This window comes from Larus michahellis, chromosome W, assembly GCF_964199755.1.
Source record: "Larus michahellis chromosome W, bLarMic1.1, whole genome shotgun sequence".
Classification (NCBI taxonomy): domain Eukaryota; kingdom Metazoa; phylum Chordata; class Aves; order Charadriiformes; family Laridae; genus Larus; species Larus michahellis.
Window position 1 is genome coordinate 26,034,090 of NC_133929.1, and position 144,179 is coordinate 26,178,268.

Sequence of the window (144,179 nt, forward strand, 5' to 3'; positions counted from 1 at the left end):
TCTGCCCCCGCCCCCCCCCCCATAAGTTCTATGTTCATTAACCCCAACTGCTCAGAAGGCATTACAGCATGTTGCAAGATAAGATATAGTCTACTACTGCTGCAAGACGCACTGAACACCTTCCTACAAGAATTTCAACTTTATGCCCTGATAGGACAGTGGGATGATGCACTCGCAAAGAGCCTGACTGCATTAGAGTGGGTATTTTTGCCACATACCTTTTCAAAACCAGTAACTACGATGATTGAAATGTTACCGCAATTGTTTTCCCAGGGTCGCTTGTGCTGTCAGCAGCTTTCTGGAATGGATCCAAGCCACATACATGTCCCCATCAAAAAGGATGACCTTGACCCTTGGTTATCACAACTTGACATGTCGTTGCAACAAAATATTCGTCCTTTACATGATCAGCTAAAAGCTCAAATACTAAAGATTCAAAACTTAATGAACCACAATGTATTTGAAATATTACAAAAGGATTTCTCATGGGTAAATCCAAAGAAATTGGCTTTCTGGGTTAAATTTAGGAATCTGGGTATTTATTGCCTTAGCAGGGTTCTTTTTGATTCTGTTTTTAATTGTGTTTAGTATATAACCTGCTAAGAGCGTCACAACGAGTAGAAGCACAAGTCATGGCGACCTTGTTAATAAATGGTCTGGTGTTAAACAAAAAAGGGGGAGATGTGGCAGATCTACGAGCAGAGGCTTGTGTACGGCCAAAGACACAGTGAGCAGAGCACACAGTAAACACAGAGCCAAGAGAACAGTTCATACCTTCACTCCATCCTGTGACGACCATATAACATTCCCGAATCTCAAACAAAGAATAGGGCTAAGTATTCTTCCTTCGCTAGGAACAGCAATGGCATTAAATATGTTGAATAAGATAGGGTGTTGGGCAAGTAAACAGATAAACCTTACAACTGAAATCATATCTAGCTTGCTTACTGATGCTGATAGCATTCGGCATGCTATGTTGCAAAATCGAGTGGCTATTGACTTTTTGCTGTTAGCTCAGGGTCATGGATGTGAAGATTTTGAAGGTATGTGTTGTATGAACCTTTCCGACCACTCATCATCCATTCATAAGCAGTTACGGGATCTGAAGGATAACATGTCCAAATTAAAAGTGGTCAAAAATGGTTTCGATGATTGGTTAAGCTCATGGGGTATAACAACAGGATGGTTATCAGACTTCCTAAAACAAGGGCTCATGCTACTGTTGGTTATATTATTATTGATTATGGTAGCCTCGTGTGTTCTCCGCAAAGTGACTGACATGATAGAAAATGCCATGCATAAGGTCTGGCTGGCTCAAGAAGAAAAAGGGGGTACTGTAGGAATGTATCTGAGAGAAAATGGCCACATGAGCCAGCCTCCCTACTATGAGAGATTAGATTAAGGGCAAAACAGGTGGTAGAAGATGGAATTAGTACATGGGAAAAACGGGAACTGAGAAGGTAGAAAACATGTTGTGCTAATGACTAAGCAATTTACTATGCGAATTCTTGTAACCAATCTGATGTGTGAATGAACTGCATGGACAGCGTAACTAGCTAATCAGAAATAAGCGAGTCGCGTGTATGGCTACAACACAGGGTATAAAAGATGACGATCTGTGCTTAATAAACGGCTTCTGTTGATTCACATTGGATCGTCTGGAGTCCAATTATTTCTCCTCAACTATCAACACTGAACTCCCAGGGTGGAAAATACTACTACTGACAGCATGACCCCTGCGAGACCACCCAAGCCTTGCACACATGCTTTGGGGTGGTAGATGAGAAGAGTTTCCAAAGAGAAGCAGTGGCAGTGCTGTTGGATGGACTGTTTCAATTTAGGGATGAAGCCAGGGCAGAACCTCAGATCTACCCGCCCTTGAATTTCCTGGAGTTTTTGTGTCTGTGTTATGACATGAGTTTGTCTGTTCTTGCCCTCTGACACACTCTCAAAACCAACAAGGCTGTTGAACTCCCACTGAGGAGCACTTACAGAGGCTGGCATGTTTTTCCCCTGAAAAAAAAGAAAAATCCTCCAGAAAAGAAACACCGCAACCAAAACATCCTCATCCCCAGGTACATCTACCCCCACAGGTACTGTGATGGGAGAGAATATACCCGTAGGTATATTCAGTGTGGGCAGAAATGATAAAAATTTCCCACTCAGGAGGCAATTTCCTTCATGCAGCATTCTCTCTCCACTCCTTTTAAAGAAAGGCTCACAGCTTCGGAATCTCAAGAATTGGGAATCAACTCCAATTATTTTTTTTTTAGGTAGGAAATATTGCAATGCTAATTGACCTTTTTAATCAATGATCCTGAAATGAGTCTACATGACACCGCTAATAAAATCTGCGGGTAATATTAGCATTGGGAGGATGGCAACTATCATGGAGGGGAGGGCAGTTGCACAGGATGATGGGGATCCTTCAGCCAACCAAACATATTCAGACAAATCCCACTTCCACCAAGTTGTACAGAAAGTTGCAGTTGTTATCTACATGCTGGGAAAAGGTGTCCTGGAAGGTTTCAGCTGGAAAAGATGCAGATGCAATGGTATTGCATTGATGATGCATTGTAGATGCATCTGCAATGATACTGAAAAAGCCAGTAGTGATGGGGAAAAAAAAAAAAGGATGAGAGAAATTATTTGAAGGTGTCAGAAATAATTTCAGGTCTCTACGCCAAAAGGAAGGGCAAAAAACAAATGTAGCTGCATATTCATCCACCTTGGTGGGGGTTCACAGCTCTGGCTGGGGCTCCATTGTCCCCACAGCAGAGAGGCAGGGACAGAATCATAGAATGGTTAGAGTCAGAAGGGAACTTAAAGGTCATCAAGATCCAACCCCCTGACATGGGCAGGGACACCTCCCACTAGACCATGTTGCTCCAAGCCCTGTCCAGCCTGGCCTTGAACACCTCCAGGGATGGGGCAGTCACAGCTTCTCTGGGCAACCGTCTCACCACCCAGGTATGATGAGACAAGCCTGGCTCCCGAGCATGACGGGGTGAGCTGCGGGTGCTGAAGCATGGGAGACTCCTTGCCAAAAAACACACAGGCACTGACCCAAACTGCCTCTACAGCTGTCACCCCAGACCTGCCATTTGAGGAGAGTGGGATGAAGGTCTCTCCTGAGCTGCCCACAGTCAGGACTGCTCAGAGTTGAAGCAGGATAGCCATGCATGCCCTTTAAGCTAACTGTTTTGCTCTAGGCTAACCAGCTAGCTAAGGAAAGGGGTTATTAAATTGACACCTGAGCTGGTAAGAGTTTTAGATATTGCACCGAGCTATAGGCGTTTGCAGGCCGAGATCTTTGCCCACTGGAAGTTCTCCCAGCAGATTCCATCCACCTTGGGGTCCAAGGGCACCCTCCTCTCTGGTTTAGCAAGAGGAGGGTTGAAGGGTGTCTTGATCACTGTGTATGAGAGCCTGGGTTGGGAAAAAAAAGTAAATGGGTACTCATGGATGCCCAGCAGCTGAAGCAAGACAACTGCAAATTAAGAATAAAGTGCCTTTTTGCAGAGTGTTTGATTAACCACATGGGGCAACTGTCATAGGATACTATAGATCTGCATTTCTTGATATCTTCATCTCCAGACAGTGCCTTTCTCAAATGTGCTTTAGCCAAATACAAGTTATTGTGAATAATGGGGGGAAAACAAGGAGGAACTGGATAATTTCCCTTTGCTGAAGAAGCCTTTGGCACCACGAATCAGCCTTTCAGTGGGAAGCACAACTTTGTAAGCAATACAAGAAGGGTTCTCTGAAGCACGGTCTGTCCTTTTCAGAGAGAGAAAAACCTATAAAATCCCATCTTGTTCTTCCTGCTGTGCCAGCCAACCCTGATCTTCCTCAGGGAATGGCTTTGTCTTTCTCCAGTTGCGTCAGGATATTTGTCGTCGCTGCACAGGAGCGTTTTCAGTAATGGCCTGATGTTTTAATCCGTTCCCTGCAAAAGTCAGTGTCCTTCCAAGTTGATTTCTCCTCCTCTTGCTAAAGGTTGAGCAAGTGAGAGAGCAGCCTTAGGGGGAGGAGAAAAGCCACTGAATAAAACATTTAGCCCTCAAAAACAGTAGAAATGCACTTAACTGGAATAATCTGCCAGGGGTGCTCGGCAGGACTCAGGTTGATCAGCAGGGAGTCTCTGTGCCAAGGACAACCCATGGTGGTTCTAAGGTGGCCTCCAGCCACTCCTCAAAACAAGGGGTGCAGCCCACAGAGATGAAGGCTCCCAGCCTACAACCCTCCCTCTGCAAAGACTCCAGATGCCCCCAAGAAAAGAGAAGCAGAAAGTTGAGAAGTTAAATCCATTTGGATAGGGGGCTCAAATTAGAGTCATATCTCTCAGGGTTTAGAAAAACAACATGTCCGTGTCCTTACAGCCTCACCACTGTGGCCAGCTGCTAACGGCCATCACACCGGAGAGGGATGATCCATGCTGGAAGGTGTTTACTTGTTAGTAAATCCTTGGAGAAATTCGGGACAATTGATTTGCTCTATGTACAACACGATGTTTTCTCTCTAGCTCCTGGTAATGATAAACTGAGAAAGTTGAAGGGAAGCACCAACTTTGGATGTTGTGGGTTTTTTTGTTTTGGTTTTTTTTTTAATTTTTTCCATTCTTAGAATTGTACAGTGTAAAGCTCATTTGCTCAACAGCCTGCATCGCAGGGTTGCCCTTCCGTCTGAAGGCTCCTCGTAGACACCTCTCAATAATTTTATGCTTATGAAATTGTTCCAACCTCTGCAGCTCGGCTCTCCTTTGAACAGTGCATTCTCTGTGAGGCCCTGAATAGAAAACATCAGCCCATATGATAGAGCTCCAGTTAGCACCCAGCCCTAGACATGGGATAAGAGTGCTTTTCAATGTGTACTTGGGGAAAAAAAAAATAAAAACATCTTTTAATGCTCACACAATACTCCTTTTAAAATGCTAACGCCACTTACAGCTATTGATAGGAAGAAGTTGGACTAATCTTAGCAAGAGGTTCCCATGACCTTTCAGTATCTGCAATACAGCAACTTTTCTTAAAATTATCTTTGCAGGGAAAACAATGTAAAATATACCAAAGGGTTTCTAGCAGACAAATGACTACTTGTTAAGAAGCCAAAATATTATAAGAAGAGATTTTTGGTGTCTTTATGGTACCGAGGCGAGCAAAATTTACAGTGATCAAGTAGGAACATTGAAGAGGAAAATAAAAGGGAGTCAAAGGGTTCAGCAGTGATTTCATACACCGTGGAACATAGCTGGGGAACTCCCTGCTCTGGGATATCATCTCAAATCAGACGTTAAAAATGAAGCAACGGGGATGAAAGATTGTGACCCCCCCCTTCACTTTCTTAACAACAATAAAAAACCCTCAGGAAAAAAAAAAGTTTCAAACCCCCTTTTGTTAGGAAGCAAACCCATGAAAGGTTGGAAGAATCAGCAGATTAGAGATGGTAAAATGAATCTTTAAACAAATTCACATCAAGCAGCGGCACTGGGATACCAGATCTAAAGGAAGAAAAAAAAAAAAAGACACACAGAAGGAAATTTCTCCTCCCTTATGTATTTGTGTACAGTAAACTGTGCTCGCCAAGAAGATATTCAACACCTCTGCCAAACAAAGCTTTTATTCTGGCCTCTACATGTTGTAGCTGGTCAGGCTGACCAAAATCCTAAAGAAATATGACAGCTGGAATAAAACCAAAATCCTGGCAGAGCAAATACATCAAGATGATACAAAATAGTAACAGGGAGAAAAAAGAAACTTTGAGGGACCAGGAAATGATCAGAGGCCAGAATAAAAAAAAAAATAAATAATGAAGTGCAAATAGGTTTTGTGGTGCAGGAAAAAAAAATAATAAAAAAAAAATCACACTCTCGAAGTGTGTCATCTCATGACATGTTTTGGAGGAGTAATACTGAAAACCAGCAAGCTGTAAAACAGTCATCTGTTTCCAAGTGGGAAGTGCACAATTTCAGAACCAGACCTTTTCCATATATACATGATGGGAGAAACACTTAATTCTTTTTATAGCACGGAACAAAAGAACAAACTCACCAAAAAATGAGAGTATCTTTGGCTGCAATTGAAATCTGGTGATCAGAAGCATGCTCGTATCAGCCTGGCTCTGCTGGGACCCCTGATGACGACTCTGTACGGGCCAGTGCACGCATCCTGATGTGATCTCTGGGTTTTGCATTTCACAAGTGAACCTCCAGTGCTTAACTCAAAAACTAAAAGCCAGATTAGCTCCATTAGTTGGGGGTTTTCAGCACAGAAGTTTGCCACGGTACAGGTATGGTTACTCCTGGGGGGATTGCAGTGGTACCCTTTGGAAAACCATCCATAAACCTATGGTTTTTGCATGTATTTAAATATTTTTAAAGACAAACAAGCTGCTTTTTATGCAAGTGTGCAAATATATGCACAAATTGAAATAGATTCCTTCATTTCCATCAGGCCTTGGAGACAACACCACTACCTCTTTACAGGCTGTCCTTTTAAGATTTTTTTTTTTATATATATAGCTATGAGGAGACAGGCCCTGCAGTTTCTACTCAAGTGAAGCTCTTTCTGCTGTCAGTGAGTAGTTTTTTCCTAGTAAAAACAATCATTATTTTTACTAGCAACAGCTGTTGTCCTGGACTCAGCTCAGCAGCACCCATTCTCCTCATTAGATGTGGCTGATAAACCCTTCAATCTGTGAAACACCAACCTAAAATCCGACCTTTTTTCTTTAAAATCAGGTGCAGCTTTGCTTGCCCAGCCCTCAACCAGGGACAAGTGGGGCATGAGTCTGGCCCCTTGCTCTCAGTAACAGCTCAGTGACATTTGGCACCGCAGCATCGCTTTGTCAGCGGAAGAACCTGGGGGGGATGCAGATGGGTAGCAGTGCTCATGGCCAGGCACCGGAAATGGCCAACCTACAGAGATGAGGTCTACAAAGCTGAACCAGACCATAACACCTCAGTGATGTTTGGCACCACAGCATTGCATTGGCAGCAGCAGAACCTGGGGGGATGCAGATGGGTAGTGGTGCTCGTGGCTGGGCACTGGACATGGCCAACCTACGGAGATGAGGTCTACAAAGCTGAGCCAAACCAAAGAGCGCTGCTTGGGTGCCTTGAACATTTGCACACGGAGCATTCTCTGTGTCCGCACCACCCTCCCCGCTGAGCATCAATGGGATTTGGGTTCCTAAACCCCTTGGCATCACCGGGAAACTCTGAAAGAGAGAAAAAGGATCCTTTCCCTGCCGTTCGGTGTGTTGAAAGTTCGCAATGCCAGACATTTTGGCTTCCTACATTCAGCCTAAAGGCTTCTTTGTCTAATGTGACTTATTCATAATTACTCAAGCTGCTAATTTTACTCTTATGTAAGTGATGTCAGGAGGCAAAGCATGAAGGCAGCTAGGCACGTACGGGATAATAGATGGCAGGAGGAAAGAACAAAGCTAGCACAACATGAGAGAGGCTCTGGGTGCTGAGCAGATTCCAGCAAACAGAAATTCTTTTGGGAATTCCCTAGAAATTCAGGTGGTACAAACAAGTTCCTTTTTCAGATTAACAACCAAAAAATTTGAAGGGTATAACGCTCCCTCTCATCTGGGGAAAAAAAAATAAATAAAATCAGTTCTAGTGCCATGGTCCTTCCCAAATCAGCCCCACCACTGTTTATTTTAGTTCTGGGGTCTTTGGTTCAGCCATCCCAAAGGCACAGCCCTTGGAGATGGCTGGGACAAGACTTCCGAGGGCATCCTGTCTTCATTTACTCTACTGGCAAAACTTCAAGTGAGGCTTTATAAACAAGCACATATTTTTTCACAGCATCTCCACCTGACAGCTGAGCAGCCATCTCCAGGGAATACACAGCATTTAGCACGCAGCCACCAAGTGCTCACTTGCTTTTGGATGCAAAGTAAACACAAGGAAGATGCACACAGTAATTATCAGGAGGCTGTCCTAGGCACTTCTATTTCAGCGCTGGTATTTACCTGAATAACCAGCACTTGTTTTCCATCTTAAACCTCATTACTCTTTTGTAAAAGGAGTTTACACTCATAGCACATGCCTTAGCTATCTGACTGGCTGCACCATATATTTTGCAAGCCATGAAGATGTCAAGAGAGGACAAGACTGGATTTCCACAGAACACTGATGTTACTTGTCTCACATAATGCAGAGAAGTGCTGAAAAGCAAAGCTCAGCCTTTAAGAGGCCTACCAGAAGTTCAGCAAATTCAATGAGTCAATAGACTTCAGCACTAATCTGTTCAACTGTAAGCCTTCAGTTACGAACCACAGACATGGGCTGAGGTTTTCACATGTCTCTTAATTTTTAAGATAATGGGTCTGGACCCTACGGCCAGCATTTTCAACTCTTATTATTTCCTGGGCCTCTGACTTTTTCCCATGGAAGGTTTGGCCTTGTGTACAGGAACACCTATTGCCAGCATGTTTCTTTTTCTTGGCTACCTTGCACAGACTCCCAATAAAGCACCCATGGACTTTGTCATATAGTGCTTCTAGGGAAGAAAAAATAGTTAAACTCAACTAACAAAGTCAGTATATTCTCAAGATATAGTTTCATTGATATTACTGAACAGAGAAAGCAGCCAGAGACCCATGAAGTGCTAAGATGCAAACATTCACAGAAGGCTTCAGAAGGACTTCACCTCTCCCAAGTCTGTGTTCTGTCCCACTGCCCAGTCATGGGGAACAAGGCAGAGACACACACAACTAGCAGCGCTTGGGCTTGTTAAATGGAAGGGAATTTTGCTCTTGACCGTTTCCCCTTCCAGAGGAAAGGAAACAAAGATGCAGGATCTGTCTTAGTTACTGGAGGAAAGAGATGATTCCAGCTGCTTCTTTCCAGGACAGAGAGCAGTACGTGCCAGCCAAAGCACTGAGCCAGCTAAGCACCATCTCTGTAATTAAACAAAACCTTAAGAAGGTACTTTCTTGTTTTATCTTCTTTTATCTTTGTTCCTTTACTCCAAATCTATGGGTTTAGCCTCACGTACTCTTTCATCTGTCTTGTCTAGTGGTACAGCTGAGTGAGCTGAGATACCACAAGATATTCTCCTCTCCTGAGGGTGATGACTCTTCAAACTGGGATACAGGGACATGATCCCCAAGTGCTACCTCCCCAAAGCTCTGCTTTGGTGGGCACTGAGGTTTGATCAGACACGACTTGGGTCACAAGCTGCTGATGGTCAGGTGCGGGAGGGGGGAAAAAAGTGTTCCCGGTGACCAAAAAAAACCTCAAGAAATGTCTCTGACCTGTAGCAAGATAGTTGTGTAATACTACTACAAATACTTGGTGTATTTGTAAAGCTCTTTTGCTTCCTGTTTTGTCTACTCCAGTTCTCGGGGCTTTATGCAGTGTTATAAATCAGCAACGGTCTCCAGTTAGCGAGCTTGGGGTATCAACAACAAAAGTAGACACACAGGCAGATTTTATACTTGACTCCATGACAAGATGAGCCTCCCATTGGTTTTCTTTGCCCTCTCCTTTGCCATGTGGAGCTGCTCTATTTTTAATGGGATGCAAACCCCTTTTGAGGGAGCCCACAGGTGCCTGTGCAACCCACACAGTAGCACCAAACCTGCTAAAGTGGGCCTGAAGATTTGACTCTGCTTCTAAAAAAAAAACCCACCACAATAAAAAAAGCCAAATAATGAAAACAGGAAACCACAAGTGGTTTCACCCATAGTAAGTTAAGCTGTTAAAAAAACCCAACAAACAAACAAACCCCAAAATAAGAACCTAAAACATACCAAGTTGCATTTTCTTAAACAGGCTGTCCTGACCACCCTCTCATTCCTGGCTGTTTTCTGTCTCCCACCGTGCCCCCAAGGTATCACCCTGCTTTTCAGAGCATCACCATATCAGTACCCAAATAGTAATTTTGCTCACAGTGAAGAATTCTTCTCATTTCGCTGTTATTGGCAACCCTACCCTGCAGCCAAACCTCCCTCCAAGCAGTCTTGCTAATAGACAGGAGAAGAGGAACTTCTCAGGGACTTTCACCCCAAGGGGATTTGGACTAACCACCCCAGGAGTCCTGGGAGCTCTGAAGTCTCCCTGGTGCCCCTGAGAAGTCAATGCCTATCCCACCAGTGGAGAGACTGCATTGCTCCCATGCCCTGCTCCCAACCCACTCCAGTCCTCTGTGTCCATCCTTCCTTCCTCCCTGAGGTCTACCAGCCACATGCCCATGAAGGAAGATGGCAGTGGAAAACATTCTTGTGCAAGGAAGTTTGTTTTCACACTGGGGATTTAAAACCAACAAACAAGCTAGCATCCCCTCCCCAGCACAGAAAGTCTACCAAGAGGAACTTTCCAAACACCAAAAGGAGGAGAAAGAAGTAGCAAATTCTTGCTTCTGCCCAAAAAACAGAGGCAGAACACACATTGTCAGATATAACCCAGCAGAGAAAATCACAGGGCTTTAGGAGGTGACTGTCCTGCTTCCTTTGCCCCATCTCTCAGGTCATGTCAAAGGTCTCACGACCCTCTCCCTCCCCATGGAAATCCTTGCGTGATCAGGCAAGTGCTGGAGGGCACCTGACCCACATCCAGCTCCTTGGCCAGCAACCATTTACCCAACCAACACCGCCCAGTCTCAACTCAGGTTTGTACATAAAAGGCACAACTAGATCAAAATACAATAACGAGAAAGCACTGGTCCAAGTGATGCAGTCCAAGAAGGGAGGATGAAGAGATCATCCCTTGGCAGCCCCCTCCTGGTTCTCCACTTGCTGCCCCATTTAATGATTGCATTCCCTTTCTCCCCTAGCGTGCTGCCCTCTTCCTCATCACCACCTCCTCTCACCCTGCCTTCCTCCAGGAAAACATAGGACAAGGTCATCCAGTCAAAGAAATCATGTCAGCTCCATATGTAGAGCTCCAGGCATTAACACCGTGGTCTGAAGAAGACACTGATGAAAGTGGTGTTTCATCTCGCTCCAGCCATCGCCATAGGAAGCATCTCATCTACAGCCAGTAGGAGAGGAGCATTTCCAGAAGAGGGATGATCCCAACATAAAAAGCTATGTGTAAGAACATACAGGGGCAAATGACTTTAAGAAGTTGTGTCCCCACATAAAAAAAATACAAGGAAACACCAAAAAAAACCAGCACAGTTGGGCTGGTCACTTCCTGAAGTTGTCTCTCTCCAGCAACTATAGAGAGAGATGGGATTACTAACTCCCCTCCTTCAGCAGCCAAGTGCGACAGTGAGACACAGCTCACCTTCACAATAGAGACCAGATCAAAGATTATTTTATCTTAAATACAATTTGTATCTAATAAAACAATGCTGCAAAATAGGAAAGGAAAACACACAAAGGATTTCACGCAAGAGCATGCCTTTACTCCCCAAATACCCAGGGATAGATTATTTGTACACAGAACGCTGCACATCAAGAGACTCAGTAATGTACAGCGCTTCCAGGACCCCAAATAAGGAAATAACTTCATCTTTTTCTCTTCAAAAAAATCCCAGCTCTTCAATTCTGTAAAGCTTCTGGAATTTGTTGTCTTCATTCCCTACCCTAGTGAGAAGAAAATTCTGCTTTTGCAAATACATTTAAATGGAGAAATCCATCAAATTGTAATTCTATTAAAACCGAGCTCCAAATGGATGTTAATTTTATCAATACATTCACATAATTTAAAGAACTGATTTCAGAATTGAATATATATATCCATTATACATTCTGAGTATATTTAAACTGACAATAGCTATAATTTTAAATGATAATGGGAAACTTTGACAAAGTAACCATATGCTCAAAGATTAGAAGCGTTCATGGCGTATTAATGAATGTTATTTTTTCCCAAAAGTTTACTTAAAATTAAGAACTATCCCTTATTTTTCCACATGGTTCTTCCATATAAGAAAAATAATTATACTGTATCCTCTGACAATAACAACATGTAGATACATAAAATGAAAATACTATTTTTAAGAAAATAGGTAAACAATAAAAATAAGAAAGCCAAGTTATGAATAATTCACGGTAGCTTGTTTTCCAAACATTATACTTTCCATGTCCATTACCATTCCAGTAGTTATACTGGACCTTTAGCCAGGAAACATTTCTCAAATGAGTCTGGTAACTGAGTAGAAAAGTGTCTCCAAAAAGAAAAAATCCCCTGATTCATTTGTCAATGTAAAGCACTCTAAAGTCCCTAAAAAGGGGGGAAAAAAATACAGCAATATCTTTGTTCACTAGTTTGCAGCCACAGCCTGTCAGAAACAGATGAAACACAAAAAAGCCTAATTAACAGAGCTAGGGATACAGTATCCTTAGCTACACAAAGCTAATATCTAACAGCACACTTGTACAAAGGAAAGAGGAGAACACCCACCACAACCAAACAAGGGAACATCCACACGGCTGCTTGCACATCCATCCACGCCAGCATATCCTCCTCCCTTCCAAAATAACCATCCCCAGCTAACCACAGCAACACTCATAAAGAAAATCAATAGAAATAAAACACTTATCTCCCTTTGAAGTGAATGCCTCAGGTAGAAATAAAGGTGATAGACCACCCTCTAAGCCATTGTAGGGTTTGAAGACACTACTGCTCTACTACCCATCCTTCTCCTGCTCTAACCTTGCTACCCAGCTCTATACAAAATTACCAAGGCAAGGACAACCTCACTTATTACCCCTCCCAGCTGATGGGGTAATTAGCAGCAGGGATGATTGCACTCTCTGCCAGCAGCAAGAGCACGTGTCCTTGCGGCCAAAGCCCCCTGAGAAACCATCTGTGCAGAAACCAATGCAAGTTTGTTGAATTTGGACAGTGGTTTTGCTACAGAGTTCTCTTGACCTCCCATTCCCATTTTCCACCTGCGTACCTGAACCCTGGATGAACACATCGCTATGAGCTTGGGGAGCTCAGTGACATGCCCATCTGTAGGGACATGTGATGGGGTGGATGTGCCACATCTCAAGCGAGGCTTTTTTTCCTGAGCTGTTTGATTGCATTTGGATTTCTGAAACAAAGCCGCATATCCCCTGCTGACAGAGAGAGACACTCCTCACTTGGCAGACTTTTTGGCAATTAATCGTAGATGTGGTCAGAAACAACCCACTGGTGTTTCTCCTTACAGGGGAGTTGCATCTTCTGGTGCTAATTCTGAAGATGTTCTCAGTGACAGAGGACACCTGCAGACAGACTGAGCTGAAAGGAGAGGGGAGCTACTTTACCCCGAGATAAGAGTGAATTTCTTGGCTGCGTAGCTCTGATGTGGGAACCAGCAGTGATTTATGGGCTGCTGAGACTGTCCAAATTTGTGTTAGTTCAGAGAGTTCCAGCAACTGGTGTTCCTCCTCCTATAGGAGGAAACACACAGGTAATTAATTACTCCAAGTTCTTGCAGGCACCTGCAGTAGCTTTGTCATTGCATAAATTGGTTGATAAGGAGAATTAGCTTCCAGGTGAAAGTGAAAACTCTGACTAATTCCTCTGAGTTAATTGATAACTGAAGTAATCCACCTGGAACTAACTGGTAGCTGGCTTCCTGTGGTTATTAGATGATTTTCATCAAAAAAATAAAGAATCTCCATTAAAAAATTGGACAGACTTTTTGAGTCCATCCCTCTGGCCAAAACCAGAACAGGTAGTACGTAAAGCCATGCTTCAGCTCTGCCCCAAACGGTCTCATGATGACTGAAATGAGTAAAAAGGTTTCCTCGTATCCTGCATATTTAACTTTTTCCCTTATGCAGTATGGTATGATGTCCACTGCTTTCGCAATGGAAAATCTAAGAGGGTTTTGATCTACAATGCATCTTTGAAGAGTGCTTGGAAGTTCAGAACATTTCCTAATATCAAAGTATGTTTTTCTTCCCACCAGATTTTTAAACACAAATCAGTGTTGATACACACTGACCTCACTTTAAATTCATTCAAAAATGAATGATTTACGTTCTGCAGAAGCACAAAGGTTTGATCTTTTTGCTTGCACAAAGTGACTGGGAAGAAGGTGAAACAGGATGACACTAATTTTAGATGTTGCATTTTTTCAAAATCAGAGCATCATTCACATTTGACAGTAATAAACTAAAACCATCTTTGTTTCAGCCTTTAAAAAAAGCTAGAACAAGTGTAGTCGGTGGTAATCCCATGGGAAGAAAATACAACTCTTTCCAGATTTGTTAGGTTTAAAGATATAAATCATCCATCCAGCACAGGACTGTGAGGGGTGAACACACAGCTCTGAATCTGACAACATATTTCCCCTGTCCTTATTAGTGAACATCAGATGAATATGTCAGTATGAGCATGCATTCTCCAAAATCTCCAACATACCTTTATTTTGAAAAATAGCATCTTTTGACCTGCCCTCCCTGGCAGGAAAACTCATCAAGACAACGACTATATTAACGTCACGTGGCTTTGGTGAGCAGTCCCCAGAATTGTTCCTGGGATGAGCAGATCAAGTGTCCTGTGTATTTTTGGTGAATAATGGTCAGCAGAACCAAGGTGTCAGCATGAGTAGCAACGAGATTCAACCCAAGATGAGAGAAACCTGAATTGAGGTGTCTCTGTGTGTGTGCTAAACACCTGAGCTCCCACCAGAGTCATCTGAAATATGATTGATGCAGGTGATCTGAGATACTGTTCTAAGAGATGGAGCCCAAAGTCATGGATTAAATGAACTCAACAGAGGGATGGCCCATAGACTAAGGGAACGATATCTGTGTGTATGTGTGTGTGAATATATATATATATCAAAGACAGGGAGAAGTGGTGGTGATTCATTGGAAAGTGTAAGATCTGGGCATGATGTAGATGTTATAGAATAAGGGGTGGATAATATCCTGGTTCCAGTGAGGATAGGATTAATCTTCACAGGAGGGAGGATGGGACACAGGAGGGTACTGCCAGGTTGGTATTTGATACCATGTGATGCCATGCCTGGTATGTAGCTGGGAGAGGTAGCTGCAGGGGCCTTGCCTTGTGGCTTCAGGTTCCAGTTGGTGAGTGGCTGTACATTAATTGTGCTTTGTATATTCCTCTATCAGTATTATTGTCATTTTTCTCTTTCCTTTGTTGTTCTGTTAAGCTGCCTTTATCTTCTGATTCTCCCCCTGCAGTGGAGGGGTGAGCGAGTGACTGTGTGGTTCTCTGTTGCTAGCTGAGGCTAAATTATGACAATAGCCAATTCCTTATCCATCTAACAGTCCATCCATCAAACCAATATCTTGCTAGTGTAGCAACAAGAATGTTGTGGGGATCAGTGTCAAAGGCCTTACAGAACTCCAGGTAAATGACATCTGTAGCTCTTCCCTTGTCCTCTGATGCAGTCACCCCATCATAGAAAGCTACTAGATTAGTGATTAGTAATAGGAAAGAAGCTGTTTGTACTGGGTCTATATGGGACTGAGTTAACTTTCTTCATAGCAGCCTGTATGGTGCTATGCTTTGCATTTGTGGCTAAACCAGTGTTGATAACGCAGCAGTATTTTGGCTATTGTTGATCAATGCTTGTACAGAATCAAGGTTTTCTCTCTTTTTCTCCCCCCCCGCTCCTAGCAGGTAGACCGGGAGTGAGCAAGAGATGGGGAGGGAACACAGCTGGGACAGCTGACCCAAACTGACCAAAAGGCTATTCCATACCATAGGATGTCATGCTCAGCAATAAAATCTCAGGGAAGAAGGGACATTTGTGGTTAGAGCATTTGTCTTCCCGAGCAATTGTTACATGTACTGAGGCCCTGCTTTCCAGGAAGTGGCTGGACATCTGCCTGCTGAAGGGAAGTAGTGAATGAATTCCTCTATTTGCTTTGCTTGCATGTGCAGCTCTTGCTTTCCCTATTAAATTGTTATTATCTCAATCCCTGAGTCTTCTTGACTTCCTTCTGTTTTCTCCCTATCCCGCAGGAGTGGGGAATGAGCGAGAGCCTGGGTGGGTGTTTTGCTGCTGGCCGGGGTCAACTCACCACACTGTTTTATAAGTGGAAAAACACGTTTAAAGTTAGACAGTGAAATAACACTTCTGCCATATGCATTGTGTATTTAGTGAATGTATTTATGGAAAGATCCACATATGGCAAGAATTATAAATGAAAGCTGGGACATAACCTTAGCTAAGTAATTGATATAATTTAGGAGCAGTTGTGTCACTGACTACTCTAAAACAATGCTGTTTTAAATACATAGTTAATATTATGTGTTTGATTCTGCAGATGCACGTATACATTACTGCAAATAAATGACAGAAGAGAAATTTGGACACCTTCTTAGCATACGTTCATTCCGTTTTGGCAAGCCACTTCCTAAATTATTATCAGCAAACTCTCAGCCTTGTCTGAAGTATTTTTGTTCTGTATTTTATTGTTGTAATTCTTATAGACACTACTGCTCTGCTAAATAAAGGAATGTAGCACAGTAAACAGATCACAACAAAATAGATAGCAACTCCCCCTCAACCCAAACTCCCCCCCCCCGAAACCATTGCAGCTCCATTACAGAGAAAGGGTCAAAGACATGTGACAAAAAACATCAGAGGAATTACATTCAGATGTGCAGACTCACATTCTAGGCTCATTTATATATATATAAAGAGAGAGATCACCAAGTTCAGTGTTTACAAAGAACAATATTGTTACAAATACAATACTATACTTTTCCCAATACTTTATAATAATTCCTATTCAACCTTTTTACAGAACAATAATACAAGAGAGTCTAGGCACTGCACAAAATATGTACAAGAGATCTCATGCACATTGCCATCTTCAGAAGCTGATCTCATTTAGAAAATTAATGAAACAACACACAAAAAAACCCAAATTTGGAAATTCCAACCAAATGTCAAATCAAAACAAGATTCAAAACAAGTGGGGAACTTGCTAATAAAAAGGATTTTTCATTCTTTATGTAAACATTGAAGCATTAATAAAAATGTATGAAATAGTGAAGAAGGAATGTAAAATGGCAGTTCATTCTGTTGAATTCATGGAGAATTCACACATCTAATCTAATAAACTACTGCACTACTGTACTGTACTATTCCTTTTGAGCTCATTTTTCTTGCAACTATCTTTACTTTTGCAAACTGAAATGGTGGGATTGTTTACAAGACTTATCAGGAGTGCACACTGTAAACTTCCCAGTGTAGAAATCTTATACGCATATTAAAATTAATTGGAACAATGAAGATTCTTTACTAGGCTCCAATCCTACAAGCATTCGCATGCTTAGTTTTAAGCATCTGTTCACCATGAAGTCAGTGGGTTAGGTACTCAGGTGCTTAGAACTAGGTATAAGCTTGATTGCAGGAAAACAGCCTTGTTTTTAATGATTCAATTTTTTGCGTGCTTAGGTTTTCTTCATCTCCTGCTGAAGTCAATGGGAAGACTCCTCAACATGAGTTGGACAGAACCACAAAAACAACATGTGAAGTTGAGGGTGTAAAACACACCAGTAATCAGAAGTGTGATTGTCTTCAAGACTGTTGGGTTTCCTCAGGCAACTTATGGAAAGGCTTCACTGTATATAACCTATTAAATAGTATGTGGTTATATACCATATTTAGATAGATTACTATATTTATAAGAAGTTATGAAAAATTTCAAATTATCTCCATAAGCCAGATGTCTACAATTAAAAACTCTAATCACAAGTCATTCACAATTTATTTACATCAGTCTGATAGCAGAGGTAAATACTAACCTGGAATACTAACACCGTTTGCTTTCAAAATCTTCTATTTCAGAGATCAAGATTAAATTATGCAACAAGAACTGCAATAAATCAAGTCATTGTACGCTACTTTCAAACTAAAATGCATTCACTTACTACAATAGCTTATGCTCAGTTCCATTATCTCCCTTACTGCCCATTGAAATATAAAGCTTATTTTCTCTCTCTCTGTTCAGCTCATGTATGTCCGTGGTTTCTGAAAGGCAAAATAAACCTCTGACCACAGATGGAAACCAAGTTCTCAGATAAAAACAGTTTTCATGGGTCTCATCAACAGAAGTGTACATGTGTACACACACATCCATGAAATCTCTGGAATAAAGTCCAGGTATCATTACTAGTTTCCAAACACAATGCACTGCACGGTCCATTCCACAGTAATTGAGAAACTAATGGCTATAAGCATCACACCATTTTCAAACAAAAAGGATGGGCTTTTTTTTTTCCCCCATACATGTTCCAGTCTTGTTTTTAATCACACTGAGCCTTATGTCATAATAAGACACCAGAGAAATTGTTGCTTTGAGAAAATTTGAGGCATAAGTCTGGCCTAAATATATGGTTCAAATTCAGTGTAAACAGCAGTATGCAGTATGGACAGAATGTAGCTACACAAAATGGAATGTTTTCTTCTTGAGTAAAAAGAGCCATCAGCTACTTTATTCTTTTACTGTTTTTCCCCTTTGTTCCTGATATAAGTTATAGACCAATCAAATCCTGCATTTCATGCATCTATACATTTCTTCTTCATACAAATCCATATAGTACTTACACATCCTCTGTCATATGAAAAAACAAATCACAAATTAACTTATATAACAAAATAAATAATTTTTTTCCCACCTTACCTTTACTTCTCCCATTTATCTATGTCTAAAGAAAAATGTCAACAATACTAGACATCTTTCAACAAAAAATACTTTTAAACTGGCTCAGTGTAACAAAATTACTTAGAACAGTGCGCAGACCTATTATTTTCAAGATTCATAAATATCAAGCACAATTTAAAAATGTCAGTATACACAAGCACACAGTTGTGTGCACCAAATCTGTAATTAAGAGCTTAGAATGTATAGCTTCTCAGCAGAGCCCCTCAATATTACTCTTGCTGGATATTTAGAGATCACTCCCCTCCTCCCTCATTTAACCTCTGAAATGGGCATATAAAAGACACATTGCATTTGAAAAATAAGTATTTTAAAAATTAGAAACCTGGGGGGACCTAACTGCAAAATAATCACATCTCCTGAATTATTTGCTGAAACATGTCAAAATTGCATTGTCTGTACCAACTCATGTAGCACCTTTTGGCGTGAAGAACAGAAATTAAAGGGTGTGCATTTGAACAATGGGGTTTATGACAGCATCAGTTACTCATTCTTGATAGGCATGTAAGTCGTCTTTTTGTGAATCTTACCAAGGACACTGCTGCTGCTATTTACTCTGTGTGTGGAATTGCATAAAGCTTTACTTGTATAGAGATGCAACCAAAAAGTCTCATGGCTATATTTTCCCTCCCCCTCTATACACAGCAAATGTTGGGAAGAGAGAAATGTATCTGCAGACACAAATGTAGTACTAGAAACAGAAGCAGTAATGAAGAAAACTATCCTTCATGCATGTTGTGAAGGTGAGGTGTCAGCCTTAGATATAAACTGGTTGTTCTTGCGCAGTCAACAGTCTGTACATAGCAGCTGGCATGGTCTTCATATGAATCTACAAGGTAATACAACATGTTAATCAATACTCCTATTAGGCATGCTACCAAAAACATGAGTGTCCATAGACATCCAGAGGGACCTGGACAGGCTTGAGAGGTGGGCCCATGCCAACCTCATGAAGTTCAACCAGGCCAAGTGCAAGGTCCTGCACCTGGGTCATGGCAATCCCAAGCACAAACACAGGCTGGGCAGAGAATGGATTGAGAACAGCCCTGCAGAGAAGGACTTGGGGGTGTTGGTGGACGAGAAGCTCAACATGAGCCAGCAATGCACGCTCACAGCCCAGAAGTCCAACTGCATCCTGGGCTGCATCAAGAGAAGCGTGGCCAGCAGGTCGAGGGAGGTGATTCTGTCCCTCTGCTCTGCTCTTGTGAGACCCCACCTGGAGTACTGTGTCCAACTTTGGACTCCTCAGCACAGGAAGGACATGGACCTGTTGGAATGGGTCCAGAGGAGGGCCACGAAGATGATCAGAGGGCTGGAGCAACCCTCCTATGAAGACAGGCTGAGAGAGTTGGGGATGTTCAGCCTGGAGAGGGGAAGGCTCCAGGCAGACCTTATAAGCAGCCTTCCAGTACCTAAAGGAGGACTACAGGAGAGATGGGGAGGGACTCTTTATGAGGGAGTGGAGTGATAGGACGAGGGGTAATGGCTTCAAACTGAAAGAGGGTAGATTTAGATTGGATATCAGGAAGAAATTCTTTATTGTGAGGGTGGTGAGGCACTGGAACAGGTTGCCCAGGGAAGTTGTGGATGCCCCTTCCCTGGAGGTGTTCAAGACCAGGCTGGATGGGATTTTGAGCAGCCTGGTCTAGTGGGAGGTGTCCCTGCCTAGGGCAGGGGGGTTGGAACAAGATGATCTTTAAGGTCCCTTCCAACCCAAACTGTTCTATGATTCTATGATTCTGTGATAGCCTAGGGAGCACTAGGGAAGAAACTAGCTGAGGTAACATAGGAGAGAAGCGAAAGGGAAAGACTGAGAATTCATATCCACTGGGGAAAAAGGTTTCTCTAAGCTGTTGAGTATCTATCAACCATCTCAATTTTATCTGAAGTTGTGGGCGCTTCAATAATAAGAAAAACCTTGGTGGATCTCACTCTCACTTCTAGTATTAGAATATAGTATATACTATATATATATATAGTATATACTATATATTAGAATATAGTATATATAGAATATAGTAAATATGTTTGAACAGTAACAACCCAAAAGAGGCAATGATGATGAAATATGCAATACTGTCTAGGCACACTGTTTGCTCCTACCTCACCAACAGCATTTGAGAGAATGTGAACAATTTTCTCGTGAGATGTTGCTACAACACTCTGCCCATTGATTTCAATGATACGATGGCCAACTCGTACTCCTCCTCGCTCTGCTATACCTCCTCTCATAAGGCTACAGATCTGGAAGGGAAAGGACAAAATTATCACAGTTTTGATATGGAACAGAGGCTTTTGACCACAAATGATAATTCAGTATTTAAATACATGTGTTTGCAACAAAGTCTAAAATGTAGTGGATCACTGATAAAAAGTAATATTTATTAGCAATCGAGTACTACACATTCTCTTCCAAAAGCAAAAGAAAACATCCACCAAAAGCTATCTGTATTATACTTGTTACTTCATGGTTTGAAAATTTAAGAGTGTATGAAGAACCATAGTTTACAAAAAGTTCAAAGTGCATAAGCCTTGCATTAAGAGAGAATCAAAGACAGACTCTTTCTTTTGAGACCGTATACAATGGTGTGGTCAGAGACACAAATGATACAGACTGAAAGCAGCCTTCTCCATACACTTTTGTTTAACCTAAACCAGCCTTTTTGCTCCTCTGGTTCTGATGCTATGAAATAAAGTTTATTTTCCTACTTTTAACTGGGGAAAAATTCAGATGAATAACTTCGACCAGTTCAGCTTTTATATCTTAGACTTAAAATGTGTACTGAGCCCCTGCTGCAGTGAGGGAAAAAATACAATTCAGCACATATGTAAACTTTAACATATGTAAAAGCATCACCAGAAGATCTGGAAGCTACTTACAATCCCATTCTGTACACTGAAGCCTAACTGGTATCTGAGGTCAGGTCTCCTGATCAAGACTGTGGTTACCGGAGGACATCTAACTACATTCAGTTTAACTTGGGCTTGATTTTTCAAACCCTGCAAAAAATAACCATCACCATGAAAAATGCTGACAAACATGGGGTGAAAAAATTTAACATGAGCACTAGGAAAAACAATGCTTAGAATGTTAATATGGGAATAGCCCTGAATAAGCAGTTCTTTGAATGTATCATTATGAAACAGGATTCCTGAATACCAGACACAAGCAACAGGATGCTCAGTGAATTGAACAATGCAGTATAAACCTCTTCTTGTCAAGAAGCTGATGTGGTTGTTTTAAGAAATCTAGCTTCCTGTTGGCAATTTCTTCATTTGAGAACAGAAATTATTGTTCTTAAGGAAGCAAAGGAAATAAAAAGCAGGTCTATGCAGTTGACCAGAAAACTGCCAAGCATTCTGTCTGGGAAATGAAATTTAAAATATGCAGCTAAGAATAGATAGTTACACATAAGTGGTTTTCCTGGCGTAGTTATATTAAATTCTGTAATGCAAACGTCAAGTCCATGTATAAGCAATATTCACATTTATGTTACCCCTCCCTTCTAAACTGGATTTATCACATTCACCATTAAATCTTTGCTACCAGAAGAACTAAATGAAGAAGGAAAACCCAAACATAAAAGTGGAGATAAATGTAGAGTCTGACTGTTACACATATTCAAGCGTTCAGAGCTGTGTCTTGCAGATAAAACCAACTCCAATGTTACATTACTTTTTTCCATACAACATATAGAACTGAACACACATTACTCTGAAATGTTGGATTTACACACACTTAATGTTCAATAAACAGAACCCATATGGGAAAGAGATGCTATGTAGAGAGTATGGTAGCTTCAAGCTTCAATCATGTTAACATTTATCAATTTCAATGCCTGCTTTTGAATTTCTTCCATATGAACAAAGTCAAATATGGGTCCCATTGAAAACAATGGGTTGCCTGCCACTGACTTCAACGAGATTAGGATTTCATTCAGAAAAATAACTCCTATTACAGCTAAGGTAATATACTGGTGTCTCTATATGCAGTTTACTGCTGCTGATTTTGTTGAGCTTAACTCTAGACTTGGTACTGACTTGAAACTGACATTCTGCTAGGATGAAAAGTCAATGCTTCTAACTGCCTTCTAATTCCCTGAATCTGTTTCTGATAGTAGTTAGCACAAGATGCTTCAGAAAAAGACATAAGTAGCATAATACAATTAGGGAATAACTATCACATATGGAAAGTTTCTTCCTAGACCTGTCAGTTTGTAAATGGTTTATAGTCAATTAGCAGCAAGGCTTACATCTCTAATTTAAAAATAACCTTATGTGAAGTAATTGCAAGATATTCTCCTCATCTATATAAAATGCTTTTTTTTTTCATAGGAGTCCTTATAGCACACGAAAAGTTTACAATCTTAGGATATTTCTGTAACACTGAAATATATACTTGGGTGACTGATATTTTATTTGGGAGTTCATTTGTGTTATCCAAAAATGTTACATAAAAAGTTCTAGAAGCATGGCTATAAAGACTACCTTCTTAACAGAAAGATAAATGGATAGCAGCCTCATGTATCCATGAAAAAGGAGTATAAAGGCCTCATAAAGGCAGGAGACAGCAAAGCTAGATTTTTTATTGTTTTCATTTTCAGAAAGTACAGAAGATTCTTAATGCATCACAGCAAAAGTCCATCTATATGAGAAAAGTATACATCAGTTTTAGAAATAAAACTGATATGGAACTAAAACCAAGTATGACAAAGCTGATAACATGAAGGATGGTGAGCTTTGTTCCACTGAAGTTGGCACAGAGATATATAAGGGATTTTCCTGTTTCAGGAAAAAATAAAAAAGAGTGATGTTACCAAAGTTTTAATACACTGCATTCACAAGATATCATTTGAATTCACTGAATCCAGAATGGCTGGTCTCAGAGACTTAAATATCTATTACTTGTCAGTGCACGGTGTTTACATTTTCAGAAACCAGAATATCAGATCTTTATAGCAAATTTTTTAGTTCAAGCATTAAGAAAGGAATCCATGGGCAACAAAGACATACTTATTTATTTTGTGAATTACTAAACAAACATTTTTTTACTGCAGAACACCACTACCCAGCAGGGACACAGAAGGATTTCTATAGTCATATATAGTATTACATTGCATGTGTACATGCTACAATATGCAGCAGTTCTGTGGTGATTGACTTTTTCAATAGGTAACCCAGAAGACAATTTAGCTGAATTTGCAACATTCTCAAAGGTTGCATCTTTCCCCCTCCTGAAACACTGATGTTTAAATACACATTCTGTTGTATGTTGCATCTACCCCAGAGACTCTTCATTTCCAGTTGACTTGCCTGCTTTTTGCATTTACATGCTCTCATGTCAATTAAAAGAAAGTTCTTCCAATTAAAAAAAATCCCACCATTTAGCCAAGTTCAAAGAAACAATATACTTTCCAATACACTCAAGTTGCATAGCTCCCTTCTTAGGGCTCAGAAAATATGTAAAACAGAATTTGCCCTCTCCTTTAAGGTCATCAAAAGGAAACTGCTATAAAATGCACAAGATCAGAGTTAACAAACAACAAATAGTTCTATACTTTTTGCTCTCCCACTACTCCAATAAAGGTTTTAAAACATGTAATATCCAGGAATATTCTCTGTACCTTTATAATGCTCTGGCATGTTGAGAGTGGTAAGCCAACCAAACTGGTCCCATTAATTGACATGATCTGGTCCCCTATATTTAGTTTCCCAGACTTCTCTGATGGTCCTCCATGCATCATGTTGGCTATAATAACTGTAGGCAAAATGGATCCCCATCCAGATTCCACAATCACTACACCTAGAATTTCTCCCTTTTGCTTTTCAATGTAAACCTGAATCATAAGAAAGAGAGTTTCAAACAAAATCTTTTTTCTCATCTATGAAACTGATGAACACCCCCCTCTATGTTTCCATATAAACAAACACAGGCTTCTCATTTGCAAAATGCCTTTCTTATTCAAAGGGAAAACACAATAGGGTATATAGTTTAACACAGTTTAAATGCCTTCAACCATCAAATAACATTAAAACTAGAGATTTTTTTAAATTCAAAATCCCGCCCAAATAGAACTCATCTGTTCATATGGCTGGAGGGAGCTGGTACAGAAGAAACCCTGGCATGATGGACTTTGGTGGACAGAACTATATGTCAGGGAGGGATTTAAAGTACTTGTGACTGTGTTTTCGGAAACAATTACCCATGTGTTGCAGTGTTACACTACTTCATCTTTAGTAATAAAACCAGCATCAAATATATAGCCTTTTAAAATCTGGGGCCAACCACTCTTATCAACCTCAGTGCCTCCAAAATTTTTATACTGTCTACTGTATATTCACTTCACTGACATGTAATGTCTCAAATGTGAAAATTTTTTGGTAAAAAGAACACACAGAGTCAGTAAATCATTCAACTATTGATAAATTTAGGGTTCACTGCTTGCTCTTAAAACAGAATTGCCCACAGGATAAACCTACTGGGAAGGACAGAATTTACCTCATTGAGGTTATTTATTGGAAGCACTAATAGCTTTCTAATTGTTGCCAGTACAGGTCTGAACTCAGGATACATGAGCTTAATGGTGTTATGGAAAAAAAGCAGACATACATCTTTGCAGTTTTCAGATTTGGAAAAATGAATCAGGTCATCATTGTACATGTCCTGGGTATTGAGCAAGTCACTATATTCCTTCTGGCTTAGGTCTTCTGGATTGATTCCATTTGCCCTCAGAAATTCCTGGTAGGCCACACTAAATGCTTGACCTATAGACTGTGCAATCAGCTGTGCCTGTAATAATTCCCAAAGAAGAAAAGAACATCAAACATTCCAATGGTTTCATTCACTGACAATTTCTCTGTTATAAACATGCTACAAAATGGTTCATGCCTACAAGTTAAGGAACTGTCATAAATTTTTTAAAAACTGAACCTAAAGAAATAATTAAAAAGCAAAACAGAATGTCAACATATTCATCCACACAGTGAACCCTGCTGAACAAGTAACTACACATAAGAAACACAAGTAAAGTTTTCCTTTCACAGCTAACTACTGCTAACATAAAGGTATACCCATTGCATTACTTGAAACTGAGACTCCAGAGGGAGAACTTGAGCTCTCACCTGTGATAGTTTTCTCTTCTGGCACAAAGGCAAGCCATCAATAAAAAATAAACACACCTTCTAGAAAACACATGACAGCATTTTAAAAGATGATGATGAGGCCTTTAAAAGAAGGCAAAAGTATCTTGGGCTGCATTAAGAGGAGTGCTGACAGCAGGTCGAGGGAGGTGATCCTTCCTCTCTACTCAACACTGGAGTCCTGTGTCCAGTTCTGGGCTCCCCAGTACGAGAGAGACATGGACTGGAGAGACTCCAGAGAAGGGCCACAAAGATGATTCGGGGACTGGAACATCTGACATGTGTGGAGAGGCTGAGAGAGCTGTGACTGTTCATCCTAGAGAAGAGAAGACTCATGAGGGATCTTACAGAAACATATAAATACCTGATGGGAGGGTGTAAAGAAGATGGACCGGGCTCTTTTCAGTGATGCCCAGTGACAGGACAAGAGGCAATGGGGACAAACAGAAACACAGAAAATTACACTTAAACCTAAGAACACACTTTTTTACTGTGAGGGTGTGGTTGAATACCGGAACAGGTTGCCCAGAGAGGTTTTGGAGTCTCCATCCTTGGAGGTATTCAAAACCCAACTGGACATAGTCCTAGGTAAATTGTTCTAGTGGACCTTGCTTGAGCGGGGGGAGGGTTCAACTAGACAGTCTCTAGAGGTGCTGTCCCACCCCAGCTATGCTATGATGCTATGGTATTTCCTACTCTTTCTTCTTGTCCATGCTTTCCTTTAAAATTCTCACAACCGTGTTTGAAGTTACTCTCAGATAAAATATGTAAAGGGTGGAAACAACTGGCCCATTGATCAAATCCAGCCCTTAATGTGACTGGAAGCAGCCCACGATCATAGAATCATTCTGGTTGGAAGGGACCTCAAAGGGTCTCTAGTCCAACTTCCTGTTCAAAGCAATCAGCTATGAGGTCAGACCAGGTTATTCAGGGTTTTTAGTCAGGTATTGAAAAATCTTCAAGGATGGACTATATAACCTCTCTGGACAGCCTGTTCCAATACTTGACTGTCCTCATGATGAAAAAGTTTTTCCTTGTATCCATTCCTTTCTTGTTTCAATGTATGGCCGTTAGCTCTCATACTCCCACCATACACCACTGTGAGGAGCCTGGCTCCATCTTCTTGATCTCCTCATGGATATTGGAAGGCTGCTGTTAGGGCCCCCTGAAGCCTTGTCTTCTCCAGGCTGAACAAGCCCTTGTCCCTCAGCCTCTCCTCATAGGGCAAGTGCTCCAGCCCCCTGACCATCTTGATGGCCTTCTGTTGAACTCACTCCAGTTTGTCAATGCCTTTCTTGTACTGGGAGGAGACTGGGGACCCAAAATTGGATGTGGTATTCTAGAGGTGGTCTAATGAGCGTTGAGCAGAGAGGAAGAATCATTTCCTGCAATTTACTGCTTATGCTCCTTTTAATCCAGCCCAGGACGATGTTGTCTGTCTTTGCTTGCCAGGGCACACTGCTGGCTCATGTTCAGCATTGCTGTCTGCCAAGCCCCCCCAGGGCCTTTTCAGCAGAGCTCCTCTCCAGCTAGTCAGTCCCCAGCCTGCTTTGTTGCCAGGGTTTCTTACTCCCTAGGTGCAAGACTTGTCATTGGTCCTTGCTGAATTTCATGAATGAAGTTCAATGGGCTTCCAGCCCACTCTGCCTAGTCTATATGGCTCTCTCATATGTCTGTAGCTTGCTCTTGGCTGCTCTGCTCCTAAAGCTACTGGATGCTCCATAGCTTTCACTCATTGCTGCATTACTCCCTGTGAGCTGTTCTAGTGACTGGAGAAAAGGGAATATTGCACCCATTTTTAAAAATGGTAGAAAGGAGGGCCCTGGGAACTACCAACCAATCAGCCTCACCTCTGTGCCCAGTAAGATCATGGAACAGATCCTCCTGGAAGTTATGTTGAAACATATGGAAGACAGGGAGGCGATTAGAGACAGCCAACATGGCTTCACCAAGGGCAAATCATGCCTGACTAATCCAGTGGCCTTCTACAATGGAGGGACTGGATCAGTGGACAAGGGAAGACCTACGAATGTCATCTACCTGGACTTCTGTAAGGCTTTGATGCTGTCCCCCACAACATGCTTGCTGCTAAATTGGAGAGATATGGGTTTGATGGATGGACTGTTAGATGAATAAGGAGTTGTCTGGATAGCCATGTCCAAAGAGTTACAGTCAATGGTTCAATGTCCAAGTGGAAACCAGTACTGAGTGGTGTCCCTCAAGGGTCCATATTGGGACCAATACTGTTTGATATCTTCATTAATGACATAGACAGTGGGATCAAGTGTACCCTCAGCAAGTTTGCAGATGACACCAAGCTGAGTGGTGCTGTTGATAAACTAGAGGGAAGGGATGCCATCCAGAGGGACCTGGACAGGCTTGAGGAGTGGACTCGTGAACCTCATGAGGTTCAACAAAGCCAAGCGCAGGGTCCTGCACCTGGGTCAGGGTAATCCCCAGTATCAGTACAGACTGGCTGCTGAACGGATTGAGAGCGGCCCTGCAGAGAAGGACTTGGGGATACTGGTGGGTGAAAAATCGGACATGAGCTGGCAATGTGCGCTTGCAGCCCAGAAAGCCAACCGTATCCTGGGCTGCATCAAAAGAAGTGTGGCTAGCAGGTTGAAGAAGGCGATTCTGCCCCTCTATTCCGCTCTGGTGAGATCCCACCTGGAGTACTGCATCCAGATCTGGGGTCCCCAGCACAAGGCGAACATGGACCTGTTAGAGCGGGTCCCAGAGGAGGGCTATGAAAATGATCAGAGGGGTGGAGCACCTCTCCTATGCTATGAAGACAGGCTGATAGAGTTGGGGTTGTTCAGCCTGAAGAAGAGAAGGCTTTGGGGAGACCTTATTGCAGCCTTTCAATATTTAAAGGGGGCTTATAAAAAAGATGGAGAGAGACTTTTTACCAAGGCCTGTAGTGTCAGGACAGGGGGAAACAGTTTTAAACTGAGAGAGGGTAGATTTAGATTAGATATAAGGAAGAAATGTTTTATGATGAGGGTGGTGAGACACTGGAACAGGTTGCCCATAGAAGTTGTGGATGCCTGTGATGCAAATGGTAATGCAGTCTGACAACATGTTATAAAACATAGCTTTGCTGAGGCAGTAGGAAAGATGAACAACAATGCATCATTACAGAGACTCAGCTGATCACTAATAGCAAACACAGGATCATAAGTGATGCCATGGCTCTGGTGGACTGCCAGGGACACTTGGTGTCCAGGTCATCTGACAGCAACAGCCAATTGTGCAAATGCCTTTTGAATGTAAGAGTTGTGCTGTCCCATGGCTCCACCAATGGTAGTGTGATTTGAGAGAATCATACCTTACGTAAATAATGCGGGTGGCATTCTGCCTATGCTGCCAATGTCAGTCAGGGGGCAGGGTGTCGGCAGTCTGTCTACACTGCTGATATTGGTCAAGGGGCAGGGTGTCAGGAGGCAGAGTGTCAATCATTGAAAGTGTTCAAAGTCAGGTTGGGAGGGGCTTTGAGCAAGCTAATCTACTGAAAGATGTCCCTTCCCATGGCAGGGGGGTTGGACTAGGTGATCTTTAAAGGTCCCTTCCAACCCAAACCATTCTATGATTCTGGCTCCTACCACCTGCTACTGGTGGTAGAGGCGGGGATGGGTAGAAAAACAAAGGCATGTAAAGAGAAAGCTCTGATCTCTGTGCCATGCAAGGCAAGGAAGCAGCTGAAAATAGCAGACTAGCGGAATCCTTTGTTGTGAGGTGATTGAGGTAAACTTGGAATGATATACATATTGTTTACAAGTGGAAAGCAACATGGCATGAGGGCAGAGCTGATGGGAGCAGCGCAGGAACCTGTGTGGAACAGTGCTGTGTATAACCAGAGTGCTGGGTGCAGGAAGCACTGTGGGGTGTAGGGGCACTGGTCACAGTGCAGAATGAAACTGCCCTCTGGTGTGTAGTTCTGGTTAGGGGGGAGGGAAAGAGGATGGGAGGACTCCGTAGCCTACAGTGTGGGGATGTGCTGGGGATGTAGGAACACAGCTAAGCTGTTTTTTCACACGTAGTCCAATTCAGGCCCCAGTAAGGAAAAGGTTCCCAATCCCCCAAAAAAACCTTTTTGTATCTTGTATCTACTCAAGCTAGCTCTAAACCTGTTGATGACAAAAACATGATCTCTGGCACTGAAAAGGTCAACAGCACACAGAGTCTGTACTTCCATTATTTTGCAAACTTTCAAATCAAAACAATTTGATGGCAAGAACAATATGGCAAGAAGATAAGTGCAGTGCAATTCATTAGCTCAGCACGCTATCTGCAAGAGAGGAGATAAATATGGACTTGTACATTCAGGTGCATACACCAAGATGGACATCCAAGAAGAGATCAACTGCCATTTAGACACCCAGCATTTGGCCATGTTTTAGGAGTTGAGCTGTTCTGAATATTCAGTGACAACTATACTTGGAAAATCTGTTGTCATCGCGGTTTTTTTTAAGATAAGGACAGTTCCAAGCAGGGACACATTTTGGCTATCACTCATTTGAAGGCTTAAGACGTATCACAATCAGCTTAATTAGATAAATTCTGCTAGATACCCAGTTGTCCCAGAAGAAGAAAAGATGACAGTGAAATATGAGAGATTTATATATAAAAGAGACTCTACTACTCCATTGGATTTACAAGCTCTTTAGAGTGGAAATCTCTTTGCTGCTAACAGATATATTTCTATCTGAACTCTTTCCGAGTTATATTTTTTCCTACTAATTTGGATTTTTTAGAATGTTTATTTTTTTAACTACTCTATGACTGAGGAATGCTCATGTCCTGAAAATCCTCAGAATATATTCAGACTATTAAGTGATCAATGCTTTTTTTTAGACCTATAGACATGTTGTACTTTCCAAGATAATATTTTCTGGCACAGGAAGGATCGTGTCCGACACAAATATGAAATCATCTGACCAAACCACAGAAAGTAATGACAACAATCGTCTAATGGAAGCACACATTTTGAATAGCCAAGAAAATACTGAGAAATAGATCCAGGAAAGCTCTCATATTCTGAAAGAAAAGAAACCACTGCCTCTGGCATCTGACAATTTGATCTTTGCTTTTTGAACTGGCCAGTGAGAGAGAGTCCAGTAACATACAAAATGTGTGATTTGAAATACAGAAGCAACAGCCTCAAACTAGGCAGTACATCAGGTGATGTGATCACTAGTGATGTGCCCGCCCCCCTCCCCGGAAAGAAAAAACAGCAAACAAAACCCAAAACACCCCAAAACAACAAAATTTCATGAATACCAATACCAATTTCATTAAGGGCATTACAAGAAGAGTGGGTTATATGCTACTTTGCATAAAAATCAATCTTTAAGGTTTTCTGGCAAATTTGGTTTGGTAGAGGACTACCTCTAAAAAGGTAAAGCAAAAACACTGAGAATCCCAGCAGTAGGTTGCATATGTACCTGCAACCATAGAATTTATATGAACATGGTGCCTTCAGAACAGGTTCCCAAATACATAAACCCAGACACTTCTTAAAGGAAACTTTCCCATCTGGAATCCCTTACAAATATTTTTTAAGGCATTTAAGGTATTAGCGAGAAATTAATATTTTCACTTAAATTTTTATTAATTAGTTTAATATACTTTGAATTGTACTGCAAAGTCTTTTTGAAGCTTAAGTGAGGTGCAAGGCACAAGAATCATAGAAGTAGAAATAGGCTATTACCTCACCATCTGTAATTTGGGCAGGATGCCTTAACTGGCATGACTGCTGTACTCTAAGCATTAATTTTCACATGGGAGTGATTCCTCTCCCTCTATAAGAGCCATCTTATGGGCATAAACATGGTGGTCACCATGGAGACATAATATCCTGTTATTTGGAGGGCTGAGCAATAAATGAGATTTGCTGGCTTGTCAATTAGCACTCTGCGAGATCATTTTATTTGGGACTAACCTGATTATAAGACTGACAACTCTATATCAGGCTGGGTGGAGAATGGATTGAGAACAGCCATGAGGAGAAGGACTTGGGGGTGTTGGTGGATGAGAAGCTCAACATGAGCCAGCAATGCACGCTCACAGCCCAGAAGGCCAACCATATCCTGGGCTGCATCAAAAGAAGCATGGCTAGCAGGGCGAGGGAGGTGATTCTGCCCCTCTACTCTGCTCTCGTGAGACCCCACCTGGAGTACTGTGTGCAGATCTGGAGGCCTCAGCACAAGAAGGACATGGACCTGTTGGAGAGGGTCCAGAGGAGGGCCAGGAGTATGATCAGAGGGGTGTAGCACCGCTCCTATGAGGACAGGCTGAGAGAGTTGGGGACCGCGGAGACCAGCTTCAGGGCAGGTAAGACTGCGCTGGGGAAGGGATCTGCAGCGAAAAGGGCCAACAAAAAGCTCTTTTTGGGGCTTTTGGAAGCTGGCAAAAGCCCTCGGCCTGTGCTGAGGGCTGTCAGCTAGTGAGCGGGCTGCTGAGTGAGCCTGGGGGTGGAGCCAGCACCTCCCCCAGTTGATCAAGCCACCAGGTTGTAAGAAGCCTCCGGAAGGGCAGGGACTAGTCCCTGGCCACAGAGTGAGCAACCAGTGCTCACCCCAACTGACCTTCGAGTCACAAGGTGTCACTTGCGTGTAGAGATCCAGCCATGGTTGCTACCCGGTTGAAGGCTGCTGTTAAAAGAACTGTGGGCACCCAGACAGAGGCCCCACGCAAACATATGGGCGTCCAGGCCTCTGGCTGCAGAGAGTGCCGGAGCCTGGCACTTGCGATGGAGGGCAGCAGAGACACCACCTGTGCCAGATGTGAACAGGTAAATGATCTGCTCATTCTGGTGGCTGAGCTAAAGGAAGAAGTGGAGAGGTTGAGGAGTATCAGAGAATGTGAGAGGGAGAGTGACTGGTGGACCCACTCCCTGAGAGAAAGGGAACAGGTTGAGGCCCCACACAAATCAGAGGACCCCCTCCCCTCTCGTCACCAGGCAATAGGAGGGGATCGCAGAGAAGAGGGGGAATGGAAACAGGTCCCTGCTCGGGGAAGCAGGCGAATCCCCTCCCGGCCCCTCCCACCTTCCCAGTTACCCTTGCAGAACAGATATGAAGTCCTGCAGGAGGAACTGGCTGTTGGAGAGGAGGATGATACACCCAGGCCAGAAATGTTAGAAAAACAAAGTCCCCATGGACCCAGCATCACCACTGGCTCCAAAAGGAAAAGCAGACGGGTCATTGTTGTGGGTGACTCTCTACTGAGGGGGGCGGAGGGGCCAATATGCCGTCCTGACCCACTTCACAGGGAAGTCTGCTGCCTCCCTGGGGCATGGGTCAGGGATGTGTTGGACAAACTTCTGGCCCTAGTAAACTCCTCTGACTATTACGCCCTCTTAGTATTTCAGGTGGGTAGTGATGAAGTGGGTAGAAGGGGCCCAAAATCAATTAAAAGAGATTTTAGAGCCTTGGGGCGGCGGCTTAAGGGATCAGGAACGCAAGTTGTGTTCTCCTCTATCCCTTCAGTGGCAATCACGAATGAGGAAATTAACAGGAAGAGGCAACAGGTCAACTCATGGCTCTGGGAATGGTGTTATTAGCAGGGCTTTGGGTTTTTTGATCATAGGCTGCTATACGAGACACCTGACCTGCTGGTGGCAGGTGGGATGCACCTGTCCCAGAAGGGGAAAAGAATTTGGGGGCAGGAGTTAGCAAGGCTCATTGACAGGGCTTTAAACTAGATATGAGGGGGGGAAGGGGAGATAACTGGGCCTGTCAGGAATAAACCCAAGGGAGGCATGCCAGGGCTTGAAGGATGGTTGACTAGCGAGGACTCTCACTCTGCCATTTCATTTGAGAGAAGGGAGAGACATTTAGAAATCATGGAAGCACCTGAGAGGGGTCTGGTAGGAAATGGGGCCCACACTCACAAAAAGGTGTTGGAATCGTTAGCACATCTGAAGTGCATCTATACCAATGCACGCAGTATGCGCAATAAACAGGGGGAGCTTGAAGCCATGATGCACCAGGAAAACTACGACATAGTGGCTATCACAGAAACGTGGTGGGATGCCTCTCACAACTGGAGTGCCACAATCAATGGCTACAAGCTCTTCAAGAGGGACAGACAGGAAAGGAGAGGCGGAGTGGCCCTGTATGTTAGAGAATGCTATGAGAGCTCAGAAATCAAGTATACTGATGATGGGGTGGAGAGTGTTTGGATTAGGTTAAGGGCCGATAAAGCTGATATCGCTGTGGGAGTCTGCTATAGACCTCCCAACCAAAGCAGTGAGGCGGATGAAGCTTTCTATAAGCAGCTGGGGGAAATCTCGCGGTCACTTGCCGTTGTTCTTGTGGGGGACTTTAACCTCCCGGATATCTGCTGGGAATACAACACAGCAGAGAGGGAACAATCCAGGAGGTTCCTGGAATGTGTGGAAGATAACTTCCTCACACAGCTGGTAAGTGAGCCGACGAGGGAAGGTGCCCTCCTGGACCTGCTTCTTGTGAACAGGGAAGAACTTGTGGGGGAAGTAAAGGTTGGTGGCCATCTAGGGCACAGTGATCATGAGATGATCGAATTTCTGATTCTTGGAGAAACAAGGAGAGGGGTTAGTAAAACTGCCACCTTAGACTTCCGGAGGGCAAACTTTGACCTGTTCGGAAGACTGCTGGACAAAATCCCTTGGGAGGCTGCCCTGAAGGATATAGGAGCCCAGGAAGGCTGGACATACTTCAAGAGAGAAGTCTTAAAGGCACAGAAGGAGGCTGTCCCCGTGTGCCGAAAAACAAGTAGGCAGGGAAGGAGACCGGCCTGGCTAAATAGGGACCTTTGGCTGGACCTCAAGAACAAAAGGAGAGTCTATGACCTTTGGAAGAGGGGGCAGGTCTCTCATGAAGACTATAAGGATATAGCGAAGCTATGCAGGGAGAAAATTAGGAGAGCCAAAGTGCAGCTAGAGCTCAACCTAGCTACAGCTGTTAAGGATAACAAAAAATGTTTCTATAAATCCATTAACAACAAAAGGAGGATTAGGGAAAATCTCCCTCCCTTATTGGATGCAGAGGGAAACATAGTCACAAAGGATGAGGAAAAGGCTGAGGTGCTCAACGCCTACTTTGCCTCAGTCTTTAGCAGTGGAACTAGCTGTTCCCTGGGCACCCAGCCTCATGAGCTAGGAGACAGGGAGGGGAAGCTGAACGAGGTCATCACAATTAAAGAGGAAGCGATCAGTGACCTGCTACACTGCTTGGATGCACACAAGTCTATGGGACCGGATGGGTTACATCCAAGAGTGCTGAAAGAGTTGGCAGACGTGCTCGCCAAGCCACTTTCCATTATCTACCTGAAGTCATGGCTAATTGGGGAGGTCCCAATGGACTGGAGGGTAGCAAATGTAGCACCCATCTACAAGAAAGGCAGAAAGGAGGATCCGGGAAACTATAGACCTGTCAGTCTGACCTTGGTAGCAGGGAAGGTCATGGAGCAGATCATCCTGAGTGCCATTACAAGTCATATAATGGACAAGCAGGGGATCAGGCCTAGTCAGCATGGGTTTATGAAAGGCAGGTCCTGCCTGACGAACCTGATCTCCTTCTATGACAAGATGACCCGATTATTGGACGAGGGAAAGGCTGTGGATATTGTCTACCTAGACTTTCGAAAAGCATTTGACACTGTTCCCCATAGAATTCTCATGGAAAAACTGGCTGCTCATGGCCTGGATGAGCATACGATCTGCTGGATCAAGCACTGGCTGGATGGGCGGTCCCAAAGAGTGGTGGGGTTAAATCCAGCTGGCGGCCAGTCACAAGTGGTGTCCCTCAGGGCTCGGTGTTGGGACCATTTCTGTTTAACATCTTTATTGATGACCTTGATAAGGACATAGAGGGTATCATCAGCAAGTTTGCAGATGACACAAAACTAAGCGGGAGTGTTGATCTGCGTGAGGATAGGGAGGCTCTACAGAGAGACTTGGATAGATTGGACCGATGGGCCAATGCTAATGGAATGAGCTTCAACAAGGCCAAGTGCCGGGTCCTGCACTTGGGCCACAACAACCCCATGCATCGCTACAGGCTTGGGGAAGTGTGGCTGGAGAGCTGCCTGGCAGAAAAGGACCTGGGGGTTCTAATTGACAAATGGCTGAACATGAGCCAGCAGTGTGCCCAGGTGGCCAAGAAAGCCAATGCCATCCTGGCTTGTATTAGAAATAGTGTGACCAGCAGAAGGAGGGAGGTGATTGTCCCCCTGTACTCAGCACTGGTGAGGCCACACCTTGAGTATTGTGTCCAGTTCTGGGCACCTCAATACGAGAGAGATATCGAGATGCTGGAGCGAGTGCAGAGGAGGGCAACGAAGCTGGTGAAGGGCCTGGAGAATAAACCACAGAAAGAGCGGTTAGACACTGGAATAGGCTGCCCAGGGAGGTGGTGGAGTCACCATCCATGAATGTGTTTAAGACTCGTTTAGATGTGGTGTTAAGGGATATGGTGTAAGGGAGAACTTTGTAGAGTGGAGTTGATGGTTGGACTCAGTGATCCCAAGGGTCTTTTCCAACCTAAATGATTCTATGATTCTATGTTCAGCGTGGAGAAGAGAAGGCTCCAGGGAGACCTTATAGCGGCCCTCCAGTATCTGAAGGGGGCCTACAAGAATGCTGGAGAGGGACTTTTTACAAGGGCCTGTAGTGATAGGAGGAGGAGTAATGGCTTCAAACTGTAAGAGTGTAGATTTAGATTAGATATTAGGAAGAAATTCTTTCCTGTGAGGGTGGTGAGGCACTGGAACAGGTTGCCCAGGGAAGTTGTGGATGCCCCTTCCCTGGAAGTGTTCAAGGCCAGGCTGGATGGGGCTTTGAGCAGCCTGGTCTAGTGGGAGGTGTCCCTGCCTAGGGCAGGGGGGTTGGAACAAGATGATCTTTAAGGTCCCTTCCAACCTAAACCATTCTATGATTATATGATCTCCCAACTTCATTTTGATGTATTCGTGTATGATTTTTCCCCTTGCTAATTTAGTTTAGTTTTTTTAAAAAATCAAACTACATAAACAAGTTATGTGGATTGATATTTCTTTCTTAAAATATTTGGGTTTTAATTAGTGAGGACAGGACATCAGGTTTGATAACAGACAACTTAGTCTTGTGCACCCACGCTTGGTAAAATGGCCTGGGTAAGAACAGACGATAAGATGCTAATGTGAGTAGGTGTATTGGGTCTGGCTGGGATGGAGTTAACTTTCCCCATAGAAGCCCTCGTAGCACTGTGCTTTGTATTTGTAGCTAGAAAGGTGTTGATAACACACCGGTGTTTTGGATACTGCTGAGCAGTGCTCCCACAGTATCAAGGCTGTCTCTCCAACCCTCCCTGCCCCCAAAGGCCATTAGGCTGGGGGTGGGCAAGAGATTGGGAGGGGACATAGCTGACCCAAACTGACCAAAGGGCTATTCCATACCATATAACGTTATGCTCAGCAATAAAAGCTGAGAGAAAGGAGGAGGAGGGGAGGCATTCATTATTCAGGCATTTGTCTTCCGAAGCAACCACTACACATACACAGCCCTACTTCCCAGGAAGTGGCTGGACATTGCCTGCTGATAGGAAGTAGAGAATAAATTTGCTTTGCTTTGCTTCTGCGTGCGACCTTTGCTTTTCTTCACTAAACTGCCTTTATCTCAACACATGATTTTTTCATCTTTTATTCTCCCTCTGTTCTGACGAGGAGGGAAAGTGAGAGAGTGGGTTGGTGAGCACCTGGCAGTCAGTCAAGGTGAACCCACCACAGTGGGTGAGTGTAATAGTGGGTGTGAATGGGACACCCACAACTGTCTGAGAGGGCATTTGCCCTAAATTGACAACAATGAAGAGGAAGATGACCATCACCTGATTTAAACAGCAACCAAGGAGTTATAAAGAAACTTTGTAATTACAAAGGACACTCTATTGGAATTCCCAACATTATTCCTTGGGCTTTTTTTTGGGAGGGAAATAATTTCAGCTACTCCTTCTGAACTCCATCATCATATCCAAAGGAAACCCAAACAAATGAAAAAAGCCCCAAATACCCCTTTATGGCATATATCACCAATCCTCATGGCAACATTAGGGAATGGAAGCTCCCTATGAAAATAAGTTTCAGTAGGTAAGCCAAGGGTTGGCATGGCATTGCCTGAGGGTGGAAATGCTTGTACACTAATGCACGCAGTATGAGAAACAAACAGGATGAACTGGAAGCATTGGTCATCTCCCAGAGCTACGATATCATTGGTGTCAGTGAAACTTGGTGGAATGAGTCCCACAGTTGGAGTGCTGGGATGGAGGGCTACAGGCTGTTCAGGAGGGGTAGGCAGGGCAGGTGAGGTGGAGGTGTTGCACTATACGTAAGGGAGAGGTTTGACTGTACAGCCCTTACAGTTAGTGATGATGTGGTGGAGAGCCTCTGGGTGAGGATTAGGGGGATGGAAAAGAAAGGAGATGTTGTAGTGGGTGTCTACTATCAATTGCCCAGCCAGGATGTAAGCACTGATGAGTTATTCTATAAGTAATTAGGAGAAATTTCAGAATTGGTAGGCCTTCTCCTTATGGGAGATTTCAACTTCCCAGGCATCATCTGGGAATATCACGTTGCTGTGATGAGCAGGTCCTGGAAATTCTTGAAGTTTGTGGAGGATAACTTCTTGTCACAAGTACTCAGTGAGACAACTTGGAAAGATGCCCTCCTAGACTTGCTATTTGTGAATAGAGAAGGACTCATGGGGGATGTGATGGCAGGTGGCTGTCTTGACCACAGTGATCATGAAACGGTTTAGTTTAGAATTTTCAGTGTAATGACAAAAAAGGAAAGCAGAGTTGCTACCCTGGACTTCAGGAGAATAAACTTTAAGCTGTTTAGGGAGCTATTTAGCAGAGTACCTGGGGAATCTGCTTTTGAGGGCTTAGGAGTTCACAAGTGCTGGCCAGTCTTTAAGAACCACCATTTAGAAGCACAGGAGCAGGCAATTCCACTGTGTCGTAAGTCAAGTAAGCGGAGCAGAAGACCAGCTTGGCTGAACAGGGAACTCCTCTTGGAACTCAGGAGGAAAAATAAATTGCAGGATCTCTGGAAGCAAGGTCAAGCTTCGCAGGAAGATTACAGAGCTGTGGTTCGCATATGCAGGGAAAAGACACAAAAGTCCAAAGCTCATTTAGAGTTGAAACTGGCCAGTGTTGTGTCAGACAATAAGAAAGGCTTTTTAAAGTATGTTAATAGCAAGAGGAGGTCTAAAGAAAACATTGGACTGATACTTGTTGAAGATGGTCACCTGACTAATAGGGATGAAGAAAAGGCAGAGGCATTCAATGCTTTAATAATACTGATAGACCTTGGGCTGCCCAGCCCTCTGAGTTGGAGGACTACGACTGCGGGAACAGTGACTTTCCATTTGTGGACACTGAAATTGTAAGGGACCGGTTGTATCAGCTGAATGTTCATAAGTCCATGGGGCCTGATGGGATTCATCCCAGAGTGCTGAAGGAGTTGGCAGAAGCTACAGCAGGACCCCTCTCAATCAGCTACCAAAGGTCTTGGGAGTCTGGGGAGGTCCCCACTGACTGGAAGCTAGTCAACATTATTCCAATTTACAAGAAGAGAGTGAAGGAAGACCCAGGAAACTACAGACCTATTAGTCTAACCTTAGTACCTGGACAAATTATGGAGAAGATCATACTGGGGGGGGGGGGATAATTTCAGCTACTCCTTCTGAACTCCATCATCATATCAAAAGGAAACCCAAACAAACAAAAAAAAGCCCAAAATGGCATATATCAGCGATCCTTGTGGCAACGCTAGGGAATGGAAGCTCCCTATGAAAACAAACTTCTTTGATGGATGTTCACTCTCACCGATCTTGAACTGGTATATGTAAACTGTGGCAACAGTGTTCTTTTAGAATTTGCCCCTCCCTGTCTCTAGGAAAGTATTAAATTTACTTGAAAAAAAGGAAGTTCTATAAATACTGACTTTGCAAGCAAAACACAGGGTTCCATCATGCAAAGAGAAAGCAAGTTCTACTTCGATGAAATATTTTTATGCAATTAACAAACAAGCCAAATAGGACCATTGGCTATAGACTTTCAAGTCTGTCAAGATGTGCTCACATTTTACCTCCTAGAAAAATCAGAACATTAAAAAAAAAATTCCTTACATCCTCAGACTCAAAGACATGGCAAATCATTTTGTATTGCTTTTTTCCATCTTGGGAGGGGTGAGATGCTTCCACATTGTCCCGGGAATTTGATCGCGGCATTCGTCTACGAGCCATCAGAACAACTATATTCCCTATATCCGCAATGTAAGAAATGGTCCTCAGAGGATGATCCATCATAGTTTCCTGTAGGATATAAAAAAAGGTATCAGATGATGTTTTAAGCAAATTTTTATTACACTTTTGGTGTTTTATAAAGAGATTAATGACAGTATGACACCTTTATTAAGAAAATGCCTACAAAAAGGAAAAAATCTCCTTTATGAAAGGAGGTGCCAAGAGGAACCAACAGTCTCACTTTCAAAAAAAGTAAACCAAAAAAAAGCACATTTTGAAAATGAAAGTTACTGTGGAAAAGAACACAAAGACTTGGGTATCTTGGCCTGAACACACACAACATGCTGAGGACTAAGGACTTCAAATTAGTTATCACAACCAAATACTTTAGGCTTGTCTGGGGACAATTGATACTTATCATATTATGATACTAGACTGCCTAGAATGACGTATAATGTGAACAAAGCTTCTTATCTTTTGGGCTGACTGCAATTAGCATACCTGCCAAATCAGTCAGACAACTCTGATTAATTCCATGCGTGACATGGTTCTTCAGCATAGATTTCTGACCAGGAAGTCTTGGAGGGAACTATAAGAGCCAGCACTCCCTGAAAGTCAAATTTTGGCAGGTAGACAAAGTCTGTTTCAAATGACTATTATTGTAACACTGACAAGGCCTGACCTGGCAAAGGTGCTTCTTTGTCCATACCTGTGTGTCTGCATTCAATACTTTTATTCTCTGTGTAGAAATGAAGAGGTCCACTTCAGTCACAGGTTGAGATTCAACTTCTGGAGCCTGCAAATAAATGGAATAGGGTCAATAACATTAGGTAACACCCTTAATAATGATATTAGATCACAAACAAGACATAGTCACCAGAACAGCAATTCAAAACAAAGTATTAGATTGCAGAAGCTAAAGATAAACAAAAAAATATGGAAACACTGTACTAGATATGGAAGTCGGTTAGATGCAATTTGTAAAATTTTTAATCCCATAAAAGCCACTCTTACCTCCCTTCCCATACAGGGGCTTAACAACAGTGACTGCTCAGAATAATGGAAAACTGTGTATCACGGGTGCAGTTTTAAATAACTTAGAGTGCGGTTCTGGCAAGAGGGTCTTCACTGTCAGACAACATACTATTAACGTGCTAACTCCCTCCAGAAGCTGTACCTTTGTAAACAAAAAGCAAATGCTTGCAATTTTAAGTGCCTTTTAAAAAATCTGATAACTTTTAAGAACTCCATAATCATAACATATTACTAAAATATAGGTCAGTCAGCATATAATTGTGTGTCTATACTTTTTTCCTCTATTTGACACAGCTGTGAATGAAGCAAAACTCTCTATAGAGGAATAAAAAGTACTTTTTTTTTACAGTTTACAGAATAAAACCTTTGACACATCAGTCCTATTTCTTTGGTATGCATTTCCAGTACTACCTGTATCCCTTTGATAAGTCCAATCTTTATCCTATTTCTAACACAAAATGTCTAATGATAAGCAACGGATAATGACGGCCAAACAGGCAATTGATTTCTGAGAAATGTTAACTGATATGGTAGCTCAGAAATAATCCTAAAAAAACTTGCTGGATGCAGAAAAGCAAAGCACCAAATAAAAAGGCAAAAAAATCCAACAAAGTAAACAAAAGAACAGACATAACATCAAGCTGATGGTGGTTGTACTGCATCTTCTTCCTGCCTTTGGCTATCTGGGCCATCTGTTTAGCATGCAATAAACAGAGATGAAAAATAGTTAGAGAATAACTTGCAAATACTCTTAAGTCAAACAGGAATCTATACACTAATGCCAGGGCTCAATCTATTAGCTGTTCTTGATTAGTCTCTGCTTAGATTAATTTCCTCCTCTTCTTTTTGGATAAAGAAAAAAAAAAAGCTTCACGTTTAACAGTTTTTAAAAAATGAAGAGAGATCTGCACCAGAAGAGTATATAAAAGGATTTTTTTCCCCATTTAAACATTACTCTGAAGAAACAGTTTCCTCCCCCACTCTCCAAGAGCCTTTCCTCGTTTACAGCAGTACAAATTGAGAGTGGCTCCTCCAAAGTAAAGTCAGTATAAGATGGAAGAAAAGAATCCCACCCATTCTTATGCCAACTTTCTAAGATTTAAAGAATTTAAATACAAATTGCTTAATGGTTTCACACACACATGGAATCATAAATCCCAAAGCTTGCGATCTTTAATCCCGAACACAGAAATATGTTACATTTTCTGGGAAAAAAAATGGAAGTTATATCTGACTGAACCCTTCTGCCCCCAACTACATCTCCTCCTATGCAAATACACCCATGCATTTGGAGACCAGATTTTTCTGTGACACCTTCATAAGGATGTTTCATCACATTCTTCCAAGAATGGGGAAGATAATATACTTCATAAACACGTGAAATTTTCTCTTATCATGAAGCAGTATTAGTGTAACTCTAACTGCTCTATACTGAAAGATATTTCATCCTAATCCCATGAAAACCTCTTATGTACTATTACTGTGACAACAATGATTGAAAATAAGCATCATTGCCATTCTATTGCTTTGCAATTGGTTTAAATATAAACCCAAGGACTCTAAAGACCTGAACTTATGGACCTGCTTATTGAAGAAATGCAAAATTCACCCTACTGGCAGATATCCTTTTTACTTCCAAGATGAATATCTTTTCTTAGATAATTAAGTTAACAGGTGTTCTGTGAGGGGGCAAGGGCCTATTATGCTAAGGTCTTTTATGCTCAAAATATTGTTTATAGTCAAAGAGGAAGCACACCTTTTTAAAAAATATATATATTCAAGAATTTATTGTTGGTATAATAGAAGTCTTAACAGTCTAACCATTATTAGTCCAGATCTAATTATTACAGAAAAAGAAAGAATAATAGTAAAGTTGAAATTGTTATACACCCACTTCTTAGTTTCTACCCCTGTTCCTGGTGTTGTGTTCACCCTTCCACTGCTCCTCTTGGGCCTAAAGTTTGTGGTTTCATTCTGGTGTGGGGGGGAAGGGGTGTGCTACAGCAATTTGTCAGCATCTGGAGTCCCTTCACCAGGAAGAATATGATATTCATGTTGGTGGCGTCTTCTTCACTCCAGGATCCACTTGGAGTAATACGTATATGTTTGCTAACATGCGTTTACAGTCTTTGCTCTTTCTTCATTCGTCTGCAGCTCCAGGTTACATCCAAATTTACTATATATGGTGGCTTTTTACAGATGCTAGGTACTATTTCAATATTCTCTGTTACCTATAAAATCAGTTTTGTCCAGCTCCAGGTCTGCATTTCTTTAATTGACCACTGGTGACTTTATAGCCATGGGGTATCCAGTGCCAAAAGCCTGTGCATTCTTATCATCCCATGCCTGTACTCCTCTACACTGCATCCTATGTCTCCAATTCTCAAGCCCCCTGCTACCATACCAGGCCTGTATTTCTCTACACTACATTATTATGCTAGAATCATAAAACCCATTATTATGCTAGAATCATAAAACCATGGTGGCACCGTACAAAGATAAACAAAATAAAATAATATTATCCATAGACACCTGATCAATTTTACTTTTCCGATTGTCTCCCCCATTCCACCAGGGGGGAGTGAGCAAGCAGCTGTGTGGTCCTAGTTGCTGGCTGGGGTTAAACCATGACACAGCTAAACCAAGTTAAACAAAGCTATGGGAAGATCAAGAAAAGTTCAGACAGAGCAGGTCCGACAAACTTCAGTCCTGAGGCCTTGCAAACTCAACACAAAACTGCCAATGGAAATACAGTATTAGAGGACTACAGGATAACACTTTATAGATAAAGATTTAAAACTAATTAGTATTAGGAACTGCAAACAAAAAGCCTGAATCATGGATGCATTCAACATTTTATGTTCGTGCTCACAACTTAAGTCTGCCAGATTTACTTTAAACCAGTGTGAAAGCAGCCACTGAAACATTAGATTCTGTTTCTTATTTACAAATAAAACCAAGCATTTTCATATTTCTAATAATCTTTTTCAAATAGAGAAATATGCTATAGTTTGCTATCACCAGGCTATTGCAAAAGCAATTGGAACTGGCTCATACTGAAGGCTCTCCATTAAATTAATTGACAATGACATTAAGAAATAACATACATATCCTGAACAACAGCTTCTGCACACACTGGTGTGGGATAATTGATTCCCATTTGACCACTGGTTAAAACTGAAACTGCTGTTGACAGCAATGATGAGATTCACACCACTGTGTGTACAATTCTGTGGTCACCGGCAGAATTGGAAAAATTACAGAAGAAATTCTTCAGGCGGTCAGGGGAATCGGAAGTTGAGTATGTGTGGCGAATTTCTCTTGCGGGGGGAGACAGAATTATGTTAAGTGAGGAGGAAGCCGGAGGCTATCGGAGACCAGGAGTACTTTTAATCACCATGCCAGGAGATCATAATTATTCCTTAACTGCACGAGCAGCATACTGGGCAGGTGGTATAAATCCCCAGGAGAGAGGGGAACTGCTGGAGATTAAAGCTACAGGCTACTCTGATCTGACCGAGGCAGTACAGAAAGCAGCCTGCATACAAGTGATGTATGACAGAGATGCGTTAAGGAAATCCCCAATGCTAGCTCCCATCAACCCAGCACGATTAACCCCTCTTATTTGCGGTCTTCCTGATTGTCTTAAGATGTTTGTAGCAAATGCTCAGGACCGCATACAAGCTGCTTGTGAAAATGCTGGTCATGGTCGTAGACAAGATCAGCAAGCCCCTATACCCACCTGGAGCGAGTTTGTACAAGAAATAGATAGGTATGGATGCCAAATGGGCTGGGTCAGTTCATCCAGTGGAAAAACCCCGGATCTTGCCTGGCAGGTACTAGCAATTCAATGGCTCTCTAATAAATGCTCTGAACCTACTATTACCATTCCCGTTAGACCCTGAAAAATATTGGTAAATTTTCTCATTGATACTGCGGCCCAAATCACTAAAGAAACAGCACAAGCCCTTGGCATAAAACCTGGCCAATGCAGGGTTAAAGTCACAGGAACTGAGGGAGTAGTGAAGGAATTCCCCACTGCAAAAGTAACTCTCTGGTTTCCAGGGGAGTGGAGATTAACCAGAGCAGAAGTATTAGTCGGTGCCACGAACACTGACGTTCTAGGATTTGATATACTGTGTGGACGAACGTGGAAACTCCCAGATGGAACTGTGTGGAGTATTGCAGGAAATAAAAAAGAATTGGGCACAATGAAATTGAGACTGTTAGAAACATCTATACCCTTATCCCCCTCTAAAATCACTGATGCTTGGCAATATCCATTGCCAGCAGCAGCACTCATGGGGATTGACAGTGGTGACAGAATTGGAAAAAAGAGATATCATTAAAAGGACTCATTTGTCTTACAATTCAATGGTGTGGCCAGTAAAGAAACCAACCAGGCAATGGCATTTCACAGTGGATTATCGACAGTTAAATGCTAACACTGCACCTTTAACTGCTGCAGTTCCAAACATCGCTGAGATAGTAACATTAATACAGGGAGCTGCTCATCCTTGGATGGCTGCCTTAGATGTTAAAGACATGTTTTTCATGATTCCTCTCATTGAGCAGGATAAAGCGCAGTTTGCTTTTACGTGGAGGGGGATCCAGTATAATTTTAACAGGCTCCCGCAAGGATATAAACATTCCGCCACTATGACTCACAATGCTTTGGCTAAGGTTTTAGTGGAGATTCCTGTTCCACCTGACAGTACAGTATACCAGTATATCAATGACATCCTGATAGGGGGAAAAAGCCAAGAAAGTGTAAAAGACACAATGGAAAACATTCAAGGAGCACTAATCAAATTAGGATTGGAAATTCCAGACTCAAAATGTCAGGGACCAGCACAGGAGATTAAATTCCTGGGAGTCTGGTGGATTAAAGGAGCTGCCTCTATTCCCCAGGACACCCTAGAAAAAATAGAACAGGGACAAAGTCCATCTAGTGTAAAGGAGTTACAGCAAGTTTTAGGAGCCTTAAGTTATTGGTGTAAACATATTCCTGTTTTTTCCATTATTGCTCGTCCCCTATACAATTTGCTCAAAAAACGAAAATCACAGGAATGGACTGAACAGCATACAAATGCACTAGAATTGTTGATAAAAGAATTAAGGCTATTCCAACAGCTTGGTCCTATACATACGACCAACCCTATCCACGTAGAATGGGGATTTAGTGAGCATGGTTCTCATTGCAACCTATGGCAAAAGGGGCCAGAAGGGTTGGAGAGACCGCTAGAATTTAGTTCCCACTCTTTCAGTGATACTGAAATGAGATATTCAGATTTGGGAAAAGGTTTACTGTCCCTAGTCAGAGCAGTGCAACAGGCAGAACGAATAAGGAGAGAACAGAGCGTGATCATTCGGGGACCCTTCCGTCTCCTGGATGTAGTCTGTAAAGGCACGGCACCGCCAGCTGACATTGCCCAAAAACCCATGGTTCGTAAGTGGTGTGCATATCTAGAAGGCATTAATGAAATTATGCCAATTACCAAGGGTAATGTTAAGATGTCTAAACTGCAAAAGGACATAGACAGTACTCTGTTGTTCCAACCTGCACCGAGAAAACTATCTCCCATTCAGGAAGCGCCTCTTCTGGAGGAAGACAGTGATCTGGATGGAGTCTGGTTTACTGATGCATCATCTCATAGGGAGAACAATGAGCAGAAATACAAGGCTGTAGCACTGGAAGTAGCAACGGGAGAAAGAGTGACCAAGACAGGTGAAGGTAGTGCACAGGTAGGGGAGCTTAGAGCAGTCCTGTTAGCCACACAACATGGTGCTAGCTATATTTATACTGACTCATATGCTGTCTTTAAAAGAGCCACCGAATGGATAGGCCACTGGGCAGACAATGATTGGCCAGTGAACAGAGTCCCAGTTTGTCAAACCAACAGTTGGGAGCAACTGTTAGAGATCGGAGAACAAAGGGTACTACACAGTGGTTGGGTAAAAGGACATGATCATTCAAGCTCAATCACTGCCTAGTTCAAACAGTCACACGGCTGTGACAAATTGATGTCATGAATGATGACCAAGAATGGGAACGCTGACTCAAATGGCTACATGTTAAGCATGGCCACACCGGACGAGCCGATTTATATCAGGAAGGCATATCCTGAGGATGGCCTGTATCAGTCAAGCTATGTGAGCAAGTAGTGACTGCCTGTTCACAATGTCATTTACGACTTAATAAAGACCATCCAAGTAAAGTGCCTCCCCTACACATTCAGGATAAGAAAACATTGTGGCATTCCTGGCAGATAGATTATATTGGTCTGTTGCGACCATCAGGTGGGAGTAGAAGTTATATCTGGTCTCACCATGGCCACTGACTTTACATCGGCCACTGGGGAAAACACAGTAAAAGGCCTTAAAGGATGGTTCAGTACACTTCCCCTTCCAGAGGAAATTCAAAGTGACAACAGCTCATGCATTACAGCTACCATGGTACAAGACTGGGCCAAGGAAGAAGGGATTTGTTGGGTATTCCACGCTCCCTATTATCCTCAGGCTAACAGCATCATCGAATGCAACAACGGATTGGTTAAGCGTTTTGCAAAAACTCGTGAATCTGGGTGGCATTTGCGATTGTATAATGCCATCTACCAGTTAAATAACAGATGGAGCAGAGATGGCTGCCCTAAAATGAAGCCTTTTGTGTATCTGCTAATACAATCACCCAAAAGTTCATACCAAGTCAGGACAATATCCTACAGGATTTTACACCGGACAACCTGTACTGGTGAAAATGCCTCAGATTGGAATGGTACCCATGGTGTTAACTACACCTAAAAATCCCTATACATGGGAAGCCAGAGATTTCCCAGGAAAAGTACACCAGATTAGCACCTGGTGGATCTCACCTTCTTTTTAACCCTGCCAGTTAAGTAAGACCGAGCATGTTTTCTTTCCTTTTCTGTTCACAGGAATCCTGAATTAACTGCACGTGGATGGATGGATTAGCCTATGCCAACCTTGAATGCATCCAGGGAATCTTGTTGCTTATTCTAGCAATAATATTATTTTTAATGTGTATGAGTATCTGGAGACCCAAGTTTTAAGATGACAAACAAACAGGTTGAATTAATGATATGGTATTTCACCCTGATCCTAATACAGTTTCCTTTGATTTGTAGCCAGAAGGACACGGAATGGCCGTGGTCCCAAGTTTATGTTAAATACATTGGGATTATGGGACCATACTCCATCAATGAAAACTTAAACTTAGCTACTGTGGTAATACATAGAGCTGAACTGTATTCAAAACACGAGTAGAGCTGGGATAAGGACAGTTGGCTTCCACTCCCGAGGGGAAACGCGGGAGAAGAAATCCAGATAGGGTGTAGATTGATCAACAGATCCACACATGAAAAGGTCACACAAATTATAATATCCGATACACTCTCAGTCCCAGTAACAACAAAGGATTGTGTCACTGACAAGTGGGACTGTTGGTACAACTTTGCTCTGGTGAAACCCACTATTGTGACTTGTCTCTGGCAACAGAAGCAAATACCTATCCACCACAGTAGAGGGCTATCGTTTAAGTTCAAAATAGATAGATATGATTGAACCTGATCCAACTACACAACCTAACGCAATCACACACACTCCATCTGAAACACCTGTCAGTTACCACACAGAAAGGACTTTTATCACACTAGAATGTGGAGTTAGGAATATGCCCATTTTCACCATGGTGCCTGATGATGACCCTTGGGACCATACACTGTCAAGATACCCTGCAAGTGCCGGAACACCACAAAGCAAAAGGGACTTAAATCTCTTCACTCTAGTGTTACATGGAAACAATATTTACTTAAAAGATGAATGGAGTTGGAATGACTCTCTTCGGCTGGTTAGACTCCAAGCCATTCCAGGAGAGAAAATGCAAATCGGTTGCCGAGTAATTAATGGGTCTACCTACCATAGGCCAACCGAAATTAAAACAGTTTACGCTGATTCTTCCAAACTGGAAGACAGTAATAGTGAGTGTCACAAAATAACAGAATCAAATTCAGATTGCTGGTATAATTTCACCTTCACCAAGCCTATAATTGTGTATTGTATTTGGGGCTATAGAGGCACAGAATTACTATTTGAATTTATGATTGATACAGCAACATCTGCGCCAATTGTAAAGGATGAGAAACCTCTGTCTCCACAAATTTCTGAAAATGTACCAACTCAGCCTCCTATTAGTCTAACTCCTTACATCTTCAACACCAGTCCTTACATAATTAAAAATACAGGTCAACAGCAGATGCTGTTTAATCCATCATATTCCCTCAAATGAGTGGAATTATCAGTGCAGATTAATATCTCTGTGGTCAAACCTACCTGTTGGCCATTCCTGAGTACATCTTACGCAGGATGGTCAGCATGGTTACACAGATGGACTCTCATCTCTCCAAAATGATCAGACCAGTATCTTAGAAACTGGACTAGGCCTCTTAAACAGCACGGATGCTGAAGTACTCACAAATAAACTAACCACAATTACCAGTGACCTAAATAGATTGAAACACCCTCTACAATCTTCTCTTTCAGCTCTGGGAACTAACCAATGGCTTTTATCAGATATATTACCTCAGTGGGGAAAAATTGATGAAAAAGACCATCAGCTGATTGTAGATGCACTTGATGTGGTCCAAAACAATGTTTCTCTAGCTCTTAGTTGTATCCAAGCTCAGCTGTGGATGCAATCAATGGCAGCTGCAATTATAAGGGAAGGTGAAGAAGGCACCTTACGTATTGAAATTCAGAAAGTAATTTGGGATAACGCAATCAAATTCGAGAAGAAATTTAAGTCTTGGTGATGTCTAGTTAATTTCACTTCTGACCCCACTGACGGTAAAGCCACAGCTTTTGTTTTGACAATATGCAATGCTTCGGTATACACCATATACACAATCATTGCGCTGGGGTTGAATCGCCATGGAACTATACTCTGTCCCATAGAGCATAGAGTATGGGCCCAGCAGAACAGAAATAAATGGCAAACTGTCGATGTTGATGCATGCATGATATGAGAACAACAAGGATTCATTTGTGAAAGTAATACCATCAAAACCCAAGACATTTGTCTTGACACCGAACAAAAAGTTTGTCATTTCGAAATACATCCCAACGAAACCCCAGAAACGGTACTTGTATATACTGGAAAACGATGCGTCTGTATGAGAACCTGTTGTGATTCTATAGTCATAGATAATACCACTGTAAATACCAGTGATCACTCTAATATTTGTAATTTTGTCAAGATTATAGGATGCGATTTTAGTTACTCAACTAACTCCTGTAACCTCTTATGAACTGTTATGGTCTAACTGCACACTAATCCATGACCTGCTGCTTGCCCCTGTTGGAATGAATCTCACTTTGGTGAGAAGACTGCTACAACATGAAGACCTAAAGCAGCTGCTGTAGCGAGTTCAAAAAAATGCACAAAAACCTTTGATTATTGTCCATCACGATGTTGAAGAAATACATCGTGTCTTCGAAAGAGTGAAGAAAGATGGAAAAGATGAATGGTGAGACATTTTTTTTGGATGGTCACCAACTGCTGCAGGAATCTTCAACAAGGTGCTTCATCCTGTTGTTTTATTAATACTCACTGTATTGTGCTTTGTTTTAACAATTACCTTGTATGTTAGACTTTGGATTATGATGAAATGCTTAACTCACCTGTTATGCCCACAAGATGTATATGTATTCGATAATACCACAGGAATGCATGTGATGTCCCCAATTCCTTCTAAATATCGTGAAGCTTGAGTGACTATAGTCATGGGGTGGATTATGTGGGATAATTGCTGGAGGTGACTTAGAAACTAAAGTTATGTTCACATTTTAAGAAAAGGTACAGCGTTGAAGATACTTCCAGGGTGGAGTGCAGCTGATATGCAAGGAATGTATTCCACCGTAGTTCCCTAGGCCGCATAACCTGCAATCTTAGAGTCATCAGATTCTAAGATGGTAAAAAAAGGCATGGAGAGTGGGGTGGTGTGAAGATACCGTAACCAAACTCTGTGCATCAGTGCAGGGAATGGGAACTTATGGTACTATGAATACTGATAAGCTGCATAGGTGTTACCCTGAGCCAACAGTTGTTTATTTTTTGTAAAAATCACACCCTTAAGTTGAACTTTGCTCATTTATAATGTCATTATAATATCAAAACACACCTCCATCCTAAAGGCTACCTGCCTCCAAGGTGCGACCACCCCTCACTGAGTCTGTGCTCTGAATTTCTGCTAGTCTATACCTTTAAACGTGAAGCACGGAAATTTTACACCAATCATAACAAAGGTATGTATGACTGTAGTCATTCAAGCTCCACCTGAAAGATAAAAAATAGTATAAAGATGGCCTAAGAACAGAGAGATGTTAGGGAAGATACCATCGCAGACAAGTCAGGAAGACACCATCACGAACCATCGCTAACTTCTGGGACCAGTTGATGAGCTGAGCCTCTCTTCCCCTCATAGGGATGCCTATTGGGTGAGATTCGAACACTCAGCTATACCGAGCGCTTCCCCGGGAAACTTAGAAATCTCTATATAGAGTTGTTCTATGCTACTATATTACTCGAGTTGTTTTATGGTGATATATTACTTGCACGTGCTTTGCAGACAGTGTATTATCACTGGCAATCCAAAAGAATCTGCAATTCTGTTGCCTCAATAAACTGCACTATTCATTAATCTAGTCGAGAGAGTTCTCATTGAACGCGACCAAACTCTTTGAATCTGGTCATGCTAGTTCATTGAACACGACTAAACCAAAAGTGCATCACGCTATTGTGCATCCGTAATCATGGTAGTTCAATACATTGAACGTGACCAGAACTATAGTGCCAAATTGGGCATCACTCAGAATCTAAGCCCAGCCACCCCCAGCTCCTCTGATATCTGAGGACAAGATGGAATGCAAGATGGTTTATTTTCTGCCAAATTCCTTTACCCTTTAACACAACAACTGGTAGGATTTATTTTTATTGTTTTAAACTGCACAGATAAGCAATTCTAACTGTTCCCCAAAATCAGATTCTTTTCCAGACAAAACTAGAAACTATACACTATACAATGATGGGTCTCACACATGAAAAAAGAAAAGCACGTGTCAAAAACAGAAAGGAAAAAAATCTTGAGCTAGAACTCCACAATGCAGACATCATGTCAAAGGTGACTCAAAATACCCTATTATGCACTTCATTCAGGGCTCTGCACTCAAATTCAATGGGAACAGCATCAGACTGCAGATTTACTTCAGCTTCTTAGTGAATGATTTTCTAATATTTCATAAAATTAATGTAATGGTATGGAACAGCTACTCATGTTTAAGAATGTCTTGGGTTGAGCGACACAGGACTAATTTCTCTTCTAACGCTGGAGAAAACTCCACTTTTGGAAGACTCTAGTGTCTGAATTTGGGAAAATATTTACTTTATAGCCAGCTAGGCTATGTGGGATTCAAGGTCTCAGTGTTTTCAAGCCTTGCCAGGTACAGGAATGAGGAGGAGCAAGGCCTGGGCATTTGACCCAGGCTGGCCAACAGGATTATTTCATACCATAAACGTCACATTCAATATAAATTAGGAAGTTTGCTGCACAGTTTCTCTCTCCCTTGATGGTGGCAGTCCAGAGAAACTCCTTGCCCCGGTGCCGGACCCCTGAGCCCTTCCCTTCCTCCTGAAGCCGTTGTACTCGCAGTGTCTGACATTTACTGTCCACTGCTGGGAGTGCACAGCTTCCTACTGATATAATTGGTTGAGTATAATTCTTGTATATCTTATATTAGTATTGGGATTAATACTGATTCTTTAGTATTATTGTTAATTATTTAGTCTTATCCTATTAAATCTATTTATATTTCAACCCTTGTGTTTCCTTGCTTTCCCTGATTCCCCTTTCCGGGTGGGGAGGGGTCATCAGGTGATAGAATAATTGTCTAAATGACAATAAATTGTTATGGGTTTTCTCAAACCATAACAAAGAAATAATTCATGCTGCAAAGAAATGTCATTAATGAAGTCGACATTTGTAACCATCTAACAAAGGAAAGTAAGCCGTGAAAGCAACTGTCTATGCAAAAGGCATGATCCGGCAAATCTTACCACACCATCATTTTTGCTTTAAAATCAGAATCATAGAATCAGGGAATATCTCAAGTTGGAAGGTACCCATAAGGATCATTGAGTCCAACTCTATGCTCCTCACAGGACTACCTAAGCACATACTCTCAAACCACAGTAAATCTGTTATGATAAACTAAGTTTACATCATTGTGGAAGGTTCAGACAATGTTTGCAGCCACAAGACAAAATAACTGTTCTTCTTTGTTGTTTCATGTATTCTATTAAAGTAAGAACAAAGGGAAAAAACACCCTGTATGAAAGCTCATGGAAGAGAATAGGGTAAGCACTAGGACAGTGGGAAATGATACTGACAACTGACCTAATTGTAAACTAATCCAATCTGACATTTGCATTTTCAGAAAGTACTGTACAACATATAACAGTTTGATAAGCTAACAGACTGAGTACAGACACTGAAAACAAATCTGCTAAGCTTCCACCAAATACTTTGCACCATATTTGCAGGAGATGAAAGTTACCAAGAGTGTCTTTCATCCAAAACAAATCAATTTACATCAGATTTTAGATTAACTAAGCTGTTTATTATTGGTGAAGTTTTCAAATAGGTCTTTTGGTTTTGGAAAACAAGCACAACCTCAGTCTCTTACCACACTAAATAGGGAGGTTTGCACAACTGTCACAGCAATGATTTGAAATAACCTTACAAGAACAAGATAACCATAAGAGGGTGGAATCTAAATATTCCAAAGGTTCTGGCCTAGTTTTAAATTATGAGCAAACCTGAGTTAATCCAGAAGCTACTTCATTTTAGAGCAGGTACTCCCAAACTGCAACCTGCAGGCTCTTACCTTTTGTATACAGACCATGAAAAATGTTTTTTGATTATTTCGGATTGCATTACAGACTGTTTAAAAACAAAGCTCCATTGTGCTATCCCATCCATTAAATGAAATTTCATGAATAAAATCTGAAGAAACATAGTCCAGAAATGTCCAGTCTGTCATGATTTTAGAGCAGTATTTCCAAACTGCAGTGCATGGAGGAGGTTGCATAACAGATAAAGCTGGTTTTATGATATCACAGTATTTCTAAACTAAAGGCTTGAAAAGTATTCTGTTGGTTCAAAGGTTGACGATGTCCCATTTGCTCTAAAATGGCAGCAATTTAGGATTTTGCACAGAGGCACTTTACAAAGGTATAAAAACATCACTAGCGTTCATTATGCTCAGCTGTATGGCATGGCAGTTTTAAGTAAATGCAAAAACATAGGATTTTTCATGTCAGTATAGAAGTAGCCTCTAAAAAGCATTCACCAGTTTTGCAGGAAACATTATCCTTGGGAGACTGAAAGATTAAAAACATTCCAAAGGGACTTAAGGAATTCAGAGTGGATGGTCTACTTGACCTAAACCATGATCTCCAGTATGCAACCCTGTAATCCTGTTTCTTTTCCAAGTGCCCTCCTTCTGTATTTTGGCAGGTATATATTTAAATGATATAGCTGAAAGCACAATTACTGTTTGAATACTTTTAAGAGTTGTATGCTTTAAGAAACATTCCACAAAGCAGCTAGGCAACAGGAATATTGGTGCTGGAGAAATGAACTGGCAAATTACATGAAGTTCAATAAAGGCAAAAGCAAATCCTGTACCTGTGGAGGAATAACCCCATTCAACAGGACAGGTTGGAGCCAACTGTCTAGAAAGCAGCTTTGCAGAAAAGGACCTGGGGGTCCTAGTGGACAAGTGGATGATGAGGCAGCAGTGAGCCCTTGTGACAAAGACCTACCCCATACTAGGCTTGCTATCAGCAAGAGGGGCACCAGCAGGGCAAAGGAAATTATTCTGCCCCCTCTTTTTGGCACTTGTGAGACTGCATATGGAGTACCATGTCTAGTTTTGGGCCCCCCAGTACAAGATAGACATGGACACACTGGAGCAATTCCAGCAGAGGCCACCAACATGATTAGGGCCCTGGTATGCGTGACGAACGAGGAAAGGCAGGGAGAGCTTGTTTTGTTCAGCCTTAAGAAGAGAAGGCTTGGGGGAGATCTTATTACTGTCTACAGATAGCTAATGGGAGGGTGTAGAGAAGGCAGAGACAGGCTTCTCAGAGGTGCACAGGAATAGGATGAGAAGCAACTGGAACAAGTTGGAACACAGGAAACTGCAATTAGATATGAGGAAAACGTTTTTCATCATGAGGGTGATCAGACACTGGAACAGGAGCCCAGAGAGGTTGTGGGATCTCCGTCCTTGGAGATATCCAAAACATGACTGGAAAAGGCCCTGCTGTCATGGTTTAGCCTCAGACGGCAACAAAGAACCACGTGGCTGCTCTCTCGAACTCCCCCCCCCCCCCAGGGAAGGATCGGAAGAAAAAGGCAAAACTCGTGGGTTGAGACAAAGGCAGTTTAACAGAACAGCAAAGGGAACAAGAAAACAACAACAATAACGCAGATAGGGGAATATACAAATACAGTTATGGTACCAACCGGACCCTGGACACCCCAGCCTGCTCCCAAGTGGTGACTTCCTGCCCCCTCCCCCGTCAGCTCAGACTGGGCTTGGCTCACATGGGATGGAATACCTGTGTCCCTGCCAGAGCCTGGGGAGAATTAACCCTATCCCTGCCGGAACCAGGACACCTGCTTTGAGCAGGAGATTGGACCAGAGACTTCCAGAGGTCCCTTCCAACCTAAATTAAATCTGTGCTGCAGAGCACTGCCAACAGAAATAGCCATCATATGCAGCATTTTGCACAGAAGGACGCAAAGAAGGGGACCAGCAACTCTGCTCGGAACAGAATATACTTCCTCAGCAATGGTGATACACCACAGGGCATGGGCCCTAGCAGCCATTGGAACAACTGACCCTGTAACGTCAGAGGTTTTGACCCAGACAGAGTTCCAGAAGGATAATGCAGCTCTGCAGGGGATGCCTGGGGCCTCTTGCTGAGGCTGGGGCATTGGGAGACAGTCTTCTAGTCCGCAGGAGTTGTGTGCTCATTGAGGATCTGTGTCACCAAGTTAAGAAGCTGCAGGAGGAGGTCAAAAGACTGTGCAGCATCAAAGATGACAAGAAAGAGGTCAACCAGATCTCTGAGACTTCCATGATGGCAAAGGCTGGAAGCTTGTGACTTCTGGCACCAGGAGGAAGGCTCCTGCTCCATGTCAAAAATTTGCAATCACAGGACAGAGTCAGTGCCCTCATAGCTGACAAGGGCCTAGGAGCTTTGTCCAACAAAACACTCAAGCCAGCTGGACCTGAGACATGCAGGAAAAACAGGAGGAAGTGTCAAGCGATAGTAGTGGAAGACTCCCTGCTGCAGGGAATGGAGATCCCCATCTGCCAACCTGACTTGTCATCTAAGGAGGTTTGCTGCTTGCTGGGGGCTTGGATCCAGGATGCTGTTGCAAGACAGTTGAGGCTTGACAGGCTCAATTACCCCCTGCTGCTCTTCCATGTGGGCACCAATGACCCTGCCAGGGGTGACCTGGAAAGTATCAAGCGTGATTATGTGGCTCTAGGGGCAATGGTCAAGGGCATAGAGGCCCAGGTAGTGTTCTCCTCTATCCTGCTGGTGAGGGGGAAGGGCTTGAGGAGGACTTGGATGAATCCTGCAGATCAATAATAGGTTGCACGGCTGGTTGTCAGCAACAGGGTTTTAGTTTTTATGACCATGGGACCCTCTTTGAAGATCAAAGATTCCTTGGAAGAGATGGGATCCACCTGAAGCTTTTTTGCTGACAGACTGGCCAAGCTGGGGTAAACTAGGAAGGACAGGGAAGGGAGTGACCAACAATCACCTGAGGAAGGGGTGGCCCAGGTTGGCAAGCAAAGTGCATGGGGTAATGTGAACAGAAGAGACTTTGTAATCAACAAAACAGGGCTGAAGGGGGCCCACCCCAAGGGTATCCACATAAAAAAAGAAAGTGCCTACCAGACAGAACTGTGGGGAAAGCTCTCATACCCTTTCTGGGAAATCAGCACAGCTGGGTGCCTCTCTGAAGTGTCTGTACACTCATGCATGCAGAATGGGGAACAAACAGGAGGAATTACCAGAGTTCTGTGTGCAGTTACAGGGTTATGAACTCATTGGGATCATGGAGACATGGCGGGATAGCTCACACTACTGGAGTGCTGCAGTGGATGGATACAGGCTCTTTAGGAAGGACAGGCCAGGAAGACGAGGAGGGGGAGTTGCCCTTTATGTGAGAGAGCAACAGGAATGCATGGAGCCCTGAGTAGGGATGGGTGATGAGCCAGCTGAGAGCTTATGGGTCATGATTAGCAGGCAGGCCAATGTAGACAGCACTGTGGTGGGTGTCTGATCAGGAAGAAGTAGATGAGGCCTTCTTCAGACAACTGGAATAAGCCTCACGTTCACAGGCTCTGGTCCTCATTGGGAACTGGAACCACCCCGATATCTGTTGGAGGGACAACACAGCAGGCCACAAGCAATCCATGAGGTTTCTGGAGTGCATTGATGACAATTTCCTGATGCAGGTGATTGAGGAGCTGATGTAGAGGTGCTCTGCTGGACCTCATACTTACAAATAAGGAAGAACTGGTCAGGGATGTGAAGGTTGGGGGCAGCCTTGGCTGCAGTGACCATAAGATGGCAGAGTTCAGGATCCTGAGAGGAGGGAAACAAGGCATTAAGCAAGATCACAACCCTGGAATTCAGGAGAGCAGGCCAAAGTCTGTTTAGGAATATGCATGGAAGTATCCAATGGGAGATGGTCCTGGGGAGAAGAGGGGTCCAAGGGAACTGGCTGATTTTCAAGGATCACTTCCTCCAAACTCAAGAACAGTCCATCCCAAAGAGCAGGAAATCAAGAAAAGGCAGCAGGAGGACTGCATGGATGAACAAAGAGCTCCTGACTAAACTCAGACATAAAAAGGAAGCATACAGGAGGTGAAAGCAGGGAAAAGTGACCTGGGAGGAATATAGAGACGCTATCCAAGTGTGCAGGGATGGGGTTAGGAAAGCCAAAGCCCACCTGGAGTTGAATCTGGTGAGGGACATGAAAGGCAACAAGAAAGGTTTCTACATGTATATTAGCAGCAAAAGGAAGACTAGGGAAAATGTGGGCCCTCTGCTGAATGGGAATGGGGACCTGGTCAGAAAGAACATGGAGAAGGCTGAAGTACTCAATGCCTTCTTTGCCTTGGACTTTACTGGTAAGACTTGCCTCCAAGTCTTGGTCCAAGATGTTGTCAAGAGGGTACCACAACTTGTCAAGAGCACGGATATATTCTTATTCTTTCACGTGGACATGAATTACACTACAAGCCAGAACCCGGGCAGAATCAAGGAAGACTATAAAGTCCTAAGGGTGCAAGTGAAAAAAAATTGGTGCCCAAGTTGTTTCCTCCATTTTACCAGTTAGAGGAAAGGGAGCAGCCAGAAATGGATAATGCATATCGATTCCTGGCTACATGGCTGGTGCCGTTGTGAGGGTTTTGGTTTTCGACAATGGGACATTCTTTGATGAACATAACCTGTCAGAGAGGGATGGAATCCAACTGTCTAGAAGAGGCAAAGGAATCTTTGGCAGCAGGCTGGCCAACTTGGTGAGGCAGGATTTAAACTGAAGGACTTGGAGGGCGGGGTCCAAAATGGCAGTGCTCACACCATCGCATCCAACTGGGGAATAAGCCAGGCCAACCAGAGCAGCGATAAATGTTCCTTAGCTGACTCCCAAGATGATAATCAGAAGGCCAACCACCTCAAGGGTGTGAATAGCTGTGGTGGATCCTCTTGCACCCCTCCAGGGAAACTTGCATGCTCGATTACCTCTCTGAAATGCCTGTACACCAATGCATGCAGCATGGGGAATAAGAATGAAGAACTAGAGATCTGTGTGCGGTCGCAGGGCCGTGATCTCATTGTAATTACAGAGACATGGTGGGATAGCTCACAGGACTGGAATGTTGTCATGGATGGCTATGTCCTTTTTAGGAAGACAGGCCAGTGGGGCGAGGTGGTGGAGTTGCTCTCTATGCAAGAGTGCAACTGGAATGTATCAAGCTCTGTCTAGGGGTGGATGAAGAACGTGTTGAGAGCTTATGGGTAAGAATTAAGGGGCAGGCTAATATGGGTGACACTGTTGTGAGTGTTTACTAGAGACCACTAGATCAGGAAGAGGAAGTCGATGAGGCCTTCTACAGACAGCTGGAAATAGCCTCACGATCACAGGCCCTGGTTCTCATGGGGGACTTCAATCACCCTGACATTTGCTGGGAAGACAACACAGCCAGGCACGCACAGTGCAGGAGGTTTCTGCAGAGCATTGACAATAACTTCTTGATACAGGTGGTGGAGAAGCCAACAAGGAGAGGTGCGCTGCTGAACCTTGTGCTGACAAACAAAGAAGGACTAGTTGGGGATGTGAAGGTTGCGGGTAGCTTTGGCTGCAGTGACCATGAGATGGTGGAGTTAACGATCCCGCATGGAAGAAGCAGGGCAATAAGTAGAATTACAACCCTGGACTTCAGGAGAGCTGACTTTGGCCTCTTCAAATACCTACCTGGAGGAATCCCATGGGGCTAAGGCTCTAGAAGGTAGAGGGGGTCCAAGAGAGCTGGTTAATATACACTTCCTCCAAACTCAACATCGGTGCATCCCTATGAGTAAGAAATCAAGCAAAGGAGGCAGGAGACCTGCATGGATGACCAAGGAAGGAGATTCTGGAAAAACTCAGATGGAAGAAGGAAGTTCACAGAATGTGGAAAAACGGACTGGCCACTTGGGAGGAATATAGGAACATTGTCAGAGTATGCAGGGATGCAATGAGGAAGGCTAAGGCCTACTTGGAATTAAACCTGGCAAGGGATGTCAAAGACAATATGAAGGGCTTCTTCAAGTACATCAGTAGAAAAAGGAAGACTAGGGAAAATGTGGTCCCGCTGCTGCATGAGGTAGGTGCCCTGGTGACGGAGGATGCAGAGAAGGTGGAGTTACTGAATGCCTTCTTTGCTTCAGTCTTTACTGCTAAGGCTTGCCCTCAGGAATCCCAGACCCTGGAGGTAAGAGACAGAAAGTCCGGAGAAAGGAAGACTTTCCCTTGGTCGAGGACAATCGGGTAAGAGATATCGTTTAGGCAAACTCAACATCCAGAAATCCATGGGCCCTGATGGGATGCACTCACAAGTGCTGAGGGAGAGGGCCAATGTTATTGTAAAGCCACTATCCATCATCTTTGAAAGGTCCTGGAGAACAGGAGAGGTGCCTGAGGACTGGAGGAAAGCCAACGTCACTCCAGTCTTCAAAAAGGACAAGAAGGACGACCCAGGAAACTACAGGCCAGTCAGCCTCACCTCTATCCCTGGAAAGGTGATGGAAAAGCTCATCCTGGATGTCATCTCTAAGCATGTAGAGGAAATGAAGGCTATCAGGAGTGGTCAACATGGATTCACCAAGGGGAAATCATGCTCGACCAACCTGATAGCCTTCTATGATGGAACGACTGGCTGGGTAGATGCGGGGAGAACAGTGGACGTTGTCTACCTTGACTTCAACAAGGCTTTTGACACAGTCTCCCATAACATCCTGATAGGTAAGCTTAGGAAGTGTGGGTTAGATGAGTGGACAGGGAGGTGGGATTGAGAACTGGCTGAATGGCAGAGCTCAGAGGGTTGTGATCAGCAGCACAGAATCTAGTTGGAGGCCTGTAGCTAGCGGTGTTCCCCAGGGGTCAGTACTGGGTCTGGTCTTGTTCAACATATTCATCATTGGCCTGGATGAAGGGACAGAATGCACCCTCAGCAAGTTTGCTGATGACACAAAACTGGGAGGAGTGGCTGACGCACCAGAAGGCTGTGCCGTCATTCAGCAAGACCTGGAGAGGCTGGAGAGTTGGGTGGAGAGGAGCCTAATGAAATTCAACAGGGGCAAGTGGACCAAAGTTCTGCACCTAGGGAGGAATAACCCCATGCACCGGTACAGGTTAGGGGTTAACCTGCTGGAAAGCAGCTCTGCAGAGAGGGACCTTGGAGTCCTGGTAGAAAACAAGTTGACCATGAGGAAGCAATGTGCCCTTGTGGCCAAGAAGGCCAATGGTCTCCTGGGGTGCATTAAAAAGAATGGGGCCAGCAGGTTGAGGGAGGTCATCCTCCCCATCTACTCTGCCCTGGTGAGGCCACATCTGGAGTACTGTGTCCAGTTCTGGGCTCCCCAGTTCAAGAAGGACATGGAACTGCTGGAGAGAGTCCAGCGGAGGGCTACAAAGATGATCAAGGGACTGGAGCATCTCTCTTATGAGGAAAGGCTGAGAGACCTGGGTCTGTTTAGCCTGGAGAAGAGAAGACTGAGAGAGGATCTCATCAATGCTTATAAATATCTAAAGGGTGGGTGTCAAGAGAATGGGGCCAGACTCTTTTCAGTGGTGCCCAGCGACAGGACAAGGGGCAACGGACACAAACTGGAACACAGGAAATTCCCTCCGAGCATAAGGAAAAACTGCTTTACTTTGAGGGTGACAGAGCACGGGAACAGGCTGCCCAAAGAGGTTGTGGAGTCTCCTTCTCTGGAGGTATTCAAAACCCTCCTGGATACATTCCTGTTCAACCTGTTTTAGGTGAACCTGCTTTGGAGGGGGGGTGGACTAGATCTCCTAAGGCCTGTTCCAACCCCTGACATTCTGTGATTCTATGAATCCCATGTCCCTGAAATGAGTGGGAAAGGCCAGGGCAAGGCAGACTTGCCATTGGTGGAGGAGGATCAGGTTAAGGAATATTTAAACAAAATGGACAAACACAAGTCCATGGGGCCTGATGTGGTGCATCCACGAGTGCTGAAGGAGCTGGCTGATGTCATTGCAAGGCCAGTCTCAATTATCTTTGAAAGGCCAAGGCAATCGGGAGAGGTTCCTGAGGACTGGAGGAAAGCAAACGTCACTCCTATCTTCAAGTAGGGCAAGAAAGAGGATCCAGGGAACTACAGGCCTGTTCAGTCTCATCTTGATCCCTGGGAAGGTGATGGAGGAATGTCCTGGTTTGAGGTAAAATAGAACCAACTTTCTGTTTTGTAATTTTACTTTTTAGCTGGGCCTCTTCTAACTGACTAAACTCTGAAATTAACAGCATATTGTTCAGAAAACTTTCACTCTCAGAGCGATAAGACCTGATTATACCAAGGAATGGTATACAGAGAGGCTCTTGCTTAGACTTATTGCTATAACAACCAAGGTCAGCTAACTTTGTTATTTGCCCTGTTAGAGGGTTGTAAGCGGAAAAGCATAGAGGGGTCACAACTGTAGGGAGGAGTGGACAGGACAGGTGACCCAAAACTGACCAACAGGGTATTCTATCCCATCTGCATCATGCTCAGTATAAAAGCTAAGGGATCAAAAGGTCAACTCTCTTTCTTCAATGGCCGACGTCGGAGGAGGACCCTGTCTGTTCATCTGCTTTTGATCCCAATCCGAGCATTCCTGACTCCAGATCCGGAATCCAGCTCCTGTCCATTGCTGACTCCAGTCTGGGACTTTCCCTGTGTCTGCTGGTGACGTGATCATCATCCTGGGAGCTGGATACAGTTTTGTATATATTGTATACTCTTTTTCATTATTATTTTTATTATTATCATTTACTATTTCCTTATTTATTATTAGTTTAGTTCTTTTTCTAAACTTGTAAATCTCCTTATCTCTTCCTCTCCTCTCTTTGGAGAGAGAGTGGGGGGAAGGGGCCATCTGTCATTCTGATTGGCCAATCCAGCCAAAGCCATGACAGATTTATTGGCACCCAATGTGGGGCCCAACTATGGCATGACCAGAGTTCTGATAGATGGTCTGCATACTTTGAATTCCAGCTTGCTCAGAGATTGATACAGACAGCTCACATCATGTCGTTGTTAAACAGATTATTGTATCGTCTCTTTGTAGGGATTTCTTTATAGTTAATTGATACGGCAATGCTTAGCTTGCCTTATGTGTTGTATTGCTTGCTTGCTCTTTGTGTCTGTATGCCGTGGTTCAAATGTGCTATTTTGCTGCTGTGTTTAATTTTGATCCATACTGTGGTTGAATGGATAGGTTCTTTACCTGAATACCTCGGGCATTACATAATGGATTCTGTCACTAATTACACTAATTATACTGTGAATTTTACCATGGGAATGTTTAGTTCTCCCTTTACTGCTCATGCCAAATTGTCACCATCAGAGCCAGGTATCCTTCGGATAGCGTGAATCACAGTTGTTTTCCTAAAATCATGTTTTTGGTGTTGATTTTCCTGAATGGGTTGCAGGAGTGTTTTTTCTTTAAATCTTGGTGCAGGAATAGGTGTTGTACAATATGCACTGACACTACTCAGACTCCATCGGCACCAGTACAAGTTGCCCCAGTGACCAGAAGGAAAAAGAGGAGGTCAGTAAGTTCCTCTGTCCCTCGTGATAAAGACCAAGTAAGGCCAGATAGCAGGGAGAGGACTCTTCTGATGAAGATCAAGGAAAGAGTCCTTCAAAAGATAAGGGAGAGGCTCCTGCATCAGCCCAGGAGGAGGAATCAGATACAGAGGTGATCGTTAAATCCTTCTCTATGAAGGATCTGTGAAATATGAGAAAGGATTTTACCCGGAATGATGGTGAGACACTTGTCTCCTGGTTGCTCCGATGCTGGGATAATGGGGCTGATAGCATGGAGTTACATGGTAGCGAAGCTAGGCAGTTAGGAAACCTGGCCAGAGAGGGCGGTATAGATAAAGCTCTTGGGAAAAAGTCACAGGCTCTCAGTCTCTGGAGGCAACTCATATCAGCCGTAAAAGGCAGATATCCTTTTAAGGATGATATTGAATGCTGCCCGAGTAAATGGACCAGCACAGAGAAAGGTATTAAGTACCTGACAGAAATGGCTGTGAAAGAGGTGATTTATGGTGACTGTGAAGTGAATGTAGATCCTGATGAAATGCCATGTTGACGACCTATGTTGCGAAAGTTTGCACAGAATGCACCACCAATGTATTCCCATACCTTGTCAGTACTGATCTGGGGAGGATGTGATGATGATTTACTAACTGTAAATGAAGTGGCTAACAGAATGTGACAGTATGAAGACAGTCTCTCTCATCCCCTCACTGTAGCAGCTGTGGAAAGATTAACTGATAAAACTGAGAAAATGATTGAGAAAAATGAGAAACTGTTTGATAAACTGTTTGATAACTATCTAGGATGGAGGAGACATCCTATTCTTCCCCTCCGCAGACCCGTGTTGCAGCCATTAGGAGAAGACACCCTCCTCCAAATGCCTCTTAAACACTGACAGGCTTGGGAGATCGACCACCTCTCTAGGAAGCCTGTTCCGCTGTTTGACCACTCTCTCGGTAAAGAAATCCTTCCTGATGTCCAGTTTAAATCTCCCCTGGTGCAGACTTGAACCATTCCTATGCGTCCTGTCACTGGGTACCAGGGAGAAGAGATCGACACCTCCCTCTCCACTTCCCCTCCTCAGGAAGCTGCAGAGAGCAATGAGGTTGCCCCTCAGCCTCCTTTTCTCCAAACTAGGCAAGCCCAGTGTCCTCAGATGCTCTTCATAGGACATGCCTTCCAGCCTTTTCACCAGCTTTGTTGCCCTCCTCTGGGTGCATTCATGGACCTTAATATCCTGCTTAAATTGTGGATCCCAGAATTGCACGCAGTACTCAGGGTGAGGCCACAGCAATGCTAAATACAGTGGGATAATCACCTCTTTGACCGGCTGGTTATGCTGTGTTTGATGCACCCCAGGATACGGTTTGCCCTCTTGGCTGACAGGGCACAGTGCTGACTCATATTGAGCTTACATTCAACCAGCACCTCCAGATCCCTTTCTGCAGGGCTGCTCTCCAGCCACTCCTCTCCCAATCTATACTTGTGCCCGGCATTACTCCGTCCCAGGTGCAGGATCTGGCATTTGTTCTTGTTAAATTTCATGCCACTGATGATTGGCCTCTCGTTCCTCAAGAGAGTCAACAGCACCTCCCAGTTTAGTATCATCAGCAAAATTACTAATGGTGCATTCAACTCTTGCATCCAGAACATTGATAAATATAATGAACAGAACTGGCCCTAGAATTGAGCCCTGAGGAACACCACTGGTGACTGGTCGCCAGCCAGATGTAGCCCCATTTACTACAACCCTTTGAGCCCTGCTGTTCAGCCAGTTCTTCGCAGTTGGACAACTTTTCCAGAAGGATACTGGGAGGGACCATATCAAAAGCCTTATTGGAGACCCTAAGGTGCAGGGCTTTATAAGTTCGTTCCATGAATCTCACCTAGAAGCAGAAAAGAAGTAACTGTCAAACATGTGTAGTGGCATTACATGCCCTGCAGTTCATTCCAATAAAAAGTGATCTTCTGAAATTCACTCATGGATTCATAAAGTTCCTATGTACATCCTAGGGTTTTACCAAAACAGAAATGCAATTACGTGGACCTCAACTCCAAAATAAATTTGCTACGACCATGTACATGCCTACTCATTTAATAGAGTGCACACAGTAGAACTTTAATTTGTGAAATGAGGGTGGCGGGTCACTCCTCCTTGGGGGGACAGAGGCAGAATATAAGATGAAAAACTCATGGGTCAAGATAAAGGCAATTTAATGAAGAAAAGTAAAGGCTGTGCTAATAACTACTACGAGATGAGGTTTTGTAAATACTATAACTTCAGCTGCTGCTGTTGTGTTATCAGGAGAGCTAATAAAACTGGTGAGCAGGAAGAGCTCAGCCTCTTTGAGCTATTGCCTGCTAGAGCCTTCGAATCCTAAGGTTTTGCCTCTCGTCCTGGGCCTGTCCTGACAACTAGCTTAAAGACCTTAAAGAGACCCTCCCTGCTGGGAAAACCAGGTCTGGTCCCCAAGCCCCCACAGGTGTGTCTGCAGTGGATGCTGTTAAAGCTCTGCAGTGTTGTATGGAACAGATACAACAGTTCAAGTCGCAGCATTCATAGGAACTGAGCTGGTTACTGGGTGAGATACGGGAGAAGACTCAAGCCTCAATAGAGCATCTTTGTTATCGTATGGAGGCTCTAGAAAGGGCAGGCTCTGCTTCACCTCCCTGTTCTCCCCCTACTACTATTCTTTTGCATGGTGATGGTTTTTCCCCTATGTCTGCTTGTTCTCTCCTTCCCCATTTACTGGGGATATGGAACCCTCCCTCTCTTTTTGCATTTCTTATGGCGGTTTTCTTGAAGGGTTGAGATGTGCTTTTCCCAGTGATGGCACAAAGGTCAGCTTTATTTTGTCCCATTTGGGGGGCAAGGCCTTGCAGTGGGATAGGTCTTTGCATGCTCAAGGAGATGGGGTTGTGGATGATTCTACCTCCTTGCTTATGAGGATGATGGATTTCTTTAGGGAACTTGTGCTTCAACCTCATTTTCTAACCCTCTGCTCAGTCTGCGCCAGAGGGGGCAGAATGTGGCAGAGAGTACATCACAGATTTCTGGAGCTTATCTCACTAGTGATAGGCCTGGGGGCAGCATACCAATGTTTGAGGGACAGTGTGCTAGCGAGGTCCCTCGGTTTGCCATCTCAGTGGAAGTAGGGGATGGAGATGCACGCGACAGCAAAGACACAAGGGTTATTAATGTGTTAGAAACCACAGAAGTGCCTGAGAACAGTCACATAGGAATTAGGGCTTCTCCCCCCAAAAAGGTGGCGGGATAAATAGCCCAACTGAAGTGCATCTACACCAATGCATGCAGCATGGGCATCAAACAGGAGGAGTTGTGCAGCTGGAAAACTATGATATAGTTGCAATCATGGAAACATGGTGGGATGACTCGCACAACTGGAGTGCTGCAATGGATGGCTATAAACTCTTCAGAAGGGATAGGCAAGGAAGGAGAGGCGGTAGAGTAGCCCTGTATGTTAGGGAGTGTTTTCACTGTCTTAGAGCTTGACGATGGTGATGATCGGGTCAAGTGTTTATGGGTAAGAATCAGGGGAAAGGCCTACAAGGCAGATATCACGGTGGGAGTCTGTTATAGACCATCCAACCAGGATGTAAAGACAGATGAAATATTCTATAAGCAGCTGGGAGAAGTCTCAAGATCGCTAGCCCTTGTCCTTGTGGGAGACTTCAACCTACCAGATGTTTGCTGGAAATACAGTACAGCAGAGAGGAAACAGTCTAGGAGGTTCCTGGAGTGTGTGGAAGATAACTTCCTGACACAGCTGGTGAGGGAGCCAACTAGGGAAGGCGCCCCAGTGGATCTGTTGTTTGTGAACAGAGAAGGACTTGTGGGCGATGAGATGGCTGGAGGCCATCTTGGGCATAATGATCATGAAATAATAGAGTTTTCGATTCTTGGAGAAGTAAGGAGGGGGGTTAGCAGAACTGCCACCTTGGACTTCCGGAGGGCAAACTCTGGTCTGTTTAGGGGCCTGGTTGACAGAGTGCCTTGGGAGGCAGTCCTGAAGGGAAAAGGAGTCCAGGAAGGCTGGACATTCTTCAAGAAGGAAATCTTAAAGGCGCAGGAGCTGGACATCCCCATGCGCCGTAAGATGAGCTGGCGGGAAGAAGACCGGCCTGGCTGAACAGAGAGCTTTGGCTGGAACGCAGGGAAAAAGAGTTTATGACCTTTGGAAGAAGGGGAAGGCCACTCAGGAGGACTACAAAGATTTTTGTGAGGCTGTGCAGGGGGAAAATTAGAAGGGCCAAAGCCCAACTAGAACTTAATCTGGATACTGCCATAAAAGACAATAAAAAATGCAACAAAAGGAGGGCTAAGGAGAATCTCCATCCTTTATTGGATGCGGGGGGAAACAGTGACCAAGGATGAGGAAAAGGCTGAGATATTTAATGCCGCCTTTGCCTCAGTCTTTAATAGTAAGACCAGTTGTTCTCTGAGTACCCAACCCCCAAGCTGGAAGACAGGGACGGGGAGCAGAACGATGCCCCCATAATCCAAGGGGAAATGGTTAGTGACCTGCTACACCACTTAGACACACGCAAGTTTATGGGGCTGGAAGGGATCCACCCAAAGGTTATTAAGGGAGCTGGAGTAAGTGCTCACCAAGCCACTTTCCATCATCGATCAGCAGTCTTGGCTAACCAGGGAGGTCCCAGTTGACTGGAGGCTAGCAAATGTGATGCCCATCCACAAGATGGGCCGGAAGGAGGATCCGGGTAACTACAGGCCTGTCAGTCTGACCTCAGTGCCGGGGAAGGTTATGGAGCAGATCATCCTGAGTGCCATCACGCGGCACGTACAGGACAAGCAGGCGATCAGGCCCAGTCAGCATGGGTTTATGAAAATCAGGTCCTGCTTGACTAACCTGATCTCCTTCTATGACAAGGTGACCTGCTTAGTGGATGAGGGAAAGGCTGCGGATGGACTTTATTAAAGCCTTTGACACCGTTTCCAACAGCATTCTCCTGGAGAAACTGGCTGCTTATGGCTTGGATGGGTGTACTCTTTACTGGGTAAAAACCTGGCTGGATGGCTGGGCCCAGAGGGTTGTGGTGAATGGAGTTAAATCCAGTTGGCGGCCGGTCACAAGTGGTGTTCCCCAGGACTCAGTATTGGGGCCAGTTCTCTTTAACGTCTTTATCAATGATCTGGATGAGGGGATCAAGCGCACCCTCAGTAAGTTTGCAGATGACACCAAGTTGGGCAGGAGTGTTGATCTGCTTGAGGGTAGGAAGGCTCTGCAGAGGGATCTGGACAGGCTGGATAGATGGGCCGAGGCCAACCGTATGAGCTTCAACAAGGCCAAGTGCCGGTTCCTGCACTTGGGTCACAACAACCCCTTGAAGCGCTACAGGCTTGGGGAAGTGTGGCTGGAAAGCTGCCTGGCAGAAAAGGACCTGGGGGTGTTGGTTGACAGCTGGCTGAATGTGAGCCAGCAGTGTGCCCAGGTGGCCAAGAAGGCCAATAGCATCCTGGCCTATATCAGAAATAGTGTGGCCAGAAGGAATAAGGAAGCGATCGTCCCTTTGTACTTGGCACTGGTGAGGCCCCACCTCGAGTACAGTGTTCAGTTTTGGGCCCCTCATTACAAGAAAGAGATTGAGGTGCTGGAGCAAGTCCAGAGAAGGGCAACGAAGCTGGTGAGGGGTCTAGAGCACAAGTCCTATGAGGAGCAGCTGAGGGACCTGGGGTTGTTTAGCCTGGAGAAAAGGAGGCTGAGGGGAGACCTTATCGCTCTCTACAACTACCTGAAAGGAGGTAGTAGAGAGGTGGGTGTTGGTCTCTTCTCCCAAGTAACAAGTGAAAGGATGAGAGGAAACAGACTCAAGTTGTGCCAGGGAAGGTTTAGATTTGATATTAGGAAAAATTTCTTCACTGAAAGGGTTGTCAAGCATTGGAACAAGCTGCCCAGGGAAGTGGCTGAGTTACCATCCCTGGAGGTATTTAAAAGCTGTGTAGATGTGGCGCTTAGTGACATGGTTTAGTGGTGGACTTGGCAGCATTAGGTTTACGGTTGGACTCGATGATTTTAAAGGTCTTTTCCAACCTAAATGATTCTATGATTCTATGTCAATCTGCATGTCTTTGGAGCCAGATTGGGGGGATGACCCTTTGTTACCTCTCTATATTCATGGCCTGGCTGGCGATGTTTGTAGAGAGGTCACCTGGGGGTTGGTGCTGGCAGGTTTGCAGGCTGCAAATTGCAGGTTTAATAACATGTGTCTGAAGGGGCATAGTTCCTGCACTTGCCTGGTTCTGCTCCGGCTTCAGACCCCTGCTATCCCCAGTGTCCCTCTCTGCTTGGCAGTGAGGCAGATCAGGCAAAAGCAAGTAGCAATCTTACCCTCTGCACCCCCCATTGGGTATATGATCTATCACACTGTTACCAGATGCTCCTCTCCCCTTGGGTCATATCTATCCTCTGTCACGGTCAGAGGTGGTGGCCTTGAAGGTTTATAGTGAGGATGGCTTAGCCCAGGTTTTTAGTCAATACTCCACTTCACCCCTTGGTGCCCCTGTTTTTTTTTGTAAAGAAGCAGGATGGAGACTTGAGGCCATGTGGACTACTGGGGATGGGGTGGAAATTGTAATGGATATACCTTTTAATTGTTGTAACCCATACCACCACCCAAAACATTGTCCAGAGCTGGGAAAGACAGCATGGGTTACTCCTTTTGCTCAGGGACCCAAGTGCACTTGGGTAGGTAATGCAGAAGGTTGGGGAAATCCAATGTGCACCTCAAAGAGATTTAACCTTGGGGGAAAATAGCCCATGATTTGAATTGCATGATGCCATAGCTGCATGGAGAAGGATGGAGACTTGAGACCATGTGTGGACTACCAGGGATTAAATAATATTACCATCAAGAACTGGTAACCCTTGCCCCTTATTCCTGAGCTGTTTTGCAACTGGAGTGTTTGCAGTGGGCATGTTGGTTTACTAAACTGGATCTGAGAGGGAGTTTATAATCTTATTTGTGTTTGTTGAGGCGATGAGTAGAAAACTGCCTTTGTTTGCAAGTACAGCCATCTTGAGTACCATGTGATGCCTGTTGGCCTGCATAATGCCCCTGCCACCTTTCAGCACTTTGTGAATGATGTCTTCTGTGATTTGTTGGACAGTTATGTCATTGCATATCTGGATGACATTTTAGTTTACTTGACCACATGGGAGGAACATGTTGTTCATGTTTGGGAGGTTCTCTCCCACCTTTACCGCCATCTCCTTTATGCCAAGCTGGAGAAGCACGCCTTCTTCCAACAGTGTATGGATGTCTTGGGGTACTCGATGGGCCCTGAGGTGTGAGCATGGACGTGAAGATCGACACTGTTCTTCATTGGCAGGCTCCCTCAATGGTGTGTCACGTGCAGTGCTTTTTGAGCTTTGCCAATTTTTATCAGCATTTTATTCTGAACTTTGCTCAAAAGGTTGCCCTGCTCACAGCACTGACTTGTAAGCATGTCCCTTTTTAGTAGATGCCTGAGGTTCAGGGGGCCTTTGATGACTTGAAGCAGGCATTTACGATAGCCCAGGTTTTGGCCCACCCAGATACCAGTCGTCCTTTTGTATTGGAGGCAGATGCTTCCACCCATGCCATTGGGGTGGTACTTTCTCAGTGTGGTCTGTCAGATGGACAGCTTCATCCTTGTGCCTATTTCTTCTGCCAGTTGACTGCTGCAGAGAGGAATTATGATATCTGTGAGAGTTGTTGGCCATCCATGAGGTGTTTGCTGAGTGGAGGCACCTTCTCATGGATCCTGCCAAGCCTGCTTTGGTACTGACTGACTATTGAAATCTGGAATGTTTTAGGAACCTGAAGTGCCTCTCCCCAGTTGACTTGTTGGGCACCTTTTTTCTCAGTTTCTGTTTAATGTCACCTACTGACTGGGCAAACAGAATGGTAGGGTGGATACCCTGTCATGTCAGGAAGCCCCAGCAGGAGCTGCTGAGGCAGATCCACCCCCCATAATTTTTTTTCTCTGCAGGGTATATTTCACAGAATCTGCAGGAGAAGGATGGTTGTCTGTATCATGATGAGCAGCCATATATCCCTGCTGGCCCATTGCACACACAGTTCCTTCAGCACTGTCATCACATGCTGACAGCAGGGCATGGTGGCCATCGGAAGACTCTGCATCGAGTCACGCAGATGTACTGGTGGCCTATTGTGCATGCAGATGTCATGAGCTGTGTTCTTGCTTGCAATGTCAATGTCCAGGCCAAGAAACCAACACAGAGGCTGCAGGGTCAACTACATCCCTTACCAACTCCTGAGTGGCCATGGCAAATTATTTCAATGGATTTTATTGTGAACTTGCCTGTGTCTCAGGGCAGACAGAGGTGCCTGTGGTGGTGGACTTGTTTATGAAGGCTGCTATTTTTGTTGTACTAAAGAAACTGCCCACAGCCCCTCAGACCATGTGTTTGTTTTTGCATCATGTGTTTTGCTGCCATGGCCTGCCAGATAGCGTGGTGATGGATCAAGGGGCCCAATTCACTGCCCAGTTCTGGAGGCGGCTTATGGGCCTGCTGGGGGTGCAACTCTGTCTTTCCTACCTGTATCACCCACAGTCTAATGGTCAGATGGAGTGGATGAACCAGATCCTGCAGCAGTATCTCCCTTATTATATTCATTACCATCAGGATGACTGGGTCTCTGTGTTATGATTGGCAGAATTTGCCTGTAACAGCAGCATCCACTCTTCCACACAGCAGACCCCTTTTATGTGCAGTATGGTTTTCATCCCCATGACCACCCCGCTATTCCGGAGGCTGTCCAGGGGGTTTTCCCTGTGAAAGGCAAGATGCTAACTGCAATATGACTTCCTTAGAAGTACGAACACTACCTGAGACTATGAGCATTTATTTACCTCAGGGTTGATGTGACTTGAAGACCCAACCTAAGCTGGCTCTCACCAGTTGAGAACACCCCATATCCACGATAAAACAATAGAAGATTTACCTTTTAAAAAAACCCAGGCATATAACTACGGCCAGAACAGCAACAGACCAGAATCCAGTATAACCACACACACATCTGCACGGGACATTGGTTTAGAACAATGAAGATTAACACACCACTGACACATACATCCAAACCACCTGCACAGGACAGGCATGTACTGATCCTGCATGGGACAAATACATACTGATTACGTGAGCAATAGTAACTGATTAGCCCACCCCTTAACAAGTAATTTGATTGGTCTACACAGCTGTATTGTAACATATATAAACCCTGCTTTCCTCTGTATCGGAGTCCTCCATGCATTGGGCTGGGGCACCCCTGTGCGCACAGCTAAAATAAGAGAATAAATTCCCTTGGTAATTCTATGCTAAGCATCCTTGTCTCCCTCCTCAGATGGCAAATAACTGACTTTTACGCCCCTGAGGACTCTCAAGTGGTCTCCCTTGAGCAGTCGTGGCATATATATTTGCTTCTTCATGTTCATTTGGTGTGGTTTTTTTCTAATTTAGACTACCTTTATCTTGGCCTATATAAAATCGTGGCCCAGGTTAGTCTGGTCGCGTTTGGTCTGCAGCTTCCACGTGCTCTCAAGATTCACCCTGCTGTTCACATCTCCCCATTAAAACCCATTCACCCAGAGCCCTTCTAGTGGCAACCTTGACCTCTGCCTCCAATTACGGTCCAGGGGCAGAGAGAATATCATGTTTGGGCTATTTTGGATTCCAGGATATCCTGGGGTACCCTGCAGTACTTGATTGATTGGGCAGGGTATGGCCCAGAGGACCATTCCTGGGAGCCTGCGTCAGAGGTGCATACCCCAGCTAAGGTTCAGGCTTTTCATGTCCATTATCCTGCTAAGCCAGGTCCATTGGAGGGTGTGGGGGCACACCCTTGGCAGGGAGGGGAATAGGGGGGTGGGTCAGGTTTATGCTTGCATCTGTTCAAAGGAGATGATGATTTGTAAATAGTATGTCTACGTTTGCCCTTGGTTTGTTATCAGGAGAGCTAATAAAACTGGCTATCAGGCAGAGCTCAGCCTCTTTGAGCTATTACTTGCCTAGAGACTTTGAATCGTGTGTCTTTGTCTCATTTCGGGACTGCCCTGACAATGATAGATTTTTGGCTAACAGAATAGAGCAGAAGTTGTACTGTACAAATTAGAATTATCTGGAACTTTTTTTCCTTTCACCCTTGTTCCAAAAGCAGCATTAAATAAGTGGTTTATCTTGCAAAAAGAAATATTAGTCACTTAATGTTTCTGAAACCACAGAGAACCCAACGTGAAAAGGCTTAAGTGTACAAGAAGTTCACATCTGCAGCTTTAAAACACCAACTTGAGAAACAGCAGGAGTCATCTCTCACCTTGATTCTGCTGACAGCCTCTTGTGCCTGTATCATTCTCACATTCTTGGAGGGAGTTTTGTCAGAAAGGAGTTGAGTGGAGCCGAGGTAATTGGCAGCAAAAATTATTCCATCAATCAAGTCTTCAGGATCACAAGGTCCAGGAACTACAAATACAGGGGGAGAAAATCACATTAAACCGTGTTAAAAAAAATAATATTCTTACTACTTCAGCCTGTACCTAAGAACTATAAATGCTCCTCTGAACTACTTCACTTTAGCATGATGGCACGACAACCAATACTTTTAATCAAGGCATACAAAACACCGAGCATGTTTTCTCAACATCTCTCCAGCAGAAACTAATTGCTAATTCAATTTCTTACAACAGAACATTCTCCTATAAGGAAGGTTTCACTCTGGAGCAAAATAACCTCTTTAGTTTTGTTCTTACATAGAAACAAGAATATTTAAATTGTTCTCTCAGCACTTTGAACAGGTAGTGGAATCTCCTCAGGAGTGCTTTACAATTATGATATACACCCCCCCCACACACACACACCCATAATAGAGGAGATCAATATTATCGAAATCACACTCATTCCCAACAAGGGTATTGTATTGGGGTGGGGAGGGGGGTGAGGTGTTAAACAAAAAAATTTTGATGGTAAATATTCAGAGCAAAGGCTCTCATGTTTGGAAAAAGCTACTGTCTTAGTCCTGCAAGATACTTAATGGCTTCAGCTCTCATCAGCTTCTGTGTAAAGTTAAAAGTCTGTGAGGTACTTATCACCTTACAAGTCAGTACAGAGGAACATGTATAATATACAGATTTTCAGGTGTTTGGGGATTATATCTGCAGAAGACATGGCTTTTCTCTATATATGTTAAAATTCTCATGATCTGAGAACAAGGAAGGTTTATGCAAGAAGCTTCTTGTTTTGCTACAAGTAAGAAAAAAAAATCTATGTTCAAGGCCAGTGAAAATCTACAGATAATCATGATTTGAGAGAATTGGTAAAACTGTCTATATTTTATCAAGAAGTATAAACTGGTTTTGCTCTATGTTTTGTTAGGAACAAAACCTGATCCTTTTAGAACAGAGCTTTTAGTCAACTCAAGAGTTAGCCTGAGATTTAAGAGGTGCTAAACCTGAAGTTGAACATAACACAAAAATGCCAATTTTCTTCTAATTTACCAAAGATGACATTAACAAGGACTAAGAATTTTACTTCCAAATGAATGTCATTATTAAGTTAATAAAAAAATGAGTAGCTAGAGCTAAATCTTAATCGCACTCATAATATACACACACTTTATCATGAAGCTTTCCAATGTATGGCTTCTTTATAGATGAAAGTTTATGACTACTGATTTTGAGGTACCTTGAGTGTGCTCAGTCTGTTCAGATAATACATAAATCGACACCCAAAAAATGAAAGTAATTATGGTCACTAGTCACTCTCAAGAACAAAACCCAAAGGAATGGAATTTCTGTTATTAGGGCTGCAGGAAAATGATTGGGCCACTGATTAGGCTGTGGCCCAAGGTTCAGCTAATTGAACAGGATGTGGGAAACTACTGGCCGTGACATGAGAAATTCCCGTACATGACAAGTAACAGAGTGAGAAGCTGCCAAAAGTTACAGGCAACTCAATGAGGGATGGCTGGATTGCACTGGTGGTTAAGGAGGAGCTACGTGAGACTTCACAGACACCTGACAGGGAGCATTGTGGGCCTTTGGAGGAGTGGAACCTTGCAAGGCCAGCAGTGCCTGGGTAACTGTAGCATATAAGGCTGAGAATGTCTAGGGACTGGTATCAGAAATACCAAATTTGTGTACAGATGTAGCAAAATGGACCAGCAGGGAAAAAGTAATTAGATGTAAGTTGTTCATTTAGGAGGAGACCAGGGTGGAGAATGGGAGGGATCAAGGTAGATGGGGGGGAAGTACAAGCATGGGAAAATGGAGAAAAGGGGGGATAGAAGAGGCCGGTCGCATGCAAGCAGGCTGCCAGTCAGTACACTTGTTTGACTGAGCCTTGTGCCTGATCACTGCAGTCTGTCCTGTCTTATAATTAAATCCTTTTCCTTAATTCATTTTCCTGTGTGCTCTCACCCTCTATCCTATGTGAGCGCTGCAAGGTCTAAGTGCCAGCAACTGGAGAAGGGACCACAAGTCACATAGGCCCATAGGTTTAGGTGTCAGAAACTGGAGGAATCAGGGTGTGTTTATATTTCCCTAATGTATTTTAATACTCCGCGTGTGTGTGCGTGTAATTTGCTAGCAAACATCAAGCTGGACTAGCTGGCAAATAGGAGACCCACATTTGTAAAGACTCAAGGTGTGGGTGAGGGAGAGGCCCGAAGTCCAGGCATGGATATTAGAAAGGGAGATACAAGGGTGACAAAGAGGGCCAAGCAGCGGGAAAAAGGATAATAAAGTATGTAAATCATGTGATCTGTGGTGTTTGTGGGCCCCCATTGGGCAACCCTGTGCTTGATCAGTCACTGCAGTCTAAATCAGGACAAAGAACAAAACCTGTTGTTCTGACCACATGTCAAACCTGCTTCCATGATCAGGATGACTGGGGGGTTGGGGTGCTTTTCCTGGCTATCAGGGGAACACCCAGATGGGATAGAGCAAGCATCCCGATATCACTATGTCGGTGCCTGTTGCAGGCCTGACAGCATCAGCATCTTACCAACCACTTCCAGCCAACCACATAGCATCTAGAAGTGCTACATATTGGCATATTATTGCTCAAGCCCCGAAACGATACAGTATTTTAATTATCACTATTTGTTACTCTATGCATATCACTATTTCCATTACCAAACCCTTTTTAGCATAGTTCTTGATCAAAACACAAAATCTTAAACATAGGGTGAAAGAGGTACAGATAAGACAGGAAGCATATTCAAAAGGAGAGGGGAACATGTTTTATTTTTATGAGATGTGAACACACTTGCAGAACGACAGTATTGTTCTTCACAAGCCCCCCTCTGTACATTATGATAGAGTATGAAATTATCAGTTGAATAAAAGCGTAGTGCAGGTGAAAGTTTTTCTCAGGCTATCAATTACCTGCATAAAAATAGTGTGTTACTGCCCACTGGACCAATATCTCAGCGAATGCTAAGAGATTTTTTTATTTGTTGGGGGGCAGGGACACACTTTAAGATGGTCTGTGACGGAAAGAGGGCTGTCTACCAGAGACAGATCCTTCATTGGTTTGAATTTCCAAACCTCAGACAGTTTCAAAGCAATCTATGCAATTTACACCAGTTCATCTGGTCACAGGTTCTAAAACATAACATATACTTTTAAAGACTAAACCAATGCTAAAATTTACAGTCTAAAGACGGTACACTGTAAAGCAATCAAAGAATTCGAAGACATTCCAAATTAAATATGACATCAGTTTTGTGGGTTTTTTTTTCCATTCTATAAAGCAAGGTTATTTAAAGGTTATTTAATCAGAGGATAAGTACCTGAAAATCAGTGCAAGCTTCCTCCTACTTGCCTGCCAATTAAATCTCAGTTTTGTGGAGATTTTGACTGTTTTGTCTAACCTCTGTTCCTTATCAGACAACAAATTACTCTCTACACACATTCACATATATTATGAATTCCACGGTGTTTTTTTTTTTTAATCAGTGATTTAAATGATATTGATAACAACCCAGTAGAAAGGTGGCAGAAGCCATCACTAAAATGTTACAAAATAAGAGAGAGATTTTACTCAACTTCCAAGCAAGCCTACTAGGGTTTAATTCAAGTTCCAGGTTGGACACAGTTTAATCTAAATCAGTTCATCCAACCTTAGCAAGTTTTATGTTCTGCACATAAAAATAAAGTTCTATACATTAAAAACATTGAAGTTCTCCATATAATGAAAAAAAAATTAAGTTATGAAATATATCTTACCTTCAACATATGTTGGGAACGAAGCCAAGCTTTTTCTGGACTGTAATCGAGACAAATAGGATTTCAAACAGAACAAAGCATGCTTAAATACACATTAAAAATTCCTCCATAAAAATGAAATCACAGTAATAGTTATTAGCAAAAGATGGTGAGAGTTTATTAGGAAAATATTTACTTTTAAATGAAAAGTCTGACCAATTATTAGAGGGTTATTATCCCTAAATATGGTATATTCTGTTAATGTGTTCATCAAGCAGGCAACACACTACATTATTTTGAATTGGCTCTTGGTGTTTGGCAACATGCTTCCTGACTACTAATTAATACTGTGTTCTCTTTAGCAAACAGAAAAATACATAATCTCTCAAAGACATTTTCCAAATAAATACATATGGAGATATTTAAAATGGACCAATACTATTATTATTCATGACAAAAAGCATTGATCTGCTCTGTTAATTATGAACCAAATTTAATTACTTATTAGGATTGTTCTTGACAGGTTATGCAGCCACCTACATCCACTGGAGTAAATGCATTTAATAACAGTCCTACATTGATTATGTTTATGCTGTAACAAGCACAAAAGCACACATAAAAGTGTATGATTTAGACAATTAAAACTGCAAGCAAGGTATTTATTCCTTGTTTGTTTAATCAAGTAAAGAATCAAGTAAGTCTCACTTACTTTCATGAAAGGTGGACTAATAGAAAAAAAACAAAACGTCCGTCCTACATTTGTGAACACACAGACTAAAATAATACCTGATTTCCAATTGTAATTTTCTATGAAAGACTCTGTGGCAACAATATAAACATCTAGAAATGATAACTTCAGGGGGACTCACCATTTTGTTACATTCAACAATATATAGATATGGGAGAATTTACTGAAGACAACTTTGTATGGTAACAGGTATACTAAAGCACATGCTGCTATTAAACCTTTCTGAAATAAAAGTTTTGGATAAGCCAAGCATTACAAGATGCTGACAAACTTGAACCTTATTCTACAATGCATTAAATTTGGAGTGACTCATATATATATATATATATATAAAAACAAGATCCATGTATGATCAGGATAAAGTATCTCAGAAGAGGTTCAGTTGCATTTACATATTCACATATATACCAAGTTGTTTCCTTTATGATAGGCAGTTTAACAGGTTCTGTATGCTTGTGACAATCACTTGGGAAGTGCACACTTATGTGACAGGTAAATGACTAATCCAGTGAGTCTTTTCCATTTATTGTTACAAGGATGTGAGGAATAAGTAATATTTTTCATCCTACTACACTGTCCTCACTGTAAAATAATTGGTGGCAGAAAAATAAAAGGCACATGAAACAGAAAACAGCCTAGAGAACCTTAAAATACTTGGCCTTTTCCCATCAAAGAGAGTTGCTGAGTTGCCCAACAAAATCATGAAAGCTCTTGTGGTGGATTTGGCAGTGTTAGGTTTATGGTTGGACTCAATGATCTTTTCCAACCTAAATGATTCTATGATTCTTCTCAGAGACAATATCAGCAGACAGAAATTTGTTACTAAGTAATGAACGCCTGCTGTCAAAATGCTTAAGGGAAATCAAGTGCTGAGAGGACACAAGCATTTATTTTCAAATCAGGAGCGGCTGTTCTTTGGCTAATCAATCTGTTGTGATTACTTTATTTTTACTGCGCCACCTACACCCACTTCAACAATTGCATGAAATTGCTGCTACTGTGATGCTAGCAGAGATTCAATTAGTTGGATTCTGACAGGCCTAGAGAACAAAACAACTGTACGCTTCCAAAAAATCAGAGGCAGCTTATCTGCATAAGTATCCTTTTCAAAGTATACATTTAATTTTTTTTAAAAGACTCAAGGCCTAACCAAATTTTATGTATATAATTACAGGTTTGACAGATATTCAGTAATCTGAATAGCCAATAAAACTTAATTTCAGGATAAAGATGTGTAAACTAACATCAAATTAATGTTTTTATTACAAAGGCTCTACACAATTTTTTTTCATTCATTATCCATGTCAAGAAACACTGATAAAACTAAAGTAATAACAAGGTATCAGATACTGTTATTGAAAAGGGGGAATCATTTTTTAATTATATATCCATGAGTAATAAAAAAATGCGTCATTAATGTTGAATTACTGGTTTTGTCCATCAACTGAACACTGTAAAATTTACATTTTAAATAAAGGTTTTGTTAAGACCTAAAAGCATTTCCCAAAAATGATGAGGCTTTGTCATTATTATTTTTGTAAGGGAGGTACTAAACCATGCAGAGTTGCTTATTTACGTAGGGAAAAAAAACCAGCACCCCACAGCATATCTGACTGAAATTACTTTGAAAGTTTATTACTTTTAACACTGTATGCAATCACATATTGAAAACTAAAATGGATAGCATCTTGTTCGTTCTTTCCTTTGAGTAAGATTAATGATATCTAACAACTGTCAGCCTTTAGAGTTGTCACAAAGCAACTACATCTGTAAACCGAATAAAGTCAGAGGCTTTAGCAAGCTAAAGAATATTGTAGATGAAATCATAAGGACACAATCCAATACTGTTGAAGGCTTTGGTGCAGGATAAATGAAGGACAAAATTACTAAGTCTTCTGAAAGCTTCCATCCCCTTCTAAATGCAAGCATAGATTTAAATTAGTATATATACACAGGCTACAAGCTTTTTCCCCCCCGTAGATGATAAAGAAGAAAAAAAAAGAATGGACTAAGTCTTGTTTAAATTTCAACCAATATTTCTGGTTACAGTAGATTGGTTTATTCATTTCTAGAAGATATCATGCTGTTAGCTGATAGCTAAGCACAAGTTATCTATCAGCAACCGTGTCTGTTTGCTTACAGATCTCTGTAAACAAATCTAACATTAAAGTCTGAAAAAAAATTCTCATATCAGTGAGATGAGAAGTATTTATCTTCTCATCTCAATGGAACTACTGCAGTGTGGAAACCTGCCAGGTACAGGCCTTGACAAAAAAAAATGAAGCGTATAGCTTGCTTTCAAAGATCCCAGATATTTTCTTTATGGCAAGATATTTTGCAGAGATAAGGAAGAGAGCTAGCTCCTATTGCCCTGAATACAGAGGTGATGTTGGCAGCTGTTCCTCAATAAATCAATACCCTCTAGCCTGTTAAACAAGTGTTGTTGCGGCCAAACACAGAGTAAGGAATGCCATCATAAATGGTCTTAGATACAGTATGTTATGCATTCAGTCAGACAGGAAGGCAAGCACAAAGGAAAAATGTCAAACCAGTTTTTTCTTTTTGTTGCTGTTTTGGTACAAGAGAGGAGATTACACATGTACAAAGAAGTAAAGAAAATACAAAGGCATAAGCACTACAGACAAGACGGTAGCTTTTAAAAAGATTGCACTACCTCTTTATTAGTGGAGGTCTCTGCTGTACTGCAGACATCCTGATGATGTTGCCTACTTGGTTCAGCACCCCAGGGTGAAGAGGAATCAGGAGATAGAGACTAGACATGGTAAGAAAATAAAATTACATAGTTTGAGTGACCAATGTAGAAATACCTCTGGTTTGGCAGTGAGAATAAGAAATGAGGAAAACACCAAAACATGACAAACACTTTCTGAAGTGTTATAGTCCTTCCTTTTCATTGCAATGATTGCACAGTCTATTGGGATGTTGAGACTTATCTAAACAGCTAAATAGTCACAGAAAACTTTTTTTCTTTGTCAATAATCTATTAAATTAAGCACATTGAAAAATTAATAGCTGCCCTCAGTGGCAGACAACTGTGGTGGGTTGGCCACGGTCAGCTGTCACACACCCACCCAGCCGCTCTCTCACTTTCCCTCCTCAACAGAACAGGGAGAGAAGATGGGAAAGCTCATGGGTCAAGATAAAGACAGGAAGATCACTTACTAATTACTGTCACAGGCAAAACAGACTTGACCTGAGGAAAATTCCTTTAATTTTTGCCAATTAAAATAGATTTGGATAGTGAGAAACAAAGACAAATTAAAACACCACCTTCTCCCCATCCCTTTTTCCTGGGCTCAACTTCACTCCTTCATTCCTGACTCTACACCCTAAGCAGCACAGGATGAATGGGAAATGGGGGATTTAGGTCAGTTCCTCTCCACCACTCCCTCCTGCTCACACTTTTCCTCTGCTGCAGCGTAGGTCTTCTCCACAAGCTGCAGCTCCTGTCAGGAAAAATCTGCTCTAGCATGGGTTTTCCACAGGCCTCAGTTCCTTCAGGAAATATCCACCTGCTCCAGTGTGGGGTCCTCCACAGGATATTTGCTCTGGCGTGGTCTCTTCCACAGGCTGCAGAGGAATGTCTGCTCTGGTGCTTGGAGAACCTCATCCTGCTCCTCTTTTTCTGACCTTGGTGTTCATACTACTGTGTCTCATTTTTTTTTTCCCCTCACTCCTCTGCTCATCATCTCGCATTTTTGTCCTTTCTTAAATGTTTTCACAGAGGCGCCACCAACTTCGCTGACTGGCCATGCTGGTCTGTTACCATTATTCAGGAGGGCATGAATTGCACTTCTCCAGTTTTATGCACGGAATATCTAACCTAACTGCAGCTGCATAGCCTTTTCCATACAGTGTCAGTTTCTCGATGCTGTTACTCTTGCTGCTGTGCAAAATGAACTGATATTATATTTTAAAACAGATGATACAAAACTGGGAGAAGTGGCTGATACTCCAGAGGGTTGTGCTGCTATCCAGACCTTGACAAACTGAGAAATGGGCTGACAGGAACCTCATGAAGTTCAGCAAAGGGAAATGCCAAGTCCTGCACCTGGGGAGGAACAACACCAATACATCCTGTGGGCCACTCAGCTGGAAAGCAGCTTGGCAGAATAAGACTTGGGTCTTGGTGGACACCAATTTGAACATGAGCCAGTAATGTGCCCACACAGCAAAGGCAGCCAACAGCATCCCGGGCTGCATTAGGAAGAGTGTCACCAGCAGATTGAGGGAGGTGATCCTGCCCTCTACTCAGCACTGGTGAGGCCACACCCAGAGTCCTGTGTCCAGTTCTGGGCTCCCCAGTACAAGAAAGACATTGATGTACTGGAGCCAGTCAAGCAAAGGGCCATGAAGTCAATTAAGGGATTGGAGCATCTCTCATGCATGGAGGGGATGAGAGAGCTGGGACTGTTCATACTGGAGAAGAAAAAGATCAGGGTGATCTTAACAATCTCTATTTAACTAGCTGATGGGAGGGTGTCAAGACACAGAGCCAGACTCTTCTCAGCAGTGCCCAGTGACAGGACAAGAGGCAATGGGCACAAAATGAAACACAGGAAATTCCACAATTTCTTTTTTTTCAATATACCATGAGGGTCATTGAATGCTGGAACAGATAGTGGAGCCTACATCCTTCAAGATATTCGAAAACTGACTGGACAATATCCTGGGCAATCCATTCTAGTTGCCCCTGCTTTGAGCAGGGGGGCTGAAAGAGACAGTCCCCAGTGGTCACTTCCAACTTCTGATACTCTCCTTCACGGCATCCTTCTGGACAAGTTGTCCAACTGCGAGATGAGCAGGTACACAGTGCACTGGGTGAAGAACTGGCTGAATGGCAGGGCTCAAAGGGTTGCAGTAAATGGGGCTACATCTGGCTGGAGACTGGTCACCAGCAGTGTTCTGCAGGGCTCAATTCTAGGGCCAGTTCTGTTTTTATCAATGTTCTGGATGCAAGAGTTGAATGCACCATTAGTAATTTTGCTGATGATACTAAACTGGGAGGTGCTGTTGACTCTCTTGAGGAACGAGAGGCTTTGCAGAGGGCTCTGGATAGATTGGAGCATTGGGCAATCATCAATGGCATGAAATTTAACAAGAACAAATGCCAGATCCTGCACCTGGGACGGAGTAATGCCGGGCACAAGTATAGATTGGGAGAGGAGTGGCTGGAGAGCAGCCCTGCAGAAAGGGATCTGGAGGTGCTAGTCAACAGCACTGTGCCTTGTCAGCCAAGAGGGCAAACCGTATCCTGGGGTGCATCAAACACAGCATAACCAGCCGGTCAAAGAGGTGATTATCCCACTGTATTTAGCATTGCTGTGGCCTCACCCTGAGTACTACGTGCAATTCTGGGATCCACAATTTAAGCAGGATATTAAGGTCCATGAATGCACCCAGAGGAGGGCAACAAAGCTGGTGAAAAGGCTGGAAGGCATGTCCTATGAAGAGCATCTGAGGACACTGGGCTTGCCTAGTTTGGAGAAAAGGAGGCTGAGGGGCAACCTCATTGCTCTCTGCAGCTTCCTGAGGAGGGGAAGTGGAGAGGGAGGTGTCGATCTCTTCTCCCTGGTACCCAGTGACAGGACGCATAGGAATGGTTCAAGTCTGCACCAGGGGAGATTTAAACTGGACATCAGGAAGGATTTCTTTACCGAGAGAGTGGTCAAACAGCGGAACAGGCTTCCTAGAGAGGTGGTCGATGCCCCAATCTTGTCAGTGTTTAAGACGCATTTGGACATTGCCCTTAACAGCATGCTTTAACTTTTGGTCAGCCCTTAAGAGGTCATGCAGCTGGACTAGATGATCATTATAGGTCCTTTCCAACTGAAATATAATATAATATAATATAATATAATATAATATAATATAATATAATATAATATAATATAATATAATATAATATAATATAATATAATGTATAATATATATAATATATAATAATGATTCATAGCAAATCTCTAGAGACTGCAAGCAGTTGAGCTTGTATGTTTTCAGATCTGCATCTGTGATATTACCTTTATAGAAGTAGGAAATAAAATTAACAAGTTTTTCATATAAACTGTTAGCTTTATTATCTTCAGAAAACAAAACTGACAAGTCCAGAAATAACAGGAACACACAAGGTTCTATACCATAAGGTAAATTATTTGGTAGTTATTCGAATTATCCAGTGGATGTTAGGAAAAAAAAATGTAGTAGGACTTGTTTCAGAAAAAAAGTCAGTAGAGCTTTCTGTGTCAAATTCATCTCTAGTACAACTCTAATGAATTCAGCAGTGTTTCGTAAAGGAAAATTTGGTGCACTGACAACATATATGTATACTCCTTTTGCATCCTTTTGAATAAACATTTAAAACAGATACAGCATTACATAATTTACTGAGGAATAAAATGAGTCACAGAAGAGTATAACCCTCTCAGTTTCACTGTAATGTGTATTACGCAGTCCCTGTTCATTTAATTGTAACATGTGAGCCTATAGCTCTGTATACTTACATCTCTATCTAGTGGCCTCTGATCATCGCAGTCCCTGGTTGGGCTAATGTCCTGCCTCATCACCCAAATAGGTTCTTTTGGTTCATCAGGGGTATAAGGAGAACGAACAGTCCTTGTCTTCACTTCCTCAATAGCTTCTTTAATATCTTTGATGGCCAGTGATATTGCATCCCTTTTTTCCTTTCTGCACATTTGTACTGACTCTCCTGAGTTGGCTGTGGCTCTAGAGCCAGCTGACAGTTGACCATTGCTTTCGTGCCCCCTACCAGGGAGAGCATGAGCATGCTCTAAGCTCTGCTCTGACTCTAGCATGTCTTCAGCAGCCTTGCCCAAGCTCCGAGAGCTCTGTTTCACCTCTGCCACAATCTGATCAATATCTTCCTCTTGTTCATAGCTGTCCATTCTTGGATATGGAGCAAACTCTGCCTCTTTCTCAGGGCTGTCTGACTCTCCATCAGATCGTTCATCATAATGGTGAAGGCGGGCACCAAGAGCTTCCTTTCGATAGTTGTCAGCTTCCTCCCTTTCCCACTCATAGAGCTGAAGCCCCTCCCTAACATCAACGTCCAGCACATCTGCTATCTCCTCATACACATGCTCCTGCTGCCTATAGTCAGCATAGGGCTCAGCATACTGCTCATCCTCTCCTTGGTGGAGGGGCTGGTGGGCATAGACATAACCTGAGTACGCTGCATTCATGGCTTCCTCATGTTCAGTGGATTGGAAATGTACATGATCAGGCAGTGTTCGATTATGAACAGCCTCAGTGTGCTCTGCTTCAGCATTTTCTGTGTACTCCTCAGATTCAGGCCTGTACTGCACTGCATATGTACTCTCATCCTCGTTCTCCTGTACTATATCTACATTATAGCCATCCTCTGCTGTGGCTATAACATCCCCTTCCACCACGTCCATGTCATTGTGGAAATCACTCTCAGTGCTGGCTGATCGAGCTAGCATCCCTTCCTCTTCCTGCCCAGACGGTACCCCTGGGTTGCTGTTTCTGTGCCTTGAATAGCAGATCACAGACTGTCGTTCCTCTTCTACCTGTGAGTGCTCCAAGTCAGCTTCCACTGATTCATTCATATCTTCATTTGCTGGCTCTTCATTTACCTCCACCTCAAATGGTATGACCAAATGGTTCATGGAAAGTTCTGGTGTGTAGGCCACTTATTCTATAGACATTTTGTCTACCAGGACTGGAAGGAAATTAAAAGAGTGATGTTATTAAAAAAAACACAACAAAACCAAAATACAACCACAAACAAAACAAACAGTCAAACAAAAAAGCCCTATAACGTGGAGTCAACAAACAACCCCAGAGTAGCAAAAGGCACCCCTGTTTCTCCAACAGACAAAGTTTTGGCTTCATCAGCTCTGAAGTCAGAGGACAACCAGCACAACAGCATGACCTTCCAATGAAAATTTATTTCTACCAGCACCATTCATTCAGAGGTGGGACCACAATTCCTTTGAGAATTGCAGTTTACAGTTCTATGGCCAAATTCTCTGGGAAAGAATCCACTATCTCAGACCAGCCCAAGAGGTGATTCTATGGACCGGCCAGACATCTAGACAATGCAGACAAGATGCACATCAAAGCAACTAACTTTCACCAAGGCCTCAATTGTGGTAGAGATATTGTGGTAGGATGTGGCAGTGTAAAATGACAAAGAGATTTTATCCCATTGCAGTAGTCTGCAATTGGTCAGATATATGATACCTTTGCAGACTAGACATTTCCAACATGATATCTTCAACTGAGATCCTCGTCCTAGGGCACCTTTTAGTCAATGGAGGGAAAAAGACACTTTTAGGGTGCAATGCAAAGTGCCTGTTTCTCTTCCCTAGAGAAGCATAAGATAGCTATCTCCAGTATAGACATCTTCATGAAATACATCTAAAATTATGCAAAATTACTTCTGCCCCAAATGTCTCTTCTAAAACAGGGAATAGACATTACAAATATTCATAACTCTGACCCTTGCCAAATTGAGACTAGTGAGACATTTTAGTTTTACCAAATGCATTCTGCTCAGAGTAAAAAACCTCAAATGATGTCATAATTACAACAGAAGTCTGCCAACAATGATAATTATATACATCATGGAAATAAGAAAAATCCATAAGAATGCAGCTTATCCTCTAGATGTTTCTGAGAGCAACAAAGTTTACCTAGCTCAGAGGGTATAGTTTTTACCTGCAGCTATTCTGAACCTTGTCCAATGTTTTAAAATGTAGTGTCATAAGACCATCTCATGCATTTAAAGTCTAATCGCATGCTGTGGCAGGAGCACCCCCACTCCCCCCCCCCAAGTCTAACAGTGCAGTACAGGGGCATGGTGGCTAGTTTGGCAGGAAGCATGTGAGCTGCTGGTCACATATGCAAACAACCCCCAGCCACATACCCCAGATACTGGAGCCCTAGAGACCACCTCAGCCAATGAGCCTACCTAGGAGACCCCTCAACCAATGAAAGCTATACATGACCATGACTAATAGATGACCACAGTTCAGATCTGACCAGGCTATAAAATGGGGCCCCGCCAGAGACCCTCTTTGAGTGGTTCTCCTTGGAGCAGCAGGTCTGTGTTTGGAAGCCCTCCCTTTAGGTCAAGACGTCGCCCAAAGTAACTTCCCTGGGACTGAGTGTCCTTGCCTTTTAGGTGAGTGGTTTGTGCATATTGAGTCATCATTCTAAGCTTAGATTTAGTACACACCATGTAGTATTAGTTCTCAACTGACATCCTGAACCTGTAAAAAGTTATATCTGCTGAAGTGTTTGTAGTATAAGATCCCTGTTAAATTTTACCATTCTGCCTTTTCATGACACCATTAAACCTGATTTTTGGAACATATTTTGTTGGCCTTACACTTCTGCGACATGTACCCATGAGGAAAATATAATTTTAGCCTGTGGTTTACTATCAAATATAAGGGGGGGAATACCTGTCAGAACTTATATTTTGATATATAAAATGATGGTTTAAAAAAATGCTATAAAATATGTCAGATACCAATAATAATTTAAAAATAATTCAACTCATAAAATAGAACTTGAACCAAATTTAGTGAACTCAGGCAGAGAGTCTTAAATTACACTGCTGCACTAAACAGGTTCTGTGCAAAGCCACAGAAATGGTTGTTGGGTTTTTAATTAGAAGGTTTTTGTTTGTTTGTTTTTGTGGTGCTTTTTACTCCTGCAGAGAAAAAGCAATAGTGATTTCAGCTGCTGTCCATCAGAGTTCCTGACAGGCAGGGGAGGGCAGCTAGGAGTTATTTGTGCTACAGCTCTATAGGAACCCCCAGTGGGTATAGCTTCCATTTCAGCATCATAGACACCTTGTCTGAGCTATATCCATTGTTTTAGTCTTTAAAACTAAGTCCTTAAAAGAGAGGAAAAGGAAACCTAGGCCCAGGCTCCAGACAGACTTTTCACTTCCAGAAACAACACATAAATAACTTGCAAAAATCTAACATGCTATGCTTAGACTCTAATACATGCCTTTCCCACCTTCCTCAAAAACAAACAAACACACACAAAACAAACCAAGAACTTAAGTCATAATACATAGATACAAAAGGCACTGAAACTGTTTGCCCAGGGAAGTTGTGGAGGCCCCATCCCTGGAAGTGTTCAAGACCAGGTTGGATGGGGCTTTGAGCAACCAGGTCTAGTGGGAGGTGTCCCTGCCCATGTCAGGGGGGTTGGAACTAGATGAGCTTTAAGGTCCCTTCCAACCTAAAACATTCTATGATTCTATGAAAATACTAACTAGTAAATCACATAAAAACATTATTGAACAGGTAAAGATGCCATACACAAAACTGACTGAGCTTTCTAGGACTTCATAAAAACAAAAAGCAAACAGAAGTAGCTCATGGATTTAGACTTGCATCAAAAGAAGTATTAGATAATTGGGGGGGGGGTGATGGTGTTTTCTTTAACTGAAAAAGTGAAAGTATGTGAATAAGAACCCTCCAGTGACAGAGTAATGTCTCTTTCATCCAAGATTTCACCTAAGATTTCTTACAACGTGCATTATAAATAATGAGAACCCCCCCCCAAATCAGATGACTAGAGCTATATATATTATTTAAGGAAACACTATAAAGAACAACAGCATTGAAGAATTTTAAATCTTAAGCATGGATTAAACAAAAAGAAAAGTGAAGATGATAATACATATTAGGGTTTAGAAAAATCCATTCCAAGAAGAATTCATTGTATGCATTGAAGTTTGTGGTAAAATTCCCATTGATTTACAAAGAATTAGGCCCAAACAGAATGTCACGTAAAAATCCTGCCTTCAATCAGTTGCACTCAAAGCACCAATGACATCTAGGTAAGAGCCAGTGGCTCTCTCACAGAGAAAGGGTATTTAGGTCAGTCCATAACAGTTCCTCTCCACTGCTCCTTCCTCCTCACACTTTTCCCCTGCTCCAGCATGGGATCTCCATGGGCTGCAGTTCCTTCAGGAAATATCCACCTGCTCTAGCATGGGGTCTTCCATGGGCTGCACTGTGGATATCTGTTTTGCAGTGGTCTCCTTTACAGGCTTCAGGGAAATATCTGCTTCACAGTGATCTCTTCTAAAACTTACACAGGATTCAGGGGAATCAGCACCCGGAACACCTCCTCCCCTTCCTTCTTTTCTGACCTTGGTGTTTCTCACACTTTTTTCCTCACTCTGCTGTGCAATGTTTTTCCCTTTCTTAAATGTGTTTTCACAAAAGCACCATAAGCTTCATTGATTGTCTCAGCTTTTGCCTAAGGTGGATCTGTTGCCAAGCCGTCTGAAACCAGCTATGACTGTCACGGGGCAGCTTTTGGCCTCTTCTCACAAAGGTGTTAAGGAATTTTTATTGTACCCCTTAAAGCAAATTAAATACGTTGGTACTTAAATATATATTAAAAAAATATTAATGAACAATGCACTGGACAGATTCCTACTGCCATAAGTGGTTCTACAAGGAGTCTGCAAAGATGCATCATGAGATGATTCCTTATATACACTTGCACCAACACCAGTCCCCTGAGTCGTTACATGGGGCACCTCAGCCTGGCCGTGGGTCCATCCCCCAGGACCAGCTCTGCTGCCCAAAGGTGGCCCCCAAGTGATCCCTCACATTCCAGGATGGCTGCAAGACAATTCTGTGTCTGTTTGCTATCACAAAGGGAAACTTCACTCCCTTACAGGGAACCCTTCTGTTTATGGCATTCCTGCTTCCAGCCAGATTAACGCATTCTTGCAGTTGGGCCTTCTTGCCCTCCATGCCAGATCGTTCCTCAGTCACAAATTACCACTGCTGAGCAGTTACAATTTGAATTTCCCCTTCAGAGCGCTCCACCAACCTTGCCATGTAAACCCAATACAGGGAAGAAATAAAAATTCAACTGCATGAAGATTATACCTCAACTCAAATAAACTATCAAATACCACAATATTTATTACAGTCAAAACTAAAACAACATCCAAAAAACACATGACCAAATTTTGAAGTCATATAACGCAAGATCATTTTCAAAATACTAGCAGACAAGAGACTGACCAGTACAGCTCTGAAAAATTAAAAAGATACAACCTATTTAAAATATTGTTATAGACAATTTGAAGGTCTCAACATTTTCCTTTTCCAAAATGGAAGTTTCCAAAGTAAAACAGTTTTGGTTGTTAAATCCTAAAAGGTTGTTAAATCCTAAACATGTTAAAAAAAACCCACAAAAACAAATAAAAAAAAACCCAAAATCCCCGCACATCCTACACTCAGAAAAGTTCCATTTTTCAAAAAATGTCCGTTTCTGGTTGTCCCTTCTCTAATCATTCCAATTTAATTTTACTTTTTAATTTTGCAAAGAAAAAATGTTTCTCATTTCCTTAAAATATTCATTCCTGAGGCTGTATGGAGGTTTACTTATGAAACTGTAGAACTGAGTAACACTTAAGTTACTGGGGTTAAAGTGACCTTCAGTGAAAAATAAGCTTTTAAATCACATACATTCATTTAACTACTTAACAAACATATGGTCTTTAATAAGACCACTGCCTTTATTGCTGGAAGTCAAGTGCAAAATGAAATTTTCTTCTCTCAGTAACACTACCATCAAGCTGATAAAAGGTCTTTCTGATTATTCTTTACAGGCTTTCACAAAAAGGACAGAAAAAAGCTTCATCTCAAAAATAAAAAAAAAACCCACACAGCACATTTCATAAGATGCAATAATTGGGAGAGAAGATAAGCAAGAGAAGTCATTTGACTCTGTAAATAAAGATGAAACATCCCTCTGAAAAATGTTATACTCTCACATTAATTACCCAGAACAGCAGCTTTGTTCCAATAATCAGACACTTCAAAGAAAGCACTCTCTAAGCACTACTAGCTCTGCACTGTGCGCGACAGAGTGTGTTAAAATGAATTTGTTACACACATTTATTATATTAAATAGGCTGCCCAGAGAGGTGGTGGAGTCTCCGTCTCTGGAGACATTCAAAACCCGCCTGGACATGTTCCTGTGCAACAGGTGCTCTAGGTGACCCTGCTCTGGCAGGGGGGTTGGACTAGATGATCTCCAGAGGTCCCTTCCAAACCTACCATTCTGTGATTCTGTAAATAATCGATGGTCACAATGGTGTTTTGTTTGTTCACATGGCTGTGTTATGTAAATTCTTATATGGTCGATGTACTCCCTGCGATGCTGTTTATCGGGTCTGGAAGAGGGATGAGGATTATCATTTTGTAGTCCTGTGTGATATCAGCTTATGATATGATAACATCCCTGTTTATGCAGTTATGTGTCCTGGTTTGAGGTAAAACAGAACCAACTTTCTTTTCAGTAATTTTATTTTTATCTAAGTCTCTTCTAACTCTCTGAAATTAACAGCATGTTGTGCCAAAAACAGTTCGTTCTCAGAGTGATAAGACCTATGTTTATAGTTCACGCCAAGGAATGGTACGCAGAGAGGCTCTTGCTTATACTTATTGCTATAACAACCAAGGTCAGCTAACTTTGTTATTTGCCCCATTGGAGGGCCGGAAGCAGAAAAGCGTAGAGGGGTCGCACCTGTGGGGAGGAGTGGACAGGACAGGTGACCCAAAACTGACCAACAGGGTATTCCATCCCATCTGCTCCATGGTCAGTATAAAAGCTGAGGGATCAAAGGGTCAGCACTCTTTCTTCAGTGTCCGACATCCATGGAGGACTCTGTCTGTTCATCTGCCTCTGATCCCGATCCGTGCATTCCTGACTCCAGATCTGGAATCCAGTTCCTGTCCGTTGCTGAGTCCAGTCTGGGACTTTCCCAGTGCCTGCTGGTGATGTGATCGTCATCTGTAAGAAAGGCAGGTATTGCTTTTGCAGAGGAGAAAAGCCATTTCCATCAGAGGTGACATGATAAGGGAATGACTAAGACAAAGAGGCTCCAGCAAAGGCTTGTAGAACATCTCTTATCACACAGACAAAAGGACAAACTGATTCCTACCGGATTAGTGTCCAGAAGGGTAGTCAAACATTTAACCAGGGCTAATGACATTGAGCAATTTTTTACCAAAAAGGAAAGAAATAAACTAGTCAGATAATCCCTTTAGGTGTAGCATAAAGAGAAGTAAACAGAGGCAGGGCACCCAGGAAGAATTTTAGGCGCCTCGGACAGACTGTGAACCCTGGAGTACCCAACCAATGGGAAACAGGGGAGGGAAAAATTCGGCCAGGATTAGGAAATAATAAGGTGTGTTTCAAGAACTGAAAGTGTGCCTACTTGCTAGGTCACCCGTTCTTGCAAGAATGTTCAAATGAAACGTGCTTCGTATCGTTTACTGCCTGAGCCGTTGCTATTGGATAAGGAGCGTTTCTCACAATTTGGGGGCTCGCCCGGGAGCAGAAGTCATCCCCTCTGGGAGTCCCTGTCACTGAAGGACGGGAAGACGCGTCCTGTTGATTTCAACGGTCTCGTGTATCGTCGCCTGGGGCTTCGAAGGGAATCAACTAGGATCCCGAGACTTCATTAAGCGGCAGACCATACGAACCACAAAGGGGAAAAATGAACTTAATGCAGTAAGGCACAGAGATTACGACCAGGCAACTCCGTGCATGGACCAAGGTAAGAAAAATCAGACTGTTAAAGTATTACCTTGGTGGTTGGGGACACTCTAAGAGACTTGGTGTGTGTGAGTGACTGAGACGTACTATGGTACGAAGCGAGTGTGGAGTCTGGATCCACGGTTCTGTAGTCCCGCGAGGGGCACAGACGGAGAAGGATGAAGCGAAAGGAAGAGGTGTAAAAAGTCTCTGTTTAGAATGGGAAATAAAGAATTCTAGGCCTAGGAATGAAAAAGGAGATAATAAGAAAGACCCCGGGAACATTCCCCCAGACAGTCCTTTAGGGGAGAATGTCGAGGTTTTGGAATGATTCTTCTTGTACAAGGGATAAAGATAAAAAGAAAATGATTTGTTTTGTTTGTACCGCATCTCGAAGGGGCTGGGGGGGGGTGGCCCATGGACATCCTGGGGGGGGTGGTTCCCAGGGGTGTCCTAGGGGGGCATCCTGGGGACATCCCTGGGGGTCACGTGTCCATCATGGGAGATCTTCGGGGTGTCCCAGGGGGGACATGTTTGCATTTCCATTTGAATTTCTTTGGACCAAAGAACCCATAAGACCTCCTAGTGTATTTTGGCCCAAATTTGGATCTGATGAAGACTAGGTCTGTCAAGCTTTAAACATGTATGTGAATAATAAGGAATAATAAGGAATAAGAAGAAGGTGAATATGCATTTTGCTGGGTCAAGATGAATAGATTCAGGATTCGGGGACGCCCAAATCCATTTCATATGTTCCCAGCCCAGACTGTCGGTGATGTTTCAATCGACAAAGAAATTGAATCCCCAAAGTGGGACCCCCTAGACTGTTACTTGGGGGTGAGGAAGAGGGGTGAATAACAGGGGAAGAGGACTGCCCCAACCACTCCTACCAGCAGCTCAAGGTTCACCGGTAGGGTGTTATCATTGTGGGATTTACAGAATCCCCTAATTTGTTTGGGCAAGTGTTAGAACAAGTGCTTGAACAATTCAAACCTCCATCGGGAGTAGCCCTGCTTCAGTATGTGGATGACTTATTGCTATCTGGGGAGGAAGAAGGCAAAGTAAAAGAAGCCACGAATGAGTTATTGAACTTTTTGGGACAGTAAGGTTTGAGGGTCTCAAAAAAAAACCCCCCAAAAATTTGCAATATGTGGAAACAGAAGTGAAGTACTTGGGACATCTAGTCAGTGAAGGGAGTCAAAAAATAAATCCTATAAATCCTGAGAGGATCAAAGGAATAGTAGACTTACCTCTGCCAAAGACCAAGAGGGAACTGAGAAAATTTTGGGGGCTGACTGGGTACTGTAGACTGTGGATAGAGGGGTATGCTCAAAAGACTATATTTGGACTATATTCCAAACTGTTAGCTGAAAAACCGAATGTATCAGTTTGGACAGAAGAGGAGGAGGATTTAGTGGAAGATTTAAAACAGAGCCTAACCAGAGCTCCAGTTTTAGCCTTATCTTCTTTGGAGAAACCTTTTCAACTATTTATAACTCTAGACAAAGGGGCTGCATTAGGAACAAAAGAGTGTGGGGGGGGCATAAGCAGCAGCCAGTGGCCTATTTATCTAAACTCTTAGATACGGTCTCCCGAGGGTGGCCAGGTGAATGATAGAAGTTAGCACCCCCCACCAAGTAAAAGCCATTTTAGCCCAAACCACAGGAAAATGGCTAACCAATTCAAGAATACTGAAGTATGAAGGAATTTCAGTTGAAAAGGATGATTTGATTTTAACTACCAGCCCTTGCCTTAACCCAGCGAGCTTTCTGTGGAAAAATAGAGGCAAAGGATGAAGAATTTACACACGAATGCATAGATGTAATTGAGTACCAGACTAGGATACGACCTGACTTAAGGGAAGAACCCCTATCTGGGGGTCTTCATTTGTTCATAGATGGTTCTTCAGGAGTGATAGAAGGAAAGAGGTGTAATGGATATGCAGTGGCGCATGGAGCGAGCCAACAAGTAAAAGCATCTGAGAAATTACCTAGTGCATGGTCTGCTCAAACATGAGAGATGTATGCCTTAAACCAGGCACTTAAATTAATTGGAGAAAGGGGAAGGAACAATATATACAGACTCTCGTTATGCCTTTGGGGTAGTGCATACCTTTGGTAAAATTTGGGAAGAACGAGGGCTAATAAATAGCAAAGGGAAAGAACTTTTACATGAAGAGCTTACAAAGCAGGTGTTAGCTAATATATTAATACCAAGTGAAATAGCAGTTGTACACATTAAAGGTCACCAGAGAGGCAATTCAATTACCACAAGGGGAAACAGATTAGCGGACAAGGTGGCAAAAGTGGCGGCCTTGGGGCAGGAGAAGCAATGACAGAAGCAGGGGCAGTGGAGAAATGTGGTAAATGGATTCTGCCTGATGGAAGGGAAATGGTCAACGAACAATGAGAGAAATAGTGACAGTGTTGTTACAACAGGGAAGCCATTGGGGAACGCATGCAACGTCCGAATAGTTTTGTGGAAGTACAGATGCTTTCACATATACACAATAGCCAAACAAATTTGTGAGGGATGTATCATTTGTAAGAAAGTAAACAAGAAAGCCTTGAGAAAGCAATCTTCAGGAGGAGGAGAGCCCGGCTTGAGACCGTTCCAAAGTATACAGGTAGACTTCACTGAACTACCACCAATAGGCAGGCTAAAATATCTTTTAGTCCTAGTGGACCGTCTTACTGGATGGGTGGAAGCCTACCCCTTGGTGTCAGCTACTGCAGCAGGGGTAATTAACATAATACTAGAACAAATTATTCCCAGATACGGGTTAGTGGAGAATATAAACTCAGATCAGGGCAGTCATTTTACTTCTAAAATCCTTCAAGGAATTCTGGAAAGTTTAGGGATAGTGTGGGAATTTCATGTCCCCTAGCATCCCCCATCATCAGGAAAAGCTGAGGATGAACCAGACCATTAAGAGACAATTGTTGAAACTAATTTTAGAAACCAAATTACCATGGACTAAATGTTTACCAATAGCATTGTTGAGGATCCAGACTTCTCCTAGAAAAGATACAGGTCTCTCGCCCTATGAGATGCTTTTTGAACTACCTTATATGGGTAACAGAGAAGACTTGCTCACTTTTGAAACTAAAGATGTGTTTCTTAAGAACTATATTCTGGGGTTGTCATCTTCTTTCTCTCTCCTCAGAAATAAAGGACTTCTTGCCCAAACTCCACCATTGGAATTTGCAGTCCATGCCTTCCGACCAGGAGATTGGGTCTTGATCAAATCCTGGAAGGAAATCAAGCTCCAACCAGAATGGGAAGGCCCGTTCCAAGTGTTACTGACCACTGAGACTGCAGCGAGGATGGCCGACAGGGGTTGGACTCACTACACTCAGCTAAAAGGACCAGTTGAACCCCCGCCAACAGATCCGGTAGAACAGTGGACTGTACATTCTACTGACAGCCTGCTGCGAGTAACCCTAAAGAGACAATAAGCCATGGGTTGGGGCGGGATGATCCAGTTGGGTCTGTGTACGCCATGGATTTTAAGAAGCATTTTGCGATGATACTTGTCGTAGGGGCGGTGTTGTGCTTCCCACTAGGAAGCTGGAGTGTACGCTTAGATCACATACGAAGCGTGCACCCAGATTACCCAGTTAGGCTTATCATAAATATCACTAAACGAAATACCCCACAGACTGTACACTTTGATGCCTGTCAAGTACTGAAGTGTGGGAATCTAGAGGCCCAAAGATGGTTGAGTGGTGAAAACAGTTACCTGTTCCCAGAAATTTGGAGGGTCGCAGAGGGATATCACGAGGCTGCACCTTGTGACCGATGGAGTGAAGTGTGGTGGACCACCCAAATTGGAGGGTGGACTGTTGATGACAAGTGGATCAAGTCTTCTTATTATTACCCTCTCAAAAAGAAAATACATTTTTACAAAGGATCACCTTCCCCAGAGTGTGGCCTTTTAGAATGTAATCCTCTGTTGATAACTATAACCCAAGTGGATGATACGGCTAACCTAATGTATGGAATAGGAGCAGATGTGTCTGGAAGAGATCCAAGGGGAAGATTTAGAATAGACATACTGGAAAACAGCAGTTAAGCAGAAGGGACAACTATGACTACTAAACTCCCAGTAATACAACAGCGGGAACCACCGAATGATCCAGCTTTGGTAACGGTTACTGAGATTAAAGATCTTAGACAAACATTTGAGATTGAGACAGGGTATGGTGAGACAAATGCTTGGGTAGAATGGGTAAAATATACTGTTAATAGTTCGAACCAAAGCAATTGCTCTGCTTGTGCCACAGGAAGGCCCGCAGCACACATTGTCCCTTTTCCCTTAGGGTGGACGAAAGATTCCATAGGGATGTGGTGTATCATAGCATTATACCAAGAAAGGACCGCCTGGGGAAATGAGACTTGTCATTCACTTTCTTTACTGTTTCCTGCCTTGGAGCCAAGAGATGTTAAAGTGCCACCGGTATTTTCCACAGCAATTGGTAACCATCCAGCATGCCTCTCATGGCAGGGTGTGAATGCTACCAAACCTGGGGGGGAATTCACCCTATGCACTGAAACTCTGAATGTGACCAAGGATGTAGGAGGAAACTACTCAGCGATACGAGTGCCTCGGGCGGATCTCTGGTGGTATTGTGGAGGGAAGACCTTGTGATCTGTGTTGCCGGCTAACTGGAAAGGTACATGTGGAATAGTACAATTGGCAATACCATTCACCCTAGCATTTGAGAAAGGAACAGGATCCCTGAGCTCAGGCAATAGAGTAAAAAGAAGTTTGGGTGTATCCTTTGATGAACAGATATAAATATAGATTCCACTGTAGTCCCTAGAGGGGTCCCAGATGAACACAAAGCAAGGAATCAGATAGGAGCAGGATTCGAATCTGTCTTTTTCTGGTGGGTAACTATAAACAGAAATGTAGATTGGATAAATTATATTTACTGTAACCAACAGAGGTTTATTAATTATACCAGGGATGCATTAAAAGGAATAGCTGAACAATTGGATGCAACCAGCCGAATGGCACGGGAAAATAGGATCGCCCCGGACATGATCTTAGCAGAGAAGGGAGGTATGTGTGTAATGTTAAGGAATCGGTGCTATACCTTCATCCCAGACAGTACAGCTCCAGATGGTACTATAACTAAAGTCCTTCAAGGACTCACCACTCTAGCTGACGAGTTAGCTGAGACCTCTGGAATAGACACCTCACTGACAAGTTGGCTGGATTCCTGGTTTGGAAAATGGAAAGATATGGTGGTATCAATATTGACTTCTCTTATAATGGTAGCGGGAATGTTAGTGGCTGTAGGATGCTGTATCATTCCCTGTGTGCGAGGATTAGTCCAACGATTAATTGAAACTGCCTTAACGAAACGAATGGAAGTAGACCCTCCCCCATACCCTGGAAAATGCTTCATCTGGAAGAAAATAAAAACTCTCGAGAAGAAGAAGAAAAAGAATGTAACATCATGCTGTCGGCTCTAGAGGCCTCATATGGAACCATGCCCTAGAAAGGCAAAAGACAATAAGATTATGAAAAAGGAAAGGGGGAAGTTGTAAGAAAGGCAGGTATTGCTTTTGCAGAGGAGAAAAGCCATTTCCATCAGAGGTGACATGATAAGGGAATGACTAAGACAAAGAGGCTCCAGCAAAGGCTTGTAGAACATCTCTTATCACACAGACAAAAGGACAAACTGATTCCTACCGGATTAGTGTCCAGAAGGGTAGTCAAACATTTAACCAGGGCTAATGACATTGAGCAATTTTTTACCAAAAAGGAAAGAAATAAACTAGTCAGATAATCCCTTTAGGTGTAGCATAAAGAGAAGTAAACAGAGGCAGGGCACCCAGGAAGAATTTTAGGCGCCTCGGACAGACTGTGAACCCTGGAGTACCCAACCAATGGGAAACAGGGGAGGGAAAAATTCGGCCGGGATTAGGAAATAATAAGGTGTGTTTCAAGAACTGAAAGTGTGCCTACTTGCTAGGTCACCCGTTCTTGCAAGAATGTTCAAATGAAACGTGCTTCGTATCGTTTACTGCCTGAGCCATTGCTATTGGATAAGGAGCGTTTCTCACACATCCTGGGAGCTCAGTACTGGTTTTGTATATATTGTATCTATTTCATTATTTTCTTTTTTATTTTATTATTAATATTTCATTGAAGTAGTTTAGTTCCTTCTAAACTCATAAATCTCTTTATCTCTCTCCCTCCTCTCCTTGGAGCAAGAGGTAGGGGAGAGCATCTGTCATCTCATCATTGGCCAATCTGGCCCAAACCATGACAGATTTATTGGCACCCAATGTGGGGCAGGATCAGGGCTTGACCAGGGCTCTGACAGATTGCCTGAATAGTTTGACTTCCAGCTTGCTCAGAAATTAAAACAGACAGCTCACGTCATGTCATTCTTAAGCAAAATGTTATATCATGCCTTCAGAGAGTATTGTTTAAAGTTAATTGATGCAATGCTGCTTAACCTGCCGAATGCGTTGTATGCTTTATTTGCTCTTTGTGTTTATATGCGGTGGTTTAACATGCTATTCTGGTGTGGTTTGGGATGCAGATGTATAATATGATAACTTGGATAACAGTTTTACCTGCATATCTCAGGCATCACGTGATTACTAATTATTAGTTATTACTAATTACACTTTCAATTTTACCTGAGGAAAGTTTACTTCACCCTTTAACGCTTATGCCAATTTGACACCATCAGAGCTAGGGGATGGAAACCTTTTGGATTTCAAAAATGAATGTTACTTGCTTAAAATCATGATTTTGTTGTTGGTTCTCCTGAATGTGTTGCAGGGGTGGTTTTTTATTAAAAATCGGTGCAGGAGTTGGTATTATATGGCATAAGCTGCTGCTGCTCAAACCTCACAAGCCACCTCACAGCCTGTACTGGCACAAGCCACTCCACCACCTGTACTGGCACAAGCTCCTCCAGCTTTGACAATGACCACTGCCACTATTCCAGCTGCTTTGAGAATGATCACTGCCAGTATTCTAGCCTTGACAATGAGCATCGTTATTACTCCAGCTGCTCGGACAATGGAGGAGTGGAATAGTGGCAGTGGTCAAAGGGAGGAGCCACTCCACAGCCTGCACCGGTACAAGCCACTCCATCATCTGTACAAGGGATGTACTTTAGAAAATGAAATCTTTCACTGAGCAAGAACAAAGAGCTATAAAAAGGTTACAAAGATGTTGTGAAACAGGATACTTTGTATAAACAACGTATGTCTTGCTAATGAATATACACTTGAAGAATAACAGAAGACTGATATTAAGGGGAACATCCCACCAAAGGAGGCGCAGAAAGCTGGATAACTGCTAAAAGAAACATGAAGTCAACAAAGATCTGTGGTAACTGGGGGAAAGGTAAAGGCAGCAGGAGGAGGTCGCAACCACTGACTCAATTAGAGACCGGGCTTACCTACCCCCCCACTGTATTGAGCATGCACACATCAATTAAAGGACACTGTAGCTTTAAATGAAAGCAAGGGATAATACTAACCAATAGAAATTGTTAAGATAAGGTACTAACCAATAATTATAACTGAAGGCATGTATTTCTGTGTTTTGAATCGTATAAATATACTGAAGATTTTGTAAACAGGTGTGCTAGCTTTGTGGAATACCACCTAGCACCCATATCTGCGCAAATATGCAATAATAAAATACCTCTGCTCCGTGTGTACATTGGCGTCTTGCATACCAGGTAAACAACCCCATTTTTGGGACAACACTGGCACGAGCTATTCCAGCTTCAATAATGAGCACTGTCACTACTCCAGCTGCTTCGACAACAAGTACTACTGCTACTCAAACCCCACCAGAACTGGTACAAGTTGCCCTGGTGACCAGGAAGCAGAAAAGGAAGTCAGCTCGTTCCCCTGCCCCTTACAACAAAGACCAACTCAAGCCAGATAGCACAGAAGAGAATTCTTCTGACAAAGATCAAGGAAAGGGTCCTTCTAAAACAGACAAAGGAAAGGGTCCTTCTTGGGCAGTGTAAACACAGGAGAAGGACTCAGATGCAGAGATAATTGTTAAATCCTTCTCTATGAAGGACTTGCAAAATACGAGAAAGGACTTTAGCTGTCATGAAGGTGAGACACTTATCTCCTGGTTGCTCTGATGCTGGGACAATGGGGCCGATACCATAGGCTTAGAAGGTAGAGAAGCTAGGCAACTGGTGTCAGCTGTAAAGGGCAGGTATCCCTTTAAGGATGACATCGAATGCCGTCCAAGCAAATAGACCAGCATGGAAAAAGGTATTAAGCACCTGAGGGAACTGGCTGTGTGAGAGGTGATTTTGGTGACTGGCAAGTGAATGTAGACCCTGTTCATCATGAAATGCCATGCAAATGATCTTTGTTGAGAAAGTTTGTGCAGAGTGCACCATCAATGTATTCCCACACATTGACAACAATGGTCTGGGGAGGATCTGATGCAGACACACCAACTGTAAATGAGGTGGCTAACAGAGTATGACAGTATGAAGACAGTCTCTCTCATTCCCCTCACTGAGGCAGCCATGGAAAAACTGGCTGAGAAAACTGAGAAAATGGCTGAGAAAACCGAGAAAATGGTTGAGAAAATGACCAGGAGAATAGCCAAGCAAATTGAGAAAATGACTGAGAAAATGGCTAAGAAAAATGATAAACTGTTTGATAAACTGAAAAACTGTCCAGGATGGAGGAAAAATCCCACTCTTTCCCTGAACGGACCCATGTCACAGCCGTTAAGAACAGATGCCCTCCTACAAGACCGGCTCAAGACAAACAGAACCTGCTCCGAAATTTCCTGTGGCTTTGCCTCTGCAACTATGAAGAGAACATGAGGATCCTTTGATCTTGATCCATGCATACCTGAATCCAGATCCAGAATCCAGTTACCGTCTGTCACTGAGTCCAGTCTGGGACTTTCTCAGTGCCTGCTGGTGATGTGATTGTCATCCTGGGAGCTTGATACAGTTTTGTATATATTGTAACTATTTTTTTTTTCTTTTTGTTATTTTATTAATATTTTCATTAAAGTAGTTTAGTTCCTTCTAAACTCATAAATCTCTTTCTCTCTCTCTCTTCTCCTTGGAGAGAGAGGTGGAGGAGAGCATCTGTTGTTCGTCTCAGTGGCCAGTCTGGCCCAAACCATGACATGTGCCTACGGTGTTAAATTTGTAACCAACCTTTTGAACTTTATGTGGGCACTCAAACTGGACCTGTTGTAGTAAATCCTTGGGTTAATTGGAACAATTGGATTGGAAAGATGTTTACAGAGCATTAGAAGGAGAACAGGAGGTGTAAATGGCTCAAACTGCAGACCTAGTGACTGGAATTTGTAGTTTGTGAGATGAGGAGAGGCTTGCTCAGTGTATTTACCTCCTGTAAATAACAAATCACTTCCACCTATCAAATCATGAATAATATTGGCTATAAAGCAGGAGGAAACCTGAGAGGATCAGGCTATGGCTGAGCTCTCTACAAACTTAATTTCAAAATTTGTGAAGAATCGGATAGAAAAGGAAAATGCACAGATGCAAAGGAAAAGCCTCATCTTACAGAGATTTAAACCTGATGGAGCCAAGTAGTAGAACTGAGTATTACAGAGGAAATCAGTGAATTATAGGGGAATAAACTCTCTTAACTCTACAAATAATATACCTAAAGGAAATGTAAATCTCCTTAGACAGATGCATACCATCATGTTTGTTAACAAGAGGTGACTGGACAGTACAACCCAGGGTCAGCCAGTTCGATTGCCAGTGGCACAAGAGATCCTTGTCTCCAAGGATGCTCAGATAAGTCCCTGATCCAAGGAGATATATGATTGATTTTGTGGTTCTTTTTTAACCTTTTCCTCCCCTAAGGAGCTGGGATCCTTCTGGGGTCCTTAAAAGATTCTGACCTTAAGAACGACAACGATCCGGCAAAGGGACGAGCCAGGTTACAGTTTTGGTGCAGTCCTGCACTGCGCGCCCCCCCCCCCCCCCCCCGCCTTGAACGTCAGCGCTAAAGGCAGCGGCGCAGAGGGGGGTCAGCGCGGGGGGGGGGGGGGGGAAGGGGCTGAGGTAACGTTCAGACCCTCCCGCCGGAGAGCCAGGGATACCAGGCTCATTCACCAAAGCAGCAGAAACTTTGCTTTAGAAGTTTCAGTTCATACTGAATACAAGCTAAACTAACTATTCAACCAGCACTGATTGAGATTAGGTTTTTAACGATGAAGAAGGTGGAGTTGCTCAAACTCCTGTGATGCGCCCAGGGATTTCTCCCTAGGAGATATTCCTGAGAAGATAGTAAAGGAGAGGTAAGGAAACTCTCCTACTGCTTTAAAAAAACCCATCTTTTCTCCCATCCTGGTTTCAAGCTCTAATTCACTTGATCACTTCATACTAATTGTACTACAACTACCCAAGGAGGCAGGAAACACCCTGCCATGAGCCTGGCTGGAGTGATTTACAGTTCCCTGCAAACCGCAGGCAAAATGGCTTTGAGAGTACAGCAAGAAGAATAGCAGATATACCTGCCTTTGCTCGTGTGACCCATTCAGTGGCCTACACTAGCAAAGGGGGCTGATTGCAGCTCTATGACAGGATTGGTTTGCTCCAAATTTTTGATTGGTTTGCCCCAATTTTTTCTTGTGCGCCTATTTTTCAATTATTTGTCTATTCTCAACATTATTTTGGGATGGGAGCAATAGAATGCTTTAGTGAAGTCACTGAGCTAATGACTACATCATTAAAATGCTGGTATATCTGAATATACAGCTAATACTGAAAAAGGAAAATTAAAGAACTTTAAATATTGTTTCATTTTCTTTTAAGTAGTCCACATAAATTTAAGATTTGTATAATTCATACACATTTTTATTTAATTAAATAGTTCTATAGCTTGAACAATCAGGAAGGGGCTTTCATTTTGTCAGAAATTAGGTGTAAATGACTGAAGCTTGCTAACAAAGTGCTGTTCAAATTCTTGAATCTTCATATTGTTAGGACAACTCTTCAACAAAATAATATCAGACAGAAGGAGAAGACAAATATAGCTGCACACCCTAAACTGTGGGGACCATTTTTAAATTTGCAAATTGACTCTATTCAGATGCCTAAATGCTGTAATTTTGAGTATGTCCTTATCATTTTAGATATGTTCTCAGGATGCAGACCTGTCCTTGTAAACATGCAGATGAAACAATTGTTGCAAAAATATTGCTGAGAGAACTAATTTCTGGGTTTAGTATTCCCCTAATACTAGATAGCAATAAGGGGACCCATTTTACTGGACAAGTGATGCAGAAAAATTGTGCAGCCCTACAAATAGAACCAAAATGTCATTTGCCCATCACCCCCAATCCAGTGGGTCTGTAGAGAGGAAAAGCTCCCAATTTTAAAACCAAATTGGCAAAAATTTGTGCAGAAACTGTCCTGAAATGTCTGGATGTGTTACCTCTCCCACTGATGTATATGAGAAGCACTGTGAATAGAAAATAGGGGCTGTCACCTCACAAGATTTTAATGGGCAGACCCATGTGACTGCTTTACACAGTACTCTTAACTCCCATACAGTCAAAAATAACAGATAATACTTTTCTAAAATATTGTCAGGTATTGATGAAATCTTTAAGGACTTTCCACATACAGTTGAAAGAAGTTTTACCAGAACCCACCACTGAAGTCTGTCACTCCTTGAAACCAGAAGACTGGGTCTACATTAAGGGCTGCTCAACTGGATCCATGCTTCCCAGTGTAAAAGGGTCACACCATCTTCAGACCCAATGCAGAGTGTATCACCTATCACAGCAGAGCTGGATGATCTGAATGAACTTCCTTTGATCAAATGTCAACAGAAGTACAATCTACAACCCTTCAAATAGACTTTGATGACCCTATTATTATCATCTGAACCTGTTGATTGTTTTTAGAAATTGTAGTTTTCTTTGCTCTGGGATTTTCCATTTGGGTTTATATTATTACTGATCATATACTAACACATAAGAATTGTTATACGATAAGACCTTAAGGAATGATTACGAGGGGTATGTGGCTCTAAGGCCTATAATATACTGCCTGTTAATTGGACTAACACCTGTATATTAGGATGGGTTGGTTGTTTTTCTTGGCATTTCAATACATCCAGACCTCTTCTGGAATGATGGGCACAATTTACTCCAGCATACCAAACAAAATATAAAATGCTCTGTGAAAAATCCACTTGTTATTTGACAAACTGGCTTCCACCAGTTTGCACAAGCATTCATCCTCTGGCTAGGAGTATCACAATTAGAAAGGGCTATTGTAAACAAATCTACTGTAATGGAAGAGATGGGTAATGCTGTTTCAGACTTTTACCTCAGAGGTAAAACAAGCATCTTAGATAGCCCTGCAAAACAGAATGGCATTAAATTATGTGCTCGTTCCTCAAGAAAGGTACATGTACACTGGTTAACACCACTTCCTGTACATATGCAGACTAAGATCAGAGAATAGAAATGGACATACATAAAATTTGAGGTAAACTTCAGATCCTGCATTAAATACCTGGAGAAAAAACTTTTTGACTGGTGGGAATGGCTCCTAGACATGGAAGGATGGTTAGGAAGCTGCTTAAGACAGCACTGAAGTACAATTTGTTGGGATTAACAATTTTGGTGGTTATGTATTAGTTCAGTTGATCCTACGTTGTAGCTAATTGGTACGTAAAAGGACAGAACAAGGCATAATGCAAGTAGAGGCCAGAACAATAATGCTGAATATCATAGAATGGTTTAGGTTGGAAGGGACCTTAAAGACCATCTATAGTTCCAACCCCCTGCCATGGGCAGGGACACCTCCCACTAGACCTGGTTGCTCAGAGCCCCATCCAGCCTGGTCTTGAACACTTCCAGGGATGGGGCCTTCACAACTTCCCTAGGCAACCTGTTCCAGTGCCTCACCACCCTCATAGGGAAAAATTTCTTCCCGATATCTAATCTAAATCTCCCCTCTTCCAGTTTGGAGCCATTACCCCTCGTCCTATCACTACAGGCCCTTGTAAAAAGACCCTTTCCAGCTTTCTTGTAGGCCCCCTTCTGGTACTGGAAAGCTGCTGTAAGGTCTCCCTGGAGCCTTCTCTTCTCCAGGCTGAACAATCCCAACTCTCTCAGCCTGTCTTCATAGGAGAGGTGCTCCAGCCCTCACAGCATCTCCGTGGCCCTCCTCTGGACCTGCTTGAACAGGTCCATGTCCTTCTTGTGCTGTGAGATATGCAAAAAGATTTCAGCTGTCATCCAGGTGAGCAAATTATCAGCTGGTTGCTCCAATGCTGGGATACTGGAGCCAATAGTAAAGAAGCCCGGCTGCTAGGATCCCTTGCTAGGGATAAGGCCATTGACAAAGGGATTGGAAAAGGGACAACACTCCTCAGTCACTGGAGGTGACTCCTGTCAAATGTGAAGGAAAGGAAGATCTTACAAATTCCCAAAGCGAGTGGACCACCGTTGAGGGAGGTATCCAGTATCTGAGGGAATTAGCCTTTGTGGAGGTGATCAACAGCAATGTCGTGGTTTCGGCTGGGATGGAGTTGACTTTCTTACTAACAGCTGGTATAATGCTATGTTTTAGGTTTGGGATGGGAATACTGTTGATAGTGCACTAATGGTTTTGGTCGTTGCTAAGCAGTCAAGACCTTTTCTGCTCCTCATACTGCCCCACCAGTGAATAGGCTGGGAGTGCACAAAAAGTTGGAAGGAGACACAGCCAGGACAGCTGACCCCAAATGACCAAAGGACTATTCCATGCCATATGACATCATGCTCAGCATATAAAGCTGGGGGAAGAAGAAGGAAAGGGGGGTTGTTCTGAGTTATGGCGTTTGTCTTCCCAAGTAACCGTTACGCGTGATGGAGCCCTGCTTTCCTGGAGATGGCTGAACACCTGCCTGATGATGGGAAGTAGTGAATGGATTCCTTGTTTTGCTTTGCTTGCATGTGCGGCTTTTGCTTTACTTATTAAACTGTCTTTATCTCAATCCACGAATTTTCTCACTTTCACTTTTCTGATTCTCTTCCCCATCCCACCATGGGGGGAGTGAGCAAGCAGCTGCATGGTGCTTAGTTGCCAGCTGGGGTTAAACCACAACAAGCAACCTGGACAACAACCAGGCATCCGAAAACCCAAATGAAATCTGGTGCACACAGTCCATGTGGAAAAACTTTGTACAAAGTTCACCGATGTCATACACCAACACCCTGGCAATAATGAGCTGGACAGACACAGAGGCACCAACTGCGGATGGATTGGCCAGTCAACTTGGAGAAATCAAAGAGAATCTCGCTTCCTCCCTACAGACCTGTGTCTCAGCTGCGGAGATACTGTTCCAACAAGTGTTCCAGCAATTCAAAAAGGATATGTTTTCTTCCTCACTCATACCAGCCAATATCTCAAACTTTTTCTGCTCAAGGGAAAGGGTACCAGTGGCATACGCCATGTGCCACCCTGTGGTTCTATCTGCATGACCAGGGGGAGGACATGAGGAAGTGGGATGGTGAATCTATCAGGAGATTAGAAGCTCAAGAATTACAAGAAAAAACAACAGCCAAAAGCTAATTCCAATATCCAGGAATATTACTGCTCCAGTGTCTGTTGGGCAGAGTAGAAGGGCTGATCTTACTTCTGACCCTGATGAAGGGACTTCCAGTTTGCAGTTACAAAAGTCAAGTAATGAATACTCCGATGAGGAATAAAGGGGCCCTGCCTGCAGCAAGGCAGAAGAAAGGGGCAATCATCGGGTTTACTGGACTGTGTGGGTTTGATGGCCTGGCACATCAGCCCCACAGGAGTATAAAGCTGTGGTGGACACTGGTGCACAGTGTACCCTAATACCATCAGATTAGAAAGGGGCAGAATCCATCTGTATTTCTGGAGTGACAGAGGGATCCCAACAACTAGCTGTGTTGGAGGCTGAGGTAAGCCTAACTGAAAATGAGGGGCAAAAGCATCCTACTGTGACTGGCCCAGAGGCTCCATGTATCCTTGGCATAGACTACCTCAGGAGAGTGTATTTCAAGGACCCAAAAGGGTACTGGTGGGCTTTTGGTATAGCTGCCTTGAGTATGGAGAAGATTAAGCAGCTGTCTAGCTTGCCTGGTCTCTCAGAGGATCCTTCTGTGTGGTGTTGCTGTGGGTTAAAGAACAGCAGGTGCCAATTGCTACCATGACACCAAATTTGTCAGGCATGATTTGGCCTTGGTGAAGCCATGTTGGCTGTTGCCGATCACCTCATTTTCCATGTGCCTTAGCAGAGTTTCCAGGAGGATCTGCTACATGATCTTGCCGGGCACAAAGGTGAGACTGACTGGCCTGTAGTTCCCTGGGTCTTCCTTTTTAAAAATGGGGGTTATGTTTCCCCTTTTCTGGTTAGTGGGAACTTCACCGGACTGCCATGACTTCTCAAATATGATGGATAGTGGCTTAGCAACTTCATCTGCCAGTTCCCTCAAGACCCACGAATGAATCTCATCAGGTCCCATGGACTTGTGTACCTTCAGGTTTCTTAGATGGTCTCGAACCTTATCTTTTCCTACAGTGGGTAGTTCTTTATTCTCACAGTTCCTGCCTTTGCCTTCTGCGACTGGGTGATGTGGTTAAGGGGAGACCATCTACCTGGACTTGTGCAAAGTGTTTGACACTGTCCTGCATGACATCCTGGTCTCTAAATTGGAGAGACATGGATTTGATGGATGGACCACTCAGTGGATAAGGAACTGGCTGGATGGCTGCACTCAAAAGGGTTGCAGTCAATGGCTCAATGTCCCAAGTGGAAACCAGCGACAAGTGGCGTTCCTCAGGGGTCAGTACTGGGACCAGTACTATTTAACACCTTTGTTGGAGACATGGACAGTGAGATTGAGTGCATCCTCAGCAAGGTTGTCGATGACACCAAGCTGTGTGGCATGGTCAACATGCTGGAGAGAAGGGATGCCATCCAGAGGGACCTTGACAGGCTGGAGAGGTGGGCCCATGCAAGCCTCATGAATTTCAACCAGGCCAAGTGCAAGGTCCTGCACCTGGGTCGTGGAAATCCCAGGCACAAATACAAGCTGGGTGGAGAACAGATTGAGAGCAGCCCTGAGGAGAAGGACTTTGGGGATGCTGGTGGACGAGAAGCTCAACATGAGCAGGCAACGTGCACTTGCAGCCCAGAAAGCCACCTGTATCCTGGGCTGCATCAAAAGAACCATGGCCAACAGGTCGAGGGAGGTGATCCTGCCCCTCTACTCTGCTCTGGTGAGACCCCACCTGCAGTACTGTGTCCAGCTCTGGGACCCCCAACATAAGGAGGACATGGACCTGTTGGAATGGGTCCAGAGGAGGGACACAAAGATGATCAGAGGGCTGGAGCACCTATGCTATGAAGACAGGCTGAGACAGTTGGGGATGTTCAGCCTGGAGAAGAGAAGGCTCTGGGGAGACCTTCCAGTACCTAAAGGGGGCCTACAGGAAAGATAGGGATTGACTCTTTATCAGGGAGTGTAGTGATAGGACGAGGGGTAATGGTTTTAAACTGAAACAGGGGAGGTTTAGATTAGACATTAGGAAGAAATTCTTTGCTGTGAGGGTGGTGAGACACTGGAACAGGTTGCCCAGAGAAGTTGTGGATGCCCCATCCCTAGAAGTGTTCAAGACCAGGCTGGACGGGGCTTTGAGCAACCTATTATAGTGGAAGGTGTCCCCGCCCATGGCAGGGGGGTTGGAGCTAGATGATCTTTAAGGTCCCTTCCAACTCTAACCATTCTATGATCCTACTCTGATTTGATTGGTAATAAATTAATTTAATTTCCCCAGGTCGAGTCTGTTTTGCCTGTGACAGTAATTGGTGAGTGATCTCAGCAGCCCGCGGAAAGCTTATGCAGGAGCAGGTTTTCCGGCAGTCCACAGGACTGACCCATGCTAGAGCAGTTCCTGAAGTACTGCAGCCCATGGAGAATGCCCACACTGGAGCATGGGAAAGAGTGAGGAGGAAGGAGATGCAGAGACAAAGTATCATGAACAGATTGCAACCCTCCTTCCCCCTGTGCTGCTGAGGGTAAAGGGTGTTTGCCTTTGTTCCTCACCATGCTACTCTATTTTTAACTAACAATAAATTAATTTTCCCCGGGTCTAGTCTGTTTTTCTCATGACAGTAATTGTTAAGTGATGTCTCTGTCTCTTTCTCAACCCATGAGCTTTTCCATTGTATTCCCCCCATCCCCCCCTTGAGGTCAGTGGTCTTCTGCAGGTTCACAAAGGATGTATTCATTTCAGTCCAGGTAAATTCAGTACTGCTTTATAAACTTTTTATCACTTTCCGAACTGTGTATTTTCCTTTTCTAGTCTATAAGCAATAGGAAGGAAGATCAAGAGGCTGAGATACCTTGGTAAAAAACAAAACAAAACAAAACCATTCATCTACACTACTCATCTGCCGTGACCTTTCCCCACAGATATTGTTTGGAAGTCTCCTACTCTCTCTCTCTCTACTCTGTAGGATAATATGGTTTACCTACAGAGAATGGGTTTTATGTAAGTGCTCATTAAAAAAAAAACCAAACAAAAAAAACCCCACCACACACAAACAAAACCCCAACAAACCACCACAAAGCTGAATCCAAGTGTTACTTAATCACTGACTTATGAGCAAGCTTTTGAAGAACAGACAGATGATTCAAGAACAAATAACAGCATGGGGAGAGCGCAGCCAGAGCCATGTAAGTCACAGGTCTAAAACATTTGCTCTTTTAATTGTCTTAATTTCACAGAATGTCACCTTCTTTCACAACAAGATAGCAGAAAGGAAAGTTCCTGGTCTATCTCATCTAGACTATTCATTGTTTTAAATACTTCTATCGCATTACTTTTGTATACTTCAGAAAGGAAGCTAGTAACCCCACTGACTATCAGCAGTTCTTGCTTATACAGACTTAGACCATGGAAAATTCTACTTTATTATTGGTGGTAGTACTAGCAGCCCCCCTACATTAGAAAATAAATGATCAGAGAATAACTTGCTAGGTCTCATATCAAGTAAAAATTTTCAGCTTCTACTATAAGAAAACTACATTTAAAGCGTGGTACTACAACATCATGAGTTTGACATATCTATGCTGATATAATCTTGTAGGAAGTTATGCCTCAATTATGCTGCACTGCCTACTGGCAACATACATTAAACTATCAGGGACACCTGGAGGGGTTTGCTATTCTTGTTGAGCCTGCTCAACAGCTAGGCACAAAGATGAGAGAAGTTTTAGCCTCTATTTTGATTTTGTCAGCCTGAAGGACTCCAAAAACTTAATTTAGAAACATTTTGTTTTAAAAGGTGGGAATTTGTCTCAGGTTCTAATCCTGCCCTCACATTTATGCAGCAACATGGCAATTAATACATGTTACTTCTGCCATCTGATATTTTTGGTTTTACTACTTATTACCCTTATTTTGTCATCAGAAAATATGTCAAATAAAGTATTTGCCATTAAAAAAAAAAACAAAACAAAAACACAAACCAAAAAAAACCCCACCCCACAACTTAAAACCAACTAAAGCACTAAAGATGGCTATATGTTAAGTACAGGAAATAAAAAAAAAAATCCCCCTCCGCACTCATGCCTTTTGTCTCTGCTCTATTACTACTTGTAATAACAAAAGGTTAAGAACATTTCATAGGCAAACATAATTCTCATGTTGCAGGCTTTTACAGCTTGATTTTTCTTAATTTAAGAATAATAAATATTGTATGTCTATGGCTTAAACTAACAAAAAAAACTCAACACCTTGTTCCATTAAAATCAATTCAGATAAATCATGCTTTTAATAGTTGTTCCTTGGTTAGATTCTCACAAAGCTTAGTCTAGAAGATAGCAGCAAGATTTCTCTTAATTAACAGCGTTACCAAAGACAGGCCTCTGCTTTGTTCATAACCATATGCTAACTAAAATGTTGTTTGTTTCCTACTAACCTTCTTACTGTGTGAGAAAATAGACACTGAGCTGATGTTACAGATAGTGATAACGAGGAGACAGCCAGAAGTAGCTAATCACCAAGGATGGGATAACAAGTAGTTGTTAATCACTTCAAGGTTCTTCTATATGTCAAGTAGACACATAAATCAAATAGAGCTGTGGCTACTTCAAGGAACATCCTTATCATCCTCAAGAAGTTGGCAAACTTACAGAGAACTTTTACTGTCCTGAGATGACTCAATACCTTAAAAGGATAATGTGAGGAAGGGTCTCCTTACCCAAACAACCACTGAGATGCTCACGCTTGCGCATAAGTGTTTTGCCAACACAGCAAAATTTGATACGCATGTGCAAAAAGGTGAATAGCCTCATCCTAATGAATATGTAAGCCTAGGTGGAGTTATGTATTAGGTGGGTGGAATTATGAGAATATTTTGTGTATAAATAATGGGTGAATATCCCCGGTGAGGTGTGCTAGATTTGTGGGTTTCCCCCCTAGCACCCAACGTTGAATAAAGCAATATCTCCTCTCTAAACTACTTTTGGTTTCGAGAGCTTTTATTTCAGGTAACAGCAGCATTATGGATTTTTAATATCTACACACAGCAAACAAGACCTTCACATTTACCTCAGAATATCCATACTCACTTTACACATCCTGAAAGAGTGAGGAAGGGCACAATTGACTACACCAGAATTTTCACCACTGGCATCACTACTCCATCCCATTCAGCATCATAGGATCTCCTCCAAAGCCTTACTTCCTATTATCTAAATACATATTGGGACGGCTACAAAACAAGAAAATGCAAATGGTGCTACCATTCTTGCCAGAGACATAAGGAATTACAAACTTCTAACCCCACATTTGGGGATAACATCAAGTTTGCTGATGATACCAAACTGGGAGGTGCTGTTGACTCTCTTGAGGAACGAGAGGCTTTGCAGAGGGCTCTGGATAGATTGGAGCATTGGGCAATCATCAATGGCATGAAATTTAACAAGAACAAATGCCAGATCCTGCACCTGGGACGGAGTAATGCCGGGCACAAGTATAGATTGGGAGAGGAGTGGCTGGAGAGCAGCCCTGCAGAAAGGGATCTGGAGGTGCTAGTCAACAGCACTGTGCCCTGTCAGCCAAGAGGGCAAACCGCATCCTGGGGTGCATCAAACACAGCATAACCAGCCGGTCAAAAGAAGCGATTATCCCACTGTATTTAGCATTGCTGTGGCCTCACCCTGAGTACTACGTGCAATTCTGGGATCCACAATTTAAGCAGGATATTAAGGTCCATGAATGCACCCAGAGGAGGGCAACAAAGCTGGTGAAAAGGCTGGAAGGCATGTCCTATGAAGAGCATCTGAGGACACTGGGCTTGCCTAGTTTGGAGAAAAGGAGGCTGAGGGGCAACCTCATTGCTCTCTGCAGCTTCCTGAGGAGGGGAAGTGGAGAGGGAGGTGTCGATCTCTTCTCCCTGGTACCCAGTGACAGGACGCATAGGAATGGTTCAAGTCTGCACCAGGGGAGATTTAAACTGGACATCAGGAAGGATTTCTTTACCGAGAGAGTGGTCAAACAGCAGAACAGGCTTCCTAGAGAGGTGGTCGATGCCCCAATCTTGTCAGTGTTTAAGACGCATTTGGACATTGCCCTTAACAGCATGCTTTAACTTTTGGTCAGCCCTTAAGAGGTCATGCAGCTGGACTAGATGATCATTGTAGGTCTCTTCCCACTGAAATTTTCTATTCTATAACAAAAGGACCTATGGATACTGTATTAAAGTAAATATAAAACTGAAAGAGTAATTCTAAACAGGACATCTCTCCCCTCCAATATACCACAGCTATCTTTTGTTGATAACTAGCTGTACTAAATCTACTTTCCCTGGCATTCTTTCAATTTTTTTTAACTGAAAGGCCAATCTATGAACATCATCTATAATAGCCTTATAAAAGGCTGACCTTGTATGTGTTAGAAGACAGAATAGTCAGAAAAAACAATACTGGTATTTTAAGCAAGGACAATTAATACAAGATAAGCATATTCCTGATCTACATCTAAAAAGGTCCAATAAACCTAGACCATGAATTATAGGATTCATATTATACAGCTAGCCTCAGTCAGACATTACTCGGTAAAACATTTTGGCCTTGAAGTTCATAAATCTCTTAAAAACCAAACCAAAACACAAACCCCCAAAAAAACAGAAAACAAACAAACAAAGCAAATCACCACAAACCTCCCCCAACCCCATGAAGTAGGGTTTGATATATTAAAGCTTTAAACTAATTGAAGTAGGGGCTTAATATATTAGAACTGTAAATTAGAGTAGGAGACTGGGTGCCTTAAGGCTGTACAAAGAGCAGATGCAACAGTTGTAGTACTAAATGTCAGAACTTATCTCCTATTTTTTAAGACAGAATGCTTTAGGACCATATAACCTTGTAGTAGAAGCTTATCTCTCAAAACAAGGGGCCCAGGATTACTGAGGAATGCAGAGACTAGTCAAAATTAACACTTTTGATGCGCCAGCAAGAACAAAGAAGTAGAGTAGAGGCCTGCAGTTCACCAGAAGGTCACAACGATGAAGAGGAGTGGAGGAAGTAAACGACCACCAGATGTCTCTGAAGACCACTGAGAGACTCTAGTGCCCATGCGGGAGTGGGCAGTAACCTGTAATAATGAGTTAATGAATAGGTAATCATTTCTTGGAAAACTAGTGAATATGCATACATAGTATGTATTTAAACTGTACATCTAAATCAGTCGGCACGCACATTAGGTGGACCAATCCCCTGTGCACCCGGCGCTGCAATAAAGAATACCTGCTTAATAGTCACCAAGGCTATTGAGTCTTAACTTCGGCATTTCACTGCATCACCCACCACAACCAAATTACATCCTTTGACCCCCCCCCCCAAATGAACAGAGGGTAACTTCTGGGCACTCACAATGGTGGGCTTGGGGGGGGGGGGGGGGGGGGGGGGCTTTTTTGACTCAAAAGGTAAACACACACTTCATTTTTATCAGTTGCATATCACAATTGTAATACCTAGAAAATAAACATTCTTTGCTATTTTCAGCATTTGTAAAAAAATATATTACACATCCATTTCTGGAAGAATGACAGGTACAGGCTGCAGAGATAAGGACAGTCAGTTCAGATTTTGAATGCAATGCAGTAGAATTCAAATCATTGTGACTGGAATATTTTAGGGAGCAAGTTGGTTGTGAGCCTGTGAGATGTTTAAAAAGAATAAAGTTCTTGCCATATAGATGTATTCTTATCACCTGACATGGTAATGCGTATTAAAGATAAGAATTAATGCTACATATTTGATCTGCCCCACACCCTTAATAATATGCAGAGTTTGGGAAAAATCTGTGCCTTCCTACTGTAATTTCTTCGTGGCTATGACAGTTAGATCCATAGGGCATGCTAAGATAAACTATAATTCTACAGCCCAGTAATGTTGTCGAAAGAAAAGGGTTAAGTCACAAACTCTAGGTTTCACAACCAGATGGGCTTGTTTAGTTGATGAACTGGGGAAGGGTGGGGACAGCCCCAGGGTCGGGGGCTTGTCCCCAGGCCTTGATAGCACCAAACTGCTCTCAAACAGAAGAGTCTCGAGATAAGAGAATGGTAAGTTTCTGCTTTCATACGTAAAGTTAGGAGTGACGAATGACTGACTCATCGTTCACTGTGGTTTCTTCTTTGTTATTATTTGGTATATAAAACCTGGCTTATTTCTCAAAAGGTGTGCTAGCTTCATGGAGTTACCACCTAGCACCCATCTCTGCGCAGACATGCAATAAACAAATATCTCGACTCTGTGTGCAGATCAGCTTATTGCACACCGGGCGAAGAACCCAGATTTGGGACAACAATAAGGACACAAAAAGGGAAAGAAAAAAAAAATTATTATTTCATCCCAGGCTCAAGTCCTCAGTCTCTTTCCAAATACAGCTCTACAGGCAACAATAGTGAAACAAGCTGCAGTAAATGGCTTCTGTTAAGAGTAGACTTCCCAGAAAAAGAGGTAAAATATTTATGGCTGCACCAGCCAGGAAGATAATTTAAGTAATCCACACCCTAATTGCACCAGAAGCTATACAGATTCTTCTCCAGGAAGAATCAAGAGGTCTCCCTTTCCTAAAATTAGTATTTGATACTAACAGCTCCCTCTCCCAGCTCAAAGATGAGGGAGAATCTTACAAATAGGGGTGGGAAGGTCTCCTCTCCCTTGAGCCCCTCCCACAAGCCATCAGTCCAGTAGGACCCGGTCAGGGCACGTCTTCACTCCCTGTCTTGTTGCAACCACGTTCTGCTTGCTCAGCAATTAGCTTCCTCTTGACCTCCATTTCTCCTTTAAATCAGGAGGGATAAAAAAAATATGGTAGAGTATAAGTAGTTCTGTACAGTAATATTCCATGCATGTCTCAATATTATTAAAATAACACAGTGCACAGTTATTTATTGAAGCCCCTATTTGCAGGTGGACCCAGGGCATTAATATATCTTTATATCTTTTACTGCAGCTTAAAAAGCAGATGCAAATTTCCTCTCATACACTGAGTCTTACAACCTACTGTCATCCATTCCTATTTTCTCATTGGTGCATGATTCACACACCAAGTACCTGCCCCAGCACTGCACTCCTGATGCTAATGGCTGCCATTGCCTCATATTTTTTTTCAGTTACAGCATCCTTAGCTGAAAAGAAATCCTGTGAAACAAAGAGCATACTCCTACAACGTTACACAGTTTATACACATCACAGATTATAACATACCCCCAGCACAATGCACATGATCCTACATGCAGCCATCCAGATTCTCTTACTGTTACTCCAAAATGAGCCCTATCCTTCCTCAGGAAAGCTTAGCAACTATCATCAGCATAACATGTAAATACATTTGTAACCGACAGGGATTCCCCCCCCCGTACATCTTACTCCTAGTCTAATCCTCCCCCTATCTAGTTCAGCTCTAAAGAGAGCAGCCGCCTTATACCTTGACTTGATTCCATGCGGACTACCTCAGCACGCAGGACAGCAATTATGACACCAGTGAAATTGACAGCACAAATAACGCCAGAAAGCATAGGAAACAAGCCTTTCCTTCAATTGCTGTTATCTTCGACTCCACCATCTTCTTTCTCCTCCTACTCTGACAGTCACCAGCAGAGCCTGTTCCTGCCTACTCCTCTCTTACCCCACCTCCCTGCACGTGACCAGCTTTCTCTCTCCAGCCTCTAACACACCGAGAAAAAGGGTGCGGGATGAGCTGGTTGTTTTTTTTTCAGGTAGGCGCAGCTGATGCAGGCAGGAAACTAGTTATTCCTTCCCCCAATAGACAAGGATGGTGTAGGATCCTAGCTACTCTCCAACAGCAAGAGCAACAAATGCATCAAAATTGGATCCTGTTGCTTAGAAAAGTGTATGTATGCGGCTTGCTTTAGTCACTATCAGCACATGCAGGAAAACATGCTACAGTAGAAAGCTTCCTACGTGCACTTTGACAAATTTGGTTTTTGTTTCCCCTAACAAATTAACCCAAATCACATCCTAGACAGTACATGTTAACATGTTTGAACTTAAAAATACAGCAAATGCAAAAAACTGCATAACCATGTAATTGCACCAGTCTATTGCCTACAGATGTCCATGCAAATCAAGTAAATACATCTTGCAATGAATTGTTAGGAGGTTAACTATATAGTTATATGCACGTTAACCTGATTTGCATGTATAGCTCAGTAGGGCTGCCTTAAGCCCTTACAGCTGCTGACAAATTCTGCAGCAACTCAACTCATTAACTAGCCCATTTCTAGCTCTAATTCATTTAAAGCTACAGAGAAAGCAGGGAGGAACCCACACCAGATAACAAGCTGCATACCATGGAAGAAAAAAATATCCCCTCTCACCTGGAGAAGCATTTGAAGTAGGAAGTTTTATAGCTGTTTCAATTGCTTTAGTGCAGAAGTGACCATTAACAATGCAGACAAATCTCTCCTTCAGTGGAGCTGGAAGACTGGAAGTGACCAGCACCCAGATCCCTTTTCCCTGCCCCAAACATTACCCCTCAGAAACTTTTTACAAAGTATACTAAAGAGTGAACCTCACATTAAAGTTATCATGCACAAGCAATTCCCTTGATAAAATAGTATTTAATGGCCCTAATTCATTGAAAACTATGTATTACTTGAAGGTTTTAAATGGCCATCCTCTTCCTTATGCCTTTGTCAGCAAGGTCAATCAGCCTCGCATCATCCTCTCCACATGCCAGTGCCCCTATGTAATGAATCACAGTTCAATCTGCTCTTCTACATACTGAATAGATGGAACCCCTAAACCAGTAATTTTTCAGGATTATTTTTCATCACCAGATTACTTTTGTGGTCCTTTTTCCAACATTCTCACATCTCTTGAAATATGGTCATAAGAGTTATGCAGCTGACTAGTACAAGAGCAATCCTCAATGGGACTGAGACTCTTCCTTCTCTCCTTCGCATTAAGGCCTACAGTTCTCAACAGGTCAGGTGGGGAGGGGCATGCCTCACAGAAAAGGAGCAGCCTCTCAGCGTGAAGCTGTATGATGGAAGGAGAGATATACAAAGCACAGGCATGTTCTTGGTTGCTGCTAGCCAACATTGTGCTTTCTTTCCTGCCTTGGAGGAGCCAAGGAAAACAACAGTGCTGTAGAACCAATAGGAATACCCTAATAGCTGAAGATGTAACAGAACGATGGCAAGTGGAGGCTGATAACTCCTTTAGCTTCCCTGTAGTAACAGTTTTACCAACACTGCCTTCCTGGGTGAGGGCATGTCTGTTTACTTCTTTTTTATGTGTATAAAGGTAGCATTAGTCCTTACATTGCATTTACAGGCCTCACTAGTTAAGAAACATTTGCAGCATGATTTAATCAACAAAGTAGTCGTAAGGAGCCTCTGGTCTGTGCATCCTTTTATCTGAAGGATTTCAGTTGCTGTTATTTATCATATATGGGTTGTATAACCTAAAAGTACATAAACTCTGTAACTGCCTCATTTGGACAGAGTTCATATCAGCAGAGGCTGTCATTTGGCTGCTCTGTGTTCTCTCCTATAGCAATAAACTGTTTCTGTTCTGACCTAATCTAAATTGTATTCTGGTTATTTCTGCGACAGCTATTACTTACTATATCTTGTATGTTCTCTTTCAAGCTGACACTCTACATGGTAGTGCCCTATTTCACAGGTACAACCATTATCCTTAATTTATAAAGATAATACCTTTCATTTTACAATATTTCAATACATATGGCTTGATCGTAATAAATTAACAAAATTATCAGAGGACAGACAGCTATCTGAGAAATAAAAAATTGCATAACACTTTTGTAACAAAAATCAAAGTTATTATTATAGAAGAGGAGACTCTTTAAGGCATTTGAAAACTAATACAAAATTACAGTATTTCCATCCTAAATTAGTGAGTTTTTAGCTATATTGCAAATCTGTCTCTTCAGAGGCCATTCTTATGGCATGGTATTAATTTAGAATAGACTTCTGTTTATTCCTCTACCAAAAAGAAACTCCAGAGGCTCCTACCTGAAAAAGACTATTCTTTGTTAGAGCAGGGCCTGTGAGCCACTTGGCTGTATTTCTATACTCTAGTCAACATGCTACAGAACTCTATAAATGCAAACTCTAAAAAGCACAATGCAAAAGCATTTGTTGAAAGAGGAGAGAAAAGCTCAAATTTCTTGAACAGAAGTGTGTGTGTGTGGGTGTTGGTGTTGGTTTTTTTGTTGTTGTTGCTTACAGAACTGCTACCACAACCGCTACCTCTAATTATAAAGCACTTCATTTTTGCCATCTTTCTTTACTGTTTTTATTGATTGATATTGTCCTTTTCCATCCTGGAAACAACTTTCTAATGTACTACTTGGGGTAATTTGCAAGGAATGCAAATCAGCTATCTTCTAAAATACTCAGATGCTCTTGCTGTGTAAATGGTGCTATTTACACTGAGTTTAACTAACATGTATATGCTGTTTTCCATATATTCCAATTTGAAGACAAGCCTGTAAGGGTATGTGAAAGGAGAGTGTCTACTCTTTAAGGGTACCCAGTCCAGGGCCTTTTCAGTGCAAAAAGGGATAATAAGAAAAGGAGGAAGCCATAAACAAGAACATACAGAGACACAAACCTGACAGGCAAAAATAATGGAGACAAAGACAAGAAACAAACCTCATCAGGCACACTAATTGATGGCTTATAGCACTGGGTCTGGCTGCGATGGAGTTAACTTTTTTTCATAGCAGCTCGTGTGGTGATAATTTTTACATTTGTGGCTAAAACAGTGTCAGTAACACACTGATGTTTTAACTATTGCTGAACAGTGTTTACGCAGTGTCAAGGCCTTCTCTGTTTCTCACTCTGCCCCCACAGAGAGTAGTTTGTGAGTATGCAATTGTGGTGGATTGACCTTGGCTGGACGTCAGGTGCCCACCAAGCCACTCTATCACTCCCCCTCCTCAACTGGACAAGGGACAGAAAATATGACAAAAGGCTTATGGGTCAAGATAAGAACAGGGAGATCATTCATCAATTACTGTCATGGGCAAAACTGACTCGACTTGGGAAAAATAATTTAATTTATTACCAATTAAATCAGAGTAGGATAATGAGAAATAAAAACAAATCTTAAAAACACCTTCCCCCCACCCCTCCCTTCTTCCCAGGCTCAACTTCACTCCCAATTTCTCTACCTCCTCCCCCTGAGCAGGACAGGGAATAGGGGTTGCGTTCAGTTCATCACACAGTGTCTCTGCCACCCACCGGAGTGGGTGGATGTGCCCAAAGGAGGCTGTGACCCCGTGAAGAGCCCATGACAGAGCAGTCTCCTGGTAGGACCTGTGACTCCGTGGAGAGGAGCCCACACTGGAGCAGGTTTGCTGGCAGGACTTGTGACCCCATAGAGGACCATGCAGTCTGTTACTGAAGGACTGCACCCCATGGAAAGGACCCATGCTGGAGCAGTTTGTGAAGAAGTGTAGCCCATGGCAAAGATCCATGTCAGAGAAGTTCCTGGAGGACTGTCTCCCATGGGTGGGACCCCACGCTGGAGCAAAGGAAGAGCATGAGGATGAAGGAGCGGCAGAAACATGTGATGAACTGACTGCAACCCCCATTCCTTGCCCCCCTCTAATGAGGTAGTGAAATTTTACAGGGGACTTTGTTATTGTTCATGCTTAAGTAAACAAACTAAAGGACACTGGGTCATCTCCAGGAACAGAAGGACAGCCTGGCTCTGGAGATAGGGACCTTGCTTCTCGGAATCTTAGAGCTGTCCGTGAAGGATAAATGATATCCCTGGACAACCAAGATAACACTAGCTTCCTACCCCTCTAACATATCCTTGAAAAAACCCCAGTACCTGGTGTCATGGATAAGTAACTACTGCAAGACCGACTCCAGAGGTATCCAGAGTAATAGATAAGAAGTTCCTTTCCGAAGTTTTACTATGATTGGTTGCCAGTAGTATGTGTAAATTAGTGACTGATCAATTTATATTGTACCTGTACACCTGAAAGGCATAAAACCCCATATAAAAATTACATTTCAGGTGTCCAGTTTGACTGGGACACCTCATGCACATTAATAAATATTTACCCTTGTAATTCTGTACTTTGCATCCTATCCTCTCTCCTTGGTCAGCATGAGCCAGTTGTGAATTTTTGTAACAGCAAGAAGCTGGGAGGGGACACAACCAGGACAGCTGACCCAAAGTGACAAAAAAGATGTTCCATACCATATAACATTGTGCTCAGCAATAAAAATTGAGAGGAGGGGGGCTTCGGGTAGGTAATTATTGTTCGGGGACTGGCTGGGCATTGATCTGCTTATGGGAGGAGGTAAGTGATTGATTTTGCATCACTTGTTTTGTTTTTTTTTCCTTTCTTTCTTCTTCCTTTTTCCTCTGTTTATGAAACTATTCCTATCTTGATCTACAAGTTTTCCTGCTTTTACTGTTTCTATTTGTTTCCCCCATGCCAATCAGGGAGGGAGCAAGTGAGCAGATGTGTGGGGCTTAGCTGCTTGCCAGGGTCAACCTACCACAGCTATCAAGAAACTGCAGAAAAACTGAGACTTTGCAACTGATAAGGATATATATATATGAGGGTCCAGGATGTTGGGCGGGGGTGGTGAAACTATGTAAACTGATGAGGGAATGTGCAGGGGAAGGGAAATGGAGAGGAACAAAGGAGGAACAGGCAGAAAGGGGTATAGAAGGAAACAATTGCATGTAAAATGGGGCTGGTCAGTACACTTTAACTGAGCCATGCACCTGATCACTGCAGTCTGTCCTATCTTCTTATTAAACCCTTTCTTAATTATCTCTCTGCATAACCTTACTCTGTATCCCATGTGTATGTGTGTTGCAAGGACTAAATGCCAGTTTCTGGAGAGACAGATGTGAGTGGTTTTGGTGCGAGCTACTGGAATCAGACCAGGGGTGTAGGCACCCTGCACCTGTGGTGCAAAGAACTGGAGCAGGTAAGGGGCTTGGCTGACAGACACTTGGGTGGGAATGATATGTGTCCAGCAAATCAGATACTGGGATGGAACAACGTGAATGAGGTGAGTAAGGAGTGGGAGTGAGTGTCTGGAGTGGGACCAAGTGCCTGGAGCGGGACTGCTGGTAACAGCCTGTGTGCGTGGTGATGGCTGCTGATTGGGAGCAAGTGTCTATCTTCCCCAAGTCGGATGTGTGTGGGGGGGTGTGTGTATTCACTAGCAAACTTCAAGCTGGACTAGCTGATGAGTAGGGGACTCATGAAGCAGGTAAGAGGTCCTGGGATCTAGGCAGGGGTACAGGATGGACAGAGAGCCTGTGCCAGTACTCGGGGGATCTGCAAGTGTGCATGTGCTTGTGAATATAGAGAGTGTTGTGTGTGCCTTCATTAGTGAACTTCTATCGCTGATAGACAGAGGAGGAAGGGAACTTGTCAGGCCACATTTATGTTTTATGTTGGTACTATGTAGATGCTATTGAAGGCAGCGCCTTACCTGTTGTAACCAGCCATGTCAGTGTCCTGCCTGTGTGTGTTTCTGGGATATGTGATCAGCTTTGCTACTGGTTGAACCTGCAAACAGGTTGCTGCATCCCTCAGCCTGGGAAGAGTCCCCTGGTCCCTGGGCACACTGGGCTGGACTCCAGCCACCAGGCAGGAGGGAGTCCTGAGCCGGAGCAGCTGGAGGCGGCGCCTGTCTTAACATCCCTTAAACCATTAAACCTGTACTTATTGACTACTTGATATACAGCTAGTATGCAGTCAACAATGAAGCCAATTTAACAGATGCAGGATAAAAAAGTCCCTTCATTGCCTGCCCACATCTCCCCCTCTATCTGAGGAAAAAGGAACTGAAAGAATCCTGCACCTGACATAGCCAATCTCCAAAAGTTCCTTTATTATTAAAAAAAGAAACAAACCTAGAATTAAGTCACCCCCCATTAATGTTCACCTTTTTTTCCAATTGGAAGTCACAATTTCCAATTTCTATTCTGTTCTGCTCTAGCTTTAAGTTTTAAAAAACATGATTCAGGTGCAAATCTTCAATTCAGACACACCAGACCTCATAAATCATAGAATCATAGAATCATTTAGGTTGGAAAAGACCCTTGGGATCATCGAGTCCAACCATCAACCCCACTCTACAAAGTTCTCCCTTACACCATATCCCTTAATAGCACATCTAAACAACTCTTAAACACATTCAGGGATGGTGACTCCACCACCTCCCTGGGCAGCCTATTCCAGTGTCTGACCACTCTTTCTGTGAAGAATTTTTTCCTAATGTCCAGCCTAAACCTACCCTGCTGCAGCTTGAACCCATTCCCTCTTGTTCTATCGCCAATTACCTGTGAGAAGAGACCAGCACCAACCTCTCTACAATGGCCTTTCAAGTAGTTGTAGAGAGCGATGAGGTCTCCCCTCAGCCTCCTCTTCCTCAAACTAAACAGTCCCAGCTCCTTCAGTCGCTCCTCATAAGATTTATTCTGCAGGCCCTTCACCAGCTTCGTTGCCCTCCTCTGCACTCGCTCCAGCACCTCGATATCTCTCTCATATTGAGGTGCCCAAAACTGGACACAATACTCAAGGTGTGGCCTCACCAGTGCTGAGTACAGGGGGACAATCACCTCCCTCCTTCTGCTGGTCACACTATTTCTAATACAAGCCAGGATGGCATTGGCTTTCTTGGCCACCTGGGCGCACTGCTGGCTCATGTTCAGCCATTTGTCAATTAGAACCCCCAGGTCCTTTTCTGCCAGGCAGCTCTCCAGCCACACTTCCCCAAGCCTGTAGCGATGCATGGGGTTGTTGTGGCCCAAGTGCAGGACCCGGCACTTGGCCTTGTTGAAGCACATTCCATTAGCATTGGCCCATCGGTCCAATCTATCCAAGTCTCTCTGTAGAGCCTCCCTATCCTCATGCAGATCAACACTCCCGCTTAGCTTTGTGTCATCTGCAAACTTGCTGATGATACACTCTATGTCCTTATCAAGGTCATCAATAAAGATGTTAAACAGAAATGGTCCCAACACCGAGCCCTGAGGGACACCACTTGTGACCGGCCGCCAGCTGGATTTAACCCCACCACTCTTTGGGACCGCCCATCCAGCCAGTGCTTGATCCAGCAGATCGTATGCTCATCCAGGCCATGAGCAGCCAGTTTTTCCATGAGAATTCTATGGGGAACAGTGTCAAATGCTTTTCGAAAGTCTAGGTAGACAATATCCACAGCCTTTCCCTCGTCCAATAATCGGGTCATCTTGTCATAGAAGGAGATCAGGTTCGTCAGGCAGGACCTGCCTTTCATAAACCCATGCTGACTAGGCCTGATCCCCTGCTTGTCCATTATATGACTTGTAATGGCACTCAGGATGATCTGCTCCATGACCTTCCCTGCTACCAAGGTCAGACTGACAGGTCTATAGTTTCCCGGATCCTCCTTTCTGCCTTTCTTGTAGATGGGTGCTACATTTGCTACCCTCCAGTCCATTGGGACCTCCCCAATTAGCCATGACTTCAGGTAGATAATGGAAAGTGGCTTGGCGAGCACGTCTGCCAACTCTTTCAGCACTCTTGGATGTAACCCATCCGGTCCCATAGACTTGTGTGCATCCAAGCAGTGTAGCAGGTCACTGATCGCTTCCTCTTTAATTGTGATGACCTCGTTCAGCTTCCCCTCCCTGTCTCCTAGCTCATGAGGCTGGGTGCCCAGGGAACAGCTAGTTCCACTGCTAAAGACTGAGGCAAAGTAGGCGTTGAGCACCTCAGCCTTTTCCTCATCCTTTGTGACTATGTTTCCCTCTGCATCCAATAAGGGAGGGAGATTTTCCCTAATCCTCCTTTTGTTGTTAATGGATTTATAGAAACATTTTTTGTTATCCTTAACAGCTGTAGCTAGGTTGAGCTCTAGCTGCACTTTGGCTCTCCTAATTTTCTCCCTGCATAGCTTCGCTATATCCTTATAGTCTTCATGAGAGACCTGCCCCCTCTTCCAAAGGTCATAGACTCTCCTTTTGTTCTTGAGGTCCAGCCAAAGGTCCCTATTTAGCCAGGCCGGTCTCCTTCCCTGCCTACTTGTTTTTCGGCACACGGGGACAGCCTCCTTCTGTGCCTTTAAGACTTCTCTCTTGAAGTATGTCCAGCCTTCCTGGGCTCCTATATCCTTCAGGGCAGCCTCCCAAGGGATTTTGTCCAGCAGTCTTCCGAACAGGTCAAAGTTTGCCCTCCGGAAGTCTAAGGTGGCAGTTTTACTAACCCCTCTCCTTGTTTCTCCAAGAATCAGAAATTCGATCATCTCATGATCACTGTGCCCTAGATGGCCACCAACCTTTACTTCCCCCACAAGTTCTTCCCTGTTCACAAGAAGCAGGTCCAGGAGGGCACCTTCCCTCGTCGGCTCACTTACCAGCTGTGTGAGGAAGTTATCTTCCACACATTCCAGGAACCTCCTGGATTGTTCCCTCTCTGCTGTGTTGTATTCCCAGCAGATATCCGGGAGGTTAAAGTCCCCCACAAGAACAACGGCAAGTGACCGCGAGATTTCCCCCAGCTGCTTATAGAAAGCTTCATCCGCCTCACTGCTTTGGTTGGGAGGTCTATAGCAGACTCCCACAGCGATATCAGCTTTATCGGCCCTTAACCTAATCCAAACACTCTCCACCCCATCATCAGTATACTTGATTTCTGAGCTCTCATAGCATTCTCTAACATACAGGGCCACTCCGCCTCTCCTTTCCTGTCTGTCCCTCTTGAAGAGCTTGTAGCCATTGATTGTGGCACTCCAGTTGTGAGAGGCATCCCACCACGTTTCTGTGATAGCCACTATGTCGTAGTTTTCCTGGTGCATCATGGCTTCAAGCTCCCCCTGTTTATTGCGCATACTGCGTGCATTGGTATAGATGCACTTCAGATGCGCTAACGATTCCAACACCTTTTTGTGAGTGTGGGCCCCATTTCCTACCAGACCCCTCTCAGGTGCTTCCATGATTTCTAAATGTCTCTCCCTTCTCTCAAATGAGTGAGAGTCCTCGCTAGTCAACCATCCTTCAAGCCCTGGCATGCCTCCCTTGGGTTTATTCCTGACAGGCCCAGTTATCTCCCCTTCCCCCCCTCATATCTAGTTTAAAGCCCTGTCAATGAGCCTTGCTAACTCCTGCCCCCAAATTCTTTTCCCCTTCTGGGACAGGTGCATCCCACCTGCCACCAGCAGGTCAGGTGTCTCGTATAGCAGCCTATGATCAAAAAACCCAAAGCCCTGCTAATAACACCAGTCCCGGAGCCGTGAGAAGGGATAGACGATTAGAAATCATGGAAGCACCTGAGAAGGGTCTGGTAGGAAATGTGTTCAAGTGAAAGAGAAAACAGTGACAGTGATCTCTGGGACATGAGAGAGAGAGACAGAGAGAAAAGAAAGAACATGTATGACCAATCTCTGCTCAGGAAAGGAATAGGCCTTTCTTAGCAGTAAAGTCTTGCCAACAGAAGAAATGGCGCCAATGGACTCAAGAGGGATTTGATACCATCTATCTACCACCATAGAAAGGTTGCCTAATGTTATAACACAAAGTAGTAGCAAATCAAAAGCGGTGGAGACAAAAATCTTTGCAAGCCTCCACAGATGACCATCTCTGTAACAAAGGATTTCACACACAGACTGGATCAAAAATGATAAAAAAAGACATGAATGAATCCTAAATAGCTCGTGTGTGTATTTTGCTGGTGTGCATGGGGGCTTGCATTTGTAATTCACTAAAAAACTACAAGTTGGACTAGCTCACAAGTAGGAAGCCCTGGATACAGGCAGGGATATCAGGTGAGTCCTTTATGTAGTTGCTGTTAACAGTCTGTGTAACTGGCCATGTCTGTGTCCTGTGTGTGTCTGGGATGTTCAGCTTTGCTGCGGGTTGAACCTGCAAACAGGAAAGTAGCAGTCCTGTCCCTCAGCATGGGCAGAGATGCTGAAGTCACTGGTCTGGGCTCCAGAAGCCTGGCAGGAAGGAGTCCTGGGCCTGAAGCAACTGAAGGTGGTGGCCACTCTTAAAGTTGCTTTAAAAAAGCCTTTATTTTATACCATATGTCAATGGCTTTTAAAGCTCAGAACCTCCACAATGACCAAGATATGCCTAGCTCAAGAAAAAAAGGGCATAAACAGACTTTGTATTCCAAAATCTTTGCACCCACTAAGGATAAGGCTGGTTACCTCACATATGGCTAGCTGCTAAAAAGTACTATGGAGACAGAATGGCAGATGGAAATTGTCAGGTTTCAGAGGAAAACCCACTCCTGTTTGGTGATCTGTTCATACACAAAGCTATCTCTGTACTTCGAGGGATCACAGAATCATAGAATGGTTTGGGTTGGAAGGAACCTTTAAAGGTCAGCTAGCCCAACCCTCCTGCAATGAGCAGGGACATCTGCAATGAGATCAGGTTCCTCAGAGCCCCGTCCAGCCTGACCTTGAATGTTTCCAGGAATGGGGCATCTACCACCTCACTGGGCAACCTGTTCCAGTGTTTCACTACTCTCGTTGTAAAAAATTTCTTCCTTATATCTAGCCTGAATCTACCCTCTTTTAGTTTAAAACCATTACTCCTTATTCTATCGCTACAGTCCCTGGTCTTGTGGTCTTGTACAGTCCTTTTGTCTGTCCCCATCTTTCTTATAAGCCCCCATTAAGTACTGAAAGGTTGCAATAAGGTCTCCCCAGAGCCTTCTCTTCTCCAGGCTGAACAACCCCAACTCTCTTGGCCTTTCTTCATAGGAGAGTTGCTCCAGCCCTCGGATCATTTTCATAGCCCTCCTCTGGACCTGTTCCAACAGGTCCATGTCCTTCCTGTGCTGAGGACTCCAGAGCTGGACGCAGTACTCCAGGTGGGGTCTCACCAGAGCAGAGTAGAGGGGCAGGATCACCTCCCTCAACCTGCTGGCCACGCTTCTCTTGATGCAGCCCAGGATGCAGTTGGCTTTCTGGGCTGCAAGTGCACATTGCCGGCTCATGTTGAGCTTCTCGTCCGCCAACACCCCCAAGTCCTTCTTGGCAGGGCTGCTCTCAAGCCATTCTCCACCTAACCTGTGTTTGTGCTTGGGATTGCCATGACCCAGGTGCAGGACCTTGCACTTGGCCTGGTTGAACTTCATGAGGTTGGCATGGGCCCACTTCTCAAGCCTGTCCAGGTCCCTCTGGATGGCATCCCTTCTCTCCAGCATGTTGACCATGCCACACAGCTTGGTGTCATCTGCAAACTTGCTGAGGGTGCACTCAACCCCACTGTCTATGTTGCCGACAAAGATGTTAAACAGCATCGGTCCCAGTACTGACCCCTGAGGAATGGCACTCATCACTGGTTTCCACTTGGACATTGAGCCATTGACTGCAACCCTTTGAGTGCAGCCATCTAGCCAGTTCCTTATCCAATGAGTGGTCCATCCATCAAATCCATGCTTTTCCAATTTAGAGACCAGGATGTCATGCGGGACAGTGTCAAATGCTTTGCATAAGTCCAGGTAGATGACATCTGTTGCTCTCCCCTTATCTCCCAATGCTGTGGCAACATCATAGAAGGCCACCAAATTTGTCAGGCACGATTTGCCTTTGGTGAAGCCATGTTGGCTGTCACCAATCACCTCCTTATTTTCCATGTGCCTTAGTAGAGTTTCCAGGAGGATCTGCTCCATGATCTTGCCAGGCACAGAAGTGAGACTGACCAGCCTGTAGTTTCCCGGGTCTTCCTTTTTTCCCTTTTTGAAAATGGGGGTTACATTTCCCCTTTTCCAGTCACTGGGAACTTCACCAGACTGCCACGACTTTTCAAATATAATGGAAAGCGGCTTGGTGACTTCATCTGCCAGCTCCCTCAGGACTCGTGGATGGATTTCATCCAGTCCCATGGACTTATGCACCTTCAGGTTCCTCAGATGGTCCTGAACCTGATCTTCTCCTACAGCAGGCAGTTCTTCATTCTCATAAACCCTGCCTTTGCATCCTGCAACTTGAGTGGTGTGGTTGGAGCCCTTGCCAGTGAAGACCGAGGCAAAAATTCATTCAGCACCTCAGCCTTCTCCATATCCTGGGTGACCAGGTCTCCTGTTTCCTTCTGGAGAGGGCCCACATCTTCCCTAGTCTTGCCTTTACCCCTGACGTACTTATAGAAGTTTTTCTTGTTGCCCTTGATGTCCCTAGCCAGATTTAATTCTATCTGGGCTTTAGCTTGCCTAATCTGGTTCCTGGCCACTCGGACAGTTTCTCTGTATTCCACCCAGTCAACCCATCCTTGCTTCCACCCTCTGTAGGCCTCTGTGGAATTTGGATAATGAGATGAAGTCTCTGTGCTCAAAGAGCAATTAAGACTGGCTTTGCTATCTCTTGTGCAACCCAGGGGAGTGAAGGCTTGTCTGGCTATCACAGGATACATAAATAACAGGGTAGTCTTGGGGAGCCAGGACAGCCCTGCTTTTTGTCAGCAGAGACAGTAAAATCAAGATAACAGAGACCTTGTGTAACGCTCTGTTTCCTTGAGAGGCTACCATGTCCAATAATTGACCTTTGCCTCATTACCTGTGAAATACATATTAAAGTTGACACCCCTGTATATGCTAATGAAGATTTTAGAGATCATGCTAAACATATATGACTATAGCACTCGTCTCTCCACCCAAATCATACTACACGTCACCTAGGGGAGGGAAACCTCGTAATTTTGGGGATAAAAGGATGGAGAAAATGACTGTTAAATTGGGAGAGAAGAAACTTGATACCTGATGGACCAGTCGACGGGCTGTGTTCTCTCCCTCCACCCCAGGCAGGGACGCCTTTCTGGGTAAGCGCTGCGCCTTTCACCCTCTGGTGAATGTTACCCTGGGTTGTTGTACTATCGTTATTTTTGCTAGCAATATTAACCTTAAGTAATTAGCGCTATTGTAGTTAGTGAATTTATCAATGGCAATCTCGAATCTGCAACTGTCGCTCTCAATAAAATAACTAATTTCGATTATTTGTGAATCTGATTCAGTGAAAGTCCTTTGGTGGGACTCTGATAGTAAATCAGTGAAAGTCCTGGGACTCTGACAAATATCGAAACTACAGTCTTTTAACGCGACAGCCTCCTTTTTGCTCTTGAGCTTGTCCAGGAGCTCTTTGTTAATCCATGCGGGCCTCATGGCATTTTTGCCTGACTTCCTCATTCTTGGGATGCAACGCTCCTGAGCTTGGAGGAGGTGATCCTTGAATACTAACCAGCTCTCTTGGGCCCCTCTCCCCTCCAGTACTTTTTCCCATGTTACCTTGCCAAGCAGGTCCCTCAAGAGGCCAAAGTCTGCTCTCTTGAAGTCCAGGGTAGTGAGCTTGCTGCGTGCTCTCCTTGCTGCCCAAAGGATCTTGAATTCCACCATTTCATGATCACTGCAGCCGAGGCTACCCTTGAGCTTGACACTCCCCACCAGCCCCTCCTTGTTGGTAAGGACAAGGTCCAGCATAGTTCCTCTCCTCATTGGCTCCTCTACCGTTTGAAGTTGTCTACCGTTTGAAGAAGAAAATTTCTGGCTCTTGTCCAGTTTTTCATTCACCAGTATCCCCAAGTCCTTCTCTGCAGGGCAGAGCAATTCAGCAGCCAGTCTGTACTGATATTGGGGGTTGCCGTGACCCAGGTGCAGGACCTTGCACTTGGCCTGGTTGAACTTCATGAGATTCACGTGGGTACACTTCTCAAGCCTGTCCAGGCCCTCTGGATGGCATCCCTTCCCTCTAGTTTATCAACTGCACCACTCAGCTTGGTGTCATCTGCAAACTTGCTGAGGGTGCACTCAATCCCACTGTCTATGTCATTAATGAAGATATTGAACAGTACTGATCCCAGTATGGACCCCTGATGGGCACCACTTACTCCATTTACTGTTACTGATTTCCATTTGCACATAGAGACATTTACTGCAACTCTTTGGATGTGGCCATCCAGCCAATTTCTTATCCATCCATCAAATTGATATCTCTCCAATTTAGAGACAAGGATGTTGTGGGAGACCATATCAAAGACCTTGCAGAAGTCGATGTAGATTACATCACTTGCTCTTCTATTATCCATCAGTGTAGTCACTCCATTGTAGAAGGCCACCAGATTAGGCATGATTTGCCCTTGGTGAAGCCATGCTGGCTGTCTCTAATCACCTTCCTGTCATCCATATGCCTCGATATGTCTTCTAGGAGGATCTGTTCCATGATGTTACCAGGCACAGAGGCGAGGTTGACTGGTCAGGAGTTCCCAGAGTCCTCCTTTTTACTCTTTTAAAAAAAGGGTGTGATGCTTCCCTTTTCTCTAGTCACCAGGGACTTCACCTGACTGCCATGACTTTTCAGATATGATGGAGAGTGGCTTGGCAACTGCATCAGCCAATTCCCTCAGGACCCTGGGATGCATCTCATCGGGTCCCATGGACTTGTGTATGTTCAGGTTCCTCAGGTGGTCTTGAACCTGGTCTTCTCCTATGATGGGTGGGAACTCATTCGCCTCGTCCCTGCCTTGAGGCTCAGGGACTTGAGAGATTTGGGAAGAACAATTGCCAGTGAAAATTGAGGCAAAATAGTTGTTTAGTACCTCAGTCTTCTCCATGTCACTTGCCATCAGATCCCATGTCTCATTTATCGGGGATGGGTGGGTGGGTACAATTTCTTTGTCTTCCTTTTTTGAATAACATACTGCACTGGTTTTGGGCTGGGATAGAGTTAAGTTTCTTCAGAGTAGCTTGTATGGGACTACGTTTTGGATTTGTGATGAAAACGGTGTTGATAACACAGAGACGTTATAGTTACTGCTGAGCAGTGCTTACACAGAGTCAAGGCCTTTTCTGCTTCTCACACCGCCCCACCAGCAAGTAGGCTGGGGGTGCACAAGAAGTTGGGAGGGGACACAGCCGGGACAGCTGACCCAAATGACCAACATGGGGCTCAAAGGGTTCAAGATAATGACAGATTTGATTGGAATGTGCTAGATCAAATTTAGAGCTGTTATTGCTATTTAGTTATTAATTGGCAGGCTTCTGAGCTTGCCATGGGGCTTGCTTGCCTTACTGTATGTTAGAGTCTTGTGCTCATTAGTGGCTCCTTTTGCTTTTGCTGCTTGCTGTACTACTTATCATAGAATCATAGAATCATAGAATCATAGGGTTGGAAGGGACCTCTGGAGATCATCTAGTCCAACCCCCCTGCCAGAGCAGGGTCACCTAGAGCAGGTTGCACAGGAACACGTCCAGGTGGGCTTTGAATGTCTCCAGAGATGGAGACTCCACCACCTCTCTGGGCAGCCTGTGCCAGTGCTCTGCCACCCTCAAAGGAAAGAAGTTCCTCCTCATGTTTAGGTGGAACTTCCTATGCTCAAGTTTGTGCCCATTACCTCTTGTCCTGTCCCCAGGCACCACTGAAAAGACCCTGGCCCCATCCTCCTGACACCCACCCTTTAAGTATTTGTAAGTGTTGATAAGATCCCCCCTCAGCCGTCTTTTTTCCAGACTGAAGAGACCCAAATCCCTCAGCCTTTCCTCATAAGAGAGGTGTTCCAGTCCCCTCATCATCTTTGTAGCCCTTTGCTGCACCCTCTCCAGCAGTTCCCTGTCCCTCTTGAACCGGGGAGCCCAGAACTGGACACAATACTCCAGATGTGGCCTCACCAAGGCAGAGTAGAGGGGGAGGATGACCTCCCTCGACCTGCTTGCCATACTCTTCTTGATGCACCCCAGGATGCCATTGGCCTTCTTGGCCACAAGGGCACATTGCTGGCTCATGGTCATCCTGTTGTCCACCAGGACTCCCAGGTCTCTTTCAGCTGAGCTGCTCTCCAGCAGGTCAGCCCCCAACCTGTACTGGTGCATGGGGTTATTCCTCCCCAGGTGCAGCACCCTACACTTGCCCTTCTTGAATTTCATAAGGTTTCTCTCCACCCAACTCTCCAGTCTGTCCAGGTCTCTCTGTATGGCGGCACAGCCTTCTGGTGTGTCAGCCACCCCTCACAGCTTTGTGTCATCAGCAAACTTGCTGAGGGTGCACTCTATCCCCTCATCCAGGTCGTTGATGAATATATTGAACAGGACTGGACCCAGTACTGACCCCTGGGGAACACCACTTGTCACTGACCTCCAACTAGACACTAGTGCCCCTAATCATGACCCTCTGAGCTCTCTCTTTCAACCAGTTATCTATCCACCTTACTATCCATTCATCTAGACCACTCTTCCTAAGCTTCCCTATGTGGATGCTGTGGGAGACCGTGTCGAACACCTTGCTGAAGTCAAGGTAGACCACATCCACTGCCCTCCCCTCATCTATCCATCCAGTCATGCCATCATAGAAGGCTATCAGATTAGTCAGACATGATTTCCCCTTGGTGAATCCACGTTGAATACTCCTGATAGCTTTCTTTTCCTCCACATGCCTTGAGATGATGCCCAGAATGAGCTGTTCCATCATCTTTCCAGGGGTGGAGGTGAGGCTGACCAGCCTGTAGTTCCCCGGCTCCTCCTTCTTGCCCTTTTTGAAGGCTGGAGTGACATGACATTTCCTCCAGTCCTCAGGCACCTCGCCTGTTCTCCAGGACCTTTCAAAGATGATGGAGAGTGTCCCAGCAATGACATCTTCCATCTCCCTCAGCACTCTTGGGTGCATCCCATCAGGGCCCATGGACTTGTGGATATCTAATTGACCTAATTGATCCCTCACTTGATCATCCTCAACCCAAGGGAAGTCTTCCTCTTTCCCTGTTACTTTCCCCAAGGCCTGGGACTCCTGAGGGTTGGGCCGAGCAGTAAAGACCGAAGCAAAGAGGGCATTCAGTAACTCTGCCTTCTCCGCATCCTTCGTCACCATGGCTCCTGTCTCATTCAACAGTGGGCCCACAACTTCTCTGGTCTTCCTTTTGGTTCCAATATACTTGTAGAAGCCCTTCCTGTTGAGCTTGACATCCCTAGCCAGGTTTAATTCCAAGGAGGCCTTGGCTTTCCTTGTTTCATCCCTGCACGCTCTGGCGGCATTCTTGTAATCCTCCCAAGGGGCCAGTCCATTCTTCCACTTATTGTAAACTTCTTCCACTTGAGCTTTTTCAGAAGCTCCCTGCTCAACCATGCAGGTCTCCTGCGTCCCTTGCCCGATTTCTTCCTCTTAGGGATGCACCAGTCCTGAGCTTGGAGAAAGTGGTCTTTGAATACCAACCAGCTCTCTTGAGCCCCTTTGCCTTCCAGAGCCCTAGCCCACAGGATCTCTCCAAGCAGTTTCTTGAAGAGGTCGAAGTTAGCCCTCCTGAAGTCCAAGGTTGCGATTTTACTTCTTGATGTTTTGTGGATAGTACCCATGATCCTGAACTCTATCATTTCATGATCACTACAGCCAAGGCTGCCCCCAACCTTAATGTCCTCCACCAGTCCCTCTGTGTTTGTCAGTACCAGGTCTAGAAGTGCTCCTCGCCTTGTTGGCTCCTGTACCACCTGTGTCAAAAAGTTATCATCAATACACTGGAGGAGCCTCCTGGACTGTGCGTGCCTGGCTGTGTGGCCTTCCCAGCAGATATCGGGGTGATTGAAGTCCCCCATGAGAACCAAGGCCTGTGATTGTGAGGCTACCTTCAGCTGTCTGTACAAGGCCTCATCAGCTTCCCCATCCTGATCAGGTGGCCTGTAATAAACACCCACAACAGTGTCCCTCATATTTGCCTGCCCCTCAGTCCTTACCCGTAAGCTCTCAACCCTTTCTTCATCCACCCCTAGCGAGAGCTCGATGCATTCCAGATGCTCTCTCACATAGAGTGCAATTCCACCACCTTGCCTTGCTGGCCTGTCTTTCCTGAAAAGGACATAGCCATCCATGACAGCATTCTAGTCATGTGAGCTGTCCCACCATGTCTCAGTAATTGCAATGAGATCGTGGCCCTGCAACTGCACACTGATCTCCAGCTCTTCCTGCTCATTCCCCATGCTGCATGCATTGTTGTATAAGCATTTCAGAGAGGGAGTCGTGTGTGTAGTTTTGACCCTTGAGATGTGGTATGCCTTCTGGCTCTCAGAAATACTGGCACACTGGCCCACGAGCGCTGATCATCTTATTCTGCTGTGCCTGGGAACATTTTGATAACAGCAATGGCAATGCACCTGGTCTGGCAGATGGCCAGGGCATCGCTGCTGGTTTTGTGCTGCTGTACTGGACAGGCTGGAACTTCAGTGTGAACTCAAGTTGAAGGGACTGTGACCTGTGGATGAGTCCACACGGGAGCAGGACACCCCAAAGCGTCTGTGGCTGTATATAAGCCCACGCCAGAGCATGTACATCAGGCTGTGGTTATCAGAGCAGGTCCAGAGCAGGCCATGGTTATAGAATCACAGAATCATAGAATGGTTTGGGTTGGAAGGGACCTTAAATATCATCTAGTTCCAAACCCCCTGCCATGGGCAGGGACACCTCCCACTAGACCAGGTTGCTCAAAGCCCCATCCAGCCTGGCCTTGAACACCTCCAGGTATGGGTCCTCCACAACTTCCCTGGGCAAACTGTTCCAGTGACTCACCACCCTCACAATAAAGAATTTCTTCCTGATATCCATTCTAAATCTCCCCTCTTTCAGTTTAAAACCGTTACCCCTCATCCTATCGCTGCACTCCCTCATAAAGAGTCTCTCCTCATCTCTCCTGTAGGCCCCCTTTAGGTACTGGAAGGCTGCTTATAAGGTCTCCCCGGAGCCTTCTCTTCTCCAGGCTGGACAACCCCAACTCTCTCAGCCTGTCCTCATAGGAGGGTTGCTCCAGCCCTCTGATTATCTTCGTGGCCCTCCACTGGACCCATTCCAACAGGTCTATGTCTTTCCTGTGCTGAGGACTCGAAAGCTGGACACAGTACTCCCGGTGGGGTCTCACCGAAGCAGAGTAGAGGGGCAGGATCAGCTCCCTCAGTGGAGGGACAGTATCAAAAGCCTTACTAAAATCCAGAAAAACTGCTGTCCTGGTTCGAGGTAAAACAGAACCAATTTTCTGTTCAGTAATTTTACTTCTTAGCTAGGCCTCTTCTAACTAACTGAACTCTCTGAAATTAACAGTATATTGTGCAGACACTGTTTGCTCTCAGAGATATAAGACCTGATTATTTATAATTATGCCAAGGAATGGTATGCACAGAGGCTCTTGCTTAGACTTATTGCTATAACAACCAAGGTCAGCTAACTTCGCTATTTGCTCCATTGGAGGGTCGGAAGCGGAAAAGCGTAGAGGGGTCGCACCTGTGGGGAGGAGCGGACAGGACAGGTGACCCCAAACTGACCAACAGGGTATTCCATCCCATCTGCCCCATGCTCAGTATAAAAGCTGAGGGATCAAAGGGTCAGGGCTCTTTTTCTTCAATGGCTGGTGTCCGAGGAGGACTCTCTCTGTTCATCTGCCTTTGATCCCGATCCATGCGTTCCTGACTTCAGATCCAGAATACAGTTCCCGTCCGTCACTGAGTCCAGACTTTCCCAATGCCTGATGGTGATGTGATCATCATCCTGGGAGCTTTATACAGTTTTGTATATATTCCATTATCTTCTTTTTATTATTTTATTAATATTTCATTAAAGTAGTTTAGTTTCTTCTAAACTCATAAGTCTCTTTATCTCTCTTCCTCCTCTACTTGGAGCAAGAGGTGCAAGACAGCATCTGTCATTCATCTTAGTGGCCAGTCCGGCCCAAACCACGACAACTACATCTACCACCTTACCTTCATCCGCTAAGCGGGTGACCTTATTGTGGAAGGATATCAAATTACTTAAACAGGACTTTCCTTCTGTGAACCCATGGTGACTATGCCTGATGATTGCATTGTTCTTTAAATGCCTTTGAATAGCACCCAGTATGATCTTCTCCAGCATAGAAGATCTTTCCAGGAGAGGGGTCTTGCTGTACTATCTGCCAAATCCTTCAGTACTCTGGGATGAATCCCATCAAGCCCCATGGACTTACGAACATTCAGCTGATACAACTGGTCCCTTACAATTTCAGTGTCCACAAACAGAAAGTCACTGGTCCCACACTCACAGCCCTCCAACTCAGGGGACCGGCAGCCCATGGACTATCAGTATTATTTAAGATTGAGGCAAAAAATGCATTAAATGTCCCCGCTTTTTCTTCATCCCTATTTGTCAGGTGACCATCATTAACAAGTATTGGTCCAGTGTTTTCTTTAGACCTCCTCTTGCTATTAACATACTTTAAAAAGCCTTTCTTGTTGTCTGACACAACACCAGCCAGTTTCAACTCTAGTTGAGCTTTGGCCTTTCATGTCCTCTCCCTGCATATAGTTGAGCTCCTGGTTTCAGTTCAATTTTTACTGGAGTCACATTCTTCACTTGTCCAGGTATCTTCAATGCCCACACCAAAGGTACGACTGCATTCAATACTTCCTTTGGAATATCCATTTCTTCATTAGGATCCTTTTCAGTTAACAGACATATCTGGGCTTTCCAAGCGGTTTCTGGAGGAATATGTAACTGAACAGAGTCTTCAGTAAAGGTTAGTTGTGCATTCAGTTTACAAAGTAAATCCCATCCAAGCAAGGGGAGGAGGCATTCTGGCACATAGAGGAACTCATGAACTAATTTAGTACCTCCAACTGAACATTCCATAGTCTGTAAAAACAGCCTTAAAGTCTTTTTCCTTTTTGCACCAACAGCGCTTATATTAGTTTTACTCAAGAGTCCCTTACAGCTAGTTACGTCAATTAAAAAATCTATTATTTCATTCCCCAGCTTAACTGGAACCAGAGGATTGGCTGGGGAAACTTTATTAAATTCCTCCGGTCCCCTTCAGTCCAATCCGATCTCTGCTATGACCCCCGTGACTTCTTCAGTCTTTCTTTCCTGACTATTCAAAAGGTGCTAACAATCTTTTTTCCAATGTCCCTCTTGCCTACAATATGCACACTCATTCAGTCCTAGGGGAATGGCACAACAATTTCCATTATAATTCTCATGGCTCCTTCCTTGGCCCCAAAATCCACTCTGCATATTTCTTCTACCTCTCCCTGTTCCTTGTCCTTCAGTCAAGGCAGCCAGCAAAGAAGCCTGCAGCCTTGCTTGTCCTTGCTTCTCCTTCTCTTCTACTTCCTCCCGATTATTATACACCTTATATGCAATTGACAATAGCTGTGAGATTGTCATGCCATCTGCGCCCTCCACCTCCTGCAATTTCTTTCTTATATCTGCTGCTGCTTGGCCAATAAACAGCATGTTAAACAACTTTGAATTACTAGCATCCTCCAGATCCAGATCTGTCCATTTCTGAGCCACTTCACACAATCTCTCATAAAAGGCTGCCAGCGTTTCCTTATCCCCCTGCCTTATCTCATACAGCTTAGGCAATTTTTTAGGTTTATCAACTCCATGCTGAATCCCATATAAAATTAACTTCTGATATTCCTTTACCCTTTGTAATCCTCTGCATGGCTCCTCTTTTGGGAGATAACTATTGACATTAGGCACCCCCCCATGCTGTTCTGTCAGTCTCTCTCTAGCCTTTTCCAAAACCATTCTCTTTTCCTCAGAGGTAAACAAATATTCCAGGAGAACCCTTAAATTTCCCCAACTAGGATTATGAGTCATCATTAGAGTTTTAACTGTACTATGCATTTTCTCTGGGTTACTTCTGTAAGGTCCGACCACCTGTTTCCAGTTCAATAAATCAGAATTAGTAAAAGGTACATACATGTATACCAGTGGTCCTTCAGGCTCTACAGCCTATCTGAGAGGGGCTTGAATTATGGGTCTCTGTCCCCTTGTTCTTCCAGATATGGGGCTCATACTTTCATCTCCCTCATTGTTTAAACTGTCGGATTTTGGTCAGCTTGGGGGAGCTACCAACAGATGAATATCCTCATCCGGATCTTCCAATTCAGCTTCTTTTGATTTACGACTGGTATAACAAGCATTTTCCCTTTACCTCTCTTTCTTACTTAACGCATATATTCCCATTTGATGTTTAGAATCCACCAGACCATATTTTTTCCAAGCATCCCAATCATTTCTTAATGCCAAGAACATATCCACATAAGGTATTTCATCCCATTTTTCAGTTCTCCAACAAAACAACATCAATTGCAATATAGTATTGTATTTTAAGGATTCACTTTCAGGACAATTTTCACCCTCTTCCAATTTATATTGTGGCCACCATTGATTACAATATTGTATTAGCTTATTTTTAGTCATGGGATCCCTTCCAAATTTATTCCAATTTTTCAGGATGCATCCTAGAGAAGAGCAAGGGGGTATCTCCTGGGAAGCAGCAGCGCCCATTTCAGACCATCATTAACAAGTATCAGTCCAATGTTTTCTTTAGACCTCCTCTTGCTATTAACATACTTTAAAAAGCCTTTCTTGTTGTCTGACACAACACCAGCCAGCTTCAACTCTAGTTGAGCTTTGGCCTTTCATGTCCTCTCCCTGCATATGCAAACCACAGCTCTGTAATCTTCCTGCGAAGCTTGACCTTGCTTCCAGAGATCATGCAATTTATTTTTCCTCCTGAGTTCCAAGAGGAGTTCCCTGTTCAGCCAAGTTGGTCTTCTGCCCTGCTTGCTTGCCTTTTGACATAATTGGATTGCCTGCTCCCGTGCTTTAAAAAGCTAGTTCTTAAAAACTGACCAGTACTCATGGACCCCTAAGCCCTCAAAGGCAGATTCCCAAGGGACACTGCTAAATAGCTCCCTGAGTAGCTTAAAATTTGCTCTCTTGAAATCCAGGGTAGTAACTCTGCTGACTTTTTTTTCTCATTACACCAAACATTTTAAACTCTACCATTTCCTGATCACTATGGTGAGTGATTTCCTTTGCTTCACTTTTTTTCTCTCATTCTTTTATCTATTAAACTGCTTTTATCTTGACCCATGTGTTTTCTTGCTTTTGTTCTTCCTATTTTCTCCCCACCATCCTGCTGGGTGGAGTAAGAGAACTGGTCTTCGCTCCATGATTAACCCACCACAAGCTCACATGACTGGAGTGCAGCCATGGATGCATACAGGCAATTTAGGAAGGACATGCCGGGAAGATGAGTAGTGGGAGTTGCCCTTTATGTGAGAGAGCTGCAGGAATGCATGGAGCTCTGCGTAAGGATGGGTGATGGGCTAGCTGAAAAATTATGGGTCAGGATCAGTGGGCAGACCAACATGGCCAATGTTAAAGTGGGTGCCTGCTACAGACTGCCTGATCAGGAAGTAGATAAGGCCTTCTTCAGACAACTGGAAGAAGTCTCATGTTCGCAAGCTCTGGTCCTCATGGGGGCTGGAACCATCCCAATATCTGCTGGAGGGAAAACACAGCAGGGCACAAGCCATCCAAGACACAACTTCCTAATTGTCCCGGTTTGAGCAACACAGGACTAATTTATCTTTCAGTAATTTTACTTTTCAGTAAGGTCTCTTCTAATGCTTGGTAAAACTGTACTTTTGGAAGACTCTAGTGTCTGAATTTGTGAAAATATTTACTTCATAGCTAGGTATGCTATGTGGGATTCAAGGTCTCAGTGTTTTTGAGCTAGCCAGGTGCAGGGATGAGGAGGAGCGAGACCCGGCACTTGACCCAAGCTGGCCAACAGGATTATTTCATACCATGAATGTCACATTCAATATAAATTAGAAAGTTTGCTGAGGAGTTCTCTCTCTTCCTTGATGGCGGCGATCCTGAGAACTTCTTGACCCGGTGCCGGACCCTTGAGGCCTTCCCTTCCTCCCGAAGCCGCAGCGCTTGCAGTGTCCAACATTTACTGTCCACTGCTGGAATTGCACAGCTTCCTACTGATAGAATTGGCTGAGTATAATCCTTGTATATTTTATATTGTTATCGGGATCAATATTGGTTCTTTAGTATTATTAATGTTAATTATCTAGTCTTATTCTATTAAATCTATTTATATTTCAACCCTCGTGTTTCTTTGTTTTTTCCCCAATTCCCCTTCCCGGGTGGGGAGGGGTCATCAGGTGATAGAATAATTGTCTAAATGACAATAAATTGTTGTGGGTTCCTCAAACCATAACACTAATGCAGTTGATCAAGGAGCCAACAAGGAATGGTGTTTTGCTGGACCTCATACTTACAAACAAAGAACTGATCAGGCTGGGTCAGTGTTGGCTGCACTGACCATGAGATGGTGGAGTTTAGGATCTTAAGAGGAGGGAACAAGACAGAAACCAGGATCAAAACCGTGGACTTCAGGAGAGCATGCTTTGGCCTCTTCAGCAATCTGCTTGGAAGAATCCCATGGGATATGGCCCTGAAGAGAAGAGGGTTACATAAGGGTTGGTTGATTTCCAAGGATGACCTCCTCCAAGCTCAAGAATGGTCCATCAAGCAAAGGTGGCAGGAGGCCTGCATGGATATGAAAGGATAACTTTACTACTTTACCTGATAAAACTCAAACTCAAACTGACAAAACTCAAACATAAAAACGAAGTGTGCAAGACATGGAAGCCAGGTCAGGTGACCTGGGAGAAATTCAGAGACACTGTCTGAGTATGCAGGGATGGGGTTAGGAAAGCCAAAATCCCACCTGGATTTGAATCTGGCAGGAGATGCGAAGGGCAAAAATAAGGGCTTCTACAAGTGTATTGACAACAAAAGGAGGACTAGGGAAAATGTGGATCTGTTGCTGAATGGAGCAGGGGTCCTTGTGACAGAGGACATGAAAAAGGCTGAGGTTCTTAATGCCTTCTTTGCCTCAGTCTTCATTAGCAAGACCAGCCTTCAGAAATTCCAGGCCCCTGAGACAAGAGGAAAAGTCTAGATGAAGAAAGACTTGTCCTCAGTGGAGGTAGATCAGTTTACGGAACATTTAAATAAACTGGACATACGCTGACAAGATGCACACACAAGTACTGAGGGAGCTGGCCGATATCATTGCAAGGTCACTTTCTATCATCTTTGAAAAGTCATGGCAATCTGGAAGAGGTTCCTGAAGACTGAAAGAAAGCAAATGTCACACCACAATTCAAGAAGGGCAAGAAGGAGGATCCAGGGAACTACAGTCTGGTCAGCCTCACATCGATCCCTGGGAAGGTGATACAGTGGTATGCAGTGATATTATGTTTGCATTTGAAGTGTGCTTGGCTTTGTGTGGCACAAGAAAAGAGAGGCCCCACCTGGGAACTCAAGCCCAAATCACAGTGCTTTTTATCTTTGCATTTACCTTTGTTGAACCTCACAAGGTGTCCTGACAGTCCATTTCTCCAGCTTGTTGAGGTACCTCTGAATAGCAGCCCTACCTCTCAGTGTATTGACCACTGCCCCCGATTTGGTGTCATCTAGAAACTTGCTGAGAGTGCACTCTGTCCCATCATCCAGGTCGTTAAGAAAGACACTGAACAGTATTAGCCTTAGTATCAAGTCCTGAGGGATGCCAGTAGTAACCAGACACCAGTTGTACTTTGTACTGCTGCTCACCACCTTTTGAGCCTGGTGTTCCAGTCAATTTTCTACTCACCTTAAAGACAGTCTTTCCAAACATTATTTCACTAATTTGGCTAATATGGGAGACTGTGTCAAAGGCCTTGATAGAGTAAAGGTAAGCAGCATCCACTTCTTCCCTCATCCACACAGCCGATCATTTCACTATAGAAGGCAATCAAGTTAGTCAGGCACAATTTGCACTTTGTAAATCCATGTACCTGTTCCTACTCACCTTCTTGTCCTTCATATGCTTGGACATGGTTGTTTTAGCAGAAAGAGATGTTTTCTGTTTCTCAAACTGATTCTTTAGAGCAAGCACCATATGCTTTCCCTCTGACACCCTTTGGAAGGAGATTCATTCCCTTTTATTTCTCTTTCCCACTGTGGAGCATGGATTCACAGACTCTGGCAGGGTACAGACCAAAGACCTTTATTGCAACAATCTGACAGGCTTTATGGCTATACACACTCTCCACGTGCAAGTTGTGTCCTGCTGATAGGTTGAAGGTCGACTGCCATGCGCTTCTCTACTTCTTCCGATTGGTTTCCGCTATCTGTTCACGAGGAGCAGCAACTTCACTCTCCCACAGCAACTTCACTCTCACGTCCTGTTTCTTGCTGATACTCCCTGATACTTGTTTATCTGTTCTCTCAAATCCTCTCTCAAGGACGCAGCCTTGTCTCATCAAGGTCGAACAAACCTCCTATGCTGCTCTCTATCTCCACATCCCACCTCCTTTCCACTCTATCTAGGATGAGACCTAGGTCGGGTTTCTGCTTCTCTTGATCAAGTAAAGTTATCCTTCTACAAAGTAAAGTTATTCTTCTACAGAGCACCTCTCTGTCCCTAGTTTTCACTACTTTCTTCCTTGGCAACACGTACTGGTGTAATGCAATCTGAGGTCCAATGCTTCCTTTCTCCTGCTCTATCCTTTTCTTGCACAATGCCTTAGGTGCCTTAGTCTTTGTACTGCAACTCTGCAGCTCTGTAACCTTTCACCCAAGTTTCCATGATAGTGGTTTCCAGAGCTCCTGGGGCAATATTTTTTCCTTGTTGTTCTCATGGTGTTGTTCCCAGGGCCTT

The 144,179-nt window shown here is 43.6% G+C and overlaps 1 protein-coding gene across 16 annotated transcripts; it reads right to left on the bottom strand.

Annotated features, from left to right (window-relative positions):
* Positions 1–18,348: 18,348 nt before the first annotated feature.
* LOC141735583 (amyloid-beta A4 precursor protein-binding family A member 1-like) lies at positions 18,349–117,312 on the bottom strand. 16 transcript variants are annotated; one of them, XM_074568605.1, is made up of 15 exons: positions 117,118–117,277; positions 114,546–114,777; positions 92,114–92,380; positions 86,774–86,833; positions 85,051–86,249; positions 81,204–81,302; positions 77,803–77,842; positions 73,893–74,038; positions 40,728–40,814; positions 39,902–40,087; positions 25,223–25,402; positions 24,237–24,449; positions 21,493–21,612; positions 20,716–20,856; positions 18,349–19,441 (listed from the first exon to the last, which is right to left on the bottom strand). In XM_074568605.1, the coding sequence occupies exons 5-15, from the start codon at positions 86,194–86,196 to the stop codon at positions 19,370–19,372; spliced, it is 2,430 nt and encodes an 809-aa protein (XP_074424706.1). In that variant the 5' UTR covers positions 86,197–86,249; positions 86,774–86,833; positions 92,114–92,380; positions 114,546–114,777; positions 117,118–117,277; the 3' UTR covers positions 18,349–19,369. The 16 variants fall into 16 exon arrangements, with proteins under 16 accessions (XP_074424706.1, XP_074424705.1, XP_074424702.1 ...); XM_074568604.1 differs by lacking the exon at positions 86,774–86,833 and having other exon boundaries at positions 114,674–114,777; XM_074568601.1 differs by lacking the exon at positions 86,774–86,833.
* Between the last annotated feature and the right edge of the window lie 26,867 nt (positions 117,313–144,179).

Bases quoted from the DNA above. Each gene is read 5' to 3' on its own strand.
- LOC141735583 (XM_074568603.1), bottom strand. From the start codon at position 86,196: ATGAACCATTTGGTCATACCATTTGAGGTGGAGGTAAATGAAGAGCCA. The intron at 40,088-40,727 runs GTATGGACAAAG...TATATCCTACAG, and splicing joins TATTGAATGCAGACACACAG to GAAACTATGATGGATCATCC. The intron at 24,450-25,222 runs GTATGTCTGCTT...CTTATGATTCAG, and splicing joins AATCTGAAAACTGCAAAGAT to GTTTACATTGAAAAGCAAAA.